The 141,979-nt window shown below is 35.6% G+C and overlaps 1 protein-coding gene across 1 annotated transcript; it reads right to left on the bottom strand.

Moving 5' to 3' along the window:
• Window positions 1-72,008: 72,008 nt before the first annotated feature.
• Window positions 72,009-140,587, bottom strand: LOC150097888 (uncharacterized). Its single transcript, XM_090406624.1, has 4 exons — window positions 140,314-140,587; window positions 73,199-73,600; window positions 72,716-73,141; window positions 72,009-72,631 (listed from the first exon to the last, which is right to left on the bottom strand). The coding sequence occupies exons 1-4, from the start codon at window positions 140,585-140,587 to the stop codon at window positions 72,009-72,011; spliced, it is 1,725 nt and encodes a 574-aa protein (XP_090262750.1).
• Window positions 140,588-141,979: the final 1,392 nt, after the last annotated feature.

Here is a 141,979-nt window from a genome sequence, read left to right as displayed (position 1 = left end):
TTTCAAGGCTTCTTATAACAAAATGTCCAAACATTTCAACAATTTTCTCTCCGTATTTGGCTATTGTATAATAGCAATTCAGTTAAAACCTCGAGTTCTCACCACACAACAATAAGTGAAGTACAATGGCAAACTCAAAATGGGTGAATAAACTCTTGGAACCGAATTTTGAGTCACTCTTCCTAAATTCACTTTTCATGTCTTTATTAGCGGTATTAAATACTTGACAAGTTCATCCAACTTTGAAATGCCGAAGTGTGGAACTCGGCACTACGCACGACAACTTTTAGTTGATGGGAGAAAGTGCTTTTACACGCTCTTCGAAACTGCTGTGGCGTTTTCTTTAGGGAACGTGCTTGGTTGAACACTGCACTTCTCCAAGTTAATTTTAGATCATAATTGCTTTAGCAGATGGAATAAAGCTAAACGTTTTCTGCACCAGTTTTATATTAGTAGATTTCTAGTTTTTATTACACTCGAAATTTTGAATAAAATTAATCGAAAAAAATAAAAACTTCGGTTTATTATTTTTATAATTTTCGTTTGGATCTATCTTGTGTACCTATGCTGATGAAAGCATTTAAAAACGAATTTAGTTAAATCATGAAAGAATTAGTTACATCAGATATACAGACCTCGAACAAAAGAGAGAGTGGATTGAGTCAGGCTACTTCTTGCTGGGATTACTAATCAAGATAAACACAGGCGTAGCCCAAGTACTGTACACGGACCCGCAAGATATATATATATATATATATATATATATATATTGAAATATTCAACGTTCTCCTGCCGTTGGCAGTACCATAAAATTCATTTTTCCAGACCTGGACCAAGAGATATGTCATTACGATGTGCAAACACATTGTAATGAATATATTTGAACTTTTTTTTTTTTTGATACTTCGTGGGAATTAAATTTTTACAAATCATCAGTACGATGATCTACACCTAAGCATTTGCTGCTGTCAGCAAATACCTTGAGCAGACCGTGGACACACATGCTTTCTCGCCTGTCCATTTCAGGGACGCATTGGTTCCATGAATAATAACTATCCATTCCCCCCCCCCCCCTTCTGAGAGTTATTACCATCCACTTCCCTCATTATTCTTAAACTAGTGTTATCCATTCATTGTCAGCAGATCTGAATACCGCATAACAACAGTGCATATTTATTTTATTTTACAGCCCTCAGAGAATGCGAAAGTGATATGTTTTAAGCACATTCCTCCAATTAATGCGAAGGACTTTTTTTTAATGTTCTTTTGCAACAATGCTAATGATCACTGGAGAGTTGACCTTTAGGGATTCACAATTTAATTACTGATCTTCACTGTTGGTTCTACAGCCATGCACACATGCGCTCATTTTACCTGATCTTACACAATTCTTTGAAGAAGGAAAAAATTAAAAAGCTTCAAAAACAACAGTGTGAATACCGAAGAAGACTTCTCCATACTTTCTTTCATCACGGTATTTGTCTTACACCTCTCTTATTCTTTCATCAGTAATTGATTGTCCTTGAAACGAAACGTGAACGAAGCGAAAAAAGAAGCAATTAAACATATTATCCTGTTTCTTGATTTCACGTCATTATAACGGAGAACCCATCTATGTCAGTCAGTCAACCACCTCATGCTGCTATTCATTTCGATCTAAAACAAGTCTTCGTAGCAGTGCCTCCCCCAGGGGCTAACTAGCGAAGCGAGCAAGTGCAGAGCCTTTAATATTTATATGCAAAGATAAGACACACAAAAACTTTTTTTTTCCCTGCTGATTCGATAGAAACGTTCGAAATTTGAGATTTTTTGGAATAATGAAATAAAATTTTATTATTCCAAAATAATTTGTGAAGTCCGCGGGGTTAGCCTAGTGGCTTTGCTCTTCGCAACCATATGCTTTAGGTTCGATTTCCGTCGGAGACGTGAGGAGCTGAAGGATCTTCTTCAGCCATAGCCAAGTTAGCCGGTCTTGGGCGTGGACAGCAGGATTTTTTCCCCAGTTTATCCTGGAGGAAAAACCCATCCTGCAAAGCAGGCAAACCGGCCTTGAGAACTCAACACTACAGGACACAGGATACACCGGGGCGTAGGGCTGACCACCTTATCCTGTGAACGGTTTGAAGTCCGATGATTAACAAACCCTCGACATCGCATGGTAAAAGAGGGTAAAAGGAAGATGAGATGAGAAGAATAATTTGTGAAAATTCTCACATTTGTAAAGCGCTATTCTTGAATTAGAGGTAGCCGATTTACAACCCTTACAAAAGAGAATAACTATGATACCAAACTTTGGCTGCAAACTAGACTGCAGGTGGCCAGTAATCCTCTCAGTCGAAATTTTAACCTAATAAAAAGACCCATGAAGATAGTAAACGAACAGACTTTTTTTGGTAACGAACCGGCTTGGAATAAGGATTTGAGAAGAAACTATCAAAAAAAAAAAAAAAGCAGAAATACGCCTATTGGAATATAGCTACCTAGAATGTGAGAAGTATCCACCACAAAATCATAGAACTGGACCAAGCATTAGAAGCAAGAAATGCAAAAATAGCAGTAATTACAGAATCTAAAAAAAAAAAAAAGCAGAGAGGAACAGACTGAAGAAACTGAGAATTACATCTATATATACAGGGGGGGGGAGCTATGTTAGCTTTTGGAGCGAAAGAATAATAGAAATGAGAATTAAAATAGACAGAGGCTATAGAAAAGAGGACCCAGAAAACTTTTACACCCAACTGCAGAACATTTTAAATAAGACCAATCCTAAGGATCGCATTTTGGTAATAGGAGATCTCAACGCAAGAATTGGCAATAAACCATATAAACCAAACATAGGGCCTATCGGAGAATTTAACTGTAATAGGAATGGAAATAGATTAAGTGATCTTACTATAAGCAATAACCTTAAAATAATGAACACCTTCTTCAAACATAAAGACATCCACAGAGACACCTGGGAAGCAAGAGACACAAGAAGCATTATTGATTACATAATCAGCAATATCAAAATGTCAGAAATGATAATAGATACAAGAGTATACAGAGGATCGGAAATAGAATCAGATCATTACCTTTTAATTGGAAAAGTAAAATGGGAACCAAGATGGAAAACAACAAAAAAGCATAAGGAAAATAGAAATTTTGAATCTTTCAAAGTTAGACTTTTGGACGACCGTAGTATTAAAGACTTGTACCAAAAAATAATAAAGAACTGGATGGCAAGTATAAAACAAAATCAGAACATAGAAGAAGAAGAAGAATGGTCAAACCTAAAAACCATAATGACAAAAGCTGCAAAAGAAAGTTTAGGAACAAAGAAAAAGTGGAAAAGAAAAAGAGGCCTAAGGACTGGGATGACGAAATTAAATGTATTATTGAAGAAAAGAAAAACTTCATATGAAAACTGGCTCAATCTAAAAACAATAGAATTAAAAATCGAATACAGCAGAAAAAAAGCAATAGCAAAAGCAGCATGCAGGAGAATAAACAGAAACAGATGGAACAATTTTGTAACAAAATTAGAGAGACTGTACGCTCAAAAGACCTAATGCATATAAAATCCTCAAAGATCTAAGCAATGAAACTAGAGAAAAAGCAGATACCATTAATAATAAATTAAGTATTAATTAGCACACAATTACTTTCAGAATAAACATTAATTAATACAAAATTAATTGCTGCCTTTTATTGAGACAAGTTTAAAAATTAACATAGAATTTCATAAAAATGACCTCATCATTTGACATATACATTGTCGTATACAAATCAATATTAATCTATTATCAATTATATCAATTTATTAATGAGATTTTTGCTGTTGTACATTAGATGTCAAATACTTTATATTAGGTTCATATTTTGTCACTTTTACTAATAGACACGAGGAATTAGATTCATCAGTCATTCTATTTGTTAAACTGTCTTTTATAAAATTCATCTCCAAAAATAATGACTCCCAAGCATATGTAGAGGAGAAAATTGATTATATAGTCATCGCTAGTTTTTTAAACAACAAAAGATTTCAGGAATGGCATTCCAAGTTCTCAATATTTCCTCTTCTGCATTCTCTTTAATTGCGCCCAATAATCGATCATTTTCCATTATTTCCAAGTCATTTCTCAAATCGACAAACTTTTGTTTCCATATAGAAGTAGACTGAAAATCGATTAATTGCACTTCTATATCTTCCAAATTCAGCCACTCAAAAATCTCCAAATTGAGTTTATCTGTTGATGTTGTGTCCGGATGCAAAATAAATTTTGATGTCTCTGCAAATTGCCTGAATTGCGTACATCTTGAAGAAAATTCTTTGATTAACCGTAGAAAACTCTTTTGTCAATTTAACTTGATCTGTTTTTTTCATGGGATTCTAGACCTAAAAAGAATTTTTTTGTATTGGGAAAATATTGGAAGGTATTGGAAATAACGTCACGATTAAAAATTGGTAATTTAGCTTCGAATGCTTTGATTAAATCAAACATGACAATAATTGTCTTAACATCTTGCAGTTTAACATTTAATTCATTTAAATGTAAACATAAATCAGTAAAAAAATTAATTTCGAAAGCCATTCGATGTTCATTAACTGATTGCATTTTTCAATGATTTTCTCATTGAAAAATACAATCATTTATTATCATGACTTCATTTATCACTAATCACTAAAACACTAATCTTTGAAGAACTTTCCCACGACTTAACCATCGGACGTTGTACATAAGTAAACCATGGTACACCGAGTTTACCTCACTTAATAATTCTATAAATTTTCGTTTATTCAAAGCGCGTGCCGATATAAAATTGATCAATTTTGTTACAATGCTTATAATATCTTCCAGTGGCTTGAAACCAGCCTTTGCGCATAAAACTTGCTGATGTATAATACAACGAAAACCCAGAACTGAATGTCCAATATATTTGGTAAATAAATTGACGAACCCATTTTTCTCTCCAGTCATACTGCGAGCACCATCAATAGCTACTGATGCAATTTTGGAGGGATCTATATCTCTTTCAGCAAATGCATTTACAACTGCGTTGCAAATATCTATTCCTTTTGTTGCTAATGATATTAAACTTATCAATTCTTCTTTGATGTTATTCCCAACACAATAACGAATAAAAATTGCTAAACGAGCTGATCCAGTTATGTCAGTACTCTCATCAAGACAAAGAGAAATTAAACCAGAAGATTTTATATCTGTTTTTTGCTGATGAGTTATATTTTTAGCCATTTCTATGATTCTATCTTTCACTGTGTTTCTAGCCAAAGGCATATCTTTTATTCTTTGAATAATTTTTTTCTTGTTTTCAAAATCTTCAAAGAGAAAACTGGTGCGCATTTTAACCATGCTTCTTTTATATATTCCCCATCACTGAAAGGTTTCCCGTGTTTGGCAATTACATTTGAGGCAAAAAAAAAAAAAAACTAGCAGCAGTTATATTTGAACGACTGCCGATAAATTTCATTAGGGTTGTTGACTGGATATTCCTATTTTTAATTGCAATAAATTCTTTCTGTTCGTCCTTGCTTTTCTCAAGGAGCGATTTATGGTTTGTCTCATAATGCCGTTTTACTGATGACGTTCTGCACACAACTGTCCCGGAACATAAAATGCATATTGCTTTATTGTCTTTATTAATCATGCCATACTCTTCAGTCCACCACCTTTGGAACTCTCTGCTGCTTGACTGGGATAATTTTCGTTTATATACGCCAGCCATGTTCAGTAGAACTGTAACAAAATAATTCACAACTTAAACCAAATACATTTTTTATAGTTTCAAAAAAATCAACATTTTATTAAATGCTAAATTAAATTATCTTTATAATTCCCATTTACAGTAGCAAAAACAAAAACAGTGCACATACGCAACAATAATGCACTTGCCGCTGCTTATTTTTGCCTACTGGCGGATGTGCGGTGCGAAATGTATAATGAACGCACGTGCGATTAGAAAAGGGAAAAGTCAGGGAATCCTAAAGATTAGTCGTTCTCAATTCTTTTTCTGTAGACTGTATTTTTATTTATTCTTACTGTATTACAGGGCTCAGTCCCAACAAACTTACTCGTAAATACCGTTCCCATTTTTTTAAAGTTCATACATTAAACTAACATAAGTATTAATATTATATAAATTAAGTGGATATTAATTCCAACATTATTTCAAAGCCGACTACAATAACTATAGAATTTTCGTGGGAAATTTGACCAGTGAACTTACGGGAATACACTCGCCGCCATACTACCAGTTGCTCTAGCGGTTAAGGCAACTCGTAGTATGGCGGCGAGTGTATTGCCGTAAGATCTCTGGTCAAATTTCGCACGAAACGTGGATTTAATATTCACTTAATTTATATAATTTTGTATCGCCGATGTGAAGCCTTTTGGCTATTTATTTTAGTAAATAAGTATTAATAATTAATTATGGCATAATCATAAAGAATATTAATACACTTAATGTATACGGTGTAGCATGTTGACAAATATAAAAGTACGCATTTAAATTAGTTATCAATCACAGGATTAATGCTACAATATTGTAATTTCCTCAGGCCAACATCATTAAATTAACTTCTGGTAAGTTTCATTGACATATCCCATTCTGATCACCAAAAATTTATATTATTCAGTATAAAATTGAGTATTGTATTATTAAATTGATTTTAATGATGTTGGTTTGAAAAAAAAACGGTAGTGAGAAAAGTATTTATGCATTGTAACTCACCATAGAAGTCAGCGGAGCAGAGGAAGCAGCAGAAGGATGTCGACTTGTCAGCGCACGCTTACCATCGAATATAACTTGCCCTCGCGTATAACTGACACCCTTGATTTCACTTCAGGAAAAAAGACATTAAAAGGTTTTGCATATATACCTCCCGCACAAAAAACAACATGCCCTCCCCAACAGCCATTATATACTGTAGATGCAAGAAAAAAAAAATAGTTTTATTGTATCCCTGAATAAGGTACAGAGGCTTTTGCATCTGTATAATATATTTCTCAACAAATAGTGCAATTAGAGACAGCTGGAATAAAAACTGCGCCTAACTAATGAATCACATGTACCCCTCTCACAGAAACTACGCTGTATAGGCAAGCAAAGCCATATGTTGCACTTGCACCTGAAACACAGTATCTAACTAAAACTATTGTCCAATTTTTCAATTACATGAAATAAGTGTTTGTTTGATTGCATTTGAAATTCTCGATGTCATTATGACAGATCACAGAGGCTAACTTCAAATAAAATTCTACCACGAATTGAAACATGCCATATAATGCTTGTGTGAGTTCCCCTTCCAGCTCAAACGCAAACAAGCAGCAATAAAAATCAACCAAGGGTTGAAACTTGGTGTGAGTTGAGCCCGCCAGTAATGAGAAGTTCTGTCGAACGATAAACGACACCCCATCGTGAATATCTTAAAACTAAGAAATATACAGTGAATGTTGTTATGACAGTTGCAGATGTTATGGAATTCAGTTGAAGAAAATTAGCACTTCAACCCAAAAATTATCGGTTCCATTTGTCTTTGGGTCGCGTGATCTTTTGTTAATACCGCACCAATCAAATTCATGTCTTCGTAGCTGCTCTCTCCTGTAAAACAAAATTTAACTTGTACATATTGTAACAATTAAAAAAAAAGGTGGAATAATTTATAAGCGTATAAAAGGATATCACATGTAAATCGTTGACGTGCCATAGGTTCGCCACCACTGAATGGTATGATGAAAACATTCAAAAAAGAAAACTACTCTTTGTAAACATCTCGGACAACTTGGAAAACATCACTCTAGAAGAATTAACAGAAGCGTTAACCCAAAGCAAAACACGAAAGGCTCCAGGAGAAGACAATATAAACTTGGAACTGATCAAATATGCGGGACTTGAATTCTCGCTCAGGTTACTCAACTTTTATAATGTGATTTGGAAAGAAGGGAAATGCTCACAAGATTGGACCAATGCAATAGTTATTCCCATCTACAAAAAAGGACACAAATCTGATTGTAACAGTTATCGTGGCATCAGCTTACTTAATACCTGTTATAAAGTATATGCAAAAATCTTAGCATATAAACTTAAACGTATAGTAGACCCAAAATTAACAGAAGAACAAAATGGATTCAGAAAAGGCAGGTCTTGCATAGACCTGCCTTTACTCTGCATTTACGTTTAATAAAATTATCGGAGAAAAACTGTGGGAAATCCTGGAAGAATATGAAATACCAAACCAACTCTTTAGAGCCTTATATAATATATATCAAGATAACAAAATATCTGTGAAGTACAATAATTCAACATCAAGCTAAAAACCAATAAATAGAGGAGTACGTCAGGGCTGCCCTCCCTCACCGATTTTATTTAATATATACATAGATAAAATCATAAAAGAATGGAAGATCACTGATGAAGGAGGATTCAAGATAAACCGTAACAACAGATTAGCTTTGCTGATGACCAAATAATTCTTGGAAATAATGAAGATGAACTACAAAAATCCTTATGCAGGCTAAATAATCTGATAAAAACATATGGTATGGAAATATCAACCGACAAAATAAAAGTCATGGCCTTCAAAGCTGCTAATCCAATAAGAAGCAAAATAGTAATAAACAACAAAATAATAGAGTAAGTAAATACATTCAAATATTTACGATGCACAATAGCATAGGAAAATGAAGCTGATATAAAACAAACTATGAAACTTTTTAAAAGTAATAGGCATTATAAATAAAATTTTTAAACCCAATTATGTACAAAAACACACACGAATAAGAATCTACAATACAGTAGCTAAACCAACCTTACTTTATGGCAGTGAGATATGGACTATAAAAACAGCAGATGAAAGAAGAAATGAATCATCCGAAATGAAATTTCTGTCCAGAACTCAAGGAGTCACAACAATGGACAAAATGAAAAGTAGTGAAATCAGAAATAAACTTGGAATTACAAACTCCCTAAATGAAACAGTTATTTGCCATAGAGAAAAATGGAAAGAACACATACCGAGAATGAATAGAAGCAAATATCTAAACCAATTCTGAATGACCACCCAAAAGGTACTCGATGCAGAGGAAAACCCTTAAAAAGATGGAATTGAGTCCAGAACTTGAAGCAGATATAGAAGCCTGCAAAAGAAGAAGGCATCTTTGGCCATAAGGTTTTTCTTTTCTTTTTTTTTTTTAGTGCTAACGGAAGATATGCAACTGCAATGATTAAAAGTATTAAACCAATACAAAACCAATAGTTTTATCAAAAAATGGATAAATTTGCTGCATTAACAAATTGTTTAGTATATAACAGATGCAATAAGGCTTGTGCTATGCATATCATGCAAGCTAATTGCGTGTATTCTTCGGCCGTTGTTCCTGTTTGGTGATAGGTAAAAGGATGCCACCTCCATACGCAACCTTAAAAATGCTTTCTTTGTATGATTTCAAGGACAAAGGTTATGCGACCCACATGAAGTCTTGTGAATGATTATTGCCCACAAGAAGTTTTAGTGGCCATGATCTTCTCGCCGTAGATGATTCCAGGAAATTGTCTTTGCAACCAGTGTTTCACGGGAAGAACCTTCTGCTTTTCTCAAAAACATTGAAAAAAATTAAACTCTTTTAAAATTTGCAATTAGCCAGTCGTACTAAAAATAGTACATTCTTTAGGATTCTTTTCTTTCATCATCATTTATGAAATCATATGACAAGGGAATTTTTTCATTCATATGACTTTGCCATTTTTTAACTCCACAATACCGTTTTAGGCTTTAAGTTCATGTATTTTAAATATTGCTTATTTATCGAGGATTTTTTTTTTGTTTTCAATTACAAACCATTTGTTCTGTACCTCAGTAGTATACCGGTCACTCTGAACATGATCAAGATAAGATAAGGAATCGTGACGTCATTGTGGGCGTGGCTTCATGGGTTTGGAATGTTAGGAATTTCCCTGTGGCTTCAGTTGTTTTTTGGTTCGCGTATGGGATTATGGGTGATGGTAGAGATAAGGAATCGTGTTGTGATTGGTGGGACACTCTGAACAAGATCAAGATAAGATAAGGAATCGTGACGCGAATGTTTGTTGTTGTCAGATGAATATCAGTGACGTCATTTGTTATTTGTAAATAAGTGACGTTATTGTTTTGAATGGAAAGGGAGATATATTAGTGTATAAGGAATCGTGTCGTGATTGGTGGACACTTTAAACAAGATCAAGATGTAACGTGGATGTTTGTTATTATAGAGTTTGGAATATTTGGAATTTCGCTGGGACCCTCGTCTGTCAGGGACATCACGTGGTTTGTTTGTTAGTTGTAAATAAGTGACGTTGTTGTTTTAAATGGAAAAGGGAGATATATTAGTGTATAAGGAATCGTGTCGTGATTGGTGGACACTTTAAACAAGATCAAGATCAAGATAAGATAAGGAATCGTGACATGAATGTTTCTTGTTATTGATTTTAGGATGTTTGGAATTTCGCTGGGCCCCACTTCTGTCAGTAACATCACGTGGTGTGTTTGGTGATATTTAGAGATAAGAATCGTAACGTTATGTGTTTGGAAATTCACAGTTTCGAGGTTTTCTGAATAATTTAATAATATGCTATGTCACTCAAACATACAGTTTTTTTTTCTTCTTCTATAGATGGTTGTACTAATTTTCCAATACAATTTGGGGTATTTCTTTACTGTTAAAGGTTGGGAATTCTTAGAGTATGTCATGATGGTGGGTGTGATTAGATTTTCTGAATAATTAATTATATGTATACTAATGTAACTCAAACACTTTTTTTCTTCTATATGTGGTTGTACTAATTTTCCAGTACATTTTAAGGTATTTCTTTCCTGTTAAAGGGAAACTAATTCTTAGAGAAAGTCGTGATGGCGTTTGTGATTAGGTTTTCTGAATAATTAATTATATATACTAATGTAACTCAAACACACTTTTTTTTCTTCTATAGATGGTTGTACTAATTTCCAATACAATTTGGGGTATTTCTTTACTGTTAAAGGTTGGGAATTCTTAGAGTACATCGTGATGTACTCTAAGAATTCCCTAATCACACTAAGAACTCTAAGTGTGATTAGGTAAAAAAAAACTATTCAGGATTAGAATTACGCTTACCAAAAACATATGAGCAGTTGTTACGTTTAAGTTAAAAAAGTACTTACAGCTTTCCAGATGACTCTTCTAAATACGAATATTCCAAAATAGTTGAATTTTATATCCACAACACAACACAAACACCACAAAGAATGAAATTTCTGTAAATACTGTAACCTGAACTAGTTACTTCGTCCTTTAGATTACAGACCGTAGATGCTGTGGTTTCGTCATTTGCAATATCCCCCAGCGAGCGGTTTTCTTCAAAGGGGATGATATGAGTCACATCCGTAAATTGGGGTATTGTTCAAAAGGTAGCATTTCCTCAAGTTTGGATATTTCTCAAATACTTACATATGACTAAAGGATTAGTATCCACATGCTTGAATGACACATATCCTAAAATTATTCTTTCTTCGTTACCGTCGGAATTCATTGGTGTAGTAAATTAATGCTTACATTTAATTTTAATTTAGATTACTATCCGATTGGCTCTCTGTATTAATTCTTTCCCACTGTTGCCCAAGCTTGGTGGGAAAGTCTATGTGCCGTTTTGTTTAGGTTAAGTGTTATTTCCGGTTTCGAATTCCGATTGTTGTTAGGGTATGGAATTCTGACAAGTGAAATTATTATTATTATTATTTTCAAATTGAATGGTTATTTTCTGTATTTTACTTTTAAAAGTCATATTCTAACAGAATAACTGCGCAAAATTAATTCTGAATATTCTAAATTGTTGATTATTAACATATATTAACAGAACACAAATACAAGTCTGAAAATGCCGTTCACTTTTTCATTATAGGTTACTGTGGCTAACATATATTCACACACAAAACATAGGAGTTGAAAGATATTTCTGTAAATAACCAGAAAAGCTAGTTGACTACTTAATTTAGATTACTGTCCGATTCTTTCCCATTGTTGCCCAAGCTTGGTGGGAAAGTCTATGCGCCGTTTTTGTTTAGGGTAAGTGTTATTTCCGGTTTCGAATTCCGATTGGTGTTAGGGTATGGAATTCTGACAAGTGAAATGATTTTTTTTTATTTTTTCAAATTGAATAGTTATTTTCTGTATTTTACTTTTAAAATTCAGTTTAATTACATATTCTAACAGAATAACTGAGCAAAATTAATGAATAAATAAAATGTGAATTTATTTTCCAACACTGTAGATTTCTCCGTAAGTATTATCTTAAAGATATCTCTCTTATCCGGTCGCCAATTTGTTGTACCTATGTGAGAAATCGTGTGTGTGTAGTAACGTGTTGGTTTAAAATATCTAATGGCTCTGTAAAATAACCAAATTCTAGCAGTATTGTAACATTTCAGGTGAAATTTTCTCCACTAAAATTCTGGTTATTAATTTAATACCCGATTTCTTTTGCTTCCAAGAGTTGACAGTTTCTTGATATATTTGAGGGCTTGCATGAACAAATAAGACTTTTAATTCACTGAGTCAAAAAAAATAAATAAATAAAATAAAATAACAAAAATCTGGTTAGTTTGTGGCATTAAATTTTACAAGGAGAAAAAAAAATGTGATGGTCTTACTTAAATTTGTATTTTGACTGTTGTCCTCTCACCCCGACTCTTTTTTTTTTTTTTTTTAACAGTAGGGATATTTATCTATTTTAACACAATTATTATATTAGATATTCTTTCCAACACAAAAAAAATAATTATGTATTCTTATTTCAAATGAATATAGCTCAGAAAGAAAGAAAGAAAATTGTAAAGAAAAAAATGTTAACCTTCAAATAATATTTTGGAATCACAGCAAGTAAGAAATTCATCACCTTTTCAAAGTTTTGAAATTCCTACGCATATTGTTTTCATCATTTGGTATCCTTTAAATGAAGAACGGCTCTGGCTATAAACTTTGTTAATGTTACTGATTTTCTATTCCAATGGCGGTCTTTTTTTCTTTTTTTTTTTTATACATTCATGCTGGTTCCTTGTTATCTGCACGCTACGATACCTTTTTATTTTCTACAACAAACGTTTTAAGAGTTTAAGTTACGTGATTGGCTAAAATATCAGCTGTTTGTCTCTGTAAAATTATCAAATTCTAACAGTCGTATTGTTAGAATTTGATACGACTGCTTTTCTAGTCTGGTGAAGGTATCTACAGATGTAGTAACAAATTGTCACTTATCAGTTCATTTTTTCTTTATTCACAAAACTACAAATCGTTATTTGGTATGGTCTCTGTTTTTAATTTCCCCATTACTAGAATGTACGGGTGGTAAAGTTTTGAAATAAGTTTCGACTCGCAAGAAAAATAAAATGTTTACCTTTAAATAAATATTTATGATCACAGTAAGCAAGAAATTCATCAGCTTTTCAAAGTTTGGAAATTCATATCCATATTGTCAAAATGAAAAGAAAGAAAGAAAGTTAGAAAGAAAGAAAAATTGTATAGAAAAATAAAATGTTTACATTCTATTTACATTCTGTGATCATAAATAACTATTTATGATCACAGCAAGCAAGAAATTCATCAGCTTTTCAAAGTTTGGAAATTCTTATCCATATTGTTTTCATCATTTGGTATCATTTAAATGAAGAACGGGTATGGCTATTAAGTTTGTTAATGTTTTTGATTTTTCTCTTCCAAAGGCGAGCATTATTTGATATATAGATGTTGATTCATTTGTTATCTGCATGCTATAAAAAAATCACTACTGTGAAATTAATGCCAGGAACATGGGAAACCTGATATCCTGTAATTAATTATTTAGAAATTTGTCTAATGCTATCTATTGACATTTTTTGAGTTATTTGTAAACATTTCTTTCACATACTCGAAAATCCTACCTGTTAGAATTTGGTGATTTTACAGAGAGAAAGCAGATAATTTTACCCAAAACGTGACTTAAACTCTTAAAGTTTGGTATAGAAAAAAGGTTTGTACTCTCCAGATAACATAAATACAAATGTTACCTTTCCCCACACAAAGTAAGATAAAAATTTGGTTATTTTACAGAGTGCAGATATTTTAACTCATCACGTTACCAAACTCTTAAAAAACCTTGATGTAAAAAAGAAAAGAAGGTACATTTTTCTTTTCTTTTCAAATATTTGTACATGATAAAAGTTTAAAAATATATCACTGCCAGTCGAAAGTTTTTTTTTCTTTTTTTCAAAACTTGACAACACATAGCTGTAGTTTGGTGAATAAAGTACAAATGAACTGAAACGTGACAATTTGTTACTAGATCTGTAGATACCTTCACCAGACTAGAAAAAAACAGTCGTACCAAATTCAAACAATACGACTGTTAGAATTTGGTTATTTACAGAGAGACAACTGATATTTTAGCCTATCACATTACTTAAACTCTAAAAAAGTTTATTGTAGAAAATAAAAATGGTATCGTAGCATGCAGATAACAAATGAATCAACATCTATATACCAAATAATACTCGCCTTTGGAAGAGAAAAATCAAAAACATTAACAAACTTAATAGCCATACCCGTTCTTCATTTAAATGATACCAAATGATGAAAACAATATGGGTATGAATTTCCAAACTTTGAAAAGCTGATGAATTTCTTGCTTGCTGTGATCATAAATAGTTATTTGAATGTAAACATTTTATTTTTCTATACAATTTTTCTTTCTTTCTAACTTTCTTTCTTTCTTTTCATTTTGACAATATGGATATGAATTTCCAAACTTTGAAAAGCTGATGAATTTCTTGCTTACTGTGATCATAAATATTTATTTAAAGTTAAACAGTTTATTTTTCTTGAGAGTCGAAACTTATTTCAAAACTTTACCACCCGTACTTTCTAGTAATGGCGGAATTAAAAACAGAGACCATACCAAATAACGGATTTGTAGTCTTGTGAATAAAGAAAAAATGAACTGATAAGTGACAATTTGTTACTACATCTGTAGATACCTTCACCAGACTAGAAAAGCAGTCGTATCAAATTCTAACAATACGACTGTTAGAATTTGATAATTTTACAGAGACAAACAGCTGATATTTTAGCCAATCACGTAACTTAAACTCTTAAAACGTTTGTTGTAGAAAATAAAAAGGTATCGTAGCGTGCAGATAACAAGGAACCAGCATGAATGTATCAAAAAAAAAAAAAAAAAAATGACCTCCATTGGAATAGAAAATCAATAACATTAACAAAGTTTATAGCCAGAGCCGTTCTTCATTTAAAGGATACCAAATGATGAAAACAATATGCGTAGGAATTTCAAAACTTTGAAAAGGTGATGAATTTATTACTTGCTGTGATTCCAAAATATTATTTGAAGGTTAACATTTTTTTCTTTCTTTCTGAGCTATATTCATTTGAAATAAGAATACATAATTATTTTTTTGTGTTGGAAAGAATATCCAACACAAAAAGTTTGTGGCATAACATTTTTTTCTTTCTTTCTGAGCTATATTCATTTGAAATAAGAATACATAATTATTTTTTTGTGTTGGAAAGAATATCTAATATAATAATTGTGTTAAAATAGATAAATATCCCTACTGTTAAAAAAAAAAAAAAAAAGAGTCGGGGTGAGAGGACAACAGTCAAAATACAAATTTAAGTAAGACCATCACATTTTTTTTTCTCCTTGTAAAATTTAATGCCACAAACTAACCAGATTTTTGTTATTTTATTTTATTTATTTATTTTTTTTGACTCAGTGAATTAAAAGTCTTATTTGTTCATGCAAGCCCTCAAATATATCAAGAAACTGTCAACTCTTGGAAGCAAAAGAAATCGGGTATTAAATTAATAACCAGAATTTTAGTGGAGAAAATTTCACCTGAAATGTTACAATACTGCTAGAATTTGGTTATTTTACAGAGCCATTAGATATTTTAAACCAACACGTTACTACACACACACGATTTCTCACATAGGTACAACAAATTGGCGACCGGATAAGAGAGATATCTTTAAGATAATACTTACGGAGAAATCTACAGTGTTGGAAAATAAATTCACATTTTATTTATTCATTAATTTTGCTCAGTTATTCTGTTAGAATATGTAATTAAACTGAATTTTAAAAGTAAAATACAGAATATAACCATTCAATTTGAAAAAAAAAAAAAATCATTTCACTTGTCAGAATTCCATACCCTAACAGCAATCGGAATTCGCAAAGGGAAATAACACTTACCCTAAACAAAACGCCGCATAGACTTTCCCACCAAGCTTGGGCAAGAGTGGGAAAGACTTAATACAAGAGAACCAATCGGATAGTAATGTAAATTAAGTAGTCAACTAGCTTTTCTGGTTATTTACAGAAATATCTTTCAACTCCTATGTTTTGTGTGTTTTGTGTGTGAATATATGTTAGCCACAGTAACCTATAATGAAAAAGTGAACGGCATTTTCAGACTTGTGTTTGTGTTCTGTGAATATATCTTAATAATCAACAATTTAGAATATTCAGAATTAATTTTGCTCAGTTATTCTGTTAGAATATGTAATTAAACTGAATTTTAAAAGTAAAATACAGAAAATAACCATTCAATTTGAAAAAAAAAAAAATAATAATAATAATTTCACTTGTCAGAATTCGAAACCGGAAATAACACTTAACCTAAACAAAACGGCACATAGACTTTCCCACCAAGCTTGGGCAACAGTGGGAAAGAATTAATACAGAGAGCCAATCGGATAGTAATCTAAATTAAAATTAAATGTAAGCATTAATTTACTACACCAATGAATTCCGACGGTAACGAAGAAAGAATAATTTTAGGATATGTGTCATTCAAGCATGTGGATACTAATCCTTTAGTCATATGTAAGTATTTGAGAAATATCCAAACTTGAGGAAATGCTACCTTTTGAACAATACCCCAATTTACGGATGTGACTCATGTCATCCCCTTTGAAGAAAACCGCTCGCTGGGGGATATTGCAAATGACAAAATCACAGCATCTACGGTCTGTAATCTAAAGGACTAAGTAACTAGTTCAGGTTACAGTATTTACAGAAATTGTAAAAAGCTCAAATAGCTTATTACAATGCAGCCATCGCGACTTACTCTAAGAATTCCTACCGATTAACAGGAAAGAAATCTCAAAATGTATTAGAAAATTAGTACAACCATCTATAGAAGAAAAAAAAGTGTTTGAGTTACATTAGTATATTTATATAATTAATTATTCAGAAAATCTAATCACACCCGCCATCACGACATACTCTAAGAATTCCCACCCTTTATCAGTAAAGAAATACCCCAAATTGTATTGGAAAATTAGTACAACCATCTATAGAAGAAGAAAAAAAAAAAAAAACTGTATGTTTGAGTGACATAGCATATTATTAAATTGAATAATTTAATAATATGCTATGAGGGTTTTCTGAATAGAAAACCCTTGAAACTGTGAATTTCCAAGCACATAACGTCACGATTCTTATCTCTAAATATCACCAAACAAACCACGTGATGTCCCTGACAGACGAGGGCCCCAGCGAAATTCCAAACATTCCAAACTCTATAACAACAAACATCCATGTCACAATTCCTTATCTTATCTTGATCTTGTTTAAAGTGTCCACCAATCACGACACGAGTCCTTATACACTAACATATCTCCCTTTCCATTCAAAACAATAACGTCACTGATATTCATCTGACAACAACAAACATTCGCGTCACGATTCCTTATCTTGATCTTGTTCAGTGTCCCACCAATCACAACACGAATCCTTATCTCTACCATCACCCATAATCCCATACGCGAACCAAAACACAACAACTGAAGCCATTGACACATATGTCCACAGGGAAATTCCTAACATTCCAAACCCTATGAAGCCACGCCCACAATGACGTCAACCAATCACGTCACGATTCCTTATCTTATCTTGATCTTGTTCAGAGTGACCGGTATACTACTTACCTCGGTGTTTTACCTATTATATATATAATTATTTATTATGTATAGTCAGTGGCGGCTCGTGGCTTGAAATCGTGGGGATGCTGCAACTTTCGAAATATACATACACACTGTAAGTACAACATGTTTGGATAAAATATCAAAATTATGATAAAAATTTTAAAAAAAATTAAACATGAAAAAATATTGTTTATTATCGATAAAATTATACAGTTTGGTATAATTAAAAATTATTTTAAAATAAAAGCCATTATCATAACCCCAATAATATTCTAAAATAAAAACTATTACAAATGTTACGTCTTTAATTGCAATGTCCAAATATATATTTAAAGAGACCGAGTAAACACGATAAGCATTACGAATACTCTGCTACTGGCGCAAACTGCATATAAACAACAGTGGAACTGCGTGACGAACAGTGCCGCATTACGCTAATATAAAAAGTACGCCCACCGTTTGTAGATCTCTGCTTGGCGTTTTGCCAAGAATAGTCGATTCATGCTGAAGAGGAGAAAGAAGTGAAGGATGTACGAATTGGTCGCCAACATGCGAAATCACGTGCTTTCTTGTCTGTAGCTGTACTAGTACAAGCTTGATTTTTGTTGTCGCTATTTTGCATTTTTTTTTTTATTATTAATTTGTATGATGGATCCAGTACAGTCAACAAGTTCGGTTGTTAAACGTTTCAGTAGCTCTTGCAAAAGAATATTGAATAATGTGCTGACATTCTGCGAAAAAGAATCGTCTCCTTGTTCCCCTTTCTCAAGTTATAAAACGTGCAAGTGCAATTGCGGGCGTATCGGGGTCGCCTGTTAAAAGAATTCGTAGGGAATCAAAAGGTGAAGGTAAGCCAAAATTTAAATCTCCTAAAAAAAAAAAAAAACACCAGAGTAAAGAAAACCATCGAAACCGTAGCTTCGAATGATTTCGATGTAGACGTTATAAGAACTATTCACGAATTTTACGTGGTCGAAAAAGAGTGCCAACTGTTCCGAAATTGATTCCTGTGCTTAAAGAAAAAATTAATTTTCCTTGGAAAAGAGAAACTTTAAGGAAAATACTTCATGAAATCGGATTTTGTTTTAATGCTATTGAGTATATTTGGACAGAAGTGAAAAATTTTATTCGCCATCGCAACGTAACTGAGGATATTGACATGTCGAAACTTTTTAAGCTTTCAGAACAGGCGATTGAAAGTATTACAGTTCAAAACTGGGGAAAATATTGCTCTCATGAAACCTCATTGGAAAATATGTATTGGGACAGAGAGAGAATTATCGAAGAATTATGCGAACCTTTGGTGATCAGTTTAAGTGAAAGTGATGGCGATTCGGACACCGATTCAGATGACTATGAAGATTAAAAGGATTTGATAATGGTATTTTTTTCCAACCTTTTTTTTGCACGGGTTTGTTAAAAGAGTCGCAACAAGTCATAAATAATTAATCGGTTTAGGATATTAAAGTGTCTCAGTTCTCTCAACTGTAAGTTTAGAATATCTAAGTTCATTTGAAAAAAAATTCTGTTTTTCTGCATAATTATTTTTATTTTATAGAAAACTTTCTTCAAAATAAATTTTGTTAAATTTTTGTTTTATGCTATACATTTTTTTAATTTTGTTAGTACTCTACGTACATTTTTCCAACTGTTATACAAGCAAAATAGTTACACTTTAAAAACAGCAATGGTCGTAAAAGAAAAGCTAAATTTTCCGACCTGTAATAATAAACAAACTCATTCCAGAAGACGTATTGATTACCCTATTATCGGAATGGATTCTCCTTTTTGTGACATGCGCAGAAGTGTCGAAGGGTCTCTAATCTGTGGGCGAACTAGCTCCCATCTCACTATGACGTGCATATGACACTGTGGTAAACACAGTGCTGCTAGCGTCCTTCGCCCTCCTAAGCGTTACAAGATGGAATTTGTATTATTTTTTGTACAAAATAAGAGAATTGTATAGGATTGTTGATGATAAAATTAAATATTATAAGCAAATATAAATAAATTAATAAATATATTTATGTATCGAGAAAATTTGGGGGTGCTGCAGTTCCGCAGTGCCTATGCACGAGCCGCCCCTGTGTATAGTTATCTATTATATATAGTTATTTCACTTTATAAGGTTATGCAAGTTCCTGTCTATGAACTTCGTTTTTAATGTCAAGGAAACAGAAGCAATTAGACTGTCTTCCATCCTGGATATTTCGAAGATAGGTCTCTCCTTTCCATTGATCTTAACGCGTATAGCACGTCTTATTTCTTATTTTTATTACTCGAATTCAGCAGCATCTTATGCTCTGATCACATCATTATAAGGTAATAGTCAACGAGGCTGACCATGTACGGGTGTCCCTTGCTACACATAAGCTTGCTGTCTGCGAATTAATATTTGTCAAACTTTTATTACAAGTGACTGAGGTTCTAGAATTTTTTTAACTCTTCAAAGGACTAGAATTTGTATCTGCGTGCATGAGTTAATCCGAGAGGATAAAATGATGCAGCATATCTTTAACCCAGGCACATTGCAGTTGCAATATGCCGAGATGAAAATGAATACAAAAGTACTTTAGACGAGTTTTTGCCACAAGTCCATCGAATCTTGTCAGTAACAGCAATTCTACCACAGCCATTGACAAAGATTACGATTAACCAAAATGGCCGTGTCATTATACAAGTGCCATAGATAGGCACCCTAATAACCCTCTCATTACGATGGTTTCATCAAAAAACATGCAGTTTTTCAAGTTGCTTTAGTTCCTGTTCCTTGGAATTGCTTGGAATGTAGAAATGGCGTAAATGTATGCAATTTATAATAAAAACCTCTGAGTTAAATTTCTCTATTACCAGTCTTTAGCAATGAATATTAAAGAACGTGATAATTTTTTTATGCTGTTTTCAAGTACTTCTTCAAAGAACCGGATCAGTTGTGTTATTTTAAAAGAACCAAAAAAAAAAAAAAGAAAAACTGTACCATCTGTCTCATTAGTGTTTGAATACCTCATTTCTTTATACGTTTTTAACGCACGCCTCATTTATTTCTTATAGTAGCTCTAAAAATCTCAAATTATGAAGTGTTTCTTTAAGTTAAACCATCCATCATTCTCTAATCATTACTTTAAGGCTGACGAATTTAAGTGGCGCATTGGACGAATCACCTAGTGGGAAATGCGAAGGTAGCAGAGGTAGTCATTAACCCTTCTTTTTTTATAGTTTAGTGAAAGAACGATTTTTTTTTTTTTTAAATTTTCAATCGTTACAGTGGGATTTTGTACACATTCGTATTTATACATATTAATGAAACACTCGGGGTTCTTACGTTATAGGGTAAAGGGTAACTGTATTTTTAATGAAAATCCTCCCACCAGTCAGAAACCAATTTATAAATAAACCGGGAAATACTCAAAATCAGACGTTTTTCTTAAAATATTTTATTTAAAAATGCAAGCCGTAGGTAGCTATGAGATCTGAATTCGCATCATAGGAGCAGGATATTGAGGGCTAACCAAAGGTGAATTAGCCGGTCTCGTCTCAAACGGAGATTGGAAGACCAGAGAATACACATATGAAGACAGAGTGCAGTGATGCAGAACATCCCCTGACACTATGAGGTAAGTGTTTTAATGTCAGTAAATTGGGTGGTGGTTTACATTATGCAAAGAGTAATCACTTTCGTCTAATCTGAGCAGCCAACCAACCATTTTTATGACATTTCGGGACCCCAACAGGTAAGTGGCGGTCTCACACAGGGCGATGATAATTATCTCCATCTAAAGACTTGGTCATGATGCTCCTACCGGAAACTCCCGGCGTACCTGAAGGGCAAAAGCACAGTTTGAACACTCTGTAGGTAAGAGTCAACAACAGCCGACCTGCGCAAGATGTCTTATAGTCTCAGTTTAGGACGTGTGCTAATATAGAACAAAAATAGGGTGTTGGAGCAACTTTTAACACCAGGATGTTGGCAGTGCGTATTCCATTGGTTCAGAGGCAGGTGTTTCTACGAAAATAACTTTGCCACTCGCCTCTAATTCTTCAAGTAAGTACAACATTAACTGCGGAGACATGCGTCAGTATTTTAAAGGCAATTCTGGTCATAAAAAAAGGATGACAAGTGACGTTAGTGGAAGGTCGGTGGCCGAAGGTAACGGTGGTTGTAAGATGGCGAGATAATTGCCGTAATCTGGGCGCAGTCACTCGATGTTCTTACTTATCGCTGGTGTTAGATCGATACTTCAATAAAAGTGCAGCTGCTGCCTACCCAGCGCAATTACACGGTGGTCTTAATATTTTTTGCCCACCTGTTGTAGGGGGAGCTTTTCCTCATCTGCAATCTGCACCTGGCGCCTGCATCGCCACAGGACATTGCAGAGCCCTCCTTCTGTTACAACCTGCGGCCCGAAAAGTAATCTGTTTTCTTAGTGCAGCTCGCCTAACCTTTCTTCGGAAGGTTAGGCCGACGGGCAAGCAACGCCCTGCGACGTCTGACTAGCATCTGCCAGTAAACAGATGCCAGCTAGCGTTTAAGCGATCTTGTTTTCGAGTGTCGCCGTATGCTGTCGATGAGCTCGTGCCACACACTTGTTTTACAGTTATGCGCAGTTCAAATTCTGTTGTATTTCGGTGTTCATTAGCTGAAAGAAAAAAATGCATACATACGGCAATAAGAAAGCTCAACTGACCAGTTTCCCTTCAGGATATCTGAGACAATTATTTTCTTCTGGTTGAGTGCGTCTCTTTTTCATTTTTAACAGAGTTCCGTTTTTGCAATCTGAAATCGAGGTTACTTTTTGCAGAAGGAAATAACAGCATTAAAACGCACCAGTGGGAGATCCCAATCCTCCTCTGCAGGGGCGGCCCGTGCATAGGCACTACGGAACTGCAGCACCCCCAATTTTTCTCGCTATATGAATATATTTATTAATTTACTTAAGTATAAAGAGCTAATAAGCTTCATTTCGGCAATGAAAACATTACTAAAATTAAGGGGATATTAAATCCCACATAGTTTTAAAACCGAATAAGAAACTCAAAGATAGGAATCAGAGAGTTTCTTGCCGAATATAGTAAACTATAAAGTATCGGCGAACACTAGCGTTAGCAAATGCAAGTGATCCTAGTACGTAGTACAATCTCGGGCAACTCGTTGCAAAGGTGATGAGGCCTCAAAAAAGGCTGAAACCGGTCTGGGTGGTGACCTCCCTCCATAATGTAATAACAGCATACTTTTCCTAGGAAATGTGTTTTTACATTATGGATAATACCTAAGAATAGCGATCTGAACTTTACTCACCTTTGCAACGAGTTGCCCGAGATTGTACTACGTACTAGGATCACTTGCATTTGCTAACGCTAGTGTTCGCCGATACTTTATAGTTTACTATATTCGGCAAGAAACTCTCTGATTCCTATCTTTGAGTTTCTTATTCGGTTTTAAAACTATGTGGGATTTAATATCCCCTTAATTTTAGTAATATTTATTAATTTATTTATATTTGCTTGTAATATTTAATTTTATCATCAACAATCCTATACAATTCTCTTATTTTGTATAAAAAATAATAAAAATCCATCTTGTAGCACTTAGGAGGGTGAAGGACGCTAGCAGCACTGTGTTTACCACGGTATCATGTTGCTACGCGCTCAACCATATGCACATCATAGTGAGATGCGAGCTACTAGCGTAATACGGCACTGTCCGTCGCGCAGTTCCACTGTTGTTTATATGCAGCTTGTCCCAGTAGTAGTGTTCATCGTGTTTACTCCGTCTCTTTAAATATTTGGACATTACAATTAAAGACGTAACATTTGTAATAGTTTTTATTTTAGTACATTATTGGGGTTATGATAATGGATTTTATTTCTAAGTAATTTTGAATTATACCAAACTGTATAATTTTATCGATAATAAACAATATTTTTTCAGGTTTAATTTTTTGTTTTAATTTTTATCATAATTTTGATATTTTATCCTAACACGTTGTACTTACAGTGTGTATGTATATTTCGAAAGTTGCAGCAACCCCACGATTTCAAGTCACCTCTGAAGAGGAGGAGATACTTAGTATTACTGTAGGTATTAAGCGGTTTGTGTTCGCATTTACCAATTGCAATTCCCTCTTTTTCTCCTTTATATTTGAGTTGTAATGTCATTTCAATCTTCTAAATGTATGGAATCCCTCTTATAGGCACTACACAAATTTACAACTGGCTGAAAAGACGTTGGTTCCAATCTCGTCAACGAGATGAGCATTCCTCCCCCCTTCTTCTCCAAAAAAAAAAAAGAGAATGATAAACATACATTCAATTAAAAAAATAAATAGCCAAATAAATGTAAATAACAATTAGTAGTATTTGTTTTGTTCATCTGAATGGCAGCTTATGCCACACAAGTGGTAAAGCAGGCAAGTCATTAATCTCGAAGGTATAGCAAACCCTTTTTTGAATCGCTAAGCAGTAGGAAGACAGCTGTCAGTAATGCATCTACCGAAGTATTCTACATGAATTATTTATCTTTTTTTTTTTTTTTTAATTCATACAGCTGGAAGGAAGTGGGTCTAAAAGTGGAGAGTTAATATTCACGATCGATTAGTTTTTGTGTTCTGCATAACACAGGATGATACAAATGATTGAGTTGCTGTGTCGTTATCATTATTCTTTTAAAGGGCAATTAAGGCAGTCACTGATGATGGCAACGATAGTATTCTACTACCAACAGTTTGCTAATACAGTAGATCCACTGGTATGCATTGCTCAAGTGATGAGCCAATATTTTGCGCGGAAATTCTCCAGCTTAGATATGACTATCTGCAATCCACGTTCGATGCTGGCGGTTAGGTGTGCAAGCATGTTTCTTGAGATGGCCACAGTTTCCCCCTCCCCTTCAAGCTCGGGGAGCTCTCAGACGATTTTTATCATAGGCGCTTGACCCAAAGATAGAAAAGTCAATACGTTATCTTACGACTGGTTTTAATTTTTCTTTCTTCCAAACACCGATTTCCCCCCCTTTTTAGTTTCTCTCGTCTCTGACAGCTAATCATAACAAGTGATTGATCAGTCACTTTGGTTGGCTATTATTTATTACTTCAGTACTGTTTTTATGGCTTCATTTTGTCTACGAACTGAACACGTGTGTGAAGCCTTCATTAATTAAATGTCGCGTTTCGTGTGTAGGCACGCGAACGGCATTTGGTGAGACCCGAACTCGTATGACTAAATTAATCCTAGAGAATTTTTTTTGTTCTTTCGACATTTTTTATAATTACACTAAAAGAGAAGCCGCTAAAGGCTTTAATTTTAACATATTTGTATAATTATGGCAATTAATACCATGTTTGTATTATTAATGCTAATGGCAACTGAACTGCGTTCTTTCAGTTGTGCAAATGTTGATTGACTTTAGTCTTGAAAATGGAACTCACCTTAATCAAAGCCATCCTACCCAACGATTAAAAAAAGAATAATTTCTAGCTCCGTGTAACATTAGAAAATTAAGACTGACCACTAACAGCTATGCAAACGATGAACAGTTGAAACGAATCATACAAAACATCGCATCCACAATGGTGGGGACAAAAACATAAATCCAGTGGAGATGAACCTGAAACAAATAAAAACTTTATTTTTTGGAAGAATTAAAATTATGTGATTTGAAACTTTTATTTCACAAACAAACACATGTGCATCCTCTCTTTTCACCTGCTCAGGTAACTATAGCAGGTGGACCATATGCCTGAAAAGACATTATGACTAGTGGAGTACCGCAAGGTTCAGTACTTGGTCCTCTGGTGTTTTACATCAGTGATATAGGAATGATCTGAAACGAAATATTCAATTGTTTTCTGATAATTCAAAGCTGGGAAGAGCAATAGTCAATGAAGATGATGATGCAGAGATCGTGTAGGATGACTTAAATAGATCAGTATGGACAAAGATTAAATGGCTACCAGTTTAACTGGACTAAGTGTAAGGTCATGCACTTTGGGCGCTGTGTAGTATACAGATGGCGAACTGCAGGAAATTGATGAGGCCAGAAACATGAAATTTAGTGGGCGTGTTGCAAAGGTGGCCATAACAGGACATCAGATTACGCGGTAGTTGAAGAACACACTGATCTATTTCTTGTGCATTCTCCTTTATAAAGCCGCATGTGGACTACGTGCGCAGATTTGGATGCCTGGATTTCGTGTTGATATGATAGATATTGTGTGAACGATGGGTTATGGTGGGTCTTCCACGATGAGCCTTTGACTCCAAGGAGATGCCCAAGAAATAATTATATTTTAATTGTAGATATTTTTTCAGATCAAATTGTTGATAGTTAACTCAAGATTCATTCACTCAAACAGTTTTGACAATATCAGTTGTTCTGAATATGGCAATAGTTCAACAAAAGAGCTCGGTGTGTTTTATGGTGGACATTAGTAATTTGTGTATAATGAAATTCAATGGAATCTATCAAGATAACTCACTTGATGGCAAATGTATTAAACGTTGATACAGTATAATCTATTTAAAGAAGTCTACTAGCCAACAGAAACCTTCTTTGAATACGAAGATGCCCAAGAAAAATGCTCCTGGCAACTACGACATTTTACCCTTAGATGTGTCTCTATGGAATTAAACAGTGGATTAGCGTGAACATTAAAATTAATAAGAATAAAAAAAAAGCGAACTAGAAGACGCTGCACTTATTGTTACTTTGAAATGGTGGAGTGTATACTTAAAGAGTTGAGTAGTTAGATAGCATGAATCCAAGCTACGCATCAAGCTCACACTGACCTCTTTATCTCCTCCGCCACTAAAAACCTTTATACTTCCAACCTGTAACTGGCATCCCCCCCCCCATACCTATTTGCATTTAAAACCAGGGCCGACCTTCTCTATAAAGAGGCCCGAGTGCAAGAAACCTTTTGGGGCCCTAAAATATTTTTCAAAGGTAAAAATTAAAGGATTCGAAATAAACATATTGTAAAACCTATTACCTGCAAATGATTTTGGCAGAGGAAAACAAAAAAAAAAAAACACATTCGAAATATAATACGTTTCCGTAAATGTGTGCCGACTATGCCCACTCGATCGTGGGGCCCGGATGCATTGCACGGTATCCGGAGAGTTCATCGAAAAACAGTTTACCGAAAGACAATTCATCGAACAACAATTCACCGAATAAACAATTCATCGAAAATCAGTTTATCGAACAACAATTAATGGGGGGGTGGGGGGGGGGGGGGGTGGGGGGGGGGGGGGGTGGGGGGGGGGGGGGGTGGGGGGGGGGGGGGGTGGGGGGGGGGGGGGGTGGGGGGGGGGGGGGGTGGGGGGGGGGGGGGGTGGGGGGGGGGGGGGGTGGGGGGGGGGGGGGGTGGGGGGGGGGGGGGGTGGGGGGGGGGGGGGGTGGGGGGGGGGGGGGGTGGGGGGGGGGGGGGGTGGGGGGGGGGGGGGGTGGGGGGGGGGGGGGGTGGGGGGGGGGGGGGGTGGGGGGGGGGGGGGGTGGGGGGGGGGGGGGGTGGGGGGGGGGGGGGGTGGGGGGGGGGGGGGGTGGGGGGGGGGGGGGGTGGGGGGGGGGGGGGGTGGGGGGGGGGGGGGGTGGGGGGGGGGGGGGGTGGGGGGGGGGGGGGGTGGGGGGGGGGGGGGGTGGGGGGGGGGGGGGGTGGGGGGGGGGGGGGGTGGGGGGGGGGGGGGGTGGGGGGGGGGGGGGGTGGGGGGGGGGGAATGGTTCACTTTTATCATGACATTTCCGTAAAGAAGTTCCTAAATGATATTAGCAATTTCGCTCTGGCTGGATGAAATTTAATGAAATTTTTAATTTCAATCGACTAGACTTATTGTGACAAAATTTGGTAGAACGAATTTCTTAGCCTATTCCTCCCCTTATTAACTGCAATTACATGTTTTCGAGGTTATTCGGGAGATAAGTGCATGTGGTACTCCTGTCTTCCCTACAGATAAATCGCTAACTGTACAATGAAGCAGGATGTACACTTACATTAAATGCTCTAAAATGCAAGAAAATAATTATGTTTCAATGACCGCTTCCATATGTTGTCTGTATCATGAGTAACGTTCCACATTGTTACTGAACATTTTCTAAACAATAGTTTGCAAGAAAAATGACTTTTCGATGAATTCTTTCATAATTCATCGAAAAATTTTCGGTGAATTGTTTTTTCGATGAATTGCATTTTCGACGAATTGTCGTTCGATGAATTGTCATTCGAGGAATTGGTCATTCGATGAATTGCATTTTCGACGAATTGTCGTTCGATGAATTGTCATTCGAGGAATTGGTCATTCGATGAATTGCATTTTCGACGAATTGCCATTCGTTAAATTGTCGTTCGGCGAATTATTTATTCGGAGAATTGCTTTTTCGATCAATTGCATTCGGTGAATTGTCTTTCGATTAACTGTTTTTCGATGAATTTGCCTGTAACCGCATTGCACACTAGCATTCTTTCGTAAAAACCCTGTAAAAGTACATACATATTGGTCAAGCCTAACTAGTATTCTTGCGAGTTCGCGACATATCCTGCATTGATCTTGACTGGTATTGAGGTTAACCTACCTCCATCTATTAGTATTCTAGAGCTGTGTAACTGGATACGGCAGAATGTTTTCAAGTAAGAAAAAATGTATATATTAAGCAATAAAAACTGCTAAAATTTTAGCCATTATTCTTACATATTATCATGCTAATAAGCCAATTTTTTGTTGTCTAAAAACAACAATCAAATATAGTACCAGGAGGCTTCACCTACTAGTACTGCTGACAGATGGATGGAGTCTCCTATGCTTGATGTCGCATATACGGTGCAAGTGACATTATCATTGCGAAGTGATTACGTGTGATGTAAAGCTAGCCGCTGCTTGTCTACAACAGTTTCTTAATAAGAGGTTGCCGCATTATTTCCAATTAATTCCATATTTCCAGCTGCAGTCTCGTGTCGTTGTTCCTGATATAATAGTGCGTTCTATGGCGTCCATTCACAATACCAACGAGGACTTGGCGTGACTCACGACATTTGTAGGTATAGCTACATCTTATGGTGGGTTTCGTGTTGCCAAACTTCCACTGTGCCTTTTTGTATATGTAGCATACAGAAAAGGTATTGATCGCAAGTGCCAGGTAACATTATAAAAGCATGTTAGCATGCTACCTGTATCAACACTGAAAGCCAATTAGCAGGGCAAGACCTGCAAATGTTTGAAGCTATAATGTCATTCCTCCTCCTCTGTTATCTATCGTTAACTATGGACCAAGGGTGAGTGTGTATATTTATCAAGTGATAGAAAAATATAAACAATTGGACCAGGAAGGGAAATTAAAATAACTCGACTTTCTATCAGTTTTTCCGGTTGAGCATTGAACTTCGGATGTCTTCATCATAGCACCATTAAAGCAAACAGGCCTTGTTGAGAGTGTGTGTATCAATGGCGGCCGGTGAAAATTTTAAGTGGGAGTGCTGCATATACAAAAAAAAAAAAAACTTTTTTTCCTAATCAGTAACGAATTTATTAATAAATAAATTTACATATTAAAAATTGCTTTATTAAAAATATTTCATCCTCACCACGAACAAACACCAATAATAAAAGTTTCGTATCAATAGCAATGACAAGTGCAAACGAATATCGGCGTTAGATCGCAGTGCATTTGTTTCGTGTAACGATAATTGAAAAAATATTAATCTTTTCATATTTTCAACAGTGACACTCGTCATAATTCAGCCTTGTATCTATAATAAATAAATAATTATATGTTATTTTAACAAAATAAAATAAGATTTACAAAAAAATAGTTCACCAATAACACGCGCCAATAATAAAAGTTTTGTATCTCGCAAAATAACGCGCGCAAGATACGATTGATCTGTAAGCGACACTACCAAAACTAGCAGTGTTGGAATCACTTATAACGTGCAATGAGAAGCGCAAACGAATATCGGCGAGATTAGCTGCAATTGGCCAACCGTGATAATTTTTGCACTGCGTTAGAACGCAGTGTATTTGTTTCGTAATCTAAAGCGTTAATCGAACAATTCCAATTATTAACTATTCAATCAATGTCAAAACATAAGCTGTAACCTTTAACATGTTGTACTGCATTTATATAATGTTGTAAGCATTGTTATTATTTATAAACACAAACAACATTTAATTTTTTCATTTTTTCCTTGGGGGTACTGCAGTGTCGAAGTGCTTATGTACGGGCCGCCACTGGTGTGTATACACACGCACACAAACACACATATACATATTTAGACGATTTTCAGTTGTATCCCACAAGTTTTTTTACACTTGCCGATATCTTAATTCAAAGAGATAATCTACTTTTTTCTGGTGCACGTGCAGAGAGTTGGGTGAATAACTTGCACATTCTCCAAACGGAAGCAATTTAAAATTGGAGGAAATGGGAAGTTCACGGCACTGGACACGGATGTGGCGTGGACGGAAATTAATTCAGAAAACTTTCTAAGTTGTGGCAATTTTTGTCATTTTTTTCTTTTTTAGTGGACGGGGTGGGCGTTTGTAACTGCTTCCTTGCGCTAAGGCATACAATAGCATGCTTGGTTTCTCTAAAGAAAATGAAACACTACGATATATATATATATATATATATATATTCGTGGAAATGGTAGCTAAATATTCCTGATATCAAATACACCCTGAATAAAACGTTCATAGTTTTTTTGTTTTGTTTTTTTAATTACACGTGGATAACAGTTAACCACTTTTACATCTTGGATAATCCAAGACAAACAGCACTTCAATTTCATTCACCACTTATCTATTATTGTTTCCTCCCCCTTAATTATTATTCACGCAATGTTAATGCTGTTTAAAATGTAGTCGGAGTAAAAAAAAAAAAGCAGCTAAAATAATTTTATTAACAAAGTATATTAAACTGTTGCATGTTAACATATTCAACGATCGAACTTAACATAGTTTGTTACCAGTGTGGCAAAAAAAAAAAAAAAAAAGATAAGGACATCACTACTGTAACGCCCTCTGTCGGGAAACATTGGTTCTAAATTATCTATGGCTGGGATCGGTAAACGGCATTCTTTAATAGCTTGTGAATTATTCTTAACCATTTTTATTGCTTTACCCCAGTGTTTCTCAACGTTTTTTGGATCGTGCCCTACCTAAACGTCTCAAAGATTTGATGCTTCCCCCCCTCTAGCATAATAGTCAGGAGGTTCTGAAAAAGTATAATATAAATATGTATAAATATTATTATTATCATTATTATTATTCAGGCCTCCATGGAGTCAAAAGACTCATCGTGGGAGGTCCTTCCTAAGAACATAAAGTCTGTCAAGACTCATCGAGGGGAGGCCCCCCCCCCAAGAAACACAAAGTCTATTATACCACTCCTTGAACTCATTGACTGTTCTCGCTGTCACCACTCCATCAGGCAAATGCATTTCATGGTTCAACCACCCTACATGCAAAGAAACCACTCCTCACCCTCTTTCTCACAGTTTCCTTTTGTAACTTCCAGGGATGGCCCCTTGTCATGACTCCTTCACGCTGTTCCACCATGTGAAAGAACTCCCCAGTGTCAACCCTGTAACCACCTCTCAATAGTTTAAAAGTCTCGATCATATCACCTCTCCTTGTTCTATCCACCAAACTCTGCAGTCCACATTCCCTCAGCCGATCCTCATAACTATCATTGTACAGTCCTGAAACCATCTTTGTTATCTGCCTTTGTACCCTTTCCACAGTTAATTTATTCCCTTCAAATCATGGGGACTAAATCTGAGAACAATAGTCCAAGTGTGGTCTGATCAGAGTCTTATACAACAAAATGATAACTGTTTTATCATTGCAGGAATCCTCTGTGTTACCTTCACCACCTTTGCAATATGTCCCCTAAATTTTAGGTTTCTATCAATCATCAACCCCAGATCTCTTGTCTCCCCTACTTCCTTCAGTATAGCACCTCCAATAGAGTATGCTGCCATATTCCTCGATTGCTCACATGCATCTCTCACTCTCTCTCTTTCTCTTGTAACAGTTTCTCTCTGTACTCCCCTACTTACCTGCCTTCCTGACATCTCTCTATCTCTAGTCCCTTGCATTCCTCTCATTCCTTCTCTCCTGCTGTTTCCATTCTTTCCTCTTCTATCATTCCTATATCTGGCACTCATTCCCTCTCTACCACTTATCCTATTCTCACCTCTTCTATCATTCATACAACTCTCTCTCATTCCCTCTCTTCTACTGTTCCCATTCTCTCCTCTTCTATCATTCCCATAACTCTCTCTCATTCCCTCTCCTCTACTATTGCTCCTATTCTCTCCTCTTCTGTCATTCCCATAACTCTCTCTCACTCCTCCTCTGATTCGCCTTGCATTCGTCTCTTCCATTCGCCCCAAGTTGAGAATCACTGCTTTACTTGTTTTTCTGGTAGTCAAGGCATTAATTTATTACACTTCATAATTGATAACAGTAATAATTTTATCGACCAAAGGTACAAACGTAAGGATATGTAACGAATTAGCATTTTAATATAAGTAAGTATTCAATTTTAATAGTCTTGCTTCTTATTTGCTTCATGCTACTTTGTGAACACTGAAGCTCATATGGATGACACTTCTTTTAGACCGTTAATCCGTTATGGATGACACTTCTTTTAGACCGTTAATCATTAATCCGTCACTGGGAAGTAAGGGGGATAAATTTCCTGAGGCAACCACAAATAGCAAAGCAATGCTGTTACATCTGCTGATTTTTAAGCTAAATCTGAGTTCAAGACTTCGAAATCCTACAAAACTGACTGAAATAACAAAAGTAGATATTTATGGCGACGAATTATCAGAAAAAATGTTATCATTATAAAGAAATAAACAACACATGGCTAATTTATTGAGATTCGAAAGTTTTTTTGTATGATTCTAAGGCAGTAGTGTGGTTACATAAAAGTGTCAGGTTTTCTTTGTGAATGAGATGGCAGAGCCTGCAATCAGTATTTGGCTAAAGAGGCAAGTGGCCAAGAAGAGAGCGAAATCCTCGATGAAAAATATTCCCCGTATGCGTGCAGGGGGTTCCTATTACATGAGATATTAAACATGTCTTGTTATTGTTTAACAAAGTTATCCTACTACCTCGTTATATAAATATAGGATTAATGAAGCAATTTGTAAAAGTATTAGACTGGAATGGTGGATGTCTTAAGTCTTTTTGATATAAGTATCCAGAGTTTCAGATGCGAAGCTCAAGGTATGCTTGTAGGACCAGATAGAAGGAAATGATTTGCAGACGGATGGTATCAATGATCGCTACTAGCAGAGATGCACTCTTTCAAAAATGTCCTAACGAATTTCTCGAGACAAAATGAAACATTTTCATTTCAAAAGCATAACCATATTACAACTTGGTTGTGATGTGATGCAACTTAACTTGAAAAGTCATTTCTTGTCATCCCATTTAGAGCATTTCCCTGCGAATATCGAATGATTTTAATTTCGTACTAACTTTCAATTTGGGAACGCAGAAATTTCGCTCAATTTTTTGACATTCGTGATATTTCACCAATTTGTTTATGCCGTAAAAAATGTGGGTTTAAAGTTCATATTAAACGATTTTATAGCTTATCAAATGATCTTACACGGCCCAGTTTTCTTAGCACTTTTATCATGAGAGGCCGTATTACTTCTTCCACTTTATAGAGGACAGGAAAAAAAATTCTACGTTCTGCTAAGCTTAGACATGTTTAACAACTTTACCAGATACTGCTAATGATTAATGTTCACTTGCTAAATCCATTGCTATACATTCACGTCCACAATTTGTATGCAACAGTAATAACATCAGCATTACCATCTGGTACGTGATAAAAGAGATAAATGCAAACCCGCAGATTCATTGACTACGGCAATACATACTGCACAGTATGTGAATGCTACAGAAAGATATTTCGATTAAACAGACAATTTATACGACGATCTTGAAGATAATTCAGGTCTCCACTTAGTTTTCAGGAATACGAAAATATTCTTTTCTCCAGATAGAGTTCAACAGGAACTCTATCTGGAGAAAATGCCCGTTAACGAACCTTGTGCAAACTGATCATCGTTCGTTTCAAAACTCCGCAGGATAGACGATGACCCTTTCTCCCCCCCCCCCCCCAAACCGCATGTAATTTGAAACTGGGGCTCAGTAGACTTAAAAGCATTCGCCACGTGCGCCATCTAGTTTAATTGCATTGCCAACGTCTCAATGAGGATATTTGTATTCACGGCAGCAGTACGCACAGAAGCATCCCGATAGGTGCACAGTGGCATGCATTACGACCAATTAGCACAAACTTCATACTAAATGGCGGGAAAGGAATGTTGACGTTATTAACAGTACCCCTTTGGGCGACCCGTTTTCATTTCGGGCGTACAAGCGACCACTTGCACCTTCCTAATTACCATCTGCGTGTCCCGCATTTGCCTGAAGAAAAATACTACTTGCATACACCTGACAAATGCAACGGGCGAATAAAATTTACGCAGCATACATGTACACAAAAAAGGGAGCAGATGGGGAGGGGGGGTCTGTACGGCATTGTATATGCCAGCAACAACCTAAAGAATTTCTTAACCCTGCGGAGGTAGCGGTCGAAAAAATTGCAGCGTAGGTCGCGTAAATCTGAGAAGATACATTCACTACTAGAATGTGCTAAAATGCGATAAAACTTTAAAAAAAAAAAAACACTGCAAATATAATACATGATGGTTTATTTATTTTCGGTTGCAATCTAGAAATTATTGGACAAAGAAAAAAAAAAAACTAAACGAATACTATACTGACATCGGAGTTCGCGGCATCCCTCAGATACAATTTACTATAAAATGTCCCACACCTTTACATAACACGTGTTAAACCAAAACTGACCGCATAAACAGTGTGGAATATCACTCGTAATATATACACGCGCAGCTACTCATGACCTCCAAGCTATACACTGGATATGTGTAAAAATATTTATATTAAACAATTTGTATCTGTGAGATCAGTCGCGACCTCCGCAGGGTTAAAAATATGCTACTGATTTTGAAAGCATTGTTCGTCGATCTATCGGCAGGACTTACCCAGGGCTGGCCCTAGGAATTTTGTCACCCCGTGCCCTCATTGTTACCAATATCGACATTACTGTGATTACAATTAGAAGTACTTGCCACGAACTCAGAATTTTTGGTTTCGGTCCTTTCGCTTATTTTCTCTTGTACTACATCAGCTGTTTCAGTTTTTAGATATTTATGCAAATTCCCGCTTTGTTCCTGAATATCGCATTCTTTTTCCGATTTTTGTTTGCGATATTATGCGCCTGATAGTTTTTTTTTCTTTTATCAGATATATTTGAATATTAAAATTATTTTAAAAGTCAAATTATAATAAAAAAAGTATTATTAACAATCACTACACAACTGTATATATATATATTTTTATTCTATTCCTTTAATTGGTTTACTCTTAACCAACTATCTCATAATGAACGTTTGGTCTCATTAAACGAGATTTAACCTCAGGTCAAGGTCAACTCACGCCAACAAAATCGGAGATAAATGCAAGATAGGTGTTCTGTCGTTGTTGTCGTCTAAAATTAACACTGACAGTGCAATAATAAACGCAACGTACTACTATATTATTTTAAACGATTGTGATGTTCAAAAAATATACAGTACAATGAAGTTTTATTATGTAAAAATTTAACTAACCACATCCTGAAGTTTAGTTTCAACAAAGGAATAAATGACTTTATGATTAATTTTTCGTATAGTTTAGGCCAATTTTGCCGCCCCAAAAACTTGTTGCACCGTTGGCCCCGGACTTACCATTCTCGTATATTCAGCTGTAAAAATGTTTGTTGAATTACCGTAGAAAAAAATCTAGGGATCAGCTGTTAGTGACTAAAATACAGTCTTTTAATCTATCACTTTATTAAAGATATTTTCATTAAAAATATACCCCCCCCCCTCTCTCCAAACATCTCGTTACAAATATTCCTCAGACATTACAATAACTTTGTTCTGCATAAATAAAATTTATTTATTATTCCATCCCATAAGTCGGCAGGTCGTTACTGCCACAGCGGAAGAAGGCTAAGTCAGTGAAACCTGAACATCTTGGAGTAGACATGCATGATCACTTTACGACTGGGCGTTTCATTCCCGAAGTCTGAGTACAGTCTGGGCTCCTTCGAACGCTCACTCTCTTTCCGAAACCCAGGAGGCGCTCAAGTGAAACAATTATCGATCAAGCAGGCGATAGCAGACAGCCGATGATGCAGGGAGCTTGGTTTTGTCTCTATCTCCTCCCTAGTAATATTCTACAGACCTACGAGGACAGACGGACGCTTTCATGGGGCCCCCCCTTGCACCACTTTTGCGTCTTCTTATCTTAGTCAGTCGTTTCTTTCGAGAAATGTTTTATTTACTTAGAAGCGAGCAAGGCTGCCTTAAACCGGTAGTCCATTGTAATTAGCTTAAAAAATGCACGTTTGGGTTGCCTGGAAACCAGATCCTATCGTGCTAATAGTTGTGTAGGGAAATGAGCAGATTGCTTCCCGATTTCTTAAACAGTTCAGTGTTATTAAGAAACGCCGTCTTTACTCTTTGATAACTGTAATTCCGGGAGTTCAACTCGTGCTTTTATATTCGCAGCGATCGAGTTTGGTCACGAAAATGCTGTTGCAATCTGCAGTGATGTAAAACTTAAAAAAACTGTAAAAACTCAGCGGCGTGATTTGTGGTGTTCTGCTTTCCGTGATTAAGTAAAATGTCTTTATTTATAAGACGTTGGATTTCGGCACAGAAATGGGATCGTTCTGGTTCGTAAATCCAAGTGGGAGTCTTCCCAGATAAGATTTAATAAGACATCTAAAGAAAATTTGTTTACTTTTTGATTTCCAACATTGGATGACCGCAGAACAGGGCGGTGATTGGGTCAAAAATGATTTGACAACTTTTTATAGTTTGCTAAATGGTTGAACACTTAGGACACTAGTTATCTTCCTGTGCGTGAAGTATTTTTATGAATCGAGGTGCAAAGGATCTCTCCCTACTCAAGGAGATATCTTCTAGCGTAGTGTTAACTACGTGAACAATTCTCGTGAAGATGTTTTGGGTTTATTCTCGTAAACAGCTTCCCATACGTGATTATGCATACACTATCGCGTAGATGGGTAAGCAGGAAGCAGAAGTCTGCACGACTAACAGAAGGTGGCGTTTACCCTTCGACTGAAACATTGTTTACTGTTGGTAAGGAAGTCCAGATAAACATTGCCTGAGAAAATTAAGTTACCATCTGTCTCTTCCGCTGACCTACAGTAAGAAAAAATGTGTTGTTGATAGCTTTAGAGCTCAGTTAATAAAAAAAACAAACTCGTTTCGTGGAGGCCGGTGTAATTCGACCAGCTGTAGAGGAAGAGAAGTGTTGCGATGGTGACTCATCTTTCTAACCACCTGCGCGATTAGAACTTGCACATCGCTCCTTTAACTCTTCCCTTTGAAGCACAATCAAATTAAAGTTGTTTGCAACACTTGTTCTTACTCCCAACTATCACATGTGTGCTTGAAGCAGATGAGATGAACCACAAACACATTTATTATCCACGCTGTTCTTTTATGTACACCAGCATTTAAGAAACTGTTTTATTATTGCTTTAAAATTTTTTTTTAATTTCCACGGACCCTCAATTCAACTGAAAATTAAATAAACGAACAAAAAATTCCATATTCAATACAAACTTTTTTTTTTTTTTACTTTGCCATTTTGCTAATTATCGTACAGCTATTCTTCATCAGAAATATAAAATTTATATAAAATATAAATCCTTTTATTATTCACGCTGAAAAAAAAATTGCAGAAGATCGGATATACATATTTTTCGCTACCTACTAAGATTTTTATTTTATTTTTTTATCCCACACATGAAAGATAGAAGAACCTATCATCAGAGGAGAAGCAGGGTCGATGAGGATGCAATTGTACTGTGAAGGGATGTTGGACAGCAGCTGCTCTGATTTTAACAGGCCTAACAGCAAGTTAGGCCTGTACAAGTGTGTTTCTGCGATATGTCTGTGGGGAAAAAGTATCGCTATGGAAACAGATAATGGGAGATTGGAATGGTATAATGGGAGAAGAGAGCAATGATGTTTCAGGAAGATTTGGTCTTGGACGTAGGAATGAAAGAGGAAAGCAATTAATAGAATTTTGTACACAAAAACAGTTAGTTATAGCAAATACATTATTTCAAGCTCCAAAAACAAGAAGATACACCTGGAAAGCGCCTGGGGATTCAAATAGATATCAAATAGAGTATATATTAGTCAAGAAAAGATACAGAAACCAAATAAAAAATTGCAAAAGCTATCCAGGTGCCGACATTAGTAGTGACCATAACCTTGTCTTAATGAAAACAGAACTCAAACAAAGGAAACAAATCCAAAGAGACAAACCAATAAGATGGAACCTTGAAAAATTAAAGAGTAAAGAAGTAAAGAGAGGATACCAAGAGGCAACTGATCATAATGTTCCAGAAAACATAAATAGTCAGAATAATATTGAAAACCAATGGAATATGATTAAAGAGTTAATTACAAATTCATCAAATCAATTATTGAAAAATGCAGAAAAAGAAAAAAAGAAAACATTGAATAACAGATGAAATACTTGGCCTTTATGGATGAAAGAAGAAAATATAAAAATGCTGTTAAAGAAGATGTGGCCAAATACAAATCTCTTAAAAATCAAATTACAAGAAAATGTAGACAAGCCAAAAAAAGAATACCTGGAAGAGCAGTGTAATAACATAGATGAATTATTTAAAAAGAGAAAACATAGAGAAAGCCTATAAAGAAATTAACAAAATGACTTTCAAATTTAATAAGAACAGCAAAAACAATGGCATCGAAGATGAAAATGGAAAATTACTAATAGAATCTGAGGATATATTAATGGAATGGAAGAATTATCTTGAAAATCTATATAATGGCGAGGAACTTGATGTTGATATCAGCATAGAAAATCAAAATGAAGATAATCTAGGACCCCCAATAATGCGAGAAGAATTTGATAAAGCACAGTCCGAAATGAGTAAGAGAAAAAGTCCAGGTGTAGACAATATTCCTATAGAACTGCTACAAAATCTAGGTGATGAGACAAAAACCTTACTCTATCAATTAATCGCCCAAATCCATGATAGAGGAGAAATATCAAAGGAGTTTATGAAATCAACCATAATACCAATACCAAAAAGAATAATGCAAACAATTTAGAACGATAGCTTTAATCCCACATGTTAGCAAAATTCTGCTAAAAATTATTCAAAATAGAATTTATTCAAAAATAGATTGTCTATTGGATGAAGACCAATTTGGATTCAGAAAGAATAAAGGAACAAGTGAGGCAATACTCTGTTTAAGAACAATAATAGAGAGAAGATTAGACCTTAGTCAAAATACTTACATTTGCTTCCTTGATTTAGAGAACAGCAAATACTCCTAAATTGTCTAACTAATATCGGCATAGTCTTGCGGTATAGGAAAATAATTTATCAAATTTACAAAAATCAAAATAGACGGATTAAAATCAATGATAGGGAAAAAATAATAAATATCAGGAGTGGAGTAAGACAAGGATGTATACTTTCACCACTTTTATTTAATTTTATATTGAAAAGGCCATTCAGGAAACTAAAGATAAAATAAATAGTGACAAAGATAAATGGTGAGTAAGTCATGTGTATAAGATTTGCTGATGACATAGCCCTTGTAGCAGAAAACAGAAGAACGGTAAAAACAATGCTAGAATTACTAAATAATAACCTTGAAAAATATAAAATGAAAATCAACACAGATAAGACTAAAATAATTGTTACAGGCAAAATCCCTATCAATACAGAGCATATAGACATCAGCGGGAAACAAATAAAACAAGTGAAAAAGCTTTAAATATTTAGGTAGCCTAATAACAGATGATGGCAGAAACAAGAGAAGACATAAGATCACGAATAAACAACGCAAAAGCTCAATTCTCTAAGATGAAAAGCATTTTAACAGGAAACCTCAACCTACAATTGAAAAAAAAAATAGTAGAGAAATTGATATGGAGCATTGCACTGTATGAATGTGAAACCAGGATTCTAGGCAGAGACGATGTAAGAAGATTGGAGGCTTTTGAAATGCGGTGCTGGCGTCGCATGAACAAAATAAAATGGACAAAAAAAAAAAAAAAAAAAAAAAAATCAAACCAACAAGTCCTGAGAGAGATAAACGAAACAAGAACTCTAATAAAATCGATCAAAATTAGAAGGGATAGGTGGTTTGGACATATACTTCGACATGATGGACTAGTGAAAAGAATAACTGAAGGCAAAATAGAGGGGAAAAGAAGAAGAGGCAGACCAAGGAAGAGCCTTCTTGACCAAGTCAAGGACAGCACGGGTTTGAGGAGTTACCAGGAGGTTAAAAAGAAAGCCAATGACAGAGCGGAATGGAGGAACTTGCTGCTGAGCTACCAGTCCCAAGACTGATGCAACTGATGATGATGGAAACAGAATTTCTCTCCCCGAGAAATACGAATTTTGGACGTCAGTTTAGATATGCAATTTATTACATGTATGCTCTCGAATTCTATTTATATTTCAGTTTACTGTGATTTAAAGTTATTTTGCATTTATAAAAGGTCAACGACTGGAGGTTACAGGTTCAAATGGTCCAATGAAGCATTATGGGGGGGGGATATGTAATTCGGGAGGCTCAAATTTTCAGATCGAGTCCATAATCTCATCGCAGAGTATGCGCATCAAGTAACCCAAGTAAAATATTTAAAAAACGTTTATGTATGATGCGAGTATCAGGCAGAATGCCCAAAATTTCGAGATTCCAGCATGTCTCACTGACAACCAAGACGTTGCGAAAAGAATGACAAAGGAAAATAAAGCGAATCAAATATTGTATTTCTGTTTAATGCTGGAGAGATCTTATTCTGCCATAATAACAAACGACAAATATTTGTGCATGCAAAATACTCATCAAAAACCACGAAGTTAGCATTTAACGCAACTTACTTTTCAGCAACTGAAATTTTTTTCAATATCCAGACGAATCGGTATTTTTAAGATGTTTATGAAGTTGATTGCGAAATGCAGGATGTCACTTTCTAAAAACTCTCGACATCTAAATGCCAATTTCCCTTTTTTTTTTTTTGATGCTGATTCGTCTGCTAATGAATTAACGATCTCTTGCTATCCAGGTGATTATTTATGAGCCATCTTGGTTATAAAATATATTCATTCAACATTAGGATTTATCTCAATTTAATTACGTCGCTCCATACTTAACTGCGATACTTATATAAACAAATATCGTTTGGTATCCATATTCCGCTGTGAAAAACATTCACACGGCTTGCAAATTCAGCAAAAGTACTTAGCCTGAAGTGCGCTGATGTGATCACTAAGTTTTTTAAAAACCATAAATGGCGCCTGAATGTAGCGTAACAGTTTATAAAGGGGGGATGAGAAGGACAAGTTGTTTAAAACAAGAGGTCTAAGATCAGCTATCGCGTTGCGTTTTTGATTTTTTTTTTTCTTAGTGCGTAGGCCAGATGTGTTTACAACATTTAGACAGCTCAAAGACCTTGTGGGAATTCTGACCCTTAGCGCTGTTGTTATAGATCATATCCCCGTGATACACGATAGCAAGACCTCTTTATGGAGAATGATGTTAAATCACGTTGTTCTTTGGTTCCACTTTCTCACGTTCCGGCATTAAACTTGAAGAGCAATCACGTCTTTCACATGATAATGCACACGTGTCTTTCCGAAGTCAATGTGACCACTTAAAAAATCACTCGGTCTTTAAGTAATTATATTTTAAGCTCTTATTAAGCGTATTATTTTAAGCGCTTGAGAATTGTGACAGGACATTTAGTTGACCAAATATGGAGATCATTGAATTTCTTCGTACAAGCAATTTGGATGTCAAAGTTTTCCCTTTTCCAATTAGCAATTTACGAGTCAGGAACGACATCCAGAGAATGTGGATCTTTTTTGTCTGATGATAATTTTTATGCGAATATAATAAGAATAAAAACGAAACAACTGATAAACATAGGGTTTCCGAACATAACTGGTCAAAGTTTACTTATGTCGTCGTAAACAAATAAAAAGGAAAACCAAATTATTATTACTACTACAGGTATCTCCATGCAGTCAGAAAACTCATCGTGGGAGATCTATTATTCACACGATACCTATCATTCACCCACAACCACCTCTGGCACCCCAATCGCCACCCTCCAAGCAAAATATTTAGTACTAACATCCTCGTCAATCACGTTCTTATAAAATTTTCAGGGATGACTCCTTATTCTCTCCCTTCCTGCAATGTACTGAGAAAATTCGTCAGTGTCAATCCTATGAAATCCTTTAATAACTTAAATGCGTTTATCATGTCTCCTCTTCAACGTCTATCAGCTAGTTTTTGGAGCCCAAAGACTTTCACAATCTATTCTTGTAAGGAGCAGTCTACACAGACCTGCCACAATCTTTGTCACTTGTCTATGGATCCTCTGAACCGCTTCTTCATCCCCAAGGAATCCTTTTAAATTCATATTTCCAAGGAGGTTATTTTAACCATCCACCAATATTATTTGCGAATTAATTCAGCAGTTTAAATCGGCAAATTTGAAATTTAGCTATTTAGATAAGATACTCTATTTACTGTCCTTTCTTCAGACCTAAAAAAAAAAAAAAAAAAAAAAAAATCCGAATTAGTGAAGGAAGGAGGGGAATCCAAGCTTCAGACAGCTAATATACAGTTCGAAGAAAAGACGTAACCCTACCAGTGCTGTTTAACTCGAGCACTAAGAGTAGTTCTTTGTGTTCACCCTGATTTCATATTAACACAGGTAGCTTAAAGCATCCGCAGCGTGGACTGGACAGAAAAATGCGATCGCTCTTCCACCAGAGGTAAATATGCATTCAAGGTCAGTAGGGGATAAGTATAAGGCTGGAACTAATGGAATTTGCCACTAACCTTGTCCGTCATCAACAGAACAAGCTTTGGCTTACAGCGTTATCACTTGGCTCGGTCACATCGTTAGCGCACGTGCAAGCATGCGCACAAATCGACTTGAGCGAGTTCGTAGATATTTTAAAGAGTAGGCAGAGGAAGCGTTTATTAACAGATATGAAATTTAAACTTCGTTTTTGATTATGAAATGTCACCACACTCTCATATCTATTGAGTGACTTATAACTGGAGAACCAGCAACTGCATACGAGACCTTCAAGTCTTAACAGGGACGAACCGCTAAAGGAAGAAATATCCGATTTCTATTAGTAGAAATAATATCTGTGGTCTCGATGGTACCCATCGATTCTCAGTACCATAATTAGAAATGACACAAGCTTATTTTTAACACGAGAACGGCGAGTTCAGTATTTAGGAACGGCTGAGAACTGAGGTCAGTGGTTGCTGGAAGATAAAAAATTTCAACACTCCCTTTCCTGCTGAAGGGACGAAGAAAAAAAAAATAAACTACACCCAAACAGTTTCCCTGATCGCATACTTTCCTGTCTGCCGGATCTTTAAGTGATTTATTGGCGAAGGCCCCACCTCCTACATCGGTTCGGTAAGCTACTGATAATGAATAGTTCCCCAAAATACCTAAACACTGCGCTGTTGTTTCAGGGAAAGGAGTCCCTCCCATGCCAATCAAAGACATTCTCTTGTACTGGGCTCAGATAAAGCAGAGGATTTTGTTAATAAGAATTACAAACAAAATCTGAAAAATCTTTTTAAGGAGTGGCAAATGATACTGCACCAATTTTGAATGGAGCTGCACATTTTGAATATGGATTTTTTTTTTTTTTTTAATGAGCAAGTTTCCCCACCACCACTGAGGAATACAGTATATTATAGAAGAAATTATTTTACTCTTTTCATCTATACTGAATGGAACAGTTGCAAAATGATGACTAGTATCTCCATAAATTTAGATTTCCACTGATAAGATCTAAAAAATTTACGTTGGGCAAAATGCACCGTCTCTAGGAAGTGCAGTTGCACCATCCCCGCTTAGTAACCCGCCCTAAGGGAGGGTTACTAAGCGGGGATGGTGCAACCAAATCTTAAAACTGCTTCATGCTATTTAGAAGAGGCTATTCTCCTTCTTACAGTTTCTTTCAAAATCATAAGAACAAGGGTATCTGCTGGTCTTCATCCATTTAGAGTCCAGCTCCAAACCAACGTCTCATCCTCCACTTTAGAACAGCTTTCATCACTCTGTCCTCTTATTCAAACAAAATTATATATATGAACACACTGCCTTCGCTTTGAACTCCGTGTGGATACTGCAGCAGCTCATATGTTTTGAGAATAAAGTCTTTGCTAGAAGAATATGTGGAAGGATGGCAATCCCCTCTCCAGAAAGGGTTAGTAAACAGGGGCGGCTGTGCATACGCACTGCGGAACTGCAGCACCCCTAATTTTTCTCGATATATAAATATATTTATTAATTTATTTAAAATTGCTTGTAATATTTAATTTTATCATCAACAATCCTATACAATTTTCTTATTTTGTATAAAAGTAATAAAAATCCATCTTGTAGCACTTAGGAGGACGAAGGACGCTAGAAGCATTGTGTTTACCACAGTGTCATATTGCTACGCTGCAACCATATGCACGTCGTAGTGAGATACGAGCTATTAGCGTAATGCGGCACTGTCCGTCGCGCAGTTCCACTGTTGTTTATATACAGTTTGCGCCAGTAGTAGAGTGTTCGTAGTGCTTATCGTGTTTACTCCGTCTCTTTAAATATTTGGACATTACAATTAAAGACATTTGTTATAGTTTTTATTTTAGAACATTATTGGGGTTATGGTAATGGCATTTATTTTTAAGTAATTTTGTATAATTACTAATTATACAAAATTATACAGTTTAGTAAAATACTAAACTGTATAATTTCATCGATAATAAACAATATTGTTTCATGTTTATTATTATTTCTTTTTAATTTTTACCATCATTTTGATATTTTATCCAAACACGTATACACTGTACTTACACTGTGCATGTATATTTCGAAAGTTGTAGCACCCCCACGATTTCAAGCTGCCACTTTTAGTAAGATAAGCCTCCAAGTCCAAGGGAGGATTCGATACTGGTTGGAAAGAGAGAGAATTATGCAAATAGCTAGTCCTGACTATAGCTCACATACATAGCAGATATTTTTACTTTCACCAAGTTAAATAGGGATAAAAAAAAAAAAAAAAACCGAATACAACTTCTTGACCAGTAGAATAAAGTATTATTATTTTAAAATGTTTCAACTCTTATTTTATAATGATGCTAATGAATGAATTCTTCGGCAATTTCCTTTTCATTTTATCGTGATGAAATATATGATATGAATTACACAAGCAGCCCTAATTATTTTATTCTTCTTATTTTTTTAAATTACAAATGTACTATTATATCATTCGAAAGATGTGATGCAGTATTCTTATTTCTATATCTTTATAAAATTTCCGTCCTAAAATATATTCATTTTTTTTTATTTTATACAAATAAAAAATATACTTATTACAGTATTATTAAAAAAAAAAAACATTAACTCGAGTAAATGCAATGCCTCGTTTCCTTGTAAAGAGGAACAGTGAAAATATTTCTAAAGGAATCAGGCTGCCCCTACGTATAAAGTTTGGAAACCACTGAAATGCAGGCAAAAAAAAAAAAAAGCTTGCTTCTCTCTTCCCCTTTCCTACAGGGAGTATCTAGTTACCATCGCAGTGATAGTCCTTGAGTGGAGGGCACAATTTCTCTAATGAAAGACTGCTGAAAATTCAGCGGCGCCATCTTTGGGCGACATAACAAACCATAAACATTGATGAGAAAGATTGGCGATTGTTCATTCCCCTGAAATTTCAAAATTATGTGAACCTTGGAAGTTTATTGAATCAGAAAAAAAAAAAAAAACGGATTTAATTATTACGAGGAAGACTGCAACTGTAGTTCAAAATTAGTCAACTGAATATAATTATTAAAAATTTCCCCTTAATATTGCATTTGACGTTTTGTTTCAATAAATAAATAATAAAAGGCTTCAATAGCAAATCTTAAAGGAATTTTCAAAAATTTTCGAGATGATCCGGATTTTATATCAGAAATGTGACACAAGATAAAAATCGCTGTCCAGGAAGCTGCCTTAAAATACGACAGTATGTTGTGGCGCCATCTAGTAGTAGTAGTAGTGTTAAGAGAATTTTGGCAAACATATTTGACCCGAAAGGCAAAATGTTCGCTGTAGTAATTCCTCTAAAGTTCATCATAAAAGGGAAATTTTCGTAACATAATGATAATTAGAAATCAGTATCACTAATGCAAAATATAACACTGTCTAATACGGAATTGAAGAAGCCGTTTTCTCACTAGGCAAACTAAAATGTCGCGGAAAGTGTTTTGAGCCCACATTTCTTTCCCCTGATTTAGGAGAAAATAAGTTTCAGAAAAAAAACTCCCCAAAAAATTTATATAAAATAGACAACTGCCGGACGGGAAATTAGCGTAGTCCCGATTACCGTGAGAAAGGCTAAAATGTGGCTATCCAGGTTACGTGTGAAGAGCTGAATTAAAAAGCCACTTCATATTACCATATATTTCGAGGGTTCGGAGAAAAAAGAATATTAGGTCCATCGGTTGACATTTGGAGAAAGTGGGTTAAAAGATCACGTGAATAATTTGGGACTAAAGACTTCTCATTCTTACACTGAAAAAAATCACGCCCCTACAGTGGTGTAGCTAGAGCTTTTGCTGCCCTGGGCGATCCACGAGTTTTCCGCCCCTCTCGATACACACCCAAAATACTACAAAAAGTCAAAACAACTTATAGGGAAATAAATTAAAACACTATGTTTTAATTTGAACTAAATCTTTAATTTCAACATTCTAAAATGTTATTTTTCTTGCTTTTCTGTTAGCAAAATCGTCGATGACATTGGCGAAGTCTGTTTCATAGTAATGTAGGTAATTCTTAATCAATTTTTTTTAGAAAAACTCCTCTCACAACTAGCAACACTTACAGCAATTCTGAGGAAAATTCGCAGTAGTATTACAATATTTGGAAATGAGTTCTCGAGACTGTATTTTAGAATTAACTGCAAAAGTTCAGAAAGGTTCAAAGTGCCGCCCGGGGCGGATCGTCCCCTCTATCCCCCGCAAGCTACGCCTCTGCACCCCTATCAAATTTAAAAAGGAAGGATCAATGTTTTTCATTCTTCACAGAATACTACGGGACAGACTGCTCAGCAGAACCAACACCCAGTCCTGATCATTCATAAGATTTTTACTTGAGTCTCATTTCTTTCTTTCCACAATGTGTACATTCGTTGCTGCTAACATTTTCAATATTGCTTATTAATTTTAGAATATAAATATTATAGAGGAATCTCATCGCTGAAGACAAATTATTCACACATTAGCCAATCATATTTTCACATCTGTATAATTATTGATTGACACACTTTTCATTTCATAGGCCACTACTCAAGCAGGAAACCAGTTCTGAAAATTTACCATTGTGAGGAAGTCCCAGAATGAGTTCCAAATAAATGGCGTTATTAAAAGACTGGGTGGATTCGGATGCTGTTCTCATTAAGCGAAAAGTGCGGCGCGCCTCCTTAGTCCACAGGACGTTTGAGTGCCAGTCTACATTGTTTTTCATCTGTTGAAAAGCCCAATTTGCAAATTCATGACGTCTCTCGAAATCGGTTGGTTTCAGTTCCTGTACGTGTTGGAGTTTGTAAGGATACCTCTTGAAGATGATCCTGAGTGATCGCCACACAGTCCCGTACGAAATGCCAGTTCGTCTTGAAATTTCACGGTCACTGCATTCCTCATGTGCGGAAGCTTCCGATTGTATGTCGGTCTCGTGTTCGACCTCGTGCACAACTGCAATATTTTTTTTTTTTTTTTTGGATCTCCCGCTTCTTGCACGTGCTTCCAAACTCTGCCAGTGTCCTCAAACCTTTTCATCATAGTTATCAGTGAGAAACAAGACATCGGTCCCTTTCCACTACTAATATCCCGCATCGAACGATAGGGGCGCAAAGCCACACTTGCACATTCGGAGTTCTGATAATACAGCTTAACTAAAGTGCTTTATCTCGTAACGATAACATGCCTCATTTTTGGCAGAACGTTTAACTTAAGTAATAAACGTTAAATGCGGAAAGTTTAACTTCAGTATTCACTACATCTGAAATTTATGAACCTCACGGTTTAAATAGCGACAGGCAGCAGCTCCGGGGACGCTACAGCGCCACCTGTCGGTGACATATTTAACTATTCTGGCAATAAAATGTTTCGTTATTAAAAAAATCCCATGTCTTTCTGTGCATTTCTGTGAAAACCGCATCGTGCTACTGTCTATACTTTTCGAATTATTGAATTTTTACTTTTTCTGTTACTTTTGGATCCCCCGGTGTGTGTGTGTGTATATATATATATATATATATATATATATATATATATATATATATATATATATATATATATATATATGGCCAACTAACATGTTCAACTCCTGCTATGGGCTTGATATTGTTTTAAGATCGGAGGTGAATTTCATCACCTGGAGTGAGCCCACTGCCCTGCTTACTGGCTTGAAAATGTTTCATGTTTCGTTTCTAGAGCAGGATTGCATCAGCCTGCTGGATTAGCGCAGTTATAACCGAAAAGTCAGAAAAAGAACATTCAAATATCGAAGGAAGACAACTTCAATATTATTTCCAGTTCATTCATTTTTTATAAAAAAAATCTTAATGACTTGAAATATGGTAAAATTACACAGGAAAAGTGGATATTAGATCCAACATTATTTCAAAGTCAAATGTTTGCAGAAACAATGAAAGTTTCGTAAACTGACCTGAGAGTGTATGAGAATCCAATCGTCAGCATCAGAGTTGCCTTAGCTTGCACTACTTAAAAGACATGAGTGCTACCCTCAGATCAAATTTATGAAATTTTCATTGTTTCTACAAACATTTGAAATAATGTTGGATCTAATATCCACTTTTCCTACATAACTTTACATAGTTGAAATGAAGCCGTTTGGCTTTTTTTTAATTTTTATTTATTTTTTTATTTTAATAAAGATAAAATTACTTTTGGGATTTGAAACTGTACTGAAGAAGAGAGGCAAGGGGGGGTAATCACAAAAGCACATTGTTGTATTTTATATAGTATCGAATAACACTCAGTAAATCTACAAAGTTAGTCTCCCAGTGTTAACGAACTTCCCTAAATTTATTCAAGCAGTAAGAACTATTATCATGTCAATGTCTTAGTGACTTTTCTATAGCGGGCACTCTTTAAAACTATCCTCTTAATTAGAATAATTTAACATAGTAAAGAGTGTTGAAGCTGAATTTAAGAGTGTTTCCTAAAAATGATAGCGCAAAACCATTAAGAGATTTCTGCATTGTATTTCTTGTATTCTTCAAAAAAACACATTTCTGGTCGGATTCTCACCTCAGTAGTGAAGTGTCAATGAAATTATTATTGCGATGTAATTCGGGGGAAGTTAGGCGAGAAAACGATACAATTTAAATACGGCGTTTCAATTACAGAATGCGAGTATATGCTTTGTGAGATAAGTATTACGAATACAAATTATCATATTAGAATGTACACTTATAAGCACAGAATTCCAAAATTTATTTTACTACTTTCAACTGAAAATTGGTTTCAGTTTAAACTAACCTTTAAAGCAAACGCATTATTATTTCGTCTGAATTTTCTTAAAATTCTTAAATGTCCGTTCTCCAAGAATTAACATTTCACGCTGAATATTAGCAAAAATCGACAGCGCATTATTTCTTTCTTTCACTTAACCAAACGAGAACCAACTCAATAGTAATCAATAAATCCGATAGGGGCGCTTCTTTCTATCGCCCCTATATTGCATTTATAAAAGGATCTCATACCTTTTCTCTTAAATAAATATATATTATTTGAATAAATGAAATGCTTTATTATTATTGTTCCGGGAAACTCCAAGGAGTCGACAGACTCATCGAGGGAGGTCCTAACATCATGTCAAGAACAACTATTCAACATTCACACAGTATCTATCATACCTTGCCTTGAACTCATTCACGGTCGTAGCACCCACAACAGACTCTGGCAGCTTATTCCACTCATTCACCACTCTCCAAGTAAAAAAACCTAGCTCTAACACCCTTGTCAACCACATTCTTGCCCAGCTTCGATGCATGGCCCCTAGTCCTCCCATCACCAGTCATATTTTCAAAAATATCTTCTGGATCAATCTTATAAAAACCCTTCAGTAATTTGAATGTCTCAATCATATCACCCCTCCTTCGCCTATCGTCCAATTTCTGCAACCCACAAATCTTCAACCTATTCTGATAAGGTTCATTCCACAGACCTGCTATCATCTTGGTCACTCGTCTCTGGACCCTCTCCACTTCCTCCCCATCACGAAGAAACCCTGGTGCCCATTTTTAATTATTTAATTAATTATTTAATAATTTAATTATTAATTTTGTTTTCTTTTTTACAGTATTTTTTCTCTATGTATAATCTGCGATATACGAAGGACGTCCAGAAAGTAAGTTCCGATGGGCTGTCAGAGAAACAAAAAAAAAAACTTTATTGGAAATTAAAGTAGACATCTTTCACTACTTTTCCACATAATTTCCGCATTTGTTCAGGCACTTATCATAAGGGGAACAAGAGTTGCATACCTTCGTCGTCGAGGGTTGCCGCCTATGACGCAAACCACGTATTGACTGCTTCTTTGACCTCGTCGGCCACCAAGGAAAGATTTCAGATGTTTGAACAGGTGAAAGTCGCTTGGCGCGAGGTCAGGACTATACAGGGGGGGGATGATGGATTTGTTCCAGCCGAAGGAGGTGAGAAATTGTTGTGTTACGCCGACATTGAATCACTCATTGCGTGTTCTTCATAAACCTCAATAATTTGCCGATGAATTTCAGCTGCTTTAACGTTCCTCGCATTCAAGAAACGGATAACTGACCTAATTTCACATGCGGCGGGCGATTCGATTTTCTTAGACATTATAAACACACACCAAGAAGCGTACGCACTGCGAGAATGTCTGAAAATGACACCGACGTCTTGCTAACGAATAAACAAACTCAGCACGCATGCGCACCATTGCGATCGCAGCGCTGCAGTGAAAATATTTAAAAATGGAACTTACTTTCTAGACATCCCTCGTATATATATATACATATATATATATATGATTGTTCTTTTGTGTGTCCACGTGTGTGTGTGTGTGTGTGTGTGTGTGTGTATACACACACACACACATACAAAAGATCACATATCACGTAACCATATTAAATGTGTTTTATTAAGATTATATTGCTAAATTTGAGACATGTAGGCTTATATATCAACATTCTTCAGTGCCGAAGAATTGAAAATGAAATATTCAAATAGAATCAATGAAAAACAAAGGTTAACTTCTCATGCGCAGTCGCGAGTATACCAGATTAAAAACTGTAACACTACCTAAAACTTTTTTTAAAATATAAAAAATACAGTTGGTCATATGCTAATAACAATTTCCCAAAATTTTAGCACGAATAGTCCATCGTTCAAAATTAAAGTTGGAACTGAGAAGTACCTTAGCACCCTCTTCGAGATGTCATTTTTATTTGTAGATGATGCTTGTATGAAGCATGTTTACATCATTCCAAAGGATCCTGTGGCTTGGGTTGTTCATTTATGTTATCCAAGGCTGGGTGGAGGCGCAACTGTGGCTCAAAATTAATCATCATTACTAAAAATTTCCCCCACTCTTTTCCCTTCATTATGCATCTGGCGTTTGTTCTGATAAATGAATAATAAAATGCTTCATATTCTTTCAATAAAAAAAATCTTAAACATTCTTAAAATAATTTTAAAATTTCCAAAGTTCATAAAATTAAATTGAAAACAAATTTTTGAAAATTCTTAAGAACAAAATTTCTATTCAGAAATGTGCAACTAGATGAAAAAAAAGGTTGACAATGGCACTGTATTTAAATATCATAGGTAGTGGCGCCATCTAGTAGTGTGAAAAGAAATTTCTTCCAGGTGGTGACATTGCAGAAATGAATGAACCAATAGATTATACGGGAATTGTGGTGAATGAAGTGGAGGTGAGTAGTCTATTACAAAACCTCAATGTCACTACATCTGTGGGATTGGATGGTATACTAGGTCGTGTCGTACGTGAAGCGGCTAAAGAATTGTCAGTACCCTTGACCATCTTGTTTAATTTGAGTCTCGGGTTTGGGTTAGTCCCGAGCGGGTGGAAAGAGGGGAAAATAGTTCCACTGCAAAAGGAGGTTCCAAGACTGCTGTTGTAAATTACCGACCGATTAGCATATCAGGAATCGTTGAAAAGGTCTTGGAGAAATTAGTCAAGAGAAGAATACGGGATTGGATAGATGAAAATGGGATACCGTATGGGGAGACAACATGGTTTTGTGAAGGATAGATAATGCCTCAGTAACTTGCTCACGTTTCATAACACAGTGACAGCTGAACTGGATAAGGGTAATGGGTTTACAGTGATTCTACTGGACCTTGCCAAGGCCTTTGAATGGATACCACATGGAACTCTAATCAGTAAACTGGAGCAGATGGGGATGGATATAGGGTTGGTGAGATGGATAGGAGGATGGTTGATGGAAAGATACCAGAGAGTGGTTTACTCAGGAGTGGAGTCCAAAAGACGGCTTGTGACTAGTAGTGTGCCGCAGGGTTCTATTCTTGGACCACTACTTTTCAATTTGTTCATTAATGATATAGGAAAGGATCTGAGAGGAAGTGTTCACTTGTTTGCTGATGATGCAAAGTTGGGTAGAGCAATTATGAGTGCACAGGATGTCAAAATTTTGCAGGATGATTTGGATAGTTTGGAGGACTGGGCCAAGGAAAATGGATATGAATTTAATGTGGCAAAGTGTAAGGTTATGCATTTTGAAGTGAAAAGATTAGCAGCAGTATATCATATCGATGGAACCGTACTCCAGGAGATTGATGAAACTGGCTGATAGGCGGAAAAGGGGCGATATGCTTGAGACATTCAAATTACTGAAGGGTTTCTATAAGATTAATCCAGAAGATATTTTTGAGAATAGGATTGGTGGTGGGAGGACTAGGGGCCATACATCGAAGCTGGGTAAGAATGTGGTTAGCAGGGTGTTAGAGCTAGGTTTTTTACTTGGAGAGTGGTGAATGAGCGGAATAAGGTGCCAGAGTTTGTTGTGGGTGCTATGACCGTGAATGAGTTCAAGGCAAGGTATGATAGATACTGTGTGAATGTCGAATAGTTGTTCTTGACATGTTAGGGCCCACCTCGATTAGTCTGTCAACTGCTTGGAGTTGCCCGAAATAATAATAATAATACTTTTTAAGTATGCGGAAAAGGCAAAATGCTTAATATTCAATGTAGTAATTCTTCTGAATCGATAATTTCAAGTAAATTTTTTAAGTTCGCCATAAAATAATCGTTTTAGTATATTTCGCACGGAAGAGAATTGCGCAGACTTTTTTTTTATTATTTTTTTTTTTAGTGCCACTCATTTTCAAAAATGGCTGACTAGATTTCAACTGGTCTCCTTCACTGAGAAAGAGACTTTTCCTTTGACGATGCAAGTGTACTCTATTTAGAACACGGGATAAGCTGAACAGGAAGACGGCTTATCGAAGACTGTTTCTCATTAATTTATATTGGAGGGTAACACGGAACGACCCTCTCGCGAGTAGGTAGAGCGTTCCACATCGCGAACAAGCACGTTGCAACCGTGCTACGATGGACACACACAACTGCTTGCTTATTTAGTGTTACTTATGCTTTCTACCTTTTATCAAAGCATAAAATACATTTTACAGTCATACATTATATGCATTTTTTTAAATATCTTGTAATGTTTTATATCAAGATATAAACTTGTCACAAAGGGAAGGAAAAAAATCAACACTTTCACACCCCTTTCTTATCGGTATTTGTATTTATATTTCTGTGTGTGTGTACCGAAATTTGTAATCTGTTTTCATGTCGTCTCCTGCACACTTGTGTTCTTGTAATAGCCACAGTGACGATAACTAGTGCACCTCAAGGATAAATAGTACTGTCACCCCATGACGCTACTATTAATTCTTTCTTTCTTTTATCTGCCATTTTGCCACTTCATCCCGATAAATGCGGAAAAAAGAAGCACGTAATCATGCCACAACCTTCGTATATTGCAAAAACAGCAGTGGTTGAGAATCACACACAAAAAAAAAAAAAGCCCGGATGTTTCTAAGTCTGTCCTTGTTAATCCTAAAAGCTTTTATAAAGGGTTAGTACCCTACAAGGAGGAGGGGAGGTTGAATCACGCAGTAAGCAAGGAACCAAAATAGCATACATCGCATAATACTTTCACGAGAACATTTTTTTAAAAAGCAAACGTGTAATATTTCATAAAGTGTGGGGGTAGTAGATATACAGTCCTCAGGGAGGCAGTTGAATGTAAGAATGAATATAATATGCCAGAGCAAATAAGGACAACAAACCAGAGTGGGATAGTTAATATAAGGCATCAAGGTAGGGTTGGGGCTGATGGGGGTCTTAAATTCATGTACACTAATGCTATGAGTATTAGGAACAAGAAGGAAGAGTTTTTGGCCATGGTTGGCACTTCCAGACCACAGGTTATAGGTATTAGTGAAACATGGCTGACTGTAGATGATATAACTAGTGGGATTGAATGTGATGGGTAGTGTATGTTCAGGAATGACAGAGAGAATAAAATGGGGGGAGGAGTATTGTTGATGATAGCTGATGAGCTCCAGCCAAGGAGAATAGAAGTTGAATTGCAGGATAGAGAAAAGAGTACATTTGAGGCCATTTGGTGTGAGATTGTGGCTAGCAGAGCTAAATATACAATCGGGTGCTGCTATAGACCAGGTGATGGAAAAGATGGTGGTGACAGTATGCACAAGCAAATAGAAGAAATGGGTGGAAGGAGGGTGATTATTATGGGAGATTTCAACTATGGTCGCATTGATTGGAGTGAGGAGAGGACACACGGGAGGAAGGAACTGGAATTTATGCGGTTATTAAGGGATAACTATATGCGACAGCATGTAATGGAAAATACTAGGGGTCAGAGAGTGCTTGACCTGGTAATTACATCTGAGGATTTGGCTGTAACAAATATGACCACATTGCCACCAATCGGTGAGAGTGATCATAGGGTCTTAACTTGGGAGGTGGCTAAAGGTGTAGAATTTTCAATTAAGACAGAGTACATGTGGAATTATCGGGCTGGAAAGTATGACAAGCTTAGGAGTTTGATTGGTTCAGTGCCATGGCATGTACAACTGCAAGGACTAGAAGTTGATAGTGCATGGGAGGTAGTTAAGAAGTGCTTGCATGAAGCAATGGCTGACTGTATACCTAGAGTCCGAATAATAAATCAAGTAGGGGTTAAATGGATGAATAACACCATTAAGCTTGAGTTGCAAAAAAAGAAACAACTATGGAGGGAATTTAAGGAGAAGGGTGACCGGCAGGCACATGAACGGTATAAAGCGCAGGCCAGAAGGGTGACGAGTGTGGTAAGAAAAGCAAAAAAGGATTACGAAAGAACATTGGCCATGCAGGCTAAAGAGAATCCTAAACAGTTTTTTAGATATGTAGCAAGTAAAAGGAAAAATGTATATGGCAGATTGATTTTAAAGAATGCCGATGGTAGGGAGGTAACTGAATCAGTTGAGATAGTTGAGTAACTGAGTGAGCACTTTGCAAACGTATATCATCCAGGTGGTGACATTGCAGAAACGAATAAAACAGTAGATTATACGGGAATTGTGGTTAATGAAGTGGAGGTGAGTAGTCTATTGCATAACCTCAATGTCAATACATCTGTGGGATTGGATGGTATACCAGCTCGTGTTGTACGAGAAGCAGCTAAAGAATTGTCAGTACCCTTGACCATTTTGTTTAATTTGAGTCTCGGGTCTGGGTTAGTCCCGAGCGGGTGGAAAGAGGGGAAAATAGTTCCACTGCATAAAGGTGGTTCCAAGACTGCTGTTGTAAATTACCGACCGATTAGCATATCAGGAATCATTGTCAAGGTCTTAGAGAAATTAGTCAAGAAAAGAATACAGGATTGGATAGATGAAAATGGGATATTGTATGGGGGACAACATGGTTTTGTGAAGGGTAGATCATGCCTCAGTAACTTGCTCACGTTTTATAACACAGTGACGGCTGAACTGGATAAGGGTAATGGGTTTACAGTGATACTACTGGACCTTGCCAAGGCCTTTGATAGGATACCACATGGAACTCTAATCAGTAAACTGGAGCAGATGGGTATAGATATAGGGTTGGTGAGATGGATAAGAGGGTGGTTGAAGGAGAGATATCAAAGAGTGGTTTATTCAGGAGTGGAGTCTAAAAGACGTCTTGTGACTAGTGGAGTGCCACAGGGCTCTGTTCTTGGACCACTGCTTTTCAATTTGTTCATCAATGATATTGGAAAGGATCTGAGAGGAAGTGTTCACTTGTTTGCTGATGATGCAAAGTTGGGTAGAGCAATTGTGAGTGCACAAGATGTCAAAATTTTACAGGATGATTTGGATAATTTGGAGGACTGGGCTAGGAAAAATGGATGTCAATTTAATGTGGCAAAGTGTAAGGTTATGCACTTTGGGGTGAAAAGAATAGCAGCAGTATATCGCATTGGTGGAACCATACTCCAGGAGATTGATGAGGCCAGGGATTTGGGAGTGTTGGTGGATAGGGAGTTGAAGTTTAGGGGGCACATTGCAAAAGTAACTAAAACAGCTCACCAAATCACTTGGCTTCTGAAAAATACTTTAACATGCAGAGACGAACAAGTTGTTGTTCCTCTGTATCGAGCCTTGATAAGACCCAATCTGGACTTCCGTGCCCAGCTATGGGCACCAGGGTTTCTTCGTGATGGGGAGGAAGTGGAGAGGGTCCAGAGACGAGTGACCAAGATAATAGCAGGTCTGTGGAATGAACCTTATGAGAATAGGTTGAAGATTTGTGGGTTGCAGAAATTGGATGATAGGCGAAGGAGGGGTGATATGATTGAGACATTCAAATTACTGAAAGGTTTTTATAAGATTGATCCAGAAGATATTTTTGAAAATATGACTGGTGGTGGGAGGACTAGGGGTCATGCATGGAAGCGGGGCAAGTGCGTGGTGGACAAGGGTGTTAGAGCTAGGTTCTTTACTTGGAGAGTGGTAAATGAGTGGAATAAGCTTCCAGAGTCTGTTGTGGGTGCTACGACCGTGAATGAGTTCAAGGCAAGGTATGATAGCTACTGTGTGAATGTTAAATAGTTGTTCTTGACATGATGTTAGGGCCTCCCTCGATGAGTCTGTCGACTCCTTGGAGTTTCCCGGAACAATAATAATAATAATAATAATAATAAAGTGTGGGTCAAATTTGTTAGACTGAAACAAATTTGACCGATGATGCCATCTATCGCTATCTTTGTGAACCACAAAGATAGCGATAGATGGTTCACAAAAATTATTTTGGATGTTTATTTCCCAATTTTGTCATTCTTTCTGTGTCTATTCTATTTATATGATCGTTTAATGATTAAATGAAAATCGTCGTAATTGATGTAATTATTCATACTTTTAACACTATGATGTTTTTATGCTTGATTAGCGTGCACGTTAAATATAATTCCTTTATGCCCCTTGAACGTCATGTATAATATGTACTATTTTCGTATTTCCAACAGAAGCGAATAACACCAAGTAAATCTGCAAAGTTACTGCCTAGCGTCAAAGAACTTATCTAAATTAATTCAGGCAGTAAGACTATTATTATGATAGCGGTGTATCCATGGATACTGATATCACTATATCATTATCTTGGTGACTTTTCAATAACCAGCAATCTTTAACACTCCCCTGTTAATCAGAATAATTTAACACGAAAGTATTTAAATATCGATAGCGAAAAGTGCTGAATTGAATTTAAGAGTATTTCATAAAAATGATAATATTAAATCATTAGTGATTTCTGAATTGTATTTTCTTCTTGTGTTCTTAAAATAGCCACATTTGTCATACGACTTTCGCTTCAGTAGCGAAGTGTAAGTGAAATTACTACTTCTTTGGAATTCTTGGAAAGTTACGCGAGCAAACAGCATACTTTGAAAATTTCGAAATGTGTAGATTAAACACGATACAATTTAAACACATTACTTCAGTTACAGAATGCGAGTATCTGCTTTTTTGACTTAATTTTCACGATTACAAATTATCTTATTAGAATGTACACTTACATAAGCACAGAATTCCAAAATTTATTTTACTAGTTTCAATTTAAAATTGGTTTCAGTTAAACTAACCTTGAAAGCAAATGCATTAATATTTCGTCAGCATTTTCATTAAATATCTTAAATGTTTTCTCAAAGAATTAACATTTCACGACCAACATTAGCAAAATCAAGGACATTATGCCTTCCTTTCTCTTAACCAAACGACAACCAACTCAATAGTAATCAACAAATCCGATAGGGGCGCTTCTTTCTTATTTTTATATTGTATTTATGAAATGATCAGTTACAATACTGTTTATTTATTCCTTTTATAGTGATAATATATATTATTATACACGAATTTTCATGGAGTCAGAAGACTCATTGCTGGAGACAAATTATTTATACACTAGTCAATGATCTCTTCACAACTATATTTTGTGAAGAGAATAAAAATAAAATATTGCACGCGAAAATCAAACATGTACTACAAATGCGAAACATAAATTCACGTATTAAGCGATATTGATAATGTCAGACAATGGTTTGTGTGCTGTACGAGATTATTTCCCTATTAATTTGGGGAATGTTGTAAGGTCTGGAAACACCATGCTCATGTACAGTACAGGGTGTTCGGGATAAATTTGACAGTTTCGTAAGGAAAAAGAAAATCTTCTTTGTATCTATTAAATTTAAAGAATTGACAAAAAACATTACAGGCAGAGTTAATTACAATACTATCAACAAGATTTACTCAAAATAACCACCATTAGCATCGATCACAGCTTCAATTCTGCTTCGGAACCTCGAACAAGCTGATGCTACAGTCTCCCTGGGAAGGGCCGCAAAAACTGTTTTAATTTTATCCATTAACTGGGCTTTTGTATTACTGGAAGTGCGATTGGTGTCTTTTTCAACTGCGCCCCATACAAAATAATCCATGGGGTTAAGGTCTGGGGAGTTTGGAGGCCAAACATTTGGACTGGTGAAGTCGTAGAAATTTTCAGACAACCATTTTTGACTTTTCCCAGAGGTGTGGCAAGGGGTCGAATCCTGCTGCCATACATACGGCCTACCATTGGCTACCCTTGTTATCCAGGGCTTGACTACAGTTAGCAACTCCACGAACAAAGCCCGAATTCCAATGCCAGGGTTCTTCAACACCTGTTCCTGCAGATTTGCGAGGAATTCTGCTGTACGAACGCAATCAGATCGTCTGCTAGGGATCTTTCTTCTTGCTACATCCTCGTAGTCACCATTGAAAGTCTCTAGTTCATGCCTGATTGTTTTTACTGTATTCAGGGAGCATTGGGCAGCAGTCGTAATATCCTTATTTTGATGGCGGGCACGAATCATCATGATACAAGTTATTCTCTTCCATGATTCAGGTGGGTTCCAGCTATCCATCCTTTCTGACATCTTGTATATGAATGAAGAAGGGTCCAAACTTTTAAATGAAGAGAAGTGTGTGTTAATACATGTAACTTACGGAAAAATATAATTAATTATAAATATGTCAAATTTATCCCGAACACCCTGCATTTACCCGTGATACTCGAGTACGATGTACGTGGTTAGACGGCGCAGCAGAAGTGTAATGTTTCCAGATGTTTGCTGTGGTGAGGTGCCAAGGCGATGATAACGTTGTTATCTTTAAATCAGCAGTCAACGAGATACAGACCATTATGGAATACATGCCACAGAGTTTTCGTTTGAAGTAAATTCTGAACACTGAACATTGTGTTTATCATTGCCATTTCGGTGCATCACTCCTTAACCAACAGCATCTCAAAATAAAACTGCAACTAATCTTTATAGTCTGACAAATCTACCGCAAACGTCGCACGTTTGTGATACATTTTTGAGTTGACTGACACTGTAGTTACGTTACCTCGTCTAAAGTAAAATTACTAATGGTTAACTTAGGAGAATTAATTCTGATGTACATTATTTTTAATATGGTCATTGCCATTATCTGTTACAACGCTGTAATAAAGTTATTATCCAGTGTTTTCGGATGCAGGAGATTTAGGCAGACTTTTTTTTTGGCATTGTATTTTTTTTTATTGCAATTCTTAAGTATTAAAAGAAACCATTTTCAAAAGTGGCTCACTAGATGGAACCACTTGTACTGCCATATTACTCACAGACAGATGCTCTTTTTCTCTGACTTTGCAAACTCTAAACACGTCAAATATTTGGAATACAAACTAAAGCTAAACAGGAAGACAACTTACTTTTTTCGCGTACTGTTTCTCATTAAATTATATTGGAGGGGAGCATGGAACTACCCTGTCGCGAGTAGGGTAGAACCTTCCACATCGCGAACAAGCACGTTCCAACTGTGCTCCCATGGAGTGTTATGGAGTGTTACTTATGCTTTCTACGGTCATTGTACACTATTTACTTTTATATCAAGATATAAGCTTGTAAAGCGAAAGGAAAAAATCAACACTTTCACACCCCTTTCTTATCGGTATTTGTATTTATATTTCTATGTGTGTCAAATATGTTAGATTGATTGGACTTCTAACATATTTGACACACATAGAAAGGTGAGTTTAGGTTGTCCAATGTCCGAAACCATATATTTGCCCGATTGTGCTTTTTCCGATGATGCCATCTATCGTTTCTTTGTGAAGCTCGTTTCGTTTTTATCATAATTTGCGTTTACAATATTTTAATATGCATGATCTGTCCGTTTTAGTAGATTTATTTCCCAATTTCGCTGTTCTTTCTGTGTCCATTATATTTATATAAATGATTAAATGAAAATCGTTATAATCGACGTGTAATTATTCATACTTTAAACATTATGATGTTTTTATGAGTGATTGTCATGCACGTGTTAAATATCATCCCTTTACGCCCCTCGAACGCCATGTATAATATGTACTATTTTCGTATTTCTAAAAGCGACGAATAACATTAAGTAAATATACAAAATTAATGCCCAGTGTTAAAGAACTTACCTAAATTAATTCAGGCAGTAATTAAAGCCTCATAAAAATGATAGTATTAAAAATAGGCACATTTTTGATAGGACTGTCATTCCAGTAGCGAAGTGTAAGTGAAATTACTACTGTGATATAATTCAAGGGAAGTTACGCGAGGAAACAGCATACTTTGAAAATTTTCAAATGTGTAGATTAAACACGATACAATTTAAATACGTCATTTCAATTACACAATGCGAGTATCTGCTTTTTGACATAATTCTAATGATTAAAATTCTAAAATGTTCATTTCTCCAAGAATTAACGTTTCACCACCAATATTAGCAAATTCGACAGCACATTAATTTTTTCCTTCCCCGTAACCAAACGACAACCAACTCAATAGTAATCAATAAATCCGATAGGGGCGCTTCTTTCTTATTTTTATATTTTATTTATGAAACACGTCTTCTCATCAATATATTATTTGAATAAATGAGACGTTTATTTATTTTTGACACAATGCTACTCTCTCTGTATAATCTATTATGTATGTATAATATATATATAAGAGCCTGTGTAGCATATAAGAGCCTGTGTAGTATATATATATATATATAATCGACTGTAGAACCCACATTATTTCAGACATTAAATATATTGTGTTAGGGTTAGGGACCACGAGATGGCGGCACATTTGAGCCGTCTCTCTTCACTGCGTACCGCTTAATTAGTGATAGCCTTGGGCCATCTATCTCTGATTGGTACCAGTGGAGATTGAACTGCCCACTCAGTCTCCAAAAGTTAGATAGAGCTAAATGGCCTCGCCTACTATATACTATATATATATATATATATATAGTATGTCAATTATTTGGAATACGAACTAAAGCTAAACAGGAAGACAACTTTCTTTTTTCGTACTGTTTCGCATTAAATTATAGTGGAGGGGCGCATGGAACTACCCCTCGCAAATAGGATAGTTCCTTCGACGAATTTGTTAAAAATCCAACATACCGATAAACGGTGTGATGAATTTTCAAGAAATTCTCGTGTATTTGTCTGTCCTCGTGTGTGTATTCTACGGTCGGTTTGTCTGTTTGTGAGGTAAAATATAACGTTCATGGCCCGACACCGACTAACCCGGCACGAAGTAGAATGAAAATTTCCTAAAAGCTTTGGCTGAATTCAAACGCAGAGCCATCCACATTGTGAACAAGCACGTTCCAACTGTGCTCCAATGGACCCACACGACCGCTTGCTTATGGAGTGTTACTTATGCTGCTTTGTACATTTTATCAAAGCATAAAATACATATCTAAGCAGTCGTTGTATAATATTTACGTCTTGTGATGTTTTTTTTTTTTCTCCATGATATGAGTTTGTCAAAGGGCAGGAAAAAATCAAGACTTTCACACCCTTGTTATCAGTATTGGTATGTTTCTGTGTGTGTACATGAATTTGTAATCTGTTCCCATGTCGTCTCCTGCACTCTTGTAGTTGTGTTCTTGTAATTGTCGCAGTGAGGATAACTAGTGCACCTCAAGGATTAGCTCCGATAGACAGAAAACATTTCAAGAGGTTACTGTGTGCTTCGATTAGAGTCCCAAGACACTACTATTATTTTTTTTTTTTATCTGCCATTTCGCCACTTCATTCCGATAAATGCGGAAAAAAGAAGTACGTAATCATGCTACAACCTTGGTGTATCGCAAAAACAGCAGTGATTAAGAATCTCACAACAAAAAAAAAGGCACAGATTTTGGTAAAAGTCTGTCCTTTTATAACCCCAGAAGCTGTTTATAAAGGATTACCATGCTACAAGAAATGGATGGGGGGGGGGGGATAACCATCGCACTGTGATCACGGAAGTAAAACAACATACGTCGCCTAATACTTTCATGGCAATAATTAAAAAAAAAAAAAGCAAACGTGTAATATTTCAGAAAATGTGTGTCTAACCTGTTAAATTGATTGGACTTTGCAAATTTCGAAACGTGTAGATCAGTTACAGAATGCGAGTATCTGCTTTTTGACATTATTCTTATGATTACAAATTATTTTATTAGAATGTACTTACATAAGCACAGAATTCCAAAATTTATTTTACTACTTTCCATAGCAGAAATATACCCTATTCCTCCTATGGGTTTAAATTTGGAAGAAGACTAGTTCAGAAGCCTTAAGGTAGCAGCCCTACCACTGGACTATCCACCGCCAGGCTAGTCACCTGGCATGGAGAACATAATTCTACTTGCAAGCCAACAGAGAAAGGTAATTGAAATGAATCTACGGAAAACGAGCCTGGAATGGAAAAGGTAAAACGAAAATGGAAACGACAAAAAATAATACACATAGCAAACTGGAACGTAAGAGGAATAGCATATAAAGGAATAGAATTAGACTAAATATTAAATGAAAGAAATTTTCAAATAGCAGTAATCACTGAAACAAAAAAAGAAATTAAAAGAACCATGAGAACTGAAAAAGTTAATGTAATATACAATGGAGTTGACAGAGACCAAAGAGCACAAGCAGGAGTCATAATTTGGATTCATAACTCCGTTTCAAAACAGTTAAAACATTATAAATTATGGAATGAAAGAATAATAGAAGCTAGAATAAAAATAGATGGAGACTATTTAACAATAATTGGTTTATATGCTCCAGAAGAAGGAAGAGAACTGGATAATATTGAATTTTATAATCAGTTACAAAATACATATAATAAAATAAATAAAAACGATTATTTAATATTGGCAGGACTTAAATGCAAGAATTGGAAACACGAAAATGAATAATAATATAGGAATACATGGAGAGCACACTCTAAACAGAAATGGTAAAAAAAATGATTGACTTTGTAGTTTATAATAACCTAAAAATAATGAATTCCTTCTATAAACATAAAGACATACATAAATATACTTGGGTAGCAAGAGGATGGAAATCAATATTAGATTACTTCATATTAAATGAAAAGACATCAAAATTTTCACTAGATGTTAGAGTTCACAGAGGATATGAAATAAGCAGTGACCACTTCCTTGTTAAAATAAAATTAAGATTACCAGCTAAATGGCTACAAGTAACAAGAACAGAAAGAAAAATTGAAACATTTGGTTATAAAACTAGACTATTGAATGACACAAATGTACAATGGCTATATGAACAAAGAATTAATCAGTATCTAGATAAAATAAAAAAAAAATGAAGAAATAGAAATAGAATGGCTTAATAAAAAAAAGATACTAAATGCAGCAGCAAATGAAAGCTTAGGAAAGACCAAAAAATTCAATAAAAGAAAAAACTGAAGATTTGGGATGATACTATCAAAGAAGTAATCAAAAAAAAGAAGCCTATCACAAATAGTTAAGCAGTAAAAGATTAGAAGATGAAATAGAATATAAAAGAATAAGAGCCATAGCTAAAAGAGAAGTCGGAAAAAGACATAGAGAATCATGGAATAAATTTGTTTCTAATTTAGAACATGATTTATATAAAATAAGACCCAATGTATATAAGATTTTGAAACACTTAAATACACATACTAAAGAAAACATAAATTAAATACCGAATTGAAATTAGAAGAATTTCTAAAGTAACTGGTAAACAATTAACGAAAATGAAAAGGAAATAACTAAAGAAGAATTAGAAATCAGTCTGAAAGAAACAACAAATGGAAAATCACCTGGAGAAGATAAACTAGGTTCAGAAATATACAAATACGCAGGAACAAGACTGAAAGAAAGACTCCTACTATTTTTAAATAAAATCTATTCAACTGGTTCCTATCTTTAAAAATTGTATATTCTGAAAACTTTATTTTAGAAGTACAGAATGGATTTAGAAAGGGTCGATCATGTATAGACCCGGTCTTTTGCCTAAAATTAATCATAGAGAAAAGAAGAGAATACAATTTAGAAACACATATTGCATTTATTGACTTTAAAAAAGCATTTGACAAAGTTAAAAGAAACATATTATTTAACATATTAAAAGAAAGACAAATACCAAATAATATGCTAAAAGCTATCACAAGTATATATGAAAATAATCAAATACAAATAAGATTAAATCACGAGCTATCATATATGAGAGAGATAAACCAAGGGATCCGACAGGGATGTACCCTCTCAGCAAATCTTTTTAATATTTACCTAAATGAAATAATAATAAAATGGAGTAAACATTTACATCAAGGAATTAAACTTTCTCCTGCAGTGAACTTAAACACTCTCCTCTTTGCAGACGACCAAATAATAATTACAAATTCTGAAGATACCTTACAGAAAGCTATTTTAGATCTAAATGAGATATCCAAAGATTATGGTATGATAATATCAACGGAAAAATCAAAAACTATGGCCTTTAAAGGACAGGATCCAGCAAGAACTAAAATAGTAATAGATAACAAGATCTTAGAACAGGTGAATTCATTTAACTACCTAGGATGTATGATCACTTATGAAAATGAAAAAGATATAAACGTAAAAATTGCAAAATATTTAAAAATAACAGGTGTAATTAACTTAGGGTTCCTATTTGTCCTGTTTTTTATAAAAAAAGTCCCGAGTTAATTCCAAAAGTCTCGCTTTTTTTAGTATCCTTGAGAAAAAAATGGATAAACGAATTTTATCTCGTTTTTAGTATCAATTTGTATTACAATGTTAATAATAATATATTTTATTTATTTATTATTTATAATAATAATCATTAGTCTTATAAATAATATAACTAACTAATAATAACTAATAGTAACTAATGGCGATGTTCTTTTCCCGTGCTTCTGTTATAACTTCTGTTATAACAGTGTCTTACTTGATCAATACTTTGCGTGTTATAATTTTTATCGTTTTTTTACTCCTATAATGCCGAAACGTAACTGCAGTATTAATGATAATATTAAAAGAGAATTTCCTTACATTATAGGCGTAGATGAAAAATCTGGAATGTACTTTATGTAACTGTAAATTTTGCATTTCGCATGGTGGTCTGTCAGGCGTAGTCAACCCCGTGAAAACGAAAAAACATAAAGCTGCTATTCGAAGTAAGGCTTCCAACTGCAGTATAAGTCATTTTTAATTATGAAAACCAAAGTGAAAGGGAAAAAGAGTTATCACTGGCAGCTCAGGAAGCAACCTTCGCGTATCACACAGCGGTGCATAACCACAGCTTTAACTCCATGGACTGCACAACAACCATCGTGAAAAAAATGTTCAACGATAAATTCAGGTGTTCGCAAACAAAGTGCAAGGCAATAATAACCGATGTTATTGCGCCATTAGCGACGAAGCAGATTGAGAAAGAGCTAAAAGAAGTTTGTTTATATCAGTACTAATGATTCATCGCTTTGACATGAAATTAGTTCCTCTGGCCATTAGATACTATCATCCAGAAAAAGGTGTGAAGGTGAATGTGTTGGAGTTCGTTAATTTAGGTGGTGAAACTCCAGAACTTTTATTTTTTTATGTGTTGGAAGTGTTACAGAAGTTAGATCTCCTGGAAAACGTTATTGCTATATTAGCAGATAATACAAATACAAACTTTGGTGGAAAGAAGAGAAAGGATAATCTGTACTTCAAAATGCAAGAAAACACTGTGAACAATTTAATTGGAATTGGTTGTCCTGCACATGTGATACATAATGCTGTGCAGACTGCTTCAGATTGCTTACCTATCGATCTTCAGTTAATAATTAACAAGATTTACCAACATTTCCACATATATTGTGTACGAGTTGAGGAACTTAAATCATTTTATGAATTCACAAACACAGAGTATAAAACTGTTTTGGGGTAGCAGCACGACAAGATGGTTCTCTCTTTTGCCTGAAATCCAGAGGGTTATTGACCTGTTCCCTTCATTGAAGTTATATTTTCTTCCTATTGACTAATGTGCTGTCAGTCCCAAAAATGTATATGAAAATCTACTTTCAATTACACTCCTACATTTCCTTGCCAGCCAGTTAAAAACCTTTTACGATACTATTAAACGTATTGAAAAGCAAGATATAACAGTGATTGAAGTGAAGGATGAAACAAACTTGTGGAAAGGTTAAATTGTAGGAAGGCAGAAAAGTTTCTTACAACTACTGCGAGAAAACAGTTGCAAGAATTAGAAAAAGAAGGACACATAGCAGTTGAAAATTTTGTAATCCATGCAGTAGATTTCTACTGTACCTGTACTGGATATATTCAGGAGTGGTGTACACCATTTCTCACAGCTCTTCAGTCTATGGATTGGATTAATTTGAAGGGAAATTGGGAGAACATACAAGAAAGCTACATATTTATGCAGACAGCGTCACCAAGTTCTACTCTGAATGAAGAGGACTTATTTGATGAGTTTGTATGTGTGAAAAAATATTATGAAAGCACATTTGAAGTGTGGAGTGACAGAAGGATATTTGATCGTTAATGGCATAACTGGCAAAATATAAAAAAAGTAAAAAAAGAGCAACTGTTTTTAAAGAATTGCAAATGATTTCAATTACATTTTTTATGCAGTAAAACATTTGAATTGCAAATGCCGATTTTTATAAGTAGCATTATCAGGGATGAGTCTCCCAGAAGTTTATTTTTATTAAACTGATTTATATTGAAGAAACATCTTGCACTGTTCAATCCAGGGAAAACAGACTTTTAAGGCATTCGTTCTTTCAAATAAAAGAAAACCGGAACTTTTTTTTTCACTCCCCATCTAAAGTAGTTGATCCCTTTTAGCAATAGGAGCTTGTCATAACCAATATCTCTCACTTCCTTTTATTCTGTGCTAGTTTTTGTGGTTTGCGTACTTGTTTGACGCTTTTGCCTCTTCACTTATGCTAAAAGAATTTTTGAAAGCTTGTTGGGGAATTGAGATAAACACATTTGCAGAAATTGGGTATATAGTTTATGCATCTGCCTTTTAGAAGGGAGAACGAATTGTTGACTTTGATGTGTTTGAATTATTTCTGTGAAAGCACAGGATGCGAGGGGTCCTTCTTCACGTATGCCAACTCGACGAAAGAACAAAGCTGAGTTATAAAAAATCTTCGACTTTATTAATCCGAAGTAAAGATGTATTCGTACTTAGATTTTAGGAAGTGCTGCTATATACTTTCTTAAATACTTCAGATTTAACAGGCAGTTAATATTTCATTCCAGTTAATTTTAAAATCTATAGAGGAAAGAATTTGTGTCTTAAGTACAAGCCAAGGCAACTCATATGCCGAAGAGTATATTCTCAAACTGGTAAAATTCAAAACTAATTTTATTTTATATTCCTATAAAATGGACTTAACATCCTGGTAATACAAATTATTTAATTTGCATTACCAGGATTTAATAAAAATTATGGTTTTTTTATACATTAAATTGTATTTCAGGAGATTAGATGCTGATGTGAGAACGTTCACACATCTATTTGTGACTCGTTTGGTCTTTTCTGATTGGGTTATTTTTCATTCTTTCCCTAGGGTTCATCTATAAAACCCCGTGAGTCCTAAGATAAGAGGTTGGATATCAGAACTGGTCTAGCGTATATCTGGAGAGACCAGCACTGTATTCTATTAGTGTCACAATCGCTGCTTTGCTGGCTTCCAATATTCATTGTTACTTCCATTTGTATACGAGACAACCTAACTCAAGAAGGCTGCCAACGAGAAATAGCTGTAATTACTTAGTTCACCAAGCCTCGCCCTCATAGGGAGTTCTTTCCTCACCCCCTATTCTATTGATTTCCTCGACACACACAAGCAAACAGCCAAAAGTAATTACCAACAAGTATAGGGTACATCCACAGACAAACAAGTGTCCCCATCTACGCACCAACAGTTGTATATCACGTGAGAATGCCTGTCTGTAAAAAAGTCGCACTTTGACTGTAACGAAGTTAAAAAAAGGCTCTTTTATATAATTATTGATAATCAAATAAGATGTGCTATAAATTGTAGAGTAATTATTGGTGTATCGACTACAGAGTCAAGTTTTGATGCTGTGGTCTATACAGTTTTGAATTTCTAGCTATAATTATGAAATTATTCAAGTCTTCTGGTTTAAAGGCACTGAACTGATCATGCGCTGTTCGATGTAGCATCTCCAAGGATACACTTTATACGACATTACTTCTCACAAATGAAAGTTTGAACTTTCAAATAAACCCAAAGATTCTGCTCTAGGTTTATTCTTCCGAGCAGCTGTCTTCCCACTGCAGTAGTGTCATCTGGTGGTCAGTATGAAAACGCTTTGATCACACCTGGTATGATTTTAAAAGTATTCGAGTATCATATAATCAAGAATGTTTTGGCAAGTTCAGCGTTGTGGAATACTCATCTACAGAAGACGAAATCAGTGAGTTAAACGTCAAGACAACACTCGGGTATCCCACTTACACATTCACGTTTTAAAATAGTAAAAGTCTTGCACAGAAGTAATTCGCAGATGGCATTAGTGGTTGGGAAGCGATATTAGTGATTTTGGAGAGGCAGGTCTGCATTTGGAGTATTTCTAATTGCAGCAGTGATAATAGCAAACGTGACAATGAAAACGATGTCTAAGTCAAGCTTAAGTAATGATTTTCTACTAGATGGCAACCCTTACACTTTATATGTTGTTTTCACTATCGATCCTGCAAAGAATGCCAGACAGTTTCCAATTATATTTTATGGAGAAATAATCCTCTATTCATAAATAACGAACTTATATGAGAAAAAAACATTTAGGGATGAAAATGTTTTGTTTTTACCTGCTTTTAAGGGAAAATGAAATGCTTGGTACTCCACGCTTCCATTGCTATCCCGGAATATATAAAAATGAGTGAATAAAGTAATTTCAATCGCTGATATTTTATTGTTAATAATTATATAAGAATAATAACGTTCTTCAGTGATTTTTAACATGCTTTTCAATTTTAATAATCGTTATATTTCTTGTCTTAACTGAGTTCTCATTACTTTTCTTTAGTTTGCCCATTGGGACATTTTCAATTACACTAGTCAACTGGAAACAACAGTGAAAAAAAAAAAGAAATATAAAAAAAAAACTGCGAAATCAACAGAAGGATTTCACAACAGAACAGTTTCTTGGCTTTACGTCTGTTTACAACCTCTTCAAACACACACTTAGTCAAGAAAAAGCTTCTTCCGGTTACTGCCTATGAGTAACCAGAAGTCTTTTCTGACATTTCCTATATCGACGGACTACCAGTTTTTTTTTTCTTGAACTAAAAGGTTATGTGTAATTGCAAGGTTAAACGTCCCTTAAAGTTCTGCAATGATGTCCCGCAGATGGAGGCATACACTGTAACAGGGGCAAGTGATCTTAATTTCTCCTTTGCTAAAGGAGGATTGTAGTAAGAGTCTCAATGGATCGTAGATTTCAAAGACAGAGTTTGACAGCTAACTCAGGTGGCAGTCCACCTTTTTATTGACCATCGTTCTCCAATTTTATTTATTTTTTGTCTAGGCGCCAATGACTGTAGACTAATTCATCTTTTCAAGAAGGAACATACACTTGCACAATTATCTTAAATTTGTCTTTTGTACTTCTTAAAGTGCGATGCTTGCATTTGTATCATAACTAAATGAGGCAAAAGTGACTTTTTTATCACTTTATTTCTACTGTTATCACAGGAAAGTCCGGATTTACCAATTCCAAACCGACACGAGGAAGTATATAACCAACAGTCATCACTACACTGACCTTATTCTATTCATAAGTAATCAACTTTCCACTTCTGTACACGAGACTGGCTAACTCATCATCAGCACAACAGATTCAGTTCCTGCAAACTTGTTGGTTGATTGTAATGTTTCAGCGTTTGCACTATCTGGATTTTGTGGAATAACATTCAACACTACTCATCAGGATATTTGAAGAATGCCACCTGGTGAATGGAAGTTCAAAGCTTCTAATGGCACGAGATAAATCTCTTTCTTTTATCTCAACAGTGGCATGCTTGATAATACATGTATGGCATCTAGTTCTTCACGGTTCGCGTACTAATTTGATAAATAATTGACTGTCATCGGTATTTGTGGGCGATTCCAAATATGTCAAAATCAGTGTCTATTTTTAATACATTAAAAGATATATTTGGATTCACATTCGCATCTGAAAAGCAATATATGCCAATCCGATTTCAGAATTTTCTTGTAGTTACCCAATGCACATTTTGGATATAAGCCACAGTTTACTGTATGTTGATGATTATAATTTGAAATATTATCGAGTCCTTCCAATTTCCCTGAATGGTATATTAAATTAAGATATGAACTGTACTTCAACAATGTCTTCGCAGATTTCTTTGAATCGGTAAGCGTTCATTCAAGGATCAAAATATTTCAATTTATTTCCGAGTAAAAGTTGAATGTATTTGTGTCAGTAAGTCTACAACTCCGAAAATCTCCAGTTTTTGTTTCAAGTTTAAAAATCTCAATAATTACAACATGCACGTTAATTGCATAGTAATAAACACACTCAGAGATCTTCTGTTTTGTAATATTTATTATTTTAGGTACATATGTATAATAGACATATTTCCCGAGCAACCGGGGTTTAGCGTCCTGACGTAGTTTTAATGTTTACCATTACTGACCTCTCGAAAGTCAGCAACAAAGTTACATTTTGTTCATTTCGTCTGCTATGTTCTAAAAAACTGGCCAATATATCCATCCTTTGTCCCAGTTCTCACAATAGCAGAAAAAAAAATCTGAAAGGAAAAAAAAACTATTGGCTAACGCCTACCAAAATGTAGGAACACATTTTTGGCTTCCTTCCTGTGTGGTCGACTGTATCCTCGATACAGGGCCTGTTCTGGAACCTCTTTAGCGAAGAAGTCTGATTTTACATCGCGAAAAGGATTTCGACCTGCGACTTCCAGTTCTATCATTTCTGGATAACCAAGTTCACTATCTTCAAGAGGTTTTGTTCTGACCAACTCATATCGTGGTTCGGAGAAAAGGCTTTCCAAGGGTTCGTCAAATCCTTCGGCATCCCTCTTCATACGTTTCTTTTCCAATTCATTAATTGCATGAATATTTTGTTCTCCATTATTTTTAGTTGCGTTAGTTGAATACCTGGTTGTAACTGGATTTCCATTTTTCTCGTGTCTTGATTCTGAATCCTCTTCAGATTCGCTTGATCTCTTATTGATGTGACGTAGTTCTGGATCCTCATTGCTTAATTCCGGATCATCGCTGTTTCCTGGAAGAGACGATTTCTTTCCGAAATGTATCATTGCATGAGATCCTTTAGGTCCTGGAGATCTTTTACCAAAATGAATCATTGAATGAGCCCGCTTATCGTCATCCTGTCTCTTGCCAAAATACATCATGGAATGTCCTCCTCTGTTCTGGCGATCCATTATATACTTTCCAATCTGCAATGGATAACTTTCAGCCGTAGCCTCATCTGCTCCATAGAAATCCTCGCTATCGTCGCCATTCATCCTTTTACCGAAGTACATCATGGAGTGGCCTCCTCGGATGGATCTATCGACTGCTCCGTCATCCAATTCATATAAATCTTCAACGTCATCGCCGTCCATTCTTTTACCGAAGTGTATCATTGCATGAGGGGCCCTCTTTGGGAATGAACTTCCCTCATCGTATTCAGTTATGAAGTCATCTGTGGTTTCTTCAGGCGCGCCTTCTCTTTTCCCAAAGTGGATCATTGCATGAGCCCTTTTTCCGCCTTCCCTATCTTTTGCGTTGTTAGCGAGAGCACCCTTCATTATGAATTGGGGAACCATGTCACTTGCATCCGTTCTTTTTCCAAAATGAATCATGGCATGACCTTTTCCGGAATTTCTCTTCCCAAAGTGTATAATATGGTGCGATCGCTTTAATGAATCATCTCCTGGATACCCTACAAGTGGAAGTATCAAAGATGGGTCGATATCATCATCGTTGTACTCCGTAAGACGTTTACCAAAATGAAGAAGGGCATGACTTGCTCGTTTGTCGTCGTCATCACGTTTTCCAAAATACAAAATTTTGTGTCGGTTTTTATCGGCATCATCACGCTTTCCAAAGTGAATAAAACTGTGATCGTTTTGCCTTTTCCCGAAGCGCATGATGTTATGACCCCTCTTCCACGAACTCTCTTGACTTCTCTGTAAATACTGTAGAAGTTCCGGGATGTTTTCGCTCTGTTCCGTGCGTTTCCCAAAGAACAGACGACTGTGTTGAGGTCTCCCTTTGTCGCTTCCTTTTTTATCGAGTTCAGGGATGTAATTAATGTCGGAAGGCCTTTTGCCGAAATGCATAATGTTGTGGGCTCTTTTTACTTCTTCGGGTATGTGGTCGGAAATCGCTGATGAGGAATCTGAAAAAGAAGAAGGAAGACCAATTTAAGTGTTTATAAATTTTCATTGCGTCAGTGAATCACCTATAAAAGGAATGAGATCAGTTTTACATCTTGGGACACCCTTTTAATAAAACATTCATACGTAGTTATGAACCAGTACTGGTCGATAAAACTAGGTATGTTGATCTTATTCAGTAGACTTTTATAATATTCCATTCAGGACATGAAAACTAATAGAATGATCTGATTTGTTTGAAATTGCGTTTGTATTTTTTTGTAGGGTTTAAAACATTTTTAAAATCACTGAAAGTTGAAGTCCATGAGTCAGACAGTGTTAGGATCTCTGATGCCTTTTGGAATTGTAAAGGAGAGGAAAGGGATAAGAAAAAGATTTTGATCCCGTAGTCCAAACAGCTCAATTTAAGGGAAGAAGGATCAAAGCAAGACCAAACTTTACTGGCACTTTGAAAAAAAAAATTTAATTGGAGTCTACTTTTTTCTAAATGGAGTTCTCAATTTATAATTATATTTAATTACTTTCCAAAACTCCACTTTTTTTTTTAATTTGGTGTCTGGAAAATGCCTAATTTATCCCACTAATCCTGAGCTGCATCATTTGTGATAAAGACCAGCATTTCTTTGAAGGGCATACGCACCACACCCCTCGATCATTACCTGCTTGTGAGTTGTTATCAGATCTCCTCCCAAAGGTGGGTTTAATGTTTATGGGAGTCTACGAAGAGTTGCTGACATATACGTGAATGTGGGATTTAGTTGGCTGCAGAATATCAGCATTAGCGGATGTTTGACACACACACACACACACCGTGAACGTTGTCTTTACGTCAGCGTTTTCAGATTATTGGGTATTAATCAAAGTAGATATCAAAAGATATTAACTATCTTAAGAAAAACTGCTGCTTCTTTTACATACACAATCATGAATTAATTAATAAAAGCAGATATACATTAGTATATGTGCAATACACTTATGTAGCATTTTATCTTAAACTATTTTCGTTTTTAATTAGTAACGTTTTTTTACTAACATTACTAACACAGAGAACGAAGATAGTGCGTGAATCCTTTTTTCTTGGTTGTATTATTCCAACTTTTTAAAGTAGGAGAATATTGGGATTACAACAAGAAACTTCTATCACAATCTACAGAAAACAGACCTTATATTCGCTTGGTATTCAAACATTTTCTGATTCGAGAGCGAACCAAGCCATATTTTTCTTATCCTAGAACTCGGAATTTTAATTCCACAATTTAGCAAATTGTCATAGATCAAGTACTCGTGCGAGCTGTTTGGAGTTATGGCCGAATTCGTGATATGACATCAGTGTATTAACAGAAAGATTACCAAAACAAGCCTTAAAGTACAAGCCATTAGGAAAAAGAAAACCAGGACGCTCTCTTAAACGATTCAACGATGACTTCTAAGGCCGGAACAGGCCATGCTAGGCCTAAATCCTTGATATGTATGATGATGATGATGATGATGACGATGTATTAATCCCGCTAATAAGGTCACCGTCAGTTGATCCATAAACTCTGCTCTAGAAAGAAAACAGACTTTTTTCAAGCCTCCAACAAACACGCTGGAGATGGTAGTCTCACACCAGGAGAATCAAATCAACCTCTACTTAAATCTGTCATAGTGGGATCCGAATTCACAATAGACGATTCCTATTGACCTACCACGTCAGTATGACACCCTGATACGTGTTTTCCTTTTCATTCTATAGTGGAGTGTCCTGTATTTATTCTCGCATGGTGCATGTATATAATAGCCTAAGTTAATAAAACGTATGACAACTAATTGGGATATAGATAATCACAAGGCTTTACTCACCTGTACTTTTCTAGGTCCTTCTAGATAACCAAGTTACAGGATTTATGTGGTTAACTCAAGCCGATATTGTGATAATCATTATCTAAACAAACCAACTGTTTCTTAATCGCCATAAGGCTCGTGTGTGTTTTCACGGCTGTTTCAGACTTCGCGAATTTAGTCTGAATAATGTTGACCTGAATCGCCAGAGTATACAAGGATAGGTGATTGATAGCCGTTGTCAGTAGGAGGGCACTTCTCAAATAACTCTTAGCTATTGGGTCGAAGACATATTTACTTTTGTAATCGACGGCAAATGGATTGTGTTGACGTATCGTGGCCATTTTCGCGATTGCAGCGTATTATGGATTTATAACTAAATTGGATAAATTGCTTCTTCTACTGTTTCAGCGGAAAAAATTACCTTCAGAGTCATTTATACTGACACAAATGAAGATAAAATTGGAAATTCTATCCCCACATACATCATTGTATCATTTGAATTTGCTATGATAATAATTTTTTGGTTGTATTATGACATCTTTTATTCACTATTTTTTTCTTGATATTATTTACGTCAGTGGTTTTTAAACTATAAAATGGCGCCCTCTATCTCAGGAACTATTTTTTATTTCCGTCAATTTCAAATCTTCTGTATTATATTTCTTGTCACTGAAATTATTATGGCGAGTGATTTTTCTACCATTTTTTTTATTTATGAAGATTGTTTTTAATTTGGTTTCGACACTGTCAATAACCTCTAATATCTAGTTTTATTACTGAATTCACACAATTTGCTTTTCAGACAGATAGCAGGTACGCGTTTGCTCAAAAAATATCAAGCAAAATAACCTCAATTATTCCAGTAAATTTTGTTTTCTTTTAATTTAAATATGTTTACGCACTGGTATATATTACAAATTTTTATAATTTTTCATAACAATTGTTTTCTATGTATTAATATATAGAGAAGGAATTTTTCCAGATTTATTTTTAAAAATTTTATTAACTGATTTAATTACACATAGTTTTATATGAAAGTTATAATCGTCTGTATGATTTTTTAAAGTCAAATATTTAGACCAGCTTTGTAATCTGTTCCTAATAAGTTCATTAATTCACTTAGGCACGGTCTCTACCAATGTTGACGCATTTTTCTTATTTCTGCATCTCGAAACCACACTTTTATAATGGATTGTATTAAGTTATCCTTGTATCACGATTTAATTTTCCATGTCTCTTTTCGCTATAATCCACGAATTATTTTTTTAGGTTAATATCAGAAGAGTTACCTGGCCACTGAAGCAATTGAATGTTGTGATTTTTGAGGAACTCTTTTACTTTTTTTTGAACTGTGGCATTGAGCAAGATCCTGTTGAAAGATTAGATTTGGCTTTCTGGTTCTGTGGGACCACTCTTTTCTCCAATAGTTTTATGCATTCGTCAGTTTTTTGCGAACATAGGGTACTTGCTCTCCTTGGACAAAAAAATGTCTCTCATCTGAGAATATAACCTTCTTCTACTTCTCAAGAGTCCAACCTTAGTACACGTTTGTTCACTGAAGTCTCTTTTTCTGTACAGCCTTCGTCAAAAGTTGTTTCGTTTTTGGTCTGTGGGCAGTCCTTCCAACAATCTTAGACGGACTATCATGTCAGAAACATTAATCTCACTAGCTGCCAAGTCTCTATTTAAGTCTACAGCAAACAATCTTGGATTTATTGTGCTTTTCCTAACTAGTAAACAATCTTAAGTAAGTGAAGTTTTCCTTTTTCGCCCACATTTTCCTTTTCTGTCAGGAGAAAAGGCAAGTGTTTCCCTAAATCTCTTTAAAATCGCATTAACAGTACCCAAACCAACACCACACTCATTGGCATATTTGTCTTTCAGTTGTGATGTGTGCTAAGAAAGAGTACATATTTTTGAAAGCATTTTTGGAGATATATCCATTTTATAGGTACACAAAATGAATAAAACACTACGAATGTCAACTTGTTTATCTATTAAAAACACACGATACTATTAATAAACATCGTAGAGACAGTTAAAACACGCAGCACTCAACCAAAATAATGAACTAAAACCAAAACCGAAAATGGTAAACCGAAACAAAACCAAAATTATTGTGAACTGAAACCATAACCGAAAACTTGACGAAAACGTGGTTTGTTCGGATTAATTGGTAGCTACTGTATATGTCGTAGAATTAGGACAATGCAACTAAAGCTAAGAAAGCTCTTGGCACCCCACCGGATGAAACGGAAACGTGTCCAGTGAGGTCAAGGTTAACAGTGCTAACCTGTTAATATGACACTGCTATACGATGCGTCGTATTAACCATGTGAGGCCTAATTTCCACGGCCTTGGCTTCTGCACTCAAGTGCGAATGCACTGATGCTTATAGATTCTGAAAAAATAACATTTCTTTTGGAGGCAAGGGAAGTGGTAAGAGATTCAGGCTAAAGCAGTTCATGGATCCTGTAATTCTATCGACACAAACCGTGCAAAGCAATCAGCGCTTATTAAAGACAAAATACAGTCCGCATAGAGATCGTCTTTGCACCAGGGAATTACGTTATGGAGAGTTTTCCACCATCATTTTAAATTTAGTTTAAGCCAATAAGAATACAATTTGGTCGGCTAAATCCCCAATTGCCAGCCCATCCTTATTCGTTCAGTATCCAGGTAGATACCTAACAGGGCGCACCACGAGAAGGTAAGGATTGGACATTAGGTCGGAAGCCCTGATCGGTTCTCCGCATTCCTTTAAAGGCTATGTGGAGGTCTCCTCTCAGTTACACAGCTTTGACCCTTAAGCATCCCAGGTTTTCAGGAAAAAGTCCCATAGGAAGACCAAGATATAGGTGGATTGATACAGTAAAAGTGCCTTAGAAGACAGAAATATAAGATCTGATAATATTGGAGTCTTGATAAGTAACAGATCAGATTGATTTGGAGGAAAATTGTGGATAGGAAGTTAGTGGTGATGTAAGTTTTTCATGAAGTACTATCGTATCCTGTACACCAGTGCTTCCCAAACTTCTGGATGTCAGGGCCCCCTTTGGAAAAATTAAGCTATTTCACGGCCCCCCCCTCGAAAAAAAAACCGTAATATAGACATATATTATTATAATATTTGTTGTATTTATATTCAATACAAAACATACACAGCGAATATTGCAAAAATCAAATGCAAATATTACATTTTTAGCATCTTACCTACACATTTGACATGGCACATTATCTCGTATTTTTATATAAATAGATATATTTTTATTTTACATTTGCAGTACACGCACATGAAACGTAAACGATTAGTAATAAAGAAAGAATTAAAAACATAAAAGAAGTTTTAATAACAATTTAATCATGGATGTGTTTCAGTACTGCTACACAAAAAAGTCAACATCGGGTGAAATATTTGAAACTGCAATTCTTAGATTTCTGAGATATAGGCTGGCTTAATATAGTCTTATAAATATAGGCTTATATGAATAAGCATATATTTACTAATATTCATTAAGCACCGAAATACGCAAGAAGCAAAATTTTTGAACCCGCACCAATGTGTGATTTTTTTCCATTAAAATATAAAAAATAACAACAAAGAAATAATAAATAATAAAAATTAAATACGTTTCTTTTAAGATAAAAAAAATCTACTTAGTCTTGAAACATTTTCAATTTGTTTTCATTATTTCACGGCCCCCCTGAACAAAACCTATAGCCCCCAAGGGGGAAGCGGCACGCAGTTCGGGAAGCGCTGCTGTACATCCCTTGAGGGTACATACCAGGAATTTGATGCTGAGAGTTTTCCACTTGGTTACAATGTATAATATACTTGACAAATGATCTCGTTTTAATCTTGTACCCAAACCTAAGCATAAAGTAACTTTGAGTAGTCTACGTGTATGTGGAGCCTGTTGACTTCACATTAATTGCATCAATATCCCATAAGGCAATGCGTTCCTTTCTTTAAGGTTTATGGTAAGAGTCGCTACTCAGCCCAGTTTAGTTTCGACCTTTATTGAGGCCTCATCAGGGGGGATTAGACCCAAGAAGATACTAAGGATTAATTAATGCAAAACTCATATTTCCATATAGAAGTAGCAAAAAAATGTATCACCTTTTTATTAAATACTCTGGATAAGAGGAGATACTTGTATGTTTTTTTGCACTATGGGATAGGATACCAAGGCAGGTGATGTGTAGTTAACACCCTCTATATAGAAGTAGACCACTAGAAGATAATATACGCTGATGCTTGGTTATAGGAGTAAAATAAGAATATAATTTCGTGTTCAGTATAATATAGGAACAGCGCGAGACTACATATGAAAGGAGAAAATTCCCTACTTGGTTAATCCTTAGCTCACGTATTGATCCTAATGCAGCTACAAGCTTTTTCGCGTGAAAATCTCATAAAATATCTGTTTTACTAAAGGGAATTAGAGGGTTAGGGATAACAAACGGCCTATAGGACTTGAAGTTTAGTATTTCAATTGCATGTATGCGTGAGTGCGAGATAGCTTTGTGTTTAACAGTACAAACTCAAAAATTGTCACGACTAATTTCAATCTCGACTGTATTTTACTTTAGATAGTTGTGTTTCGACAAATTATTTCCTGGTGATTTAAGGTTGCAACAATACAATCTGTATTGTTGCAACAGCGAAAATGACTACTCAGATTGGCGAGATGACTTCCCACCTTAAGAAGTTCAAAATCCTTTACGCAACAACCAACTTAGGCTGCAATAATTGTAAATGGAGTCAGCCGTACGAAGTTAAAAAGGTTGAATGAAGCATTTGGAAAACAGAATTTTCAGCCCTACAAGGAATCAAGGCTAAGTACTGCTAGGAGAAAATCAGGCTATTTTTAGACATGAAAGATAAAAGCCGACGTAATTTGGCGATTACAAAGATGCATCACATTTTATGCTCTTGATCAAGCTGCTCCGGTCGATTGAAGAGAATGCTCCAAGGAAATATGAGCAAAACAATATTTGTACAACTAAAAGCGTTTGAAGTTCTGTTTCTTGGAATTGTAGCTTCGCTTTAAAATAGTTTAACTTATTTGAAACAAGGACAGAAAATTCTCGAAATATTAACAAAAAAATTCGTATGGTAGTGGAAGAATTGAGATCTCCTTTTCCAAGGTTTTCTCAATCACAAGGTTGCTTTTAATGAGATTTCAGTTCTCTTTGATGTCGATGTAAAACTGTGCCAGCAAAGCTTCAAATGGAATCAATTGATCTTCAATGCGATAACGAAAAAGAAAACAGAAAACCTTTCCGGTGCAGAGCCATTGAATTTTTACAAACATCACAGTAAATATGAATCTACGAACGCCCACTCAGTCTTTTCAGGAGGGCTTGTTTATCTTTGATAGCAGTTAGTTTTTCACAGACGAAAATGTCCGAAAAATAAATATAAATGTTAAGTTGACTGTGAACACGTTTGAAGTTGTTTAAAAGTCGCCACTTATGCCGTTTTCTCCGCACACTGATCAATTTGTAAAAGGCAAACAGTGCGAAGTGCCTAATCTTGATACACATTTGTATTCTTTGAAAATCTGAAGTAACGAATGTACATTATGCTAATTCTAGCAAGTGTATTTTAATTTTTATTACTCACTACAATATATTTCAGTTACTTTTAAGTTGTAATATTTCGAACATAACGCTTATCGTAGCTGGAACATTATAAAAGCAAATGGTAAGCCAAGAAAAGCAGGTTCTGCATCTTGGGTAATTCTTCCACTGAAGTTCTTGTTCTAGTCAACAAGTCAAATATGACAAGAGCAAAACGCCGATTTGTGATGTTTGACTCCCGCACATTACATTTGATTTCGTACTTTGTATCCAGCTGTTACACATCTCATCAGAGAAACGTACCTATGGCGCTGAGTGGTGGGTGGTCGCTCTGAGTTCAACGTCAGACATTCATTGAACCCTGTATAATAAAATGAAACAATTTATCGCAATAAACTCTTATGTTTATCCTTTTTCTCAAAAGTGATAACGTAGCATTAAACATTTTACCTTGGGTTTCTTGTATGCTCCAGACTCTTGTGCTCATCACACACATCAAAATTGCCGATAACACGGCGACATTGATGTCCGACCTGCAAGATTAAAATAGTAAAATAGATTAAAAAGATTAAAATTAAAATTCTTGTAAAATTAATTACAGAAAATATAAGAATTTTTTTGGGGAGGGGTATGGATAAAAGACAGAGTGGAAACACAACAGTTAATGAACTAGTATATCAAAAGATTGCGATATTAAGTCAATTAAATCATTTAAGTGATGTTCTAAACCATGTTTGATGAAACACAGCCAGTGGAAGCAAAAACGTGACATTGTTTCATATCATAGAACGAAGAATTTAAGTTTGTTCGACTGTCATCTCTTCAGAAAGAGCGCTAAGCGGTCGGAATGCGCCGTCACCACGTATTTTGTGGAAGAGATTAGCAGATAAGAATGCCAGAAATCTGTGGTGACAGTTGGATGAATGAAATAAAAGAATTATATTCCCTTGTTAATGAACAGCCTTTTCAGATATTACGAGGGTCGTTCTTGTTTCGTTTCCTCATCTATTGCTGCAGTTTAGTGTATACAGTGGTACAAGATTAAAGCAGTAATTGCATTTTTTGATAAAAGAAACAAAAAAAAAATTAAATATGTCGGAAAGCGCATACTGAATGTCTTTTGGAACAGAAAGAATATCATTTAACAGGAGTGTATGATGAAAGACATATTCGTCAAGCTAAAGACCTTGAGAAAGATGACAATCAATTATGTTCGTGGCGAGGTACAGCTATTAATTTTTCAACATGACAATGCAAGGCCGCGTATATGTGCGCGTTCACTTCAACGCCTATCAGAGAGATAGGGAAGATGTTCCACAAATTCAAGAACCCGAACTTATCTCCATCTGACTTCTGGTTATTTCCTAAACTGAGGACGAACAAACAGGTCAAAGCAGAGGTAAGAATCTTCTGAAAGCAATCTGAGAAAAAAATTTTAAGAAATGGTTTATTAATTGAAGAAAATGTATCTAAAAGAAGGGATATGTCAAGAAGTAGTGAGTGAAAATGGAGACTTCTAAACTATCTTTTGTTTTTTAAGGAACTTGTCTGACGAACGATGATCTATCACAACCGAGACGTCACTTTCCCTGGTAGTAGAAGCGCGGGCTCAATTCAGGGTATTATCAGTAGGAAGTATTAAAAATGTACACACATCATAGGGTTTCATAAACACATTCCAGCCAACCGCACACTAGCGTCCAATAACAAATAAAGTACAACATTCCTTTCTCTCTCTATCTATCTCTGACGGATATAAGGAAAGGCCTATTTCTTTTGTAAACTCAAAAGCCTTTTTTTCTAACAACCCTACTTTCCCTCTTATGCACTGAATCCCAATGGAACGAGAAGTGTTCTTTAAAATACTTCTTCATCTACAACCGCGAACAGGAGTGGGACGGATGGTGTAAGTGATATTAGACTTAAGGAGACAGTGTTCTCTTACTCTCTGTAGCATCATATAAACCCGAGGAGAAAGAATTTAATATTTATTTTTCAAAACGTAAGTTATCCCGAAGTTGCTGTCACATAACAGCTCTGTGATTAAAGTGCTTTTCCCCACTTGTGACGCCAACTTTCTTAGGAAGCTGCCATCAGCATCCATTTTGACGAAGTAAATTGACTGTATTAATTTTTTATCGAGAATAAAAACAAAAAATAAATGCAAAGTTATAATCGTACGTCTCATCTGTGATGTATGTCGTCTCAAATGTGCACTTTCGGGCCACATTTCGTGAAATGTAGGTCTTTTCTCTAACGTCCATATGTGGCTTATGTCGACATCATCGAAATCATGTCGCTCTTAATGTAGAAGCATCTTGATGATTGATCCCAAGGAGGTGGAGGAAGTTTTAAAGTCGTGAATAGGGAAGATAACGAGAACTATTTAAAATTTTTAAAGTGAAATAAAAGTGAAAGAATGGTCGCTTTTCTTTAATCATGAGAGGATAAGAGAACATCAACTACACACAAACAAGGTATTTCTATAGATGCTCCTTTGAAATGCTAAGTCGGTTCGTAGGCTTTAAAAAAAGAACTATTTCTTCTGGACATTTACAATATTTGGAAGAACATATTTCAACTATCAATGCACCCAGCATCATGAAACAAAGCGCACATGTGGTGCTGTGGTCCACTTAAAAATCGCTCTTGAGATTTATCCACCAAAGCAATCCGTCACTAAAAGCGGGGGGTAGTAGCTTTGATCAGCGGATCAATTGTGATAATAAAATTCGAAAGTCAGCCGAATTCACCGATTCTGATTTTATCTTTTACCAACAGAAAAAGCGAACACTCATACATGTTTATTACCAACGGGATAAGTAAGCATCGCGAATAACAAACGACTCTATGGACTTCTGCTGAAATTTATGTTCACCGATGCAGTACCAAGGCAACTCATAACGAAGGGTTACCATTTCATCAACTGCCGATAACTTTCGAAACTTCATGTTTGCCTACTCGGACATGAAGTAATAAATATTTATTCGGCTGTTTTAAATAACGATATAAAGTTACATATTAAATGATGCTATTCGATTTCATTTCAGATCCCTTATATATTAAACAAATCAACGGGTTCTGTTTTAATACGCAATGTATACCATGTAATGCACGAGTATTCCCCGTTGTACGTCAACCATTTATTCATTCAAGGCATGTGCCTTCGCTTTGAGTTCAGTTTGCATCTACAGACAAACCTAGTCAAATGTTCATTACCCCAAAGACTTATATTCATAAATTCATTGCATCGCACTACACGAGAGCGAGAGAGAGAGAGAGAGTAAAAGTGCTGAGGAACAGAATCGTTTAACTTAGAAGGATGGACTGTTTATCCTTCTTCCTACAACAAAGGAGGAAATATGAAATACAGCTACGCTTTACAATATTTCGTCAATTTAAATAATTACCTTCCGAAGTTAATTAGCGCCATTAGATTGTGCAAGCCTTGATGGTTCCGAAAGCCATAATTAGATCATTTATAAAACTGTAGAACGGCAGTTAATTGTCTTTTCAAGAGTCATCGGTGAAACACTAATAGGAATTGTTCTTTGTGAATGCGGCCTGTGTTCTTAAACCAATCTTTATTATTCATTTATCAGAGAGAGAACATTTGTCTCTATATTCCAAACTCACATCGAAAATATTAGCATAATTATGTTCCTGTGAGGATTTATAATTCTGAAAGTCCGTAGGCAAAATATTTTCATATCTATGAGCTATTCAGTCATTGCCTAATCATTGCCAACTATATGCTAATAACACCACTGCTACTGAATGATGTGTATTGTTAACGGAAGGACTTAAATTTTAACAAGAAAATAATGACAGACAATCCGTGTTCACATACGTAAAGGCACTTAGTATCACAACAGGTGTATGCACTGATTTACGCAAGATTTTGCCATTAAATACGAAGTTATTCCAAACATTCTATCCAGTGGTGGTAATTCTAAGAACAATGAGTATGATAAAAGATATGGCGTATTTTTGGCATTCGTTTTTAGCTTAAACGACTAATTCTTTTTTCTAATGGTCTAACTAGTTTAAATGGTTCAATTAGTTTATAATTGAATCATCAACAGCATCATTGTTGGCTGAAACCAAGGCGATGAGACTAGCATGCTGTGCCTAAAAATTGTGTGTTCTGTGGCTAGTTTTTCTGTCTCGACGGATGAAAAACGCTAATTGATTTCTGAGAGAAAAATCCTGACACGTACATATAACTGACTGACTCTAATTCGGATGAAAAAGTCCTTTACTAAGTTCTTCACGTATAAACGATTTGAACCTAGGTCGATCCGACCAAAGAGCATTAGAGTTACCAAATGATACATTAGCAGGTAGTCTTCAATCCATTTCATAATATGCATGATAAGAACTTGACTCATCGACAAAGAAAACTCCGCTAATTCAACGTGGCAACATAATGAAACAAATTCAGATGCGAAAACAATAAGTACGTAATTCAAAGATTTATAATGAAGCCTACCTATAATAACTTCTCAAAGATCTATTTGACTCCTACAACAGAAGAAGCATGTCTTCTGAAAACCACATAGACAACATCGGTTTTGAACTAGGCGTGATTTCTCACACCTGAATAGTCTACTGTAAGAAATCTGTATTAAAATTCATATCGCACAATTTTAAGAATATAAAAATGAATTCGAGTCACGAAACTAGTAATGTGGCACTATTTTGTTGTTAGTTATAGTTTTTGTATGTCGCGAGCAAGACGTTTTGAGATGTGATTTTTTATCTTGGGCTGCTGAAGTCTTTGCTCAGATGTGAAATAAATGCGTTTAAATTAGCGATTGTTTGTGATTTTGTATGAGCTGGCAGAAAATTTAAACGTTAGTTTAAATATTCTTCATACACAGAAATAAAGGTTCTGAAAAAGGCCAATTGCATGCCAGTTGTTCACTTAAACCTTATTTAGCTTACAATTATCTTTGTTTTTCTTTACTTTTCGTGATTTGATACTTGATTTCTTTGTCTTGCAGTATAATGCGCCATTTTATGTATAAAAATTCACCGTTGTATGTAGAGAAATGAGATTGTAATTACCTTCTCATTAGGCGACAATTATATGATTGCATTTCGTCAGTAGCTACTCGATTCCTTAATGATCAACTATAAAGCAAGATTTGTTCGATAGAATAGAGATAACTGCTTTTAAAATTGAGAAGGTATTTCCGTTTCGTGGAAATACATACTGAAGCTTTATAAGTGAACTGCAGTCATTTTCCAGCTGAGACATTTGAGAGCAAAAAGATGGTTGTGATTAAAGCATATATCTCGCTTAATAAGGGGAAGTGTTGACAGATGATAATTTCTCCAGTTATAAGATTCAACGGCCTGTTACGTTACGTTCAAAGCAGTTCAGGAAATACATCTAGACCTTCTAGCCCCTAGAGCTGGCTTAGCCTTAAGAAAAAATAAAAAATAAAAATTGTGCATCTAACTGCAAATGCCATTATTAGGAAAAGCATCCGCTATTTTTTAGCTTTTATGATTCGCCTGTTAAGACAGCTTTTCGAAAAAATCTATTCGCTTTTATCAAAGCCAAAAGATGTAAAAAAAAATCACTTTTCATTTGGCGACTGATATTTCAATCAATATGCTACTTGCTCATGCGCAGACAGTTCATCTATGGAATTTACAGCATCGAAATACAGTGGCCATTATCATAGACTGGAACTCTATGTAATAATTTCACACACACACACACACACACACACACACACACACACACACACACACACACACACACACACACACACACACACACACACACACACAGAGTGAGAGAGAGAGAGAGAGGGAGGAAGGATTTCGAACTTCAATGCTAATTCATATGTTACATATTAAATTACATATCACATTAAACAACAAATTCGGGTATTTTTTTACAGATTGCATTTACTATTTTTAGGTTATATTTTTGAATATGTAAATTACTTTGAAATGTTTTTGAAAACAGATCAAAGATCTGCTTCTTGAATAAATTGCGTGTTAGCCTAAATAAAATATTTGCTCTACAACATACCATAATTTACAAGAATGCACAATTCTTATAAAGTCAATGTACCCTTCTAAAGATGGTTGTCGTTATTCAGTTTCATTTGCTGTCATAGTAAAACTGCTTCCTAAAGAAGAAGGCGAACCAATATCATGCCTCTCTTTTGGCCGGACGTCACGAAATTCCTGCTTGAATAGGTTGATAAATATGAATGCTACTAAATTCTACGTTATAGATTAAGCAGGTTAGTGCATTGGCAGCTTCGATCAAGTACCCGCTAGTGTGTGAAAGAAGCCCCGAAAAATTCTGCATCACACTCAGACTCTTAATATGTATGCCCAGAATACTAATTCATGGTCGCATTATCATTTCTTAGAGCGGTAAGTTGTCGCCATCCGAATATTTTAGCATTATTCATCTCTCTCACATTCCTTTGCCCCTCATTTTGAATCGAATGCAAATTCTCGACGTAGTAATTATAATCGGTTAAAGCTTCTCTATCAACAGAAACAGAATACAGCAGAAAACCTTGAACAAACTTTTGGGAAATATGAGGTTGCTCAATATAAAGAAAATATCTGAATTTCTACAACACTCGATGTCATATCTATTAAATAATTTTTTAACAATTTTGCATCATCAAAATTGCTTTTTCCTTAATTTAATTATAATTAAATACTCTAAAATTAAATCATGGCATCCACTGATGAAGAATACCTGAAAACCACTTAGCAATATTATATAATTTTCATCGTAATTAATTATTACTGACGTTGATAGAAATGTCATCAATGTACTGAAAGCAGACGTTTTAACCAGCCAATGAGATGTAAGTATAAAAACGCTTTCGTTACCATGGAAACGCAGAGGGTTACGTCACTTTCCACAGATTATTATTCGAAATTTCTTTTGAAGTTTGCTTATTTTGCTATAAATGAGTTAATTTCATTGTTCTTTAATAAGTTATAGCTGCTGATATTAATTTTGTTTATGAATGTTCATAAACAGACGCATTCCGAATAATATCTCGAAGTTCAATAACCCAACATTCATTTTTACAAATGTGATTACCTGTGTAGATTTTTAATTTAATAGTATCAATAAAGAAACAAATATGGCATTTTATGAGCACATATAGCTATGAACACACGTAGCTAACTAGCCGAAGCGGAAATAGGTAGATGAATTTCAATAGAAAGCATTTACGACTGCGACCAAGTCAGATGTCTCGTTGAATTCACTTAACTATGTAAATAGAGGCGGACCTTCATTAGTAGCTTTGATATCATTTACAGCTTTGGCGATTTAGTGCCGTAAGCAAAAGCTGTCAACAAGTTACTCCTTCCAAGTTAATTCATTTCGATTATACCGAAGTCCAGATGGATGAGAAGTGGGTGTTGTCTCAGACGAACCCGCTAGATTTACAAATATTGACGACATTAGGAAATGCAGAATCATTTGCATGTTTAATAAGCCTACAATTCGCTTGTGTATTACCAGTAATAGCACAGTGCTTGATTGCTTCCGATTGTATTTGTTTGACAATTTTCTCCTTTCGAGTCTGCGCAGTCCAGCGGTTGAAAAGACCGTGGGTTTGAATTCGTCAATGAGTTTTATAAAAATGTTCTTCGGGTGCTGCTACTCCTAATAATCTTTTTAGCGATCCCCGGAAGGTTTGCGACCTACAGTTTAAGAATAGCTGATTTATATTATCTCTTCAAATGAACAGCTTAGGCTTATCTTAATCTCCAGTTCTTTAATAAATTACTTATGTATTATATATATATTTTTCTTTTTTAATATTTTTTTATGAAGAAGACATTTTTTAACCCCTTTAAAAAATAAAATTGATTAAATAAAAACGTATATTTTTATTTGATGTTTAAAATAACTGATTTAAGAATCTGGTTGTAATCTGTCCACATTCTTGTTCATCGATGACGACATACTTGCTGGTGACGTCATTAAAAGTGATTGCATACTTGGGTTATTTAGATTATCTCTGTGACAACTACTTTGACCATAAGGTAAAATAAGAGTTTATGGGAGAAAAACTATACTGAATGTGCTATAGATTTACAACTTTCTTGGATGGAATTCACATAAAAAACAAACACAAATAGTTTCATCATACAATGCGGTATTTAAATAGATATTTAATTCAATAAAAAGTTCAATGGATTTTAGCGTACATAAAATGCAATTGTGCAATGATAATTAAGACAAATCTACAAGGTTAATCCACCAGATAAGACGTGTATCAAAGCCATGGTATAATCCATTTAAAGAAAACGACAATCTCGCCTCAATGGTCTGAGTAGTTCCACAAAGCACCAAATGAAGTATGATGACGTGTCTGTTGTGTGGCTAGCTGCTAATCGCAGTAGGCATTACCACAGTAAAATTAATCAAAATAATTTAATTTGATGACAAACAGCGATTAGAGCCATGAACACTATTATTGCCAATACTGATGGGCGGACTATATGAGATTGTCACCTTGTTGGCTAAATCCAATAACACTAACTAGATTTAATCAAAAGAAATAAACTAATAAAGGTAATTAGCAACTGTGTTAACATTCTTCTAATGGAAACTAATTAGAGATCAGAGTTAAGTACGACAGATTGAGAAAAGCCATCGGTTCTGGTTTTGGTTTTTAAATTTTCATGCCTAATCCATGGTGCTGCTGATGAGTGTTTTAATGAAACAATGCATTAGGCATACAAAGGAAAGTTCCTAAGATATAGACGTTTCTTTAATTGTATTCCTACAAATACTTCTTGCTATTAGTGCGTAAATTCAATTAATGGAATACAAAGAGAGAGTTAAATGAAAACATAAGAGAAACAGAAGTACAGGAGTGTAAATAAAACTCATAATTAGAGTGTTTTAACAGCGATTGGTATATTATTGTACCACTGAATAGCAAGACGTCTTTTTCTTTCGTTACGGTTGTAAATTGTTCTCGAATTGGAACTCACTACTTTGTCAACTCTATTAGTTAAGGTAATTAGAAGTAAACAACAGAGAAGCGTTTAAATTTTCTTTGTCAATTCACTTTAATTCAATGAGACTTAAAAGCATGAGAATTTATGATTCCCTGGATTTCCAATGTTTAGTTGGGAGAGAAAGAAAGTTAAAGTTGGGGTGTTTGGATTTACAGCAGAGTCATCTAAGGCTAAGAGACCAGTGTACTGTCTGTTAATTGCAGCTGTTCATAGGACTGGTGTGTCTGTTTTTTTTGTTTTTTTTGTTTTTTTTTTGAGATGATGAACCCGAATTTCTGGCAGGAAAAATCCATTCACCTTCGTAAGACCTGCTAACTCACCCTCACTTGAAAAACCCTGATAAAGGTTCTAAAAATTGCAATTTACAGACACAGAATACTACCCCTCACTACCAATAGTACTTTGTGTCTGTAAATTGCACGTGCCTTGTTGGCCGATTTGTCTGAAAGCAGGTCCATATAAAGATTTCTTTCATCACGGTGAGAATCGAACTCGGTTCTTTTTCCAATGGAAGAGCGGAATGTCCCGTTGTTCCTCTAATTGTGCTACGGAAATATTGGATTGGTGGAAATTTTGGATGTCACCTTTTGAGCACAATTACGAGGAAATCAAAGGTTCAAAATCTAATGCAGCTCGCCTTCCACTATATCTAGAACAACTCGCCATGCGGCAAGCTGTTCTCGATATAGTGGAAGTCAATTGTCTGAGTGGTCTATTGCAGGAGTGTTCACTCACTCCTGTTCAGCTGCCATTTGTTTCAAGCCACTGTTTGCTTTGATTTTTTTAACCAGTACACTTGGTAAAGCAAGGATTGAAGAGTAGTGGGGGATCTTCCGCTGAATGGAAGATTCAAAGCCATCATTCCAGCAGGAATTATTTCAGTCGGAGTATGTGTTTAAATCATAAAAATCGAAAACAGCAATCAGATCATTGCAGAGGTTTAGCACAGTTGCGCTCAAAACGTGATATCCAAAATTGAAGAATGACACTCCATCCGGATAAAAAGAACCATTCTTTCTGGGATGCTCCAATCTTCTAATTCCTTTTGCATTTTCTTCTGTTTAAAGAATTCCAAGGGTCTTTTGATCACAAGTCAATTCGACTGATCAATAATGAGGGAAAATTCACCCTTTTTACTCCTAAGCGTTCCTTTCTACCCCCCTACCTACTTCGGCAAAGAGCTAGGAAGGCATGATCAAACACGGGAGCTACATTATTTACTGATTTCATTTATATTTCACGACAGTATTTTGTCGAGTGTCTGTTTAGATGAGTTATTGTATATGCACACTCCAGCATTATGTTGGAGTGTCTAACAAAATGTTAATTATTGTTTCAAAACCATTTCACAAAACAAAAGCCGCTCATAAATATTGCCCTTTTAGCATCACAAAGAAATTAGAAGTATAAAACCTAATGAATTCATCATTAGACGTTTTAGATCAGCTCATCTCATTATTTATGATATTTTCTGCATTGCCGTTAGCTTTAAAAATAGAATCCATTATCATAATTTTGTTTCTGGAATGTTGTTAAAAACATCTTCAGTTAAAATTAAAACTAACAACTGTATATCAAAAGATTCTTTGAAGTTTACTTTATTAACTGCATGAAATGAAAGCTGTTGCCGAATTATTTACTGCTCTTTCAATTAAGAGTGTTTCTATTTCAACTCAATACGTTTTTGCACACGCTGTTTTGACTGTCAACCCGAACACTAATTCCATGTACTATTTGGAAACAAATGTCGGAAAAAAAAAAAAGAAAGAAAGAAAGTAGAGAATAAATATTACGAATTTTTATAAAAGATAGTCTCGTTTCTCTTGTTTTAATTTTTTGAAAGTTGTTTATCCGTATTCTGTTTACAGGGATATATTTATTTTTACGTCTCCTACCAACTAAAGGTTATAAAGCGATAACGTAAGTACCTTATATAGTCAAAGGATTTTGTAATCATATTATTAAAATTTATTTCTTGTATTTTCATATGTAATCTGAAAATCTCACTCTACTGGCCAAATATAGACACAAGGTAGTCTTTCATCAGAGCATTCTCAAACTAAGATAATTTAAGATCAAAGATGTTAGTAAGCAATTAAAAAAATATGTCCATCGTAGTCTCTAGAACTGGCGTCTTCAAATTGCAATTTGCTGAGACATCGACCACCACAATGTCTTAGCGGAAAAGATCTCGAACGTCTCAATGCCGTCGAAAGCGACCCCCACCCCCATGTTCTGTGCTTTACGAACTATAAAAGCTTTATAAAGAGGAAAATCTTAAGTGGAAAAAATCATTGAGGAAAAAATATAAAAATACTTGATATATTTGTATGAGAGAGTAGATTGATATATTTATTCCAAACACATTATGAAAACCAAAGATGGAAAAACAGAAGGATACAACTAGGTTGTATGGCTTTTGGGCTAATGAAAGATATATTCAAATCAAACCCAGAATTTAAATAAAGTTATCATTCACAAATTGAAAACTGTGAACGAAAGAGGAATAAAAAAGGAATATAGGTACTTGGTATGACGTTTCGAGAAAAAGTACCTTCTTATTTGACAAGATAATAGTCAGGTGTACAAGGACATTACTCCCAATATCACATGCATTCCAAGTGGATATGGGCTGGACATATCTCAAGATATAACACAAGATAGTCCAAATTAGAAGACCCAATGATCAAATGGTAAGATGAGATTGTGAGGATTGCAGAGCGCCGTGAATGAGAAAAAAAAAATGCAAGGAGAGATTCGCAGTGATGAGTAGGTATGCTATAAACTCAGCCAACCATGTTGGTAATGTTTACTTTTAAATCATAATCATAAATAAAGCAGGTTTTGTCATTTTTAAAAGTATCTACTTTTAAAAGTTTTGTTGTGATAGTTTCAATCAACCAGTTTTCTATTTTGCAATTAATTTTAGAGATAATTATAATTTTTATTTTGATGGTTTTCTAGGGTTAATCAAAAATGCCCCATTTCTTGCTTTTTTTTTTTCAAGTATCCTCAAAACAGATGCGTTATTTTGTAATTATAGTAATTGAAGTCTATTCTGATTTTATTGCCCCATTTACTGGGAAGATCTACTTGCCAACGTTATACTTAGGCTTAACGATGCTCTTAAAGCTGTAGCGAGAATTTCCTTGACTGCAGCTCGTTGTTCTGATATATATGTGTAATCACCCTTAAATCTTTATTTACTGGTAGAAGAATGTGTTAGCTGCATTTATTTCACTCTATAGAAAAGCTCAGCATTGGACGTAATGAGCCAAGAAACAAAATTATTACAGATATAGCGCATTTGTTGTGATTATGAAAGCAATTTTAAAACACTTCTCAGGCCATTTATAAATCATAAATAGAGCAAATGTAGTATAATTTTAAGTACTGAAGATGCCATGATTTGTGTGTACTGGACAAAAATGAATTGCTTATTCATATTTATCTGCTAATCACTTCCAGCAGGGTATTCAGAACGAAATATATTTCAAATTTTACCCCGTAGCTGAAGTAGCTCCAACTGGAGTGAAAATTAATTACAGTTCTTTGTAAAAAACAAATTGTCTTCAAAAAGAAGACAATTTCTTCTTCCCGTGATATCAAATATCAATTTATTTTCATGCTTCGATCTACCTGGAAAGGTTATGTGAAATTCGATTCTGCTTGGTTTAATAACTCGCCATTTCATCGTGGCAGTCGGAGCTCTTGTCCAAGTAGTTTTAATCGGAAGGTAAAATAGTTTTTGATGCAATTGTCGCAAAGTATTCATTGATGATTGCTTTAGCAAAGGATGGATGGGAGAAAGGCTGTTGCATATTCTTCCCTTTGCTCTCGCAAAGGGAAGAATATGCAAATTCGACAAATTTCGACAAATGGGTGCAGATTTGCAGACACAAGCTAGAAAAGATAAAGTGAAACATCTAAATAAAAAAATGTGCAAGGAAATTGAAGGAAGTGATATTACAGGTGGAACAAGAGAGCCGATTAGAAAGTTAAATGAAATTGCAGGGAAGTTTATCCCTAGATTAGGAGTAATTAAAGTAATTCGGGAAAAAGGTTTGAGGGAAGAAGTGAAAAATAGATGGAAAGTGTATAGAAGATTTGTACAAAAAAAGATATTAATATCGAAGGCGAATTTGAAAGGAGACAATTTTTTGTGGAACCCATGATAATGAAAAGCGAAGTGATATCAGCAGTGGAACAACTATCAACGGAAAAGGTCCTGGAACTGATGGAGTGTCAGTGGAATTATTGTGAGCGGCTTGGGATGAAGTAGTATATATATTAACTGAAATTTGTCAACAGCTTTCAAAGAAAATATACTGGCCTAGAGATTGGAAAACATCAGCATTCATTCCAATCTAAAAAAAAAAATCAAATGCTTGAGATTGTGAGAATTATGGAACCATCGCTTTGATTTCACGTGCAAGTAAAGTTATGCTGAAAGTGATCCAACAAAGGTTGGAGCCATATGTGAATAGAGAAATACCACAGGCAGGCTTCAGGAGAGGTAGAGGAACTAGAGACCAGATAGCAAACATTAGATGGATTTTGGAAAGCAAAAGAATTTCAAAGGAAGTATTCATCTGTTTCATTTCATTGATTATAAGAAAGCTTTTGATTGCGTGGATCACAACAGGCTGTGGATTGTAATGAGATCAATCGGAATACCTGAACATCTAATTCTCTTGATAAGAAAACTGTATGACAGTCAAGAAGCTTCCGTTAAAATAATCTTTAGAGAAACAGTGTTCAAGTGGAAATAGAGGTGCGGCAGGGTTGTATACTATCGCCCTACCTTTTTAATATGTATAGTGAATATATGGTATATTCATAATATTCATGAGAATGGCTGATTTAGACCAAGATCCAGCTGGAATTAAGATTGGTGGCAGAAAAATGAATAATTTAAGATATGCAGATGATACAATTCTCATAGCAGAAACTAAGGAAGATCTGGAGCGGTTGATTCTATTAGCTAAAATGGAAAGTATTAATTTAAACATCAGCAAAACAAAAGAGATAGTTTCTGGCAATTTAAATGAATTTATAATAAAGAGAGATGAAATAGAAATCGTTGAAAGTTACGATTTACAGGGGTCAAGAGTCAGAAATGATGGTAAATGTAAAGATGAAATTGAAGGAGGAATAGTAAGGGCACGAAAGTTCGAAATGTCAAAGCAGTGGCATTTACAGTAGTGATGAATGGATGTAAAAGCTGGATTATTCAGAAGAATGTCAGAAAATGAATCGGTTCGTTTGAATTATGGGCGTGGAGGAGACTATTAAGAATCACATGGACTACAGGAATAACCAATAAGAAGAATAAAGACAGAATGCTCCTTAGAGGCAACGATCACTAAACAGAAGTTGATGCACTTTGGATATACACTGCTCTGAAAGAAGTCAACGGACGTCATAGTGTGTGGAACAAACGGTCGTGGCGCCCACCTTCATAAGACGTAGGACCTCCTTTCGCTGTGATGACTGCAGCGAAATGACTACGGAGCATATTTTTCACAAGCGTATGACACCGATTAATGGGAGTTTTGGACCATTCGTACTGTAGACATGCAATGAGGTCCTGGACTGTTGTGATGGGGATGGACGTCCTTTGCCTCACCCGACGCTCCAGTTCATCCAACAGATGTTCAACAGGATTGAGATCAGGGCTCTGTAGAGGCCAGTCAGATATGATGAAGTTCATGTCCACAAACCACGCAGTTATAGCAGCTCCCGTATGACATTATCCTGTTGAAAGAGACAATGGCCAGTTCCGTAGAAACGCCACAAAGCAAAAAGAATTGTATTGTCCAGAATGTTAAGATACCTCTCGGAGTCCAATGCTTGTGGCACCAGAAACAGAGGTCCGAGGCCAAACCAGGAAAAACCATACCATCACACCGCCACCTCGGAATTTCATAGTTGGGATTACACACACTAGTAAGAGATGTTCATCGGGCATCCACCACATCCACTTGCTCGGTAGACGGTGTAGCGTGATTCGTTGCTCCATAACACAGCTTTCCAAAGTTCCACCTCCCATTGCATAAGCTCTTTGCACTACTGAAAACGACGCTGCATGTTGGTTCGAGTAATGTGAGGCTTGCATATTGTGATCTCACCATGGAAACTCATGTGAACCTTTATTCTGAATGTTTTTGTGCAGATTCGTGTTCCAGTCGACACTCGGAGCTCCCCATTCAACGTGTCAGCCGACGAATGGTGGTTTTGACACATATTATCCTTCGTAGCACCCTACAGTAACGTTCGGTGAGTGCGTGGGTCGTTCACTGCGGGTAGCATTTGCAGTTGACTCCCAGCGCTTCCATATCAGTGTGGTATCACTGATGTTTGACCTGGGATGACGAACAGCTAGGCCTGCAACATGGCATCCAATCAAAATGCGTCTTTCAAACTCCCTCAGTCCCCTTCTCGCAGTCATTTCATTTCGGACACAGTTGCATTGACTTGGGAGCATCATATTCCTCCAACTTATATATCAGCCACAAACACGTGACTCGTTATATGGCACGATGCCCCTTTCCCATGGGGGGGCTGTCCGTTGAATTCTTTTTAAGCAGTGGATTATACGGGCAGAAAAGGAGAGAAAGACCGTAAAAGAGTTGAATGGACAACATAAAGAAACTTACCAACTTGAACTTACAACCGTTGAAAGAAAAGACCGAGTGAGATGGAGCCTTTGTTCACAAGATAACCAAGAGTCGGAAACGACTTATATAAGTAAATCTGTAATACACTAAAAGATCATTTCGTGAGAAATGTTTACCGAAACAAAGCGATCTTTCTTATGCTGTGATTTCTGAGAGACTTTCAACAAAACTAAGAGATGGAGCTGAGATATCTGGACACATAACCATAGCCCTACTAGAAATATACTACAGACCGTAATGAACACTCGCGAACATGGTACGTTTTAATTAAACTTTCGCAACAGAGCATGATAAAAATGTTTGTCGAATTTCACTTTTATTATCATAAGATAAAGCAATAGATTTTCTGTGTGTCCAGTCTAAATTGGCAAAAGGTGGTGTAAACTGAAATTTGGAGTCGAGATGTTTATCGTGAAAAAATTTGTTCTTTCTCTCATTAGAATGGAAAGGATCTGATCATCGATATATTCAAAGAGATCATAAGATATGCTTTTTTCAATGTAGAATAGAGAGAGAGAGAAAGAGAGAGAGAGAGAAATGGAAAGAATGCAGAAAAAAAGTCATAACACAGATTGATCTTAACGGCTAGTTAAATGCTTTCTCCTTCAATGTGCTTAATGATATGTTAGCCGAAATACTTAAATGGATTTATCTCGGGGCTATCAAGGAAGTTCTGTGACACACAAACGCAGTTTCTCTTAGAGAATATTTACTAACATTTCATTATATCACTGTGCATAACTCCACTTTATAGTCAAAAGGTTGAAGATAATTAAGTTTCGATATATAGCAAAGATTGTCGAAATAAGCTTAATAATGTATGAAGTTGTAATGCACTTAATGTTGTTCAATAAATATTAAACATCCACAGTCGTTTAACATTTAAGATCTTCATAATGGAAGGAAGAAATTAAATCTAACAAATTTCAAAGAATATTTACCATCTGAAAAAACTGACAGATTATTTAGAAGTACATCAAGTTTACACATTAGTAAACGCCGTAGGATAACTGAGATCTCTTTGAAAGCAAGTTCACGTTTTTTAATATCGGGATTTTTTTTTTTTTTCAAGATTAGCAAGGCTTACGGGTTTTCTTGTACGTATTATGATATCGAAACCACAAGTCTTGCTGTGTTTTTTGTATCTGCACTATTATTTTTTTCCAGGAAGTTTTAATACGATTCTATTATTTAGTCTACTGTTAGCTTTATTATTATTCTAATTTGCAACATTAATTATTAAAAAAAGTCGCTTCAATTTGAATGGAGTTTGACATTTGTGAAAAGAGGTATTAAAAACAGCATCAAAGTTTAAAATTGAAAATAAAAACTCGATTATCTCCACCTGTAGCTTGTCATTAACCCGAGAAACAGAGTACTTGAAGACATTTCAAATTATATTCTCGTCCTCAGAGTTCGATAGTCTTAAAAAGGATCTAGTAAGGATAGAACAGAAGCAAAAATAATGCACTTTGAAATGCTTTGAATTCAGTATGCAGTTGACGTAAATAAGGTGAGGCTGGAGAAGTTCAGTTGTTTTACGTCTCGCTATGCGCTTCGCAACCATGTGCCTGCGGAAGGAGTGTCCTAGGTTCGATTCCAGTCAGTGACTTGAGGAGCTGAAGGATCTTCCTCAGCCATAGCCAAGTTAGCCGGTCTTCGGCGTGTACAGCAGGGTTTTCATCCCGCAAGTAGGCAAACCGGCCCAGTGAACACACGCTGCTACAGTCAAAAATACATTCCCCCCTCAGCGGCAGGCCGGCTGGGGGTTATACTAACAAAAGTCGTATCAATTTTATCGTATCTATAAAAGTCGTATATATGATAGTGTAACACGGACCCTGCAATGGAAGTGGGAAAAACGCGCATAGGAAGAAGAAGTACTGATAACTGAAATTCCATGTATTTAGTACTTAGCATGATCTGTCGCCGAAATTGTCTTTTACTGCTTGAGAAAGATTCCAGCGCTAAATTTGAAATATTAGTTTATATACTAATTAAAACATATGAGGCAACCTAGGAAACTCAGTTTTAACTAGAAAAACGAGTTAGAATTATAAAGCAAAGAAACAACTGAATATCTAAAAAAAAAAGATCACCACTACTCAACTAACCAACTTCTCACTGGCAATGGTGACTGATGATTCATTTCTCAAAGCAGCGAGCAAAAACCTGAAGTGCAATGGCAGTTGAATGGAGATGTCACAGAAGGCTTGATAGAAGTGCTTGGCGAGTTTTAAATGACGTAATCGTGGATTTTCAATAAAGATTCCGTTTTTAATTTCTGAGTGTCATTTTCGGATATGAGAAATAATACTAGGGAATTTCCCTATTGTTGGGGGATGGCGACCGAAGCGTAGTCAGTATTGATGTCATTTAATTTGAAAAACGCGAGTTTGAATCCAGGAATCAGGCTCAAGTTGCTCCCTTCACGGAAACTCAGATTTTTCCTTCCTTCAAACAGGATAATCCCATGAATGTATCTATCAATAATTGTTATTTGAGTTATGGAACATTCCAGGCTTGTTAATAACATAGAAACCGGGGTACGGATAGTAGGAAGCAGTACAGGTGAACTCAGTGACTTCGAGAGAGGTGTCATCGTGGGGCTGTCGCATGAGGGACGAATTGGAGCGGAGTAGCACGTCCTCGATCTGTCGCTGAACTCAGTGCAGCTTTCATGGAGGAATGGAGACAAATTCCACCTAATGTCTACTGCACGTCGGTGGAAAGCCTCCCTCAAAGGGTGTAGGAGGTGATCAAAGCCAAAGGTGGACATACCCGATATTGATACCTGCTGGTATCAATTGTCAATTGCTAAAGTGTCCGGACAATTATTGGTAGATAGTGCATACTGACACTAAATGAGCTTCATCGCCTATGTGAAGTGCATGCCTAACGCGCACTGTACGAGCCAACCATCAAAAAAAAAAAGTTAAAATAATAATCAGCAATTTAGATTTGGTACATTTTTATCAAATTAACTGTTTTGATTTCTAAACAGTTTATTTACCTAACCTGCATTCTTCAACTGTTAATAAATACAGCAAGGTAAAAAGGAATGCACAAGTGAATACCGTACGTCCAAGACGACTACCGATGCTTCTCAACAAAATAGTAAATAAAATAACTATACAAAGATGTTTTACTTTCATATGCTCATGACGAAAAGAAACATTTATTCAATTGCAAAGACACTCAAATATTTGTCTGTTTTTCACGAAAAAAAGCACGCCTCTGTTTAGAATGTTACAAAATATGTTTAATATTATCGAGAGACATTTACACGAACCTTCATCGGTATTTGCCAATCTCGAACTTAAAACCTAAGTGAAAGATAATGAGTTGAACGGAAAAATAACACACGTAAAGAAATGACACGAATATGATATTTTTTGGAATTCATAACGAAAAACATACTCCAAGGGACTGGAGATTTTAGTAACTGTGGTCATAAATAATTCATTAAGTTAGCAATGCGCCATTGAGGTTTGAATAAGAGAAAATATTTTATATTAGCAAGGCATGTTAACGCAGTCCCTAAAGTGAAAATATAACTCCACCATCATAATGATACACAGCCAACATGTAAGTGAGCCGTTACAGTTTTCAGTTGTATTACACATACATGCAACACGATAATGCAAGAGAATGTATTGGTGGATTTTATTTTTTATTTTTTTTTTGTGGGGGGAGTTGCTTTAACTGTCTCTCTAAGAAGTTAGAGATAGTACATATCAGTAATTTGATTATGTTTAAAACATCATCCTTGTGGAATGAGGATGTAGGATGGCATACAAAGAAAAATGTAACGACAAAGCGAAGAATGTAATGGAAACTTTGGTAAAATACAGAAGATAAACATACGTTTATCATAGGTAATCTACTGAATAAATTTATATAAAATGAGAGAGAGAGAGAGAGAGAGAAATAAGAGTCAAAACACTAACGTAGCAGTAAGTAAAACGGTGTTGAAACCAATTCTGACTTATGGATTTCAGTAGTTCAGTTAGAAATAAACCGCAAGTATGAGTTCTGAGAAAAATTACGAGTTTGAACAGATGGCTTCAATGGCCATATCATATTGAAAAGGAGGATATTAGGAAAGAACTTGACATTCATTGACAGCATTCAAGAACGTGTGACATGGCTAACCTCAGGTGGTATGGGCACTTAAACAAAATGGAGGAAGAAAGGTGAGCAAAACAGGCATTTAATGCCAAGGGCAGGAAAAACACCTAGAAGATTAAGATCTAGGTGGACTGATTCAGTCAAAAGTGCTTTTGAAAAACCGAAATACAAGATCTATCAATGTTGTAATTCTGACAGATAAATTAATTTGTGGGAAAATGATTGCAAAGTTAGTAATAATGTAAACTTTTCGTGTAGTACCGCAGTATCCTGTACACCCTTTGTGTCAGCAATTTTATTGAAGATGAGGAGCGCGCTTTTTGATGCGATCATCAGAAAGCGAATTCGAAATATAATATGGAGAACCAGAAAACTGTGCTTTTCATCGTGCACAATATGCAAACCGACCAGGAACACGCAGTCTAAAAGCAATTACTACGCATTTAAGTTGTGTTGGCGAAATCTAAATAATAAACGAGCCAATCTCGAGACAGCCTGGATTCTTTCCCTTCATACAAAACAGACTAATCAGCTGTTGAACACACGTAGTATGCTAACAAGACCAATCCATTTGATGTTCATATATATAGCCGTCTTCGTTACACTTATGCTGAAATATATATGTATATTAATCCGCGTACTGCACTAGGACTCTTTCCTTTCGAATGTGTAATTTTCAACTCCAATCCTCACCCAAAATTTTCTGATATTTAAGCAACAAGCCAAGCAAAGAAAATCACACACGATTGGGTCATTAAATATCATCAGTTTTTGAAAACTTGCCAATACACTTCGACAATTGTAGAAAATTGGAGCAGACACCTGTTATAAGGTTGACTGTAGTATTACAGATGACCGCAGTCGTAATAGCGTAAACGATAGGGTCACTTCCAATTTAGTTTATACACCAAGATTTGAACCGGCATCTGAACGTAACAAAATCACAATTTTAACTCCCGTCTTACATTTGTGGAAAAACAAAGACGCAATCCGTGATAAACTATTGAAAATGCCATACGTCAACCACACCTTCAATTTCCTTTTGACAGGAACGTAAACCTCGAGTCGTTTGCAACCCAAAATACATAAATCATTACACTTATGATCGGCTTTCTCCCCGCTATCGATCGCTACGCTTGCGCTAGTTTCAACAAGAGATTGATCAAGTGCTAGCAATTCGTGTAGTGTAATTGTTCCGGTGTTCAATTAACTGTACACACTTCCAGAGCAGAATGATTAAAGAGTATTGCAAAGAATTGTTTTCATTCATGAAACTAGGAAGAATGATTTAATTTTGGATCCATGATTAAACCTTCGAATTATCTATCAACAGTTTTGGTGCTATTCCACAAAAAAATAACTTGTGTGAAAATCGGACTCCGTGGTATCTCGCTACCTAGTGAACTCCTACACACATGACCTCAACACCTCTCTACGTTCCTTTATGTTCGCTTAGCGCATGTCTTTTCTTTCCAAGTATTATAGACAGCCAGCGTTTGTAAGAAGGGGAAATATATACCGTGTAGGCCTAACCCACATCGTGTATTATCATCCAGTTATAAATTGGTGGGGACCTGTTCACTATCAAAATCTAATCATGTCTTGTGCATACAGGCTATATTAAATACACGTGCAGCGTGGGTTATTCCAAGATAGCTTTAGTGAACTTATACAGGTGAGTACAAGGAGCGAGAAAGAAAATGTGGAAGCTATCTCAGGATTACATGGTGCTGTGTTTGCTCTTGTAATTAAGAAAAAATATTAATAAATGTCTGTCATTCACTTCTAAGATAAAAAAAAAAATTCAAGGGCAGTGTTCAAGAATATTTTTGAAGCTGCGTGACACAATCATGTTAAGACAAGATTACGACAACCTAAAAAAAAATACAGTTTTTGGAAACTTGTATTAAAGGCAAAACTTGCATAACATTAAGTAGGGCCACTTTGACTCGCCTCTTGGTGTAATTAAACTATGAAATAAATTAAAGATTCAAAGTAAACTATTTAACAGTTTGTCTCAAAAAAAAAGGAGAACGACACTGCCACCACTGTATAATAAGGGTTAAAGATGTCCAAACATTTCAAATTTAAAAACAGTGAAGGATATTATTATTATTAAGAGAGACCTCCAGGGAGTCAGAAACACATCGAGGGAGGCCACATACTACACGCACCAGCTATCATACTTATCCTTGAATTCATTCACACTGCTTGCACTCGCAACATCCAAAGGCAATCCATTCCAATCACTCACCACCCTCTGAGAGAAAAATCTAGCCCTCACACCCTTCTTGGCGGCCTTCATTTCAGCTTCCAAGGATTCCCTCTCGTTCTTTCCCCACCCTACATAAACTGAAAAATTCCATCAAATCCTGTATGACCGTTTCAGAAGTTTGTAAGTTTCAATCATATCACCCCCCTCTTTCTCCTGTAAAGCAATCTGCAGTCTACAAATTCTCAATCTGCCTTCAAAATCAGTGTTCCACAATCCTGATATCATTTTAACACTCACCTTTGTACTCTCTCCAATATATCAGATTCACAATGGAAACCAGGAGGCCAGACCTGCACACAATAGTCCAAGAGAGGTCTTGTCCAGGCCTTGTGAGGAGGCAAAATGACACCTTACATGTCAAAGTCTGTTTCAACATTGCATTTATCTTTTGAATTGTATTTGCAATCTTTGCTACATGGCCTCTGAACTTCAAGACTCACTTCTTGGTGTAATTAAACTCTATGAAATAAATTAAATATTCAAAGTAAATTATTTAACAGTTTATCTCTAAATAAAAAAAGGAGAACGACACTGCCACCACTGACTTTATTAGATAAGGGTTAAAGAAGTCCAAAAATGTATCGATAAATGTGTAGCTTGTAATTATTTACAAATTAAGGAGTATTTTACTTTCCCATATTGAAGCTACTCTAAAAGGATCTCAATAATACTTTAACCCCTTAACGTACCAATTAAAAATCAGAAAGCGGTCGTTTTTCTGCCAATATTTTGGGCGAGTTTTGGGCGAGGGTGATTTGCTGGATCAAATTCATCATTATTTGAAAAATAATGATGAATTTGTGCAAATGCAAACGAAATAGCCGATATACGCCTTTGGCAACTTTTCTCGGCTGAAAGGAAATAGGCACAAGATTATCTAGCGTCTAGATTCGGTTGTATTTATATGTGAAACCAAAATTCAAAATCAATTTTGGTGCAATAAACAAAAGACGTGTCACAGACGTCTTTGTATGTTAAGGGCTTAAGTATAAAACATAAAAAAAGAAATACTTAGAACAGATAAGATATCTTAATACTTACCACAATAGGAAGTAAAGTGATACAAACTAAGTGAAACCATTTAGACTATTTTAATATTAGTGAAGGAATTATAGCAAATCTGAAGTATTAATAGTATTTGTTTGGAGATCTCTGACAGTTAATCATATTAATGGAATCAGCAGAAACTTATAGCATGTCCTTAAAGAGAACTCGATTATAATATAAAGCAATGTATTATTAAATCCCTCTCATATACCTTTTACGACTTCACACTAGAAGTGAAGAGCATTCTGCATGACATCAGTTACGATAATGTTATTTTAATTGGCATCATAAACACAGATTTGCTAGGAAGAAGTCGTTATACTCAGGATTATGTTCCTTCATTAGCTATGTCTGGTCTTGAGTCATACGTAAACATACAAAATACAAATTAAAAGTTAATCAACGGTGTTAAATCGGCCAATCACAATCGCTTTTCAATAATTGTCAAAATGTATTTGCAACGGACATTGAAAATTAACGATGATGCCATTTGGCGTCGTAAATAAACTATTAAAACTATTCCCACATAAATGGAAGCAGATAAAGTGTAAAACATTAACGGTGCTCACAGCTATTTCACTAATATATTAAAAACTGCAATAGAAAAGTCAGAACTTCTGCAAAGAGACAAGATCGAACCAGAAGAGCTGCTGTGGGTGACACAAGACCTTTCACTCGGAGATAAGATGTATTAAAATATCCGGTTTGCGAAAAACCATCAATCAATATTAATGGTATAGTTTCAAAATCCATTAGAATCACGCGAACTGAATTAAAAGAAGGGGAAATGATAAAGCAGTGCCAAAAACACGGAAACTTTCAAATCTACTTAGCAAATAATACACTGGTGTCCAAAAGCTATGGACGAACATTATTTCTGAAGACTACAATCCCAAATTCAGATGAATCAGCTTGTGGTAACTAATACAACTGCGATTTCAAGTAGAAAGTGGGTACATATTAAAATTTTCGAATCGCTCACAAAGGGATTATGTACACCCTCTGTCTCCAAAAAGAAACCGAACTTTTCGAAAATAGAAGAAACTAGTGGCGTCACCTGTTGTATATTTTTTTTGTCGAAAGCGGCAACCTTCATTAGTGTTCTGTCAACCTGTTTGTGACATTTGTTTCATTAGAAGCCGAGTTATAGTGCCAAGAGTGACTGTGTTTGGACGAACGGTCGGAAAATGAGTTTCAAACAGAGAGCTGCGTTGACTTTTGTGTTAAACTAGGTAAAAGTTTCAGGAAACGCATAAAATGCTTCAAAAAGCATATGGCGATGAATACGTAACCCGTACTCACGTTTACGAGTGGTTTAAGCGATTTCAAAGTGGTCATGAGACGCTTGAGGACGATCTAAAGCCGAGCCGTCCAAAAACTGAACTGAGTGAAGTTAACAGCCAAAATGTCCGTGATTTCATCAAAGAAAAACCCGAAATCGTCCGTGAGATTGATTCAAGATGAATTGGGGATTCCAAAATGAACCGTGCACAACATTTTGACCGAGAGTTTGGGCCTTCGTAAATTGAATTCGCGATTTTTTTGAAATCGCGATTTGCACCATCTCATCGTTCGAACACTGCGAGACAGTTTTTGAGAAAAACCAAGTTTGTTTGTTGGATCACTCGCCGTATTCATCTGATTTAGCACCCTGTGACTTCTCTTCTCCGGACTTCATTTGCCGATGAAAGGAAAGCGATACAACACCATTGAAAACGCTCAAGCGGCAGTAACCACAACCCTCAACAGTATCCCAAAAAACCGATATAAAAAACTCATTTAACGAATTAATTGACCGTGCCAAACGCTGTATCAAAGCTGAGAGAGAGAGAGAGAGAGAGAGAGAGAGAGAGAGAGAGAGAGAGTATATTGATTGTAATAAATGATTCGAATAATTATAATTGGCCTGTGTTTTACTTTTGATCAAACGTTCGGTTTCTTTTTGCACAGAGAGTGTAGTAGCAATCAACAGGATAAAAGCGAAAGGCTGAGCTAAGCAATATCATGTGTTTGAAGAAAGCTCTTTTCATAAAGGAATAAAGTTGCAAACTTGCAATGTCTTGTAACATCTCAAAGACATCATCTAGATGATTTCACGGGGGGAAGAATTATTGGAAAGCTTCAAGAAGGCCGCACATTTACTGATATTGGAAGAGAGTCTGGAATCTGACATCCAGACTTTCGGCAGCTTAACCAATGGAATGTGTTCCAGGCGTTTACCACAGCTTGCAAGTGGGCTTCGTTCAAGCAGTACTCGGATATCTCGACAAACTGTTTCGGGCGACATACGCCCGAAAGCCTGTAGTCTGCGTCCCTTTATCCACAGCTCATCATAGACCATGTTTTTAGTGGTGCTGTATCCATAAAAATTGAACAAGACCTTAATGGGATAATGCACTCTTTACAGATGAGTGGTTTTAGTCTTTCCTCCGATTCTAGACGACACTTTATCCTGCGTGAAAGTAGTACTGCTTACTATCGCGAGAATGTTCTTGAAACGGATAGATACGGCAGTGGTGGGTCATGGTATGGGGAGATATAATGCTTAATAGACGCACCTAGCTTAAGGTGCTGGAAAAAGGGACTATGACTGGTGAACGATATTCCAACGAAGCTCTTCAATGTCATGTTTGATTGTTCCGTTGTGCTGCAGGAGAAGAATTCATTTTTATGGATAACAATGCCACACCACCTAGTACACGAGCAGGAGAGATACTTCTGGAGACCAAGTATATTAATCGAATCGAGTTGCCAGCAAACTTCTCAGATCTCAACCCACAGGAACACATTTGGGTTACAATAGGAAGACGCATTGCTGCTCGAAATTCCCCTCCAAAATCCTTGTTCTGAAGCAGAAACTGTCTCTCTGCATAATTTTCTGTAAGTACTGCACACATTCATTCCTTAGCTACATCCTTCGGAATTTTACAACGTTTGCTATAAATTTGTACGAAATTTATAGCACATTTATGTGTAATATAATTTATTAGTGCGCTGGCAATAAATGTATGTCCACATTTGGCTGTAGTCATGAAATGCTTTCATATACAGCTAAGAATGCAGTTCGTCCTTAGCTTTTGGACATCAGTGTACTTCTAAGATTTGGCGATGATAATGGCAGTCGAATAGCGTAACCAAAAACAGATGCAGAAAATAAATTTACCAGCAACAACTGATAAAGGCAGCTAACATCCCATTAATAAACTGCACAGCTAAAAATGTACAGTAGCACATTTTTGTTCGTAGCTGCGAGAATGAAATTAGTAACGTAATGAGACTTAAAACAGTACTTAAAATTTAGTACTTAAAAAAAGTACTTAAAATTTCGACTCCAAACCGCGACAGCTTAAAGTCTGAGCTGTTGGGGAGAAGTGTCGAAGTATATTTATTAGATCTTAAAGTTACATTTTTAATTTACGAATGATGAATTACACGTTTTCAACATAATTTAAGAAGGCTGTGATAATACTATTTCGTAGAAAAGGAATGCAAACATGATCTTAAAAATGATAAACTAATCTCGCATCTCGTGTTCAATTTCTTCTTCGTACAATCAACAAACGAAGAACTTGACACTTCAAGCCAGGAAGGATATTTAAATTAAAAATATTGCAGGCTATAGGAATTATACTAAGACTCTCGACGTCGAAAACCAATTTAAATTCTAGTCTACAGACAGCAAAAGAATAAACTAAAGTTAAAGACATTTTTTTTTCTCGTTATATTCCCAAAAGGTCTGCGTGAGTTTTGTTTATAATCTAGGTCAACGATTTCTGTGACCTACAGTTACCGAATAAAATTGAAGCCTTTGCAGATGACGCTGCACTGATCCTCACTGCTGATATAAAATATAAGCTACATCAAACGGTAATTTGTTTAGAATAAATACATACATTCAGAAATTAATGTCACAGTAGGAAGTTCGCTGTTTGATACTAAGGCTACATTCGCGTATTTTGCTATGTTAAAAAAAAACTTTGTCTTTTAAATGTTCTCATGTTAGAAGAAATATGTTCGAATGCTGTGAGTAGTGGGAATGCTGCAAGTAAAATTTGTGTGTTAGAACAGTTGTGAATCAGCGCGTGATTGACAAACAGTAGCGTGTCTGTCACTCATTCTTCACAGACTAAACCTCCAATGCTAACTTGTAACATATTTCCGTTCCTGGTTCAGCCGCAATTTGCAGTGTTTCTGTCACGCCAATCGCTGTAACACTAACTTGAACGCCTTTCGGGATATACTCGTGACAGTGATAGATGACGGATCTCCAAGGGGCTTTTTGGGCGATTCCAAGCATCAGAATCATTATATGCTCATGAAGAGAATGCGGACCATCTCATCAGTTGATTTTCTTTTTTTTGTCTAAATATGACCATCGATGGAAATGCGGAGGTTTTTTTTTAACTGCCTGATTTGACGTAAACTGTGGGTTATGACTATGTAATCGAATGATATCTTTAAATTGCTTTCATAATTCTTGTTGCTAGCGGGTGGAGACACTACGTCGGCTGTTAAAGCATTGATAACAGTTTTTCCTTTCTGCATTCACACCAGAGAAATATGGGACTTGGCGAGTTTTGTGCTCCTAGAATGTCATACAGTGATATCAGCGGCAGTGTTTGGCCAAACTTTGTCATGCGGTAGGTGGGGGGGGGGATTAAGACTGCAATAGATGCGGATGTCTCTTGGGGGTGGTAGTACGCCAACGTTGCTATTTGTCTGACAGGCAGAAAATCAGCAAAAATGATCTTGAAAGCACAAGATCGTCTGGGAGTATTCGGTTAACGGACTTTGGAGTTAACATCACTCTGTCCATGTTTGAACCACTTGGAGCAATATTCTGACCATAACATTCACACACCAATTCATTGTTCCTATAGCGTGGATAAGGAATTCTGTTCCAGGCAGCAAAGTGCAGCCACCTTATCCACAGACACAATATTTCAAACACAAATTTGGCAAATACTTGTACACTGCTTACATTAAAGCACTGGGTTTATAACTGAGTTGTAAGACTAACTTACAGCTTGTAAGATTAGCTGTAGGATATCAAAACAATTTGTACCTTAAAAGTACTTTCCCTATCCAAGTGCAACCACCCTTTTCGCAATTCCTCGATGGTAATACGGTCAATCTTTAATTTATGATTCTTGGTTGCATTTTTCCGTGCTGTCAAGATCACGTTCCTCCTGTGAATGAAATTCTTTCGCATAATGTCAAGAGCAAAATGCAGTATTATAAATTTTAAAACATCATCGCAAACTGGGGAGACAGTTTAACTTGCCAACGACAATGACAAAATAGAACACGATCCAAAGAAATATGTGTTTCACTTTGAATAATTTACATTTGTTTTTGAGAATTCTTGCCTACCTATAAATATTTGGCATCTTATGCGGATTGTTACCATGCTTTCACTTTTTCCCCAATACATATATAATCTAATAAATAGGACTCTGGGAGGCTTGAAGCTTTTTTGCCTGTACAGTATTTATTTTAATACAAGAATAAACACAGAAACAGTCTGTTTATATCTCAGTTAAGTACATAGGAATACAATATTTTAACAGCATGAAACATTAATCATAATAAAACTTATATTCTAAAATAGGCGAATAACATGTTTATGTGGCAGGGACAGATCAAGATATTGCCGACAAACATGGCTTCACAGATTCGTCTCTGAGTGCTTCATACCGAGCCATTCAAAGTGAGGTAAGTTTCCTGAAAAGTTGAACAGTTACATTCATTCGTCTAAAATTCATGTGATCTAGAATGTAAACCCGGGTTCGGTTCTATGTAAATCATCTTGTATAAAAACTTGGGCAGGATGTCACCTGCTATGCATTATTCCCAGAACTGACAGCGCTATCTTAAGGGTCTTATCAAATTTTACCACCTTCGGCGTTACTTTGCTAATACAGGAAAACCTCGCTTAACGCGAATAATTAATCCATCAATTAAGGCGCGTTAAGCGAAATCGCGTTAAACGAATACAACAAGATTAATTATAATTAATCCATCAGTTAGCGTAAATTTGGGACAAAATGACAGTATATAAGCTATATTAGAGGATAAAATCAAAGTTAATAAAAATCAATTGCTTAAATTTTTATTTAATGTCTGAACATTTGATTGAGCTACTTTTTTTTACAAAAAAAATGTAAGTAAAAATGTTTGAATCGTGCTCGACGTTTTCATCTTGCCATGCAATTTGCGATAGATGGCGATCGCTTTATCAAGATTTCGGAATTTCGAAGCTTCGTTCCATATCAGGATCGGCATCAAACAGAATATCCTTCGAATGCTCAATGTGATTGAAAACTAGCTCAAGTTCTTTTGCAGTTATCTTCTTAGTCGTAACATTCTCTTCTTGTTCGCACTCCTTATCATCTTCTTCTTCATATGCACGCTGTTCTTCTAGTTGAAGGAGATCATTCTTACTTAAATGTTCTGAATGGGAATCAAGCCAGTTTCTCACATCTTCATTAAATCCAAGTTATTTTCCAATTGTGCTGATTTCTTCAACAATGTTAGATCTTGGATTTTGCTCACGATAAACTAACATAAGCTTGAGTTTAAAGTCGCCTTCTGCATTGCCTCCTAATAAAAGCATAAGACGATCTTGAGCTACTTTGTATCCTGGTTGAGATGCTTCAGTTTTAGCTAGGAAAGTTTTTGTTGGCATACGCTTCCAAAAGAGACCAGTTTCGTCGATGTAGAATATTTGCCGATCACCCATAATCTCCTGAATGATCCTTTGCAATTCTTCAGGAAACTTGGCGGCAGAATCTTTATCAGAACTAGCAGATTCCCCAGTTATTCTTACGTTATGCAGTCCAGTTCGATTTAAGAAACGGTCAAACCATCCTAAACTCGCAGCAAAGTTTTCACATTTTTCTTGAAATGTGATCTCTTTCAATGAGGTAAAAATATTGAGAGCATTTGCCTGAATATTCATTCCCTGTACTAAGAGGTATTCTTTTTTGGTTATAATCCTCAATCCATAGTGATAGAAGACGGTCCATCTCGATCATTAAATAGCTTCTATTTCGGGTGACCTGCATGCTTAAAAAAAAAAGCAGTAGTAGCAATTTTTCCTTGTTCTTTGTAAATTTTGCTCTTATTTGTATACAGTCCAAACTGTATACTCGCTATATCCCAGGTCTCGCACAATGATTGTATTACTAGCGCCACTTTCATGTCTCTTAATGACTTCCAGCTTTTCCGCTGTGGATTGGCGACAAAAAATTTCGCGTAACGTAAAATTTCGCATAACGTAAAAACATCGTGTTAACTGATTAATCACTCGCTTAAAGCGGGAAACAGTATCATTTTACTCAATCGCGCTGATTATCGCACATATCGAATTCGTATTAAGCCAGGTTTTCCTGTACAGCATTTAAAAGACGTACATTGAAATGAAGAATTTAAAAAAATATGAATAAAATGGGAAAATACAATTTTGCATACAATACCAAAGCAACACATACTGATGGTTGCTAGTCATTATGTAGATCACGTGGACAATTACAGAATAAAAAAAAATATCATCTGTGCTCTATTCGATAGCGGGAAAAATATCAAACGATTTCAAATTAATAAAGAACCAACGTCTTATTTTGATATAATGTTAAAGATGTATTGTGGCTGAATAATTTGTTGTTTGGATAAGTGCGTGTTTTACTGACTAATGTACTCCACTACATTAAGCATTGAAAAGAGAAAATACAACCCGACTGAAGAGTGCAGTTTTGATTATGAAAAAGGAATGGAATAGGACATCGTTCTCCACTTCAGACCTTTAGAGAAATTTTGAAAGAAAATCCTTAGGAATAACTTTTTTTTTCTTTTTTTAACAACAACAAAAAAAGAATCCATTTCTTCCTCTTTTAAGCTACGTGAAATTCGTTTTCATAGAGAAGAATGAAATATTTTGAAGGCTTTTAAGAAAACGAAAAATATCTTCCATTTGACAACTGTAAGACTACCTTCTTTCTAGATATATATGCAATATCTTTAGCATGGACAAATGGAAAGGTAAGAACTACTCAAGCATTATTTTGCATGCATAGAGATTTCGAATAAAAGATTAAATAGTAAGAAAAAAAACCGGATTAAGGTTACATTATAGCATGTATCTACAAAATTATATTAGTTATTCGGAAAAAAATGTTATTTAAATTCTTTTCTGTATCGAATGCAAAGCCTGTTTTTCTTAGCTCTAATATACGGTGACTTTTAAACTATTCAAAGTTCTTTGGACTTTTTAAGTATATTCGAATATTTTTCGCATTTCGAAATTATTCTTCATAACGTTATTTTTATTTGAAAGTATGTTTTTATAAAGTTATGAATAAATAAAAAAACACCGGAAATTTTTAGCAGACGACCACCAGCGTATGCTTTATGTTATAAACTGTAGGGTTGCCATGGTTACAGGACTTGCTGGCATAAATATTTTACTGTTCGAAGTTCGTTAATTCAAGTATTAAGCATAGTAAATTCAGCAGAGAAAGTATTTTTTATTACTGATGGTACCAAGAATCTTTCGGCACAGAAAAAAAAATATGCACATTGTTCTTTATAAGTCCACTACGGATAATAGCGAGAAAACTTTTAAAAAGTCATTCAGTAAAATACGCAGTACAAGAAACACGTCTTCATTTCTCATCCTTTATATTTTTGTTACTAAGAGAATTTGATACACTTATTGTCTGCTGAGCATTTAAATCCTCCAATTTCTAGGAAAGAATACAAAAGAATTTCAGAATTTAATACATTCCGTCCAGAGCTTTTAACTCTATAATGATTTAGTCAAAATATTTAAGCTTCAGCAGTTTTTAATCAATTTTTAAAACACGTTATACGATGCTGATGCAGCTCAGATGGGAGACCACTCCAAAACGTGACCTTTTCATGAAAATTCTGAAATATATGAAATTTTAAACGTACACTCGGTTTAACTTAATACAATCCTTATATAATTATTTCTATGTTTAGCTGACCGATATTTCCTTTGGCAATGTAAGCTATTTTTTTTAAAATTTATTTCAAATATCTGTATTGCAGGTTAGTCTGACCAGATGAAATGGGCAGCAGAAGAAGCCGTTAATGGGTTCCAAATTAAATAGAAGTGAATCGCTTTTTCCATTTTAAATAAATATAAACGAAACGTTAGGTATTACACTAAGGTGATTGATTTTTTAAAAACAATTTACACTTTTTAATTGATTTTTTTTTGAGTTTTATGAATATTTCAGAATATATAATGAAAGATGACCTCTTATTATGCTTTTCATAATTTTGTTCAAGAGGGTGACGATGTGCCACGACCTGAAACCTGTCCATGACTGTATCAAGCTATAAAGTTAAAATAGAAGATTCAAATATCCAAAACCATTACTACAAAATCAATTTATGGACGTTTATGGACATTCACCGACTGTATGCAAGTACAGAGTTTAAAAATCGAAACATGTCTCAGTGAAGATCCCAATTACTTAGTATTGAAATGTATCAAACTAGAGCGTTTTCCTGCAAGCTTAAAGTTAGATCCGATTTCATATTACAATGAAACTAAAACAGACATGGAGTCACAGCTACTGTTATAAGATTCTAATTGTCAAATTTCGTTTCATGATTCAAAATAAAATTTTCTATAAAATAATTTGCAAATATTTGTACGAAAAACCTTATGCTGTTTACACAGTAATAACAAAATTCGCCATTCTCTGGATTACAACTGTTGCAAAAGTATAAACTATGTTGAGAGTTTTATTATTATAATAACAAGTGTCGTTCGATATATAAGAAAAAGAAGAGGGCGCTTTTACAGTAGTCGCTCTTACTCTTTCATTTCTTAGAGTAGCATCCCCCCCTTCTAAAAATAAGTTAGTTTGTGAATAGAACTCTTTACCCTCAAAAGTATTCTTCAGTTGCCCAGACTTCTCATGCAGATCTACTCGTTAGCATAATACGTAGTTCGCTATTATGCCACCAGTAGGTACTCAGGACAGCCTTGCTCCATTACAATCAAATGCATAGGTTTGTAAAAGCCATTACTAAGAATTACCACTTCTATTCCACTTTTTTGGATATTCACTTATAAATCCTTGGTGAAAACCTGGACTCATTATAATATAAAAGTCTCACTTTTAGATGCACTCTACAAAATCTCTTTGAAGCCGTTTTTCCACACGGAGGATGTCGAACGTATTAGCAAGCTGTGCGGCGAAATTTGCAGGGACTAATAGATCTGAATTGGTGACTAAAGCCACTGGTGATTGATGCTTTGGGAATTTTCGATATGATGCGCAGTTTAACATTTATACAACTTCCATCTGTCGCGTGTTACAGCTCATCCATATTTTTTTTAAAAAATGAAGGCGTCTTCAACCAAATAGATTACGACGGATTTTCCTACGGTGGTAATAAGTTTTTTTCAAATTAAAAAAAAAATCAAAGGTTTATTAATCGTAATATATTTTGCTGAGTTTCGGGATTAAAAGCAAATTTTTTTCTAGAAAATGGCCAAGATAAAGTTCTTTTATTCGGTGGCTAGAATCCGACCTACAGGATCTTTCTTCCGTACACTTGGAGTCATAGAAGTTACGACGCAACCCCGCAGTTATTCTCACAGAAAAATATTTGAACATTATAACAAATGAGATCATTTGTTTGATTGTTTTAGAATTCCACAGAGGCCTAAATCAAAATATGGGTGTATTATGCTAATTCGTGATGTGTGTGTTCTTTGGCTGGTTTGTCTTTACAGGAATTGGTTGCAAAATCAAAGCGGCTAAAAATTGAAATAAAGATTTGGCAGAAAATCGTGAACTTTTACTTTTCGCCATGTAAGTATTTTGGTGTCGTGCACTTTCTTTATTTTCTCTTCTTAGTAAGTGTCTTATTTATACAGCCCCAAGGCTTTTTCTTTCTTAGAATCGGTCGAGTTTTGTTTTACGAAGTGCACATGTTTAGAAGCCAAGAGGTTTCAACGTCCAAACAGCAAACTAAATTATGAAAATATTATAAGAGATCAAAGAGAATGTCCAAAAAATCTCAAATATAGTATGTTAATCAAGTTTTAATGCAGTGACTACGAACTAGGCTGTCTCGAACCGCTAGTGGGTAAGAGATTCTTACTTGAGATACGTTAGTTTTTTTTTGTTGCAAAGTGCGGTCATGAAGACTATATGTCAACAATCTTGCGCAAGTCAATTATGCAATGAATTTTTGTGTACCGATGGCCTACCTTCTTTATGTTTGTGTTCTTTCTGTTTTCGTATTTGCATATGCTTTTAGAGAATATAAAAATTCACTGTTTGCATTGGAATATCGAGGAATAATATTATTACAGACTTCAGCCAATATGGATAAATATTTAAAAGCGAGTTGGGAGTCCAGATTTGAAGATAACCCTAACATTCGAATGGACCACGAAGTTAAGGTTTAGTAAGACAGAAACAGGATTAATAAAGAGAGAGAGAGAGAGAGAGAGAGAGAGAGAGTATCGCCAATGCAGTGTGTGTGTGTGTGTGTGTGTGTGTGTGTGTGTGTGTGTGTGTGTGTGTGTGTGTGTGTGTGTGTGTGTGTGTGTGTGTGTGTGTGTGTGTGTGTGTGTCACATTTTTCCTTAGTAGAACACTACCCAGTCTCGTTGCCTGCAAGATATACGAGGTACTATGTTTACATGTCTTAAGTAACCTTGCACAGGAAGGTACAATTTTAATTCAAAAGGACGTTTATTTGAAAAAATAATGATTATGGAACCCTGCATTGTTTCCAAAAGTTCTTGGATAATTTGCGAACGAGGCTTTTTAATGTTTCAACTTCATTATTAGTGTTTTGCGAAAATAAGCGGACGCCTGTCGCCTTTCGTTTAGTAGGAACCGTATCAAATACTAAGGCAGATACGCACAGATAACGTATTTCACGGTAGCTCCCCTTTTAAATGGATACCACAGCTAAAGCAGGCAATATGTCTTAATAAAACCTTGTACACGCTTCTTAGTGATTACAAGATGTCCCGGTCCATAACTCGTCTATTTTTGTTTCTCCTTCGGGAAGTACTTTACTATTTATGAAGTTATTTTTATCATACTTGAATTATAGGATCGATGCCGTAAAAGATCATCCTGTAATTAAGGAAGATAAAACGAGTTATTCTGTTGTTTTAGAGAGATTCATTCACAGCACAAATGCTTGCGCTAATGATCCATAAATTCCCTGATGAATGAACCAAAGGTTAATGACTATCCCTTAACATCTCAAAACAAAAAGCCCTGTATGTAAAGAACTCTGTTTGCCAGCATGGAAATGATCCTAGAGTACTTATGAAAACGTACGTTTGCCTTAATATTCCAAATGATTCAAATAAAATCAAAACTGAAACCAAATATCACTTTTGAACTACCATATTTCACCAAAATCCAGCACACAAATCTAAATAAGTGTTTCGGATTTTGATAAAAACCTAACAGTCCTGAAATATCTGATCTGATTTTTTTTTTCCTTTCAGTCGTTTCCAGCAGTAGATGATTTTGTAGGCATTAACTCACAAAGTACTCCTGGTGAGATTTTTATAGGATAGTTCACCATTGTCTTACTTAATTCACGAGTGTCACTTAACACTGCATCTTTGGAAAAACACAATACTTGAGCTACAATGTTGATTTGGTTTTCGCACCCAAAACACGGTATAAAGCTTAGAAGTCTCTTCCGATATCAGACAAGGAGGCAACTACGCAACGACACTTGACTGACACTTTTTTCATTAGGGCATACTTTGTTGTTCGCTCGATACACCGAAATAAACTTTGTAAACAACATCCCCTTTCGGATTACTTGCACACAATTAAAAACTTACCGAAGGATTTATAGTGAACAGTTACAATTCAGGTGGGTGCGCGATTAAGTCTGTAGTAACAGTAGGTGCACAAAAAAAAAAAAAAGCATTGTCATCTCCAGTCTGCCTTAAATAAACGTAGCGTAAATGGAAACACTTAAACGAAAAGCTAATTAACACCTTTTCGGCGACCACTTTTTTTTTTCGGAGACAGGATGTGATAAATGCGTGGCGTGAAATCAAGCAGATGGGATAAATGTGCACGAAGATGTTATCAAAAAGTGCTAATCGTCCGATATTAATTATTTAAGGTAAGCTAATATAAAGCTAATTCAATTATGAGACATAGTTAATGATAACAGGCGAGGGAGTAAATTATTTAGAGACCTTTTCGATGCATTGATTAAAAAAAAAAAAACTGCTCACAACTAGCGAAGTCTCTTATAAAACTCTGGTCATATAAACACGTGCAATGCGATATTTTTAACGGGTGCTTTTCCCTGACAACCGAACTAACATTAGAAGCAATCCGGATTGAAAGAAATATAAATATAGCGCCTCGAACTCCTTGAAATCATTTTTGTAAATACCAATAATGAAATCAAATGCATGAATTGTAAACAAATGTTTTTAGGGGAGAGTCCTACAACGCCTTTAGCTTTATAAATAACTATTCATTACTAGTTTACAACAAATTAGATTTAATAAAGCACGTTACCATTCTAAAGCAAGAGAAAAACTCACATCGGAAACAGAATTTGGCTTTTTCACTTTCCACGGCTTAAACTATCGTACTTTGTTTCTAAACTTATACAACATCGCGTCTTTATGGGAGACAAACATGAAAAATAACGCGGAAATATTCCTGGTTCGAATAACAAACACCCAACAGAATATTTTGCAATTCGCCCACCTTGAACAAATATTCAGTGAACGAGCAATAGTCCACGGTACTCCGCCCTTTAAAGAATGCGTGCTTAACAACCCCGACAAACAAATTCTTGAGCGGAGTTTGCGTTGGAACAGTAATGTTGAACGCATAACAAAAGAGCGCTTGCAATAAAAAAAAGAAAGTAAATATTTCGGATAAAGGCAAAGAAGCATATAATCCTCAATTCATGGCGATGTTAGCATTTGATTCGGGATGTACTATCAAGCAAGGATTATTTCACGTATTTTATTTCTCTGTACAAGATCATCGACTAGTATATAGGGAAATCTTCCGTACTGGCACAAGTGGAATCCCCATCTCAGCCCATCTAACATCTAACCGTTCGCGAAGTATTGATCTAGAAAAACTTTTCGAGTACCTGTTGAAGTAAGTATTCCTTAGCTACTGAAGTTATCCCCAGATGTAAAGAATTCAATGGTTTGATCACTGCCTGCGATTCGGTTTCGTTCTTTTGAGGGAGGGCTTAAGTCTGATAAGTTTAATATTGCATCGCGACCTTCAGGGAAATGCTGCCGAATATACCACTAATATTTGTGGGATGATATCTGCCTACAACTGCTGAATACTGCACAACTTAGGCGCATTTAAATCATTTGACAGGGAAATGTATTCGTGTAGACTTAATTGTCACACTTATGTCGTGGTGTAACCGATGGCGGATTTGTTAAAAACGCAGTTTCGGTCAGCCAATCAGAAAGCATAAAAGTGAAGTGGAGAGTAAAATAAAATGATCGATGTCGACATTTTTAGTCGCTTGCAAGTTGTGTTTGTTTTTCTTTTTTCTTTTCTCTTTTCTTTTTTTTTTTTTTTGTATGGATGTCATGTTTTGATAGCCATAGTTTAGATTCGATCGTTTGTTGCTTGCTATTTATAGATGGAAGATTATCACACGTCCGCAAAGTAGGATTTCAGAAGAGGATAGAGTCCAGGTATGAAGAAATCGGATGAGGGGGGGACGGCAGACAACTACCGCCATCGGACGATCCTAAATACTGACATTTCTATTGCCGTCTGAGCTACTGTCCGTTTTTTATTTTATTTTGAGATAGAGGGTTTAAATTCGACTATCCGGGGGAGGAGGGAATTGAAGGGCTAAAATTTCTCCGAAAATAAGTTTCTCAATAGAATGGCATTTTCTGTAAATCAAAATGTTCGCTCAAAAGTGAAGTACTAAAATTATCAAGGAAAAAAAATGAAGGTTGAAATATGTTTCATTAACTTAAGATACTTTTAGGCAGATTTTGAAATCTTATATTAAAAACAGATCAGGGTTCAAATGACCGCCATCTTTGTTTCTGTGGCGATTATTTTGTAGGTAAATATTGGACAATTCCTTTCACACTTAAGTGTGAAAGATATCGAAAACTTGTCCAGTAAATTGAGTACTATTATAATGGAATATTATTACTACAAGCCCAAGACTAACAAAGCAATTTTTAGAATGTCTTTAAACCTCTGAAGAAGATAGTGTTACTTCACATCTTATATATCGCGAAACACATCTGTTATGGGAACTTAAGGTGTCATAAAGCACGTTCTCTTAAAGAGTAACGTGTTTTTACTTCAATCATACACATGTCCTTTAGATATTTTGTTATCCGAGTATTTGATACATTTGACCAGTGTTGAGTTTCGAAACTAACCTATATGGACTACCCAGCTGGAAAGGAATGAATAGTTCAGATCAATAGGCCCAGATCATCCGACAGAAAAAAGGAACTCCGTCAACTGCTAGTGAAGACATTGCGTTAAAACGATTACAGTGCGCTGTATCGCAGACCTTGAGGAAGGAGGGCAGGGGAAAATGATCGGTTGTTATCTTGACATGTAGCTGCAGTATACTGAGTGTATCCTAAGGCACTGAATTTATGAACATAAGTCAAACAAAGCTATTTACTGCTGAGTAACACAAAATGAAGCTCTAGCATTCTGTGGAAGTCACTGATGAAATATCTAAGAAACTATACTTTATATCTGTAGTGTTAGGATTTCGGATGCTGCATTATTGTAGAGAGAGAGAAGTTTGTTTCAGTCTGCTGAGAAGTTCATATCGTAATAAGAATTTTTTTTCTCTACGCATGCTCACTAGGACTAAGTGCCCAAATGGCTGAGAGATCAACAGGGTGCGTCGTTAGCGGAATAATGTCGCTCAGCGGATTTCAAACCGATTCAGAATTGCTGGCACGAAATCAAACATCAAATGAACTGAGCCCGGTAACGGAAAAATAATTAATAGAGACCATTACAAGGATGTGGCGGAATGATTTATCACAATGCAATTTTTCTCATCTTCAACTGGAGGTTCTACAACAGAGGCAGCCACTGCCAGAGTAATAAAAGAATGACCACAATTTTTGTAGATAAAAATAGAAAAATGGTAATCAAAGAGATTTTTGAAGATATTTACTTTAATTTATTTATTATTATATTATTTTGTGGAAAGGAGATTCAAGTCGCCAACCTGATAAGAGAATTTTCATGCTCTCCGCATATCTTCCTTATCCACACATTTTAGGAATGAAAAAAAAAAAAAAAAAAAGAACGAACAGAAGTGGAATAGATAGTAAGAACAGAACATGTTAGTCGCGATACTCAAGATGAGACTAACATGAACTAAAAATAGAATGAAGAAATATTCAGCGTTTGAGAACAGAATGAATAACAAAAAGAAAAATAAAGCAAGAACAAATATCAGGAAAGACAGAATGAGATAACTGTTTTTCGGGCAGAGCAATTTAGTTCTCCGGAAGGAAAAGAAGACTCCGTATAAGACTGACTAACTGACCTATAAGTAGAAAGCCCTTATGAAGGGATCAGAGCATCCTACACGAGATTCTAATCCGGGTCTTTCCAAGCAAAGGTCATCCATCATCGCTACCGAGGCTTACCAAAATGAAAAGATTTTGGGAAAGAATTTTATGACAGCAAATACCGGTAACTTTGCTTACGTTCGCCCGACATTTTAAACTGAACAAATTAAATTAGTCGAAAAAAAAATATGCACGCCTTCACTATTCCTACCATCAGCATAAATCATTTGAGGATATAAAGTTTTGCTTCTCATATGATAGTGTTGACGTCTCAGTTGGGGAGGGATGCCGTAGGCAGGTTGGCGCAAGGTATTTTTGCGCCCGAACTGCGGAGCCTTTGGGGCGCCCTCGCCGGTAAAATTGTTGATATTTCAAAGATTTTCGAATCAATCTGCGCCCCCCCCCCCAATATTTTGCCGCCACAAGCGATGCTTGCTTCGCTTGTATGGTAGGTCGGTCCTGGCTGTAGATGGAGACTCGTTAGTTTGCACGAGTCTCTTCTACCATCACTGTTTTAGCGACATACCATTTTTTGTAATGGAACCGCTGCTCACGAAAGCTTAAAGCCAAACTTAGGAATCCAGGTTGATACGGCACTCACAATGTAGAGGATAAAAAAACATGCTAGAGCAAGCTCAGCTGGTGTAATGGTACTTGGACCATGAGTATCAAAGAAGACCAAAAATGTTGGTCGTAATATCAAACCCGAACACGATTATAATTTCACACACACACGCACACACTGTAGATAAAAGCATAGGAACAACAATGGCGAGAGGGGTTGGTATGAGAGATATAGAATACAATACGAAATATTTAGACGAAGCAATGTCCTAAATGTGAAACAAATACCGTATATGTCCCTCTAAGACGATATTTGAAGTTACAAAATTGCTGAAACCAGGAGTTGGCTGTTCACTTGGTACAAAATATGAACTTTTGAATTCGGCATGGCAAACATCGTCATGCAATAGTCTATCTCCTACGATAATTATGTTAATTAGTATATTCATATACTGATAAATTAGTATATTAATATGCATAAATATTTGTATTTAATAAATGTATTCTGCACGGTAAAAATGTAATTTTTTTTTTCATTTAAAGTCCTAATGAAATATTACTGGCGTGATAATCACTTGATATACAACATGCGAAACCAAAGACTGGTAAAAACAATTTGACCGATCTTCCCATATGGGAAGATCATCGTTCATAAATTACAGTAAAGAAAATAACTTGCTGTGGTTGTCTTTACGGCGAATACAGTACAAAATAAACATTCTGAAAATAAATTTTGGAGATCGTCTTCCACACGGGCATATACGGCAATATACTTTATAATAATAAAATATATACTGCATTTATGTGAAACAAATCTACTTTATTATTAGTGCATTCATATAACAGCACTTGTAGTTATATCAATGTATTTGCATTTGCCGAAATGCAAAAGCGTATCTGTCACCCAACTAAGAAATCCCTTTGTTATTACTGTTCAAGTCACTGCAAATTCCGATTTCAAATCTGTTTTATTTTTCGTAAATTTAAAAAAAAAAAAAAAAAAAGTTCTCGGTTGAACATGTCCAAATATGATGTATATACAATAGATATAGGACTACACAATGATAAATACGCCGATTTCCTTGTTTGCTTGCTACCGCTAGAAAACAGAGCCACCTAGCGGTAACACAAAGTCTTTGCTGAATGACAGAGAAGGATGCATCCGCTAATGAAACTTTCCGGGTAGATCAGTCTTATTATTTGTAAGAATCATCGTCGATCCAGTAGTCAACTAAAAGTGACAGCGAATCACTTTGCGAAAAGAAAAAGAAAAAAAAAACACCGCTTTTTTTCTGTCAAGGTGTTTCCATAGCAATAACATCACCATGAAAGTGTCTAATACAGGTGCTTCTTAGGAGCTAAAGCAATTTCTTCCTCCAGGAGAAGCAGAAATACACGTGGAAAATATACTGAAGTAGTACGAGTTTAAAGCGAACCAGTGTTGAATGTCAAATTTAGTTTGTCTTCAAAAAAAATCTTTTCGTTTCCAAAAGAGACATCTTTCCTACACGTGTTCCCAATCTGATTTATTCTTCAAGTACAAATGCATCCTCTGTTTTTTTTTTTTTTTCCTTCTTTCATTAAAAGTAATTCAAAATTTCATATTTCAACATTCATTATTTCAGTGTCCTTCCGTCATGATTTAATTCCTCGAAGGTATCATAATAAAGTTAAAGAAACTAAAGATTCATCTTTATTAAGTTTGCTAAACACTTATTCATTTAATATTTGCAACAGTGTAATTGTCATATTGAATATGCCATAAATTCGATAACGAAGAATTTAAAAACATAAATGTGATGCGCTACTTTTTATAAATAGAAAAAATTAAATTTATTGCAAGGAAAAAATTATATATGTATATATGACGTCTTCTGGTGCATGTTAGTATTTCTGACTGTTAAGACAGCCACATAAGATCGGTTGACATATTCAGTAAAAGAAATTTGTTGTCTAAAAGAATTCGAATCGCCCACAGGTATGCAAATTAATCAGTATTTATGTATAATTACGCAGCAGAAATTCTTATCATTCTTTAAAGCTAAGAGTTAAGAAAAAAATGAAGCAATATTTACACGCTTTGTAAGTAATGAATTATCGGCTATAGTTGATTCGTTTTTATCACCGTTCAATTCACAGTAGAAACATGTTTAAATAAAATCGCTTCTTAAAGAAGTATTCTACAACTTACTTAGTTTATATCATAGCAGAAAATCGAACAGCAGATGTTTATTTTTATTCCTACGCCATTATACCTTGACAGTTATTAAAATTAATAGCGCGTGCAAACTACAAACAACCGAATGTCTCATTAAATACAATAGCGACATCTACTTTTTTTTATAAGAGAACTAATTTTTATTTATTTAATGTACGCAATATTTCAGCTGCTTATGAAAATGAATACCATTTACATTATTTACATTTATGTTATTTTTATCTGAAATAAAGTGATATTTTAAAACATTGACTTTGACAAAAAAAGAAATATAAATGAATAAACTGTCATCTGTTATTACTGATAATGCTTTTGAGTTTAAAAGCAGAGAACACATACTTGCTGGTAGTTTTAGATTAAGCAAAGCAAGAATATTTGTATTTATGTCTGTAAACGTGCATATTTTCCGACTGATATCCGTATAAATATTTTATCTCTGCCCAAGTCCTGGATGAAATACAATTTACGAATTTCTTCTGAGTACAGAAGACATCTTTCCAACCAAAGTGAAAATTATAGAAGTGGAATTAAAAACTTAAATACACACGGAACTGCCTTAATTGATAATATCCTCTCTTGAATGCAACTCATAACATTCCACCAATTAAAGGTTATTGGAATATTCTCCAGATAAAAAGCACTACCTTAGAAAAACGATGAAGTTATATAGCAAGAATATCTGGTTGTTAAATTCCCGAAATCTCTTCATCTAGTTTATCAGTTTGAAGAAAGTACAATTTCTAATTTCAACTTCTTGGAAGTGGACACTTGGCAAAAATGTTCTATTTACAAGATTATACTAATGGCTAAATACTAATTCACTGATGAATACTATCCTAATGATTACGAACCTGCCACAATGGCCAACGTAATTCACAAGGATTGTAGTACATTTCCCAAATAGTAAAGATACCCCTGTGATATTATTATTCAGGCTATATTTCGAAATATATTCTAAGACGCTTAATATGCAATAACATGGACTGAGTTGCTAGCATTTGTGGACTCTACTCAAAGAATGAAATCGTGCAAACATACACTGGAGGAAAGATGTAAGAATAATGATTAGTTTAGGCTAATTTTCCAACATGGACGGCGTATGTTTTCCTTATTCACTTTGTACTTTTCCATGCCGCCTTCTTGAAGCTATGTGTCACGTTTTCAGTGATTCTGTCCTTGCATAATACGTGAGCGAAATTGTTTCTCTTGGTAGATAGAGAAAGGCTTCTGAAGGAGTCACTGGAATTATGTATTCGGATATTCAATGGGTGGCATGGACATTATCAAAAAGAAACTTTGTGGTTTAGAATTTGTCATTTGCGAAATTTGCAGTCTTATTTCATGTGTGTTCCATTCTTCCTGTTTAAAATGCTCTGCGACATTCTACGGAAATTTATATGAAGAAATTTTTCATATTAAAAACTACGCCCAAAACTAAAAACTTTTACACTTCAAATAAAGTTAAATCTTGTAACTAATAACAAAGACAAAAGACCAATTCTCAAGCAATGACCACTGAGTAATGCATATCAAAGTTGGTGAATCAAAATTCTACATCTATTCGAACATTTGTTTCCAATAAGAGAAAGAAATTGTATGATCATCCAAAACGAACATCTCTGGAATAAATGTAGATGTTTATTAATATTTTCAATATTCTGAAACATGGTTTTACTAAAATGTGTTTAACCTGAAGGCAGTGTTTTATTCATCCCACACTGTTTCTTCAAACAGTGATTACAAAGTCTTCTTTTGTAAGCTACAACTCTTGGAAAGATTTCAAAGTAGTCTCTTAAAATCGCAAAACCCCATATAATTGAGTCTCCTGGGCTGTTGACAGTCAGCGGAAGAGTCAATAAGATCACCCACTGTCTTCGTCTGTCTAATTAGTAGGCTAATTGTCGAATCTTCTAAGCCACGCTGTTGCTAATCCTGTAGACCAACAAATAAAAACTTATCAGCATCATTGAGTTTCTGTTGAAGTTCTGTTCAGTTTCTGACATCTTTTTTCGTTCTACGGATGCTAGTTAAAGTGCCCTAGATGGCGATCGATTTATTGATTTTTACATGTGTTCTTTGTCGGGTTTCCAAGTTCTTCGGTGATTTATTTGACAGCTTTCAAACAAATGGGAAGATGATATGAGGTGATTTCTTGACAGTATCTCGATATTTTATCGGTATTTCAGGTTTATCGACATTATAACTGTTTCAGCTGACAACTCCTATAGCTGTTTTTCCTTCCTCCCCGTCTCCGTCCAAGTTAGCATACAGAAAATATTTAAAGGCAGAAAAAGGAACACGCTGTAGATATAATGTAAATAAATACAGGGACGAATGCTGGACTTGAAATTCACGCTTGCTCTTGTTATCATTCAGGGAATGAGAGATGTTGAAGTCTGATTAGCGGAATAATGAATTACTGACCATTTAAAACTATATATTTAGAAATTTATGAACATTTAATCATACAAATACAACATTTATTTTACAAATGATACTCTATCTTTTTCAATTTAGCTACTTGAATACAAATTCTACCCTACGGTTCTTCTTTATGAACTGGTCAATAACATCGTCATAAACAGTTGGTTGTAACTTCATTTTCCGAAGCAACACGCACACTTGTAAAGGTTGGCTGAAGCTCACTGGCTAGAGCTACTTTGCGTACGGCCTTGTGTTTAAGACGACGTGAAGGGAGCGGAAATGGCTAAGCGCACGCATGAAATCACAGTGCTGCAGCGAGGACCTGGAAGCTCCAACAACCGAGCAAGCCAAGGTAGCTTTGACTAGACGAGCAAGCATCGGCCTTCGATACACAAAGCAAAGCTCAATTATTGCCACGCAAGCTTAAGACGTCTTCTGTCTACAAAAATAAAAGCCGAAATGGAATGCTTATAAATGCATGCATTTATTAACAAATAAATATTACTTCATTCTCAGTTAATGAGCTTGCGCAGCAAGCATGGAGAATTCGTCCCTGAATAAATATTAATCTTTTGGTTGTTATCAATCTACTAGTATCAGCGATACTCTCTGGCTGAAAATACTTGAGTTTGAATCTCGTCTAACAGGCGAAAAACTTAATAAGGGCTTTTCAGGATGAGCTAGTCTGTCTCAAGCAGAGGAGGGCTTACCTCTCAGATTTCCCAGTTTCGTCCGCAAAACCTACAATTAATCTAGAAAAATTAGCAATTAGCAGTGAATAAACTAGTCCGAAAAGCTTAGTTACATCTGCTATCATTGAAAACACCAGTGCTAGACAGTAACACTAAAAACTATTATTAATAAGTTAAGGGATATTACATCCCATATTGTTTCTTAGCCGAATAAGAAACTCAAAGAGTTTCATGCCGAATATAGAAACTATATATAAAGTTCGCGATTCCAAGCGTAAGCAAATACCTGGATAGAGCAGCAACTGACCCTTGAAGGTAGTGCAAGCTGAGGCAATTCATAGAAAGGGTGGTGCAAGCTCCGATCACTATTCTTGATATTTACCCATAATGTGAACTTAACTCCTAGGAGCTGTATTATTGTTCAACATTATGAGAAAAGGTCACTATCCAGACCGGTTTCGACCTTTTTTGAGGTCTCATCAGTGAGCAGGTAGACCAAGTTAATACGAAGTTTGTAGCGAACATAACTTACATTCCTTCTATGAGAATTGCTAAGAGGTGTCCTATTAAATTACTAATTATAATGAAGAGCTTCAATTCGGCGATATGAACTTAATTAATAAGTTAAGAGATATAATATCAAGAATAGTGATCGGAGCTTGCTCCACCCTTTCTATGAATTGCCTCAGCTTGCACTACCTTCAAGGGTCAGTTCCTGCTCTGTCCAGGTATTTGCTTACGCTTGGAATCGCCGAACTTTATATATAGTTTCTTATTCGACTAAGAAACAATATGGGATGTAACATCCCTTAACTTATTAATTAAGTTCATGTCGCCGAATTGAAGCCTTTAGCTCTTCATTATAATTATTAAAACTATATTTTTAAGAACGAAATCACGTGGTGTGGAACCAAAAAGGTTTCGAATTCGATACTACAACTAAGGAAACTTGTTAGCAGAAAATATTTCGAGGCTGGCTGCATTTTAGATTGAAACACCAAAATTCACTTTCTCTGACTGCCAGACTTTGTTATATATTATTTAATAAAGAATTTTTTTCTGTTATAACTGCCTGGAGAGCGTCTGATGATCTTAAAATGATCACCTGTTTCCCAAGAATATAGAATCCAGAAGTACGCAACAGAAGCTACTGGTAATTCAACTGCAATTGTACAGAGCACATTTAAAACAGATATTGAGAACCCAAGCGCACACAAGAAAATGAAGTGGAAATCTTACAGTTACATATTGGTTCGAAATCTACCGCTTAATGCAGATCGAGCGATAGAATTACATATTTATGCTCTATTAACATTGCTCAGCGTTTGTAAGGGATGCGATGCGGGACCAGCATCAGGCACGGAAACGATAACCCGACATTAACGTCCCAGCTGCGCATTAGTAAACAGAAATGGAAGCGTCACGATATGCGCACGCAAGGTTGCGAGAGATAAAGAATTGACGCAACATCTTCATATTAAACATGTTGATACGACTCTCTACAAATTGCGCTAATAAAAAAAAACAAATGCATTAAATCACTCTGTTTCTCAATTGTTTCTTAATATTATTCAAGATGGTCATTCAATTGCTCGCTTAGGAACGTTTGAACCCAACAAAATCTATTGAAATATATGAATGGCGTGTTTTTCTGTTATGTGGCTGATATGAGCCAACAAGGCACACATTGCCTTAAGTGCAATTTTTTAAGTGAATAAAAAGAAGTTGTGTAATCTTATTAAGAACAGACTATTGTCCTCTGTACAGCTGTTCGTCTGGCAATCTCACCGTCTTTTATCCATCCGCAAACCTTTGCCAGTGGTTTGTATTCGATTCGAATTCTTTTTTCGCTCTAATTCAATCGTTGTATCGAATAGGCTTACAATTGATTCCTGGAGCTTGTTCGATTTTGAATAAAATCCCTTAATTACACGGTTTTGTTAACTTGAGAGACGTTGAAAAGGATTCTCAGCAATGTTAATGTCTGAAATGCATTCGACACGATTTGCTTTCTTTCTCATCCCATTTCTTCTTCAATTCTACGTGTTTTGCCTTAAACTGTACATTTTGTTCGTTCTAAAAATAGTCCATCTGCATGTCTTAAAACGGCCTGGTCATTCTTGAGATTATGTTTATAAAATTTATCTTTTTTTCTCAGCTTTATGTTTGACTTGTTTTTAAAATATCCAAAGGATGAAAAACATTAAAATAAATAAACCAGCTAATGCTTTTTATTCTCCAAACGGAGTAGATGAGGACGGTTCTGAGTTTGGGGACCTGGGGAGGGGGGGGGGATCCGCGTTCCACCAACCAAATTTTTTTCGCAACCAAAGGGCTTCGTCTATACCGATAGGGAGGCGCTAAAGTTGTTATGGTGCAGATAGAATTCGAACTTAGAAGGATCTTTCTTTGGGCAGCATAACTCTATGGATGTAAATGCCATTTTCATAGAGCTACACTGCTCTTTAGTCAAAATAAGTTCATTATTAACTACAAGAGCCAAAAAGCTTATATAATTTTGCATCGCAGAATTCAAGCCTTTTGGTTCTTTATTTTAGTAAATACAGCTGTCAGGCCAGTGAAACCTTATCAAAATGGACCAATAGAATGCGAATCTATCGACGCTTGGGCAAGCGATCATGTTTTCTATAAGGTCTGCGTTAGGGCAACTCGTAAATGCCAGAGAGTGTATATTCCCGTAAGCCAGTGTTTCCCAACATTTTTTGGATCATGCCTCACCTCAACGCCTCAAAGATTTTGATGCTCCCCTCTAGCATAATAGTCAGCCAAGTTCTGAAAAAGTATAATATAAATAGGTACTTTAAACAAAAATAGTACTTATTTGATTTATATAATTACTTTTATTTTTATTCATTAATTAAAAGAAACTAAATCTACGTGAAATAAACCCATTTTTATGATTTCTTCAGTAATTTTTATGTAACACTAGTGTTTTACAAGCCGAATATGTGTATTAATATTCTGTTTTTCAACAATATTCTACTTATTTTGAAAATCTTTGCTGAAGAACAACATTTTTGTGGTCAAATTTCATGTATCATGTTCCAAAAGCTCCGCTGGTTTCAGAAATAGCACCTCACGGGACTTGTTCCCCCCAGTTGTGCAATCAGTAATCACCCTGAAAGGATCCACGAACTGCAGACTCACAAAAAGTACTGCATCAGACAATGAAGACAAAAATATATAGAAACCTTCATCTAAAAAGAGCAAGTTATCCTTAAAATGATGAGCGTGATAAATGCCTTCCCACGTCAACTTTAAACTCAGAGTTGGGATTTCTATTCTCTACAAAACTTGAATAAAAGTCCTTAAATGACTTAGCAAACTGCACTACAACAAAATACGTTGATTCAAAAATGTCACAGATATTCCTAACTTGTTTAAGTGGGTGGTTTGGGACTAGAAAACAATGAAGAAAATGCGTAGGAGGAGACAACGGCTATCTGCATTCATCTGTTGCCGTTTTTTATCTTTTGATTATTTTGCCCAAGTAATTTATAAGCGACGCAGAAATTATTGTGCTAGAATGAGGTCAACTGAAAGATAAATTGTTCTGTATACGGGGATAAAATCGTTACCGTATCAACAGGACATCAAATCATTGAGGAAACTCTCTACTACTAAAGAAATCTATAAAAGAAAATCAGTGTGCACAGTACGGATTTGAACTGCGTCACTTCCATAGAAGTTCGATTGCATGACCTTTGTAGAAGGATGTTAATGGGTTTTCTTATAAAGATTGCTTCTAGCGGATCTAGTCGGTCAGAATCGAAACAAATACGCAACATTTCCACTTTAAGCACTTTTAAAAATAAACTTTAGATGTTTCTTGGTGGAAAATTACGAGTTTTTACATTTATTAGTAAGAACATTTGAAAATAAGTTAAGAACGATGCAGCTCATGTTTATATTTCAAGGTTGTCGCATCACATTGCACATTAACATGATAATGGAATGCTTCCAATGGAAAGACCAAGTTCAATCCCATTTTGGTCCAAAAGAATCATAAGTTTTTCTTTTTAACCAAGAGTGAGTTAACCGGCCCCATCAGATGGTTGCAGGGTTTAATTAGCATAACATTATACGCAAGTAATAAATAATAATTTTAATTATTCTTCAAGGGAAAAATTTTAATGTATTTACTTCTTAATTCAGCTTATCTATATGTAATCTAAAAATTATCCAGTCTCGTTATAAAAGTTCAATGGACAATTCTAAGTGTTATAATATGGGATTCAAGTAGGCATACAATGTTTCTGAAAAAACATCACTTGCAGACACTTCCAACAGTATATGAACTCTAATACTGATTGATAGCGTACGTCTCGTATTTAAGATCTTTCTTCCTTCAAATAAGACCATAATTCTATGTATCACTGTTGGTTCCTTTGGTCCAACAAGCACTACACTGTCCAACAGAACATCCTAACGATGTACTGTTGTATCGAGATAAGGACTCTATACAGGCTAGTCAAATTTTTCGACAGTATTTTCCTCAACTCATGTTGCAATAACATTGTGCATTGCTATGCGTTTAAAGATAGACGGTGTCTGTTTCATAAAATTGTGACAATGTAGCCAACAATTCAAAATATGCACTACACTTCTTCATATACCAACATAACTTGCATTACTGATTGTCGAGGTTGATATTTGACTCGTGTGGTACAATTCTGTGAAATTTTATTTCTAAGTAGCTTCTTGTTACTAACCTGAAAATCTTGTAGACCTAATTTCTGGTTAGTGACTTAACCAAGAAACGCACAGGAAGACTAAATCGTCCTGTGCGTTTTTCGCCAGATGTGGAAATATTAATTTCCATCCGATGGCAATATTGTCCATGAATATGTGGCATCACAATTTCGAAGTGTTCATATTTTTCAAGTACCATTCATATATACTGATGGACCATAAACTGTATCATTTTTTACGATCGTTTATCACAATTTAATTTTCCAAATCTCTTTTTCACTATGGTCCACAAATTTTCTGTTAGCTTAATGTCAGCAGAGTTACCTGGCCACTGAAGCACTTGGATGTTATCATTTTTAAGGAACTCACTTTTTTTTAAAGTATGGCATACGACGAGATCCTGTTGTAATATGAGTTATTTGTCTTTCTGGATCCGCTATTTTCTTCAATATTTTTATGCATCAGTAACTTTTTATCATACCGTCAACGGGCACGAGTGATCCTGGACCATCATGTGTAAAACACCTCCAGACCATCTTCTTAGCCTGGAGCTTGTTGAAGGTGATTTGCAAACATAGGGTACTCGCTCTCTTTGGACAAAGAAATGGCTCTCATCTGAGAATATAACCTTCTTCCACTTCTCAACAGTCCAACCTTAGTACACTTTTGTCCACTGGAGAGCTTCTTTTTCTTCGTCAAAAGTTGTTTCGTTTTTGGTCTGTGAGCAGTCCTACCAACAATCTTAGACGGACTGTCATGTCAGAAACATTAATCCCACTAGCTGCCAAGTCTCTATTTAAGTCTACAGCAAGCAATCTTGGATCCATTGTGCTTTTCCTAACTAGTAAACGATCTTGAGTAAGTGTTGTTTCCTTTTTCGCCCACATTTTCCTTTTCTGTCAGGAGAAAAGGCAAGTGTTTCCCTGAAAACCTCTTTAAAATCTCATTAACTGTACCCAAACCAACACCATACTCATTGGCAATTTGCCTTGGAGTCATGGATTTATATTGAGAAAGAGTACATACGTATTTTTGAACGCTTTCTTGAGGATGTATCTATTAGCTATATAAAATGGATAAAACACTACGAATGTCAACTTGTTTACACTATCACAAACGCACGATACTATTAATAAACATCGTAGAGACAGTTAAAACATAGAGCACTCAACCAAAATAGTGAACTAAAACCAAACAAAGAACTTGACGAAAATTAGACTTGTTCGGATTAATTTTTTTGGTACTGTACTTCATTTTGAAGCAGAGGAGCTCAACCTAAGATATATAGAACTAGCCTCCAAAGATAACAGAGGATGCCGTACCTACAGCACATTGATTCTGTGTGTAGGGGGATTGGGGAAGAAAGAGAGATTGAAGTAATTTATTATATGAACAGCTAGAATTTATAGTCCTTGAGAAAAAATGTTTTGAAAAATGTTCGAAACAGAGGCAGAATGAATGAAGGATGAAAAGAAAGCCCGGTGCATTTGCTGTTGGATTGCGAATCAAATGGATGCTGGACAGCTGAGTTGAGTTATTACATAAGCGGCGACGAGTCGCGGAAATGTTGAACACAACTCTGTGGACGAGCGCTGATTGAAACACTTCGAAAAGACAAGGCTGTCTGAGAGAGAGAGAGAGAGAGAGAGAGAGAGAGAGAGAGTCGACTTGCCTTACTGTCTTCTGGACAGTAGGTATTTAGAGCAATATCCCCACTCCCAAACATGCAACAGAATTCTAAGGTTGAGTGTATTTGTTAAGTAGGGGAAAATTACTGTTTGGGGCAGAAACAAATTTGGATGTTCAGGAGGCTCTGAATGTGATGTTTACGTAGCGAAGAACTAAATGTCAACCCAAGAAGACAAATTAATATTGTATGGCTACTTGAGTATTAAGACAAGATACGTCCACCCAAGGAGAATATTGCACCAATCTCTACAATGCACTCAGCCGAATAATGAGATTTGGGACTGTTCAAGAAGCGAAATTTCGAGAAGGATATTTATAACAGAATTGGCTAACCATACTTTATTATCACGGATGCTACAGGAATAAAAGACCTTACGGCTTCATTTGTTCCAAGAAAACCTAGAAAAGTTCAAGGATGTAATTAATGTCAATGAAAGTCGCCTAGACGTCGCGCTTCGTTGCTTTATCTACCAGAAGGACATAAAATTTTGTTAGGTCATTCATCACGCTGCACGTTTTTAGACGAATAAATATTCATGGCAAATATTTTGTCTATCTGGATCGAAATTAGGACGACGCTTTTCCATTCTTGTCCACCTAGTGGCGTGCATCAAATACGGAGATGCTTTCGTTTGTTTTTTCAGACAAAAGGAATTGAATCTGCTGTTTGTCGTGTAAATTGGCTTTCTGAGTGGCAATCTGAAGTAATATCTGTCTCTCATAGGAGAGGATTTGATTTACTCTTAGAAAACGAGTTGACGTATTTGTCTTAAGTACACCAACTCGTACTTCAGTACACCCTTGTTGCATTAAACTTTTACGAGTCGTTTTGAATTTAAAACCTAAATTTAAGAGAGTCATGAGGTCTGCTTGGTTATGTAGTTCCCCTCACCCTCCTTCTTTCGAACACGACACTTATCGACTTGTTTCCTGATGAAGTATCGAATTTGGACCGAAACACGTTGATATGAAGACTCATGTTGAGACTGTTGTTCCCTTTCAGGGAAATCGAGTAGAGTCCATTCTGTTTAGTGACAATTAAAATATGTCGTATGATGGTGGATAGTGTGATAAGTGAGCTAAGCAAGACGGTATTTTGTATTTCTTATACGCAGAAATAAAATGTAAGTTTGTAATTTAATTATAGTTTGCCTTTAACCTGAACAATGATTCACAAGGGCAGTTATTCTGTGGTCATTTATTCAGAATTTACAAATTTTTTGTATGGTTTATATTTATAAATCACCGGCTTTTACAGGCTACAGGGGTGGAAAGAATGGGTATTCAGAAGTCGATGATCCTGACACCTGAAATTTTCTAACCACTTTCTGAGCATGCGCTTGAGACTGCCGTGACGTAATTAGTTTCTTTCCATAATCTGCCAGCATAGTGTTTTTGGGCACTACAATTAATTTTTTTTTATCTCATTTCTATACTGCTAAGGGAAAACTACAAAGAAAAATATTTTATATTTAAATCAACTAATTATTGCCTGTGTATCATTGTACTGACTTCAATAACGCCAGACCAATAGGTTAGTGGAACTTTAGTGCAGTCAAGTAGTCCCCCAGGACAAATTTAGTTTTACTCCACAAAGAAAATCGACCATATAACTCATACTATTTCAGACAATACCAAATAGGGTTAAGAACGTAAATGGCAGCAGTTGTCTGCCGTTTTCTCATGACCTGTAAGTTATCACGTGATAGCCATGAACTCAACTAAGGGTGAAGAACAAAGTCGAAAATTAGCTGCGTTCTGATTCCAAATGTTAGTTAGGAGAATAAAATAGTTCTGCCTACTGTCTCTGAGAAATAAAAGTTGTTAGTGGATTAATTTACTTTAAAAAATTTAAAGAAAAAAATATTTAAATAGCCTGTGACGTACTTGAAATTTTTAGCATTTACTAATAAAAGCCCAGGAACCGTTTTTACTAAAAATAAAAACACTACGTAACTTCAGAATAGCTCTCTTTATCTGGAAATATAACATGCTTAAGTACAATTATATCGTGTTAGAAACATTTGTAACCCTTCAACCTTTAATAATCAACAAAAACTGAGAAAACACATAACGTGGGATAATACTATTAACGGTATAGCTTAATCGCTTTTTTTATTTGACAAGTGTGAGTTACCGGGTTAGTTAAAATATAGTGGCGAATATTCATTACACTCCCTAAAACCGTATTAACTCCACATTATGCTAATCCAATCTCTCTCTGGTGAAGGTAGGAACTTCGCCTCACTTAACATTGAGTGAAAACTGCATACACGAACATTTACTGTGCGTGTGTGGTATTCACGCAATCTTTCTCGCCATGTGTGCATAATATTCTGACAGTAAGCCATTAAGTCTGGTCTCTAAATCTTTTAAGTCACACATTACGGACACCAGACTGTAATGTATCTGATACTACTTCTCACGCGGTGTTGCTGAAGTTGCTTCCCCCCCAGTGTTAGCTTCACTGTGGTTTCAATCCTTCACTGTCCACCGATGCATGCAACTTAGTAGGATCGTATAGCACGCAGATCTTAGTTCGTGAACTAAATACTAGTTTGGAACGTGTGTGACTGCTAACCAGGGAACACTGGAATAACAGGAAACACATGAATGAGGATCTTCCTAGCAAATCTGTCCTAACGAATTGTAGGATAAGCAGCGTGTTATGTTTTACGAGTCATAAAATTTAACTTACACCGTGTAGAAAGGTTTTGTTTTTATTCAATAGTTTATGCCTGATATGCTTGGGATGTATGTGTTTAGTGAAACGAAACTTTAGTCGTATTTTTTTCTTCATCCTCAAGTTAAATGGAATTTTGTTTCTTACTCAGAATTGATTTTGTAATTAAACTCTTTGGATTTTAGTGCAAAGTATCTCATTCGTCGAAAGGATTTAAACAGAGAAATAAATTCAACCAACATAAAGAATGCCTTTAAGAAAAAACAAAACAAAACAGACTGCTTCGTTACAAACCCAACTAACTTAAATATCTTGTTACTCTAATGTATATCAGAAAAATAAAAATAAAACTGCATTATTAATCAGAATATTTCTTCGTGTACTTAATTCTGATCAAGCATCCCAATGTAACAACAAACTCCCGTTTGTTTCTTTCTGATAATGTCGAGCGTTTTATTGAACAACTTCCAACCACGCTCTGTGATTAACACTCCCAGGAGCTTTTACTCTACCAGCACATGATCAGTGTACACATTACAAATTCACACTCGCACGCATTATTTTTTCTATTATCACGAGGAAAGAAACTTAAAAGATAAACTGTATCCAATTTTTATAATTTTTCCCTCTTAACGTTATGGGATGTAGCTTTAAAAGTGTTAAAGACATGGTAAGCGTAACTTGTAATATGTACACGTTCATCTACAGGCAACCCAAGTCAAATTTACAAGGATCCAATAACTACACCGGCATTGTAAATCTCCTAAGCGGTGTCAGATGTCTACGTTAGTAATTGATTTAATTTTAAGAATTAGAAATTGAATATTTATTAAAAAAAGTACTTAAACTTAGACATACGAAGGCGACAAAGGTCAAGCAGTAGAATATAGATATTTTTTATCATGTGATAAAATGTTAATAGCATATTTTATCTACTTTGAATCTGAAACTATCGCAGTTTAGCCTTTATTCAAATTTAACGATTTGCGACATTCTTTTAGCAGTCACTGAACTCACCCATTCATTTTGTTCCCTCAGAATATGCTGAGCAATCAAAATTTTGAGTGTGGCTTTGGGTTAGTTAGAGCAGGGAAACATACAACGCAAGGAAAAGAGAATTTCGCTTTGTTATCGGCATTCATAACCATCCTTGTGTATGTTTACGTGAATGACCTCTATGCATAATTCATTTAAAGCAAAATTGTTTGGTGACTTCCTCGGGCCAAAATGCAGGTCTGTTTTCTTGACATGCTGAATGACAGAGCAAAACATGAGCAAAAGATCATTCAATTAAATATTTGATTTCTTTCAATTCTTCGTTTTCGTTATAACAGCAATACATTCACGTAGAAATTTTAAAAAAGCATAAAACGTATTTACATTTTTTTTTTACGTCGAGGTTGGAAAATATCGATGGCTCTATCAATTTGCGAAAGTCACCGAGTATCTAGGATTCCTTAGACAACTAACACATGAATGTGATGCCAAAACTGCAGAAGTAAACTCGTTACCATTATCCTGCTCATCTCATCTTTAGTTTATTGGGTTAATGGTCTGACACAGCTAAGTAACATACCTTTAAAAAAAATTCATGATACGATAGGGTAGTTAATCCTATATGCAAGTGCATGGGTGAACTGTGTGTATCTCTGGTCGGCTGTCTATCTTGTGAAATGAAAACCCCGAGTTTCTGGAAGACAAAACCTCCACCTCCGTCCAAGACCAGAATCGCTTCTTACATTGAAAAATCCATGTATGAAGGCTCTATTTTAAAATTATTCTTCAAGCTGACGACACCTAAAATTAATTTTGAATATTTACAACCAAAAATACATCTGCAAACAAAAAGTTTGTTAAAATAAAATATTATAAATGTATATATTTACGGTACCAAACAGTTAACCACAAAACTACGTTGTCAGCAGCAACGAAGGCGTCGTTTTCCATAGAATGAGATTCTAACGTTACCCCAAGGTTGTTTTTTCTTCATTCCGAGCAGTACTTCCTGGCACAAGCATTAATTAGCTTCCATGTTTGCAGACAATCCGTTCTATTTGTGTTAGGGATGGCAAAAAGATTTCTTTGCCTCCCCCCGCAACAAACTTATCTGCTCAATTCGTTCCGAACGAGGCTCGTGAAGGGAGTGCACACTCTTCATGCTATTGTATTGTCGTCAGAGGCAGAAGCTAGCTGGGGAAAAAAAGATTAAACTGCAAGTGCATTGATCTGCGTCATCTGATACGCTAGTAGACAGCTATTTTATCGATTTAATTCAATGAGTCGATACATTCAGTGAAGGCTCGCGCTAAGAACCGATTCCACAAGTGTAATGTACTTTGACGATGAAGTACTCTCGACTTTAAACACAAATGACTTTTCAATAACTCAATTAGTAAGGATTTTTCATATCTTTACACTAATCCGAAACATATTTTACTCCTGTTCTCACCGTAGATGTTCAACAATCTAAATGAATAACATCAATCGGTTACGCTTTATATAAACAGAAAGCGTTTTATCACAAGAGACACAAGAGTGTGAATACGATAAAAACATCGGAGTGGTTACAATACAAATGTGAATTTGTTGTACTGGTAATTATAATAATTAATCTTGCCTAACTCCCCGCTTTTTCGTCCCAATTTCGTAATGTTAATTTTAAAAAGGAAGCCGATTTCAACTAAACAAAAATATATATTTTGAAACAAACCATAGCAAACACACCCGAAAATTTCCTACATAATTCGTAACATTTCAATTATATCACCGTTTACATAAAGTGATTCAACAACTGGTTGACATAGTCGGACCAAAGAGAAAGGCAAACTGAATGGGAATATCGGAAGACTAATATTTACACGTGTTACATCTTCACTTTCAATCACTGGACTCTTAATCGGAGAATTTATCGTTGACAACATGATGGTATGCAAAGAATTTATCGATTACATCAAGGATTATGCTAAACTGTTTACGTGAAGAACGATATTGGTTAACACAAAGAAAACCTACTTGGTTACGCACTTTATGGACATACGTCACTGTAGAAATTGAACGTATTTTAAGTTACATATTTTCTATCACAAATATCCTACCTTTAGGTTTAATGGTTTGTTACATTCACCTCATGTTCATTTGGAAAGTCCTTATAACAGTTCCTGATGTCTTAGTATATATTGGAATCCATCGATATTTTTTTTGAAAAGCTGCATATTATAGTTGGAGAACACTTCGTGGAGAAGGCTTTTCTGGAGCAGTGGTTCTCAACCTTTGTGACACGGCAGTACGGTAAATTCTTTTTTTATAAAACGAGGGTCCGGTCCCAACAGATTTACGAGTAAATTGGTTGGGACCTGGCCCTCATATTAAACTAACATAAGTATTAATAATTAATTATTTCATAATTATAAAGAGTATTAGTACGCTTATGTATACAGTGTGGCATGTTGACAAATATAAAACGACATTTAAATCAGTTATCAATCACGGGACTAATGAAATCTTGTAGCATATTGTAGGCCAACATCGTTAAATTAAGCACAGTCATGGCAGAAAATGCAGTTTCAAAAAGATATGTGGTGGAAAAACAAAGAAAAGGTTGCCATTTTAGGTAAATTTGGATATTCGTTTTTCATTCTTATCCATTTCGAATTATTCATAGAATTAAAAGTGCTTTCCAGTCCTTTGTCCGATGATAATTCAATGAGTTGAAGGATTTCTTCATGGGAAAGGGTTGTGTTCAACAGAGTGGTTCACAATCCACATATTTTGCCTCCATTCGGGATAATACTTTTCAATCGGCAACAACATCTTCAAGTGAGCTGCAATAATATCTGAAACTGAATTTTGTGAATAGAAGTCATCTGCTTCCATTATATAACACGAGTCCGACTGAATCATTTCAATATTTCTTTCTGCAGTTATTAAGCCAGAGTTTGAGTTTCTTTTTGCATGATTCGATCTTGTTCCAAGCATTAAATATTGTTGTATCTGCACCTTGAAGTTTTAAATTCAACTCGTTTATGTAAGAAAATATGTCGCTGAGATATGCCAGCCTAGCTATCCACTTCTTATCCTGGAAATAATGGTACAGGACACTTTTCTTATCAATTAGAAACAGCTCAATTTCCTTTTGGAGTGTATGTATAACCTCTTGAGAACTTTACCGCGGGACAGCCAACGAATTTAAATGTTACCTGTAAGACAGAAAGCGCTGTCAGTGCAAACTCCAACGCAATTTTTCCATTCGAGAATCCTCTCTTAAATGAAATCCTTTACAACTTGGAAATTTTCACCGCTGGTAGTGTGCGTAGGTAATTCAGAAACACTTAAAATGTCTTCCTTCATGTCATCATCATGGCCAGTATATCATACGTACGTAAGTAAAATGCTGTTCTGAATATCTGTGGATTCGTCCAGTTGAAATGCAAACAATTTCGACTTTTTAATTTTTTTCAACGAGTTGCGTTTCTGTATCTTCTGCCATATCAGATATCCACCTTTCAACAGTATCATTCAACAACGGGATGTCTTTCATTTTACTTGGGGCAGACTGGCCTAATACTTCATTACTAGCAGCAATCAAAGAAGGCTTCACGAGTTCTTCGTCAATGCAAAACGGTTTCTTACATTTAACCATCTGTAATGATATTAAATAGGATGCCGTCAGAAGTGGAGTGTCAGTGGTTGAAGCTTGGGAAATAATTTTCTTTTCTATTTTAAGTGCATCTCTTTTACGCATAAAGAACTCAATGGATTTGTTGACTAGATCGGAATGTTTTGTGTTGAGATGTCGAGTAAGTTGCGATGGCTTCATTACCCAGAAGAATAGCACAAATGACACATTGAGGTCGTGGCAATTAGTCAATGTCAGGGAATTGTATGAAACCAAATTTTAAATAGCTGCCCATGTACTTACGAGTGAATGCAGACTTTTTCTCCTGTGTACTGGTAGTTTTCCCCTCCTTTTGTACATCCTGGAGATCTTTGAAGGCTTGAGGTGGGTGACTCACTATCTGTTCCGTCACAAACACCTTCAATAAGAGATTTCTTAATACCAAAATTAAACAAAGTCCCTTCTCTCTTATTCACATTAAAATTTAAATCTGTAGACCTATTAATTTTAAAAAATCACGGCACTACAGTTTCGAATCAAGCACTCACACACTGCAATACGAACTTGCGAATAAAGTATTCAGTATTACTAGATTTGAGAACCGGATACAGATTATCTTGATCTTCAATTTCAGTGGAAAAATTTTCTTTATACTTCCTTGCTGATTGGTCACTGACATTTGCAACACAGATGTTATTTCGTTCAGTTTTGAGAACAGAGGATACGCCGCCCATTGTTTTAATCGGCTTGCAGGCAATTTTTATGACCGGTCATAAACAGCGGTATTCCCTTTCCCAAATGTCGAAAGATTTCGGTGTGTGAAAATTAACGATAATTCATGAATACTTCCACGTTTAAAAATACACGGCTTGGTCACTAACATTTGCTACAAAAATGTTATTAGGCGTTTCTGGGTCTGAGCTTTTTGACACATTCACGAAATATTCTCCTCAGAATATTTCCACTATAAAATATTTAGTCATGAAGAATGCTTAGAAAACTAAAATGACAAATTTCAGGAGAACCACTCGCGGCTCAGTATTATGATTGATGCCAGGGCTCGGTATCGGACCGCTGCCCCGGAGGTTGAGAAACACTATTCTAGAAGACAGACAGTCGGAATGAAAGAAGAGGGGAAAGCCAGGAGTTTGCAGTTGGATTATGAATGAATGGTGGACAGCCGTTGATTTGGTTTTAACATTCTTAGTGGAAAACCGGGTGAGCAGCCCTCTGGAATATATCAAAATTCTGCTACTAAAGTGTTCTACAATGCCACCAAGATATAAGTGATATCCAACTAATTATATTTGGAAATATAATTTGCAAGAGCGAATAAAATCATCCCATTGAAAATAATCAACGAGTACAAAGGTCTATAATATCACCAAATGTGAATTAGCCATTTAGTTTAGAAGCAGAGAACAAACTGGAAGCGAACGTTCGAGTTTAAGGCATATGAAGTGGAAATTAATGCTTTGTTCTTACTAGTTTACACAAAAAAATCTTCATTTTCCAAGAAAGTGCAGTAATATATAAACTTTAAGTTGTCGTAAATTCCGTGCATAGAAAATTTCCATGTACGGTAGAAGCTAT

Source organism: Typopeltis vanoorti, chromosome 16 (assembly GCF_054136105.1).
Source record: "Typopeltis vanoorti isolate ZY-2024b chromosome 16, IOZ_Tvanoo_1.0, whole genome shotgun sequence".
NCBI classification, from domain to species: Eukaryota; Metazoa; Arthropoda; class Arachnida; order Uropygi; family Thelyphonidae; genus Typopeltis; species Typopeltis vanoorti.
The sequence above is the reverse complement of the archived record's forward strand: the minus strand, read 5'-3'. Positions and strand labels throughout refer to the sequence as shown.

What these genes read in the sequence shown, in the direction of transcription:
- LOC150097888 (XM_090406624.1), bottom strand. Translation starts at nt 140,587, where the DNA reads ATGAAGCCATCGCAACTTACTCGACATCTCAACACAAAACATTCCGAT. An exon ending in ATTAGGCCAGTCTGCCCCAA is followed by an intron (nt 73,601 to 140,313) that starts GTAAAATGAAAG and finishes CTTCTTTTTCAG; the next exon opens with ATTCCTCATCAGCGATTTCC. An exon ending in CTTCGGTAAAAGGATGAATG is followed by an intron (nt 72,632 to 72,715) that starts GCGACGATAGCG and finishes ATATAATGGATC; the next exon opens with GCCAGAACAGAGGAGGACAT.